This window comes from Meriones unguiculatus, chromosome 12 (assembly GCF_030254825.1).
Source record: "Meriones unguiculatus strain TT.TT164.6M chromosome 12, Bangor_MerUng_6.1, whole genome shotgun sequence".
Taxonomy (NCBI): domain Eukaryota; kingdom Metazoa; phylum Chordata; class Mammalia; order Rodentia; family Muridae; genus Meriones; species Meriones unguiculatus.
In genome coordinates, this window is record NC_083360.1 from 45,439,487 (window position 1) to 45,583,665 (window position 144,179).

Consider the following 144,179-nt stretch of genomic DNA (forward strand, 5'->3'; position numbering starts at 1 on the left):
CTTGTCCTGAAATGGCCAGTGCAAGTAGGAAGTGTTTGTATGTGCAGATACAAAAGATATTTGAAATCTGAAAGTATTTATATATTAAATAATACAAGATCCAATAGCTGGAGAAAATTACTGAAAATTCTGGTTTAAAAGGCATTTGTTCACTACAGCTTTTAAGGCCCCTAGAAGAATCTTAAAGACAAAAACTAAATTGGGAATGAAAGATATAGATGAAGAGGAGCCAATAAAGAAGGAACAGATAAGGAGACATTTGCTAGACCTTCCTAGGTAGTCACAAGGAAAGGTGGGAGATTACTCACACACATGGCTCATAAAGTATCCATAGACACCTCATCAAGGCTTCCAAAAGATTTCACTGAAGCTGTTTAGTAGACAGTTAAATATGAGTGAGTCTGAATTCTGGATCTAGATCTGCCAAAAGCAAAGTGTAACCTTGATCATCAAAGTGTGGACAATGGATGATGGCTTCTGGATATATCTGGAGTTTGTGGGAAGGACAGACAATTATGCTTCACTGCACACTGCAGAATCAGTGTCCACTTTCATAGCACTCCCAGGCCATTTGTTTCTACCTTTCAAAGGCAGAAATGCCATTTAGTCATTCTTTTTTTTAATTAAATTTTTATCTTTTTACATTAATTACAGTTTATTCACTTTGTATCCCCTCCTTAATTCCTTCCTAATCCCACCTTCCCTCCCCTATCTCCTCTCATGCCCCTCCCCCAGTCCACTGATAGGGGAGATCCTCCTCTCCTTCCATCTGACCCGAGCCTATCAGGTCTCATCAAGACTGGCTGCATTGTCTTCCTCTGTGGCCAGGCAAGGCTGCTCCCCACTCAAGGGGAGGTGATCAAAGAGTCAGCCACTAAGTTCATGTCAGAGACAGTGCCTGTTCCCCTTACCAGGGTACCCACTTGGATACTGAGCTGCCATGGGCTACATCTGAGCAGGGGTTCTAGGTTATATCCATGAATGGTCCTTGGTTGGAGTATCACCAGGCTTGAGGCTATGCTATGAGGATATAGTGTTAACAAAACAAAACATTTTATTTTTATGTTTATTCATCAAATAAGGATAGCATGATTCTTGAAAACCGTGACTATTTTAAGTGCTTCATTTATACTGACATATTTTAATCTTTTTATTTTTATTTTATTTTTTGAGACAGGTTTTCTCTGTGTAGCCCTGACTGTCCTGGAGCTCTCTGTAGACCAGGCTGACCCTGAACTTACAGAGATCCACTCGCCTCTGCCTCCCAAGTGCTGAGATTAAAGATGTACACCATCCCTACCAGTCTTCATATTTAATCTTCTAATAACTCTGTGAGCTGGGGGCAATAATTCTTATTACTGCTTGCACTTTAAAAACAAGGATGCGGAGATACAGAGAGCTAAAATAACCTCCATAAACATCAAAAGCACTGAATGTGGTAGAGCAAGAATTTGAACCCAGAAGTCTGCCTTCAGAGTCAATAAATGAATCGACAAATGAATCAGTTTGTTATATTATTTACCATGTAAAGACATAAGAAAAATGTTGTGATAAAAGAGATGGGATGCCATTAACCAGCCTAACCATAAACATGCCTGTGAGGTGCTGTTTGCTTAGAGGGGAAGCACCCTTGTGTGAAGAAGTGTGAAGCATCTCTGAAAGCATCTTCATTACAAAAAATTAAAGCCTCTTCCAAGACCACCCAAGGTGGCCCGACTAAACAAGGTGACAGGAAAAGTTAGAGGTGAAGTTGGAAATGAAGGGAATTGGGGGCTAAACAGCGTTGAAAACATAAATATCTGGAAGAGAACAAGGGAGGGGGTCTAATGTTCTGAGAAGCCAATGCGGTTCACGCAGGAGAGCATGGCGAGGTGACTGTTGAAATGCTGAGAATGCAGCAGGCTGTAGGAAGGGGCAGAGGCTTCTATCTAGAGTTGACTGAGCAGCCTGGTTGCTAGGTGGCCGAGCTCTGCTGCTAGATGTAACAGGGAGGATGAAGAGATGCAGTCAGGTGTAAGAGTTGACTGGCAGGTGGGAGCAGTAGGAAAAACTGCTCACACGCAGGATATATGTGTTTCTGAGAGTCAGCGATGCTCAAAGGGCAGAATCAGGTTACTACCTGGGCTTGTTACTTGCTAGGCTGGGGTGAGCAGTTGGATAAGCAGGAAGTATGTTTACCTGTTAGGGTATATCAACTTGAGTTTCCAAAAAAAGAGAAACATCTCCACTTTTTTTCTGGTCTGGGACAGTCTCATAACTTGATATTTACTAAATGAATTTCAGAGAAGACGGTTAAGAAAAGACACATAGCTAGTTCACTAGTTGTTTAGCATTGCCTGATGGTTGTTATAGCATAGCTTTGCTTTGTACTGTTAGGATGACATGAAATTGTAAGCAGCCACACTGGAAAATAAGTCAAAAACAACAGAGCTAACATAATAAGGCAAGTTACACTAAGATTACAGGAACTTCTTGAAAGCCTGGAGTAGGGAAGGAGGATGAATCCAAGACACAAGTGTCTCACAAGTATGTTTTATTCTTCAGAAGAAAGTGGATAACCCAAGTGTTTCAGAGGATGCTGTTTTGGATAAGATATCCACAATGACACTTGTCTGAAATCAATGCAGACTTTAACTCATTTAAAGATTTTGAATATTGTGTGAAATCCATTCACCTCTTCAAGGTGATGCACCCTGTTCTCTGTTGATCTCTAAGCTTCATTCCTTTATTTCAGTTATGGAAATAGTTATGGACCCTCTAAATTGCTTTTACAAAACTGAGATGTGCAGAAATAGTTTCTGTGGTTTCTATGTTTGTTTTAGGGTCTCTTATGAATCTGCCTGATTGGTGTAGTAAAAGGAAGCAACCACCAGCTTAATTTTAAGGAATTCCATCTTAAAATTTAGGAGAGTGATCTAACCTTCTCTCAGAGCTGAGGACTCAGTTCCTCTCTATCCCGCATCTTATCTTAAGATTATGTGAGACAGGGAAAATATTTTCATATTGTCACAATGAAGATTTCTGCTTGATTCTCCATTGGTGAGTGGTACCTGGTGTCTGCTGAATCTGACTTACTTAATGCTTCAGTTGGGCATTCAGTTGCTAAGAGTTTTGTGGTGCATTTCATAGCTTGATCAGTAGAATTAACATGGAGATGGGAGATGAGGAATGTACTCAAAAATATAATATTAGTTATATACCATTGGACTCCATAGCACAGATGAGAGGTCTTAGTAGAATAAAGTAGAACCACAGAATACTTTGAGGTATTTGTGATGAGAGAATGTGTCTAACCTAGAGGTTAGAAAACTGGGTTTTGGAAAAGAACCTCACTTCTAAAGAGTTATTGTGTCACCATGATAGATTAGGATTTCACTGGCAGATAAAAGACTAATTACTCCAGCATCATAAAGCAGTGTTCTACAAAATGAATAAAAAAAAATCAATTAAAAGAGAAGGTGCTTATAGAGCCTCCATGTGCTCGTTCTTCTTCTAGTGCTATGCAAGAAGAAGAAAAAGAAGATAAAGAGGAGGAAGAAGAGGAGGAGGAAGAGGAGGAGGAAATAAAGATGAAGAAGAAGAAGGAGAAGGAGGAGGAAGAGGAGGAGGAGAAGAAGGAGAAGAAGAAGAAGAAGAAGAAGAAGAAGAAGAAGAAGAAGAAGAAGAAGAAGAAGAAGAAGAAGAAGAAGAAGAAGAGTAAATGGTATGTTCATTATCCACCAATAGGCCACAAACTATTTGGGGAGAAGTGACACACAGCCATGAAGTAGTTGACTAATGAATGCGGTGAAGACAGGGATATTGAGGCAAGTGGTTTGTTGTGGAGAGCTGAGACTCAGACGCCATCTAGTGGCGCTGACATCTGCCCTCAGAACTGTAAAGAACCTCTAGAGCGCATGTGCGAGTCGCGAAAGCACGCCAAGCCACTGCCTGAGCCCGGGCTGTCAGATGGGGTGATGAGTGAGCAGCCAATCAGGGTATGACACGTCACTTAGGTGCGACCAGGGCTTATATATACAGCGCCACTTCGGGGCTCGCTCTCTCCTCTTTTCATCGCTTGACTGTAATAAAGCCTGTTGCAGAAGGATCCTGTTGTCCGTGTGCGTTCTTGCTGGCGAGACGATCACGCGGCTCGCAACATCTGGTGCCGAAACCTGGGATCGAACCACCCGGGAAGCAGGGAGCCTGCCATCGTTGGTGCCAAGGAGAGCCCCATTTGCGGGGAGGATTCAGAACTGTAGCATCGAGGTTAGTTCTGAGAGGCATGTTTGATCTTGATTTATCTCATCTTTCATTTCAGCTAGCAGAAGCCCTTATTGCTTTCCCTGTTGTGATCGTTGCCCTAGCCCTCTTTCTTTTGGTTTCGTACAAGCTAGAGGGCGACCTCGGAAGGGAAGAGATTAACAAAAGGCTAAGAGTAGGCACTAAGGGAGTATTAGAGGAGATACAAGATGGCATGTCAGAAACAGAACATGACAAAAGATTAGGGGCCCCAATGGATAGAAATAGAGACGTCTCTAAGAAAAAAGGCCCTTCTGTGGATGTTAAGGCCGCAGAAGCGAGAGGTAAGGGAAAAGACGCCCTGGGGGAGAAAGGTGAGAAGGGAAGGAGAAACCCAAAAGAGAAGCCTCTTTATCCGGTAAAAGAATTGGAGGCTTTGGGGCTTGAAAGCTCTGAATCTGAGCAGCTAAATCCCTCTGAGGAAGAGGACTTAGAGGGGGAAGCAGCCCGCTATGAGGAAGAACGATACCACCCGGATGAGCGGCCATTACTGTTGTATCAGAAGCAAAGTAGTATGAGGAACAGAAAGGGCGCACTTTCTTAGTCGGCCACTCCTGTTGTCTCTAGTGCTCCTCCACCCTACACTGGGAGGCACTGTCCTGATTCCTTCTTTTCAACAAAAGATAGACACAAAATTTTTCAGACTTTTCCAATATTTGAAGATGTGGAGGGAGGCCGTGTCCACGTACCTGTAGACTACCCTCTAGTCAAGGAACTGGCAGAGTCAGTTAATAAGTACGGGGTGGATGCTAATTTCACAATTATGCAGCTTGAGAGGCTAGCCTCTACAGCAATGACCCCAAATGATTGGTAGACTGTAGTGAAAGCTGCCCTCCCTAATATGGGAGTGTATTTGGAATGGAAAGCCTTATGGCATGATGCCTGTCAATCCCAAGCTAGGGCTAATGCCAATGCAGAAGACAATCAATGACGCTGGACATTTGAGCTACTAACAGGACAAGGTCCACATGTTCAGCAACAGACAGATTATGATTGGGGAGCATACGGCCAAATATCTGCTGCTGCAATTAAAGCATGGAAAGCCCTTTCAAAGAAGGGTGGGACCGAGGGCCATTTAACAAAAATTATACAGGGTCCTCAGGAGTCATTCCCAGAATTTGTGGCCAGAATGACAGACGCAGCAGGCAGAATATTTGGAGACCCGGAAAGGGTCCGACCAATGATAGAGCAACTGGTGTATGAGAATGCTTCACCAGAATGCAAGGCAGTCATTACCCCCAGAAGGAACAAAGGACTAACAGATTGGATAAAAGTTTGCCGAGGACTCGGAGGCCCGCTTATCAACGCCGGCCTGGCAGCAGCCATATTACAAAGCAATAACCGCCCAAGTTCTGGAAACAATAAAGTTTGTTTTAATTGTGGCAAAATGGGTCATTTAAAAAGAGACTGTCGTGTCTGTGCAAAAGAAAGTTCCTGGACTTTGCCCTAAGTGTAAAAAAGGCAATCACTGGGCTAATGAATGCTGTTCAGTTAGAGATATTCAGGGAAAACTTATCCAGCATGAACCCCCCCCCCCATGAGAGGAATGAGAATATTCCAAAAAACGGGTCTCAGGGCCCCAAGTCTCAGGGCCCCCCAAAAAATGGGACACAGGCAGACAACAGGAGGGTTTATCCAGCTGTAGAGCAACAAGAGGATCAGCAGGGCTGGACCTCCATTCCACCTCCCAATTCTTATTAATGCCACACATGGGGGTGCGACCTGTCCCAGTGGAGTTTGAAGGCCCCCTGCCTGAAGGAAGTGTCGGTCTTATTTTGGGTCACTCCTCTCTCACTTTAAAAGGACTTATGGTCCATCCTGGAATTTTAGATCAGGATTTTATGGGACAGCTCCAGGTGCTTTGTTCCTGCCCCCAAGGCGTATTTTCTATTTCTCCTAGAGATAGGATTGCTCAATTAGTCCTCCTCCCAAGCCTTTATGACTGTTTTCCATCTACCGGAACAGCAAGGGGCACAAAAGGACTCGGTTCCACAGGAACAGATTTTGCTCATTTGGTAGTTGATCTTAAGACTAGACCTACCTTACAAATACAAATAGAAGAAAAAAGTTTTACTGTTATTTTGGACACAGGGGCTGATAAAAGCATTATTTCTTCCACCTGGTGGCCTAAGGCGTGGCCTGTTACACAATCATCCCACTCCTTACAAGGGTTGGGATATGAGGCCAGCCCTGCAGTTAGTTCACGTTCTTTGAGGTGGCAAGCACCAGAAGGTCAAACAGGAAGTTTCATACCATATGTTCTTCCTCTCCCTGTCAATCTCTGGGGAAGAGATATTTTGCAGGATTTAAGATTAGCATTGACCAATGAGTACTCTCAACAAGCTGTTGATATAATGAAAAGGATGGGTTATAAGGAAGGAAAAGGCCTTGGTAAACAGGAACAAGGGAGATTGCACCCGATTTCACAGGAAAATAATACAGGAAAACAAGGCCTGGGTTTTCATTAACTGCCATTGAGGGTTCCATGCCGATATCTTGGCTCACAGAGGAAGCCGTATGGGTTCCTTAATGGCCCCTTTCCTCTGAAAAGCTGGAAGCCGCTACAAGGCTGGTTAAAGAACAGGTACAGCTTGGTCATTTGGAACCATCTACTTCCCCCTGGAATACACCCATTTTTGTTATAAAAAAGAAATCAGAAAAATGGAGGCTTCTCCATGATTTGAGGGCTATTAATGCACAGATGCGATTATTTGGAACAGTGCAATGAGGCTTCCCTCTGCTTTCAGCCCTGCCTAAGCAATGGAGAATTATAATAATAGACATCAAGGATTGTTTTTTCTCCATTCCATTGTGCCCACTAGACAGACAGAGATTTGCCTTTACCCTACCTGCTGTTAATCAGCATGAGCCAGACAAAAGATATCAATTGATGGTTTTACCTCAAGGCATGGCTAATAGCCCCACCATGTGTCAATTGTATGTGCAGATGGCTCTTGAACCAGTTAGACAGCAATTTCCTTCCTTGTTGCTGATTCATTATATGGATGATATTCTCTTGTGCCATGAGGAGTTAGCCATCTTGCAAGATGCGTATCCTTTGTTGCAAAAAACCCTGCAACAATGGGGATTGCATATTGCCACTGAAAAGGTCCAAATTTCAGAAGTAGGTTCCTTTCTAGGGACTGTTATTTATCCGGAACAAATAGTTCCTCAGAAAATAGAAATTTGCAGGGATCATTTGCATACCTTAAATGATTTTCAAAAATTATTAGGTGATATAAATTGGCTTAGGCCGTTTTTAAAGATTCCTTCTGCTGAATTAAAACCCCTATTTGATATTTTGGAAGGGGATGCTCATATTTCTTCACCCAGAGCCTTAACACCGGCTGCAAGCCGCGCCCTGCAAGTGGTAGAAAATGCTTTACAAGATGCCCAATTAAAACGTGTAGATGAAACTAAGACCTTTGACCTGTGTGTCATTAAAACTAAACATTTACCAACTGCTGTATTATGGGAAGATGGACCCTTATTGTGGGTTCATCCCAATGCTTCTCCTGCAAAAATTATTGAATGGTATCCAGATGCAGTTGCTCAACTTGCACTTCGTGGATTAAGAGCAGCCATTACATACTTTGGGAAGGAGCCAAAGTTCTTAATAGTGCCTTATACAGCTCACCAAGTTCAGGTATTGACTGCTACCTCTGATACTTGGGCGGTGCTAGTTACCTCCTTTAGTGGTTTGATTGATAATCATTACCCTCGACACCCTATTTTGCAATTTGCTTTAACTCAAGAGGTAGTCTTCCCGCATGTAACATCCCAGGAACCACTTCGGGATGGACTGGTGGTTTATACAGATGGGTCAAAAACAGGAGTGGGAGCTTATGTGGTTAATAATAAAGTTGTTTCTCAGCAATATCATGAGACCTCGCCTCAAATTGTGGAATGTTTAGTAGTGCTAAAAGTTTTGGAAAAATTTCCAGGTCCTTTAAATATTGTTTCTGATTCTAGTTATGTGGTAAATGCAACCAAAATCTTAGAGGCTGCTGGATTGAATAAAGCATCTAGCAAGCTTGCAAAAATTTTTCAAAGGATTCAGTTTGCCTTAATTACCAGAAGATCCCCTGTTTTTATTACACATATTAGGGCTCATTCCGGTCTACTGGGGCCCATGTCCCATGGAAATGACCTTGCAGATCGAGCCACAAAGATGATTGCATTTGCCCTCCTTTCAAATTTAGAATTGGCTAAGGAGTTTCATAAAAAATTTCATGTTACAGCTGAGACATTGCGTCATCAATTTGACATAACTAGAAAAGAAGCTAGAAATATTGTTACCCAATGTCAAAATTGTTGTCAGTTCTTACCTATGCCTCATGTTGGGATTAATCCCAGAGGAATCCGTCCGCTACAAGTGTGGCAAATGGATGTTACCCACATTTCATCTTTTGGTAAACTTCAATATTTGCATGTTTCCATTGATACTTGCTCTGGAGTTATGTTTGCTTCTCCCCTGACTGGAGAAAGGGCAGCCCATGTTATTCAACATTGCCTGGAGGCATGGAGTGCCTGGGGAAAGCCCAAAATTCTAAAAACTGACAATGGGCCAGCCTATACTTCTCAGAAATTTGGACAGTTTTGTCATCAAATGGGAGTGACCCACCTAACAGGTCTCCCATATAACCCTCAAGGACAGGGTATTATTGAACGTGCTCATCGCACTCTAAAATCCTACTTAATAAAACAAAAAGGGGGAGTAGAGGAGGCTCTGCCCTCAGTGCCATGAGTGACTGTTTCCTTGGCACTCTTTACTCTCAATTTTTTAAATTTGGACAGTCAGGGCCACTCGGAGGCTGATCACCACTGCTTAGAGCCTGATAGGCCTAAGGAAATGGTCAAATGGAAGGATGTCTTGACTGGTCAATGGAAAGGCCCAGATCCTATCTTAATAAGATCCAGGGGAGCTGTCTGTGTTTTCCCACAGGAAGAAAACAATCCATTCTGGGTACCGGAGCGCCTCACGCGAAAGCTCGTGGCAGCTGAAGATGATCTTTCAACAAATACACCTGCAACTGCTTGAAGAACTAAGGGCGGCGGTGGTGACCACTAATTCTACTCGAGTGGATTTATCGCTCACAGATGGCTTATTATCCTGGGTCTCTTCCGCCTTTTCTTATTTTAAAGAATGGGTGGGGGTTGGAATGTTTGGTGCAGCATTATGTTGTGGCTTAGTGTTTTTACTCTGGTTGTTCTGCAAACTCAAAACCCAACAAAAAACATGACAAGGTGGTGATCGCACAAGCACTAGCAGCCCTAGAGCAAGGCTCGTCTCCCGAGGTTTGGCTTTCCATGTTAAAAGAATGATAAACAGCAAAGTTACCCCTGCCTTTGTAGTTGTAGTGCCAAAAAATTGGATGAGACTGGATTAGCAGCCCTTGCACTCCCGGGGACGTTGTTCCCATTGCACGGGGATGGGTGTGATTCCATGTTGTCTCCTCATGAGTATAAAAATCAAACGGTCTGGAAAGTCAGTGACGGAAGAGTGCAAATAAGTCTCCGCCCACCTAAGACAGGACAGCCTCGCTGTGAGGAGGTTGCTCCAATGACGGGTAAGGGCTGAGCATTGCCTTCCACCAGGCTCAGACGTTGGTTATGCTCTCAAATAAATTGGCACAGCACCTCGTCGGCGGAAGGGGACTTGCTATATTTAAAACAAAAAGGGGGAGATGTGGAGAGCTGAGACTCAGACGCCATCTAGTGGCGCTGACATCCGCCCTCAGAACTGTAAAGAACCTCTAGAGCGCATGTGCGAGTCGTGAAAGCACGCCAAGCCACTGCCTGAGCCCGGGCTGTCAGACGGGGTGATGAGTGAGCAGCCAATCAGGGTATGACACGTCACTTAGGTGCAACCAGGGCTTATATAAACAGCGCCACTTCGGGGCTCGCTCTCTCCTCTTTTCATCGCTTGACTGTAATAAAGCCTGTTGCAGAAGGATCCTGTTGTCCGTGTGCGTTCTTGCTGGCTGGCGAGACAATCATGCGGCTCGCAACAGTTTGTGAAGATGATAAGTATTAAAAGAAATGAGGAATAAAAGTCTATTTTGAGCTTGGAGATCTCCATAAATGTGATTCATACACAAACCATTGAGAATGGCTGTTCTGGAAGAGAAGCTGGAAGGTGGTAAAGATAGAGAGAAGCATAATTTGACACATGACTGAATAGGATTGTCCAGTATGGTGGCTAATAGCCACATATGGATATTGTGGCACTTAAAGTAGGGTGGTCCAAAAACCTGGGGTGGTTAGGCAAAAGGCCCTTGGGGAGAATCTAGTGCTATTATTCTGTCAAATATCCATAATAATAAACTATTCTATAAGTTATTATATTTACACTTACTGGTTAGTGCATCTCTCAACTCTCATCAAAGAAGCTTTTTTTTTTTTTGAGTAGTCGATAGTAATTAATACACAGACCAGTAACTAGTCAGTGTGCAGAGAAGAAGAGACTGGAGTTCTCATCTCTAAATGCAACACCTATTTCACAGCACCTACCCCAAACTCTGAGGGATCAGAGAGGAAGTGAAGGCGGAACGATTTTAAGACATGGAAGGAGAGGACATCTGTAGTCAGTGTTTGCAGGACATGCTGCACACCTGTGCACATGAACTCAGCAGCTAGAACTACATTCACAAGCTTTTCACAAGACCAGCCCAAATTCCAGCACAGATGGGAAAGACTCATATCATCCTACCCATGGCTGAGGAGCTACGGTAGTTTATGACTGCTGGGAGAGGGAGAGCCACTCTTCTTTAGGGACACAGGCCTGAGACACTTCTCGTGCTCCAGGAGATGCTCTCACACCCGTGCACATCTAAACAACACTGAGTAGACTTTCTGGATATCATAGCTGAGAGAGAGAGAGAGAAAGAGCAAAAGAGAGGGGGGCTCATGAAGCTGTGAAGAGAGAGAAATTGAAAGGATGAAAATAAGCAGTAGATTGAATCTGAATACATTATAACCAGTTATGAATATTAAATAAAATTTCTTTGGAAAAATAAAAGATAATGGCCTATAGTTGTTTCATGTTAGACTAGCAATGTTCTCTTAATGCAATTAATTTACATGCTAAGTCAAATGTACAATGTTTCAAAATGGTTTTTAAACTATGTTTGCATTTATTTCAATAAAGAAAACTGTTATGTTAAAAAGATGTATCAGAAAATAAGAGATGATCAGAATTGATATGTGTTATAGTTGTTGGAATCTTAATGCTTAGAATGTTTAATGTATTTTTAAAGGTTTATTTATTTTATGTATATGCATGCTCTGTCTACGTATGTTAGCATGCCAGAGATCAGACCTCATTTTAGATGATTGTGAGCCACCGTGTAGTTTGCTGCGAATAGAACCCAGAACTCTGAAAGAGCAAAAAGTACTCTCAACCATTAAGCCATCTCTCCAGCCCCTATGTTTAATATCAATCCTAACTTTAAAGTATGATATATTGAACTGATAATATTTTGGATACATTAATTAAAGTGCATTATTTAAAATTTTTTCTGTTTCTTTTCATTTTATTTTTAAATATGGTTGGTAGGAAATTCAAAATTATTCTTATAGCTGCTTTAATTTCTTTTGGACAGCACTGGTAGAAAAATGTGAGAAAAGATTGCATACTAAAGAATGAGATTTGTGTTACCCACAAGACTCCTTCCTCTCAAAAGGCTTCTTCAACCCTTTTTCCCTGAAGAAAAGGAAAAGAACATTCTAGAGCTCCCAGAGGACAGCAATTGCAGTCAACCCTAAGCATTTAACTAAGCATTCAAGAATTCAGTAACATTTTTTATACAGACCCATATTTATATCAACTTTTTGAAGTTTTACACACATAAAAAATGCAGGAGCTACATTGTCAAGAAAACTTGGATAGGTACTACCATGAAATCCCTAGCACTAATTCACTAATTTAGGGTTTGGGGGTTAGTTGGTGTTTTTGTTTGTTTGTTTGTTTGTTTTTTCTTTGTTGTTGTTGTTGTTGTTTTGTCTCAAGTTGTAATTCCTGAATAGGGGCTGTGAACAGTGGGAACAGTCTGGATAACATCAGCTTACTTGGGCAGTCTGTTGGATATCAGGACAGTACTTGAGGGTTTATTTCTTGGGCAGTAAGAAATCTCCTGTATTTCACCCTTGTTACTTCTGTCTACCTAGCAGGTTTCTGGGATATTCTTGCCTTGTTTGGTGCTGAATTCTCTCTTGCAGCTTGGATCTTGCTCCGAGCCTTACTCAATGAGGAAGTTGAGTAGAACTGGACCTTTCTGGGTGTCCTCAACCCTCTTTTAGAACCACTGTCTAGTACATACCTGGGATTACCAAGCAGCAGCCCTTTGTACATCTGTGTAACAGATACAAAGCTGTCATCTTATAGCTAGAAATGTTGCTGGATGCTGGTCCTTGATTCTCTTGAAATCTCTTCTAGTTTTGTTTTAGTGTCCAGCCTTGTCCTGAAAGATTGAGAACATCGAAGTTACCCAACAAGTAAAATATAACCATGACCCAGTGCTAAAAGCCTATTGATCCTGGGACTGCCATATAGGGAACTGACTTTACCAGAACAAAAAAAAAAAAGTGTCTTCAAGGTATATATCTGAGGCTGGAAATAATTATTGTTATGAAGATTCCATCAAATAGGTTAAAAGCCAACTTTATACGCTTAGAATAGCCCTGCCATTGTTAGTGACACAGAAGTTTTTCTTATTAGATTCCCCAAGTGTTTCTCAGGAGACTTGCCTTGACAGCTGTAGCATAGGACCCTGTCATCAGTGGCTGTTTTCTCACTTACCAGATGGAGATAACTGCCAACTAAGAGTCATCTGAGTATTAGCCCCATGAAGTGAATGTAAACTATATGGGACCCGGAAGGCTTTAGTGTCTTTTGCTTTCTCCTGGACTTTTCCTTTATGAAAGAAAGCATTTGATATTGCTATTAGTATTATTGTTAGCAGTGGGAATTGGAGACCAGCCCCTTATACAAATCTCATGAATAGGTAGGCAGGCTGTGAGTATTCAGCTCTAAATGTGGTGGTGGAAGGGTAAGCCCAGTCACACCCACTTGCCCATTCTGGGAACATGACTGGGACCTCAAGACTTCAGACTGTGCTTGTGTCAATGTGTGAACCAATGTGTATCATTATCAGAGTAGAAGAAAGAAAGCTCACCTTTCCTTGATTTTAGTGACTCAGTTTTATGGGAAAAGATAAAGCACGGAAAGGCTAGAACTGTTGAATTTTGGCCTTTGGCAGCTCTTTAAGAAAGCATAAAGTGAATAAACTGTAATTAATTTAAAAAATGAATTAAAAAAATAAGTTACTTTGGTGAGGAAAGGTATACACAGTAGCCTACAAATCACTTTAGAACAAGCAACGTGATAGTATATCTATGTTAAAATTTTGCTTTTAGTCTATTGTGTTGGGAGTTCTGAGTCAAAATTCTAGCTCCCTTTTGCTTGATTTGGAAATTCTGACAGACACAATTTGAAGTCATTTTCTCACTAGCAAATAATTCTGACATGATAGAAGAGAGAATTGACTCTCCACAATCTCTATACATGCTGTGGCATTAAAAAAAGAAGAAGAAGAAGAAGAAGGAGGAGGAGGAGGAGGAGGAGGAGGAGGAGGAGGAGGAGGAGGAGGAGGAGGAGGAGGAGGAGGAGAAGGCGGCACACTTTTCAGCCTTTCTTTGGCCAGGATATCTTTGGCTTGTGATAACCACTATCATTAACACTGGCTCGGCTGAAACAGTAAACTAGGACCAGAACGCAATGCTGTATACTGACAGTGTTCCCTCCTGTTTTGAGACAGCACTGAGGCCTGTGCGCTTTACATTTTGTCCTGCTCACATGCATGATGATGAAGTTTAATGGCAATTTGGTCACAGTGAGACACAGCAGCCAATAGTAAGACAGGACAATTACAGTGATGCCCTGTGACAGAAGCTAGGTGGTGGCTCTTTCTTTGGGTAGCTGGCTCACAGACTTCCGGTGCCTCCTGCTGCTGTCCACATTCTCTGTTCATGCTCTCTCATGCACAGATTCAGTGCCTTCTCCTCCTTAACAAAGTGGTTATCAGGTGCTGCACCAAAATCCGAATGAATTTCTTTTTCCTCCTTCACAGTTTCACAGACAGGACATTTGTGCTTACTGCAGTCTTAGCAGTCTTTGTATGTAGTTTATCTTTCCTTATTAAATCAAGGATTTTTAATACATTTAATACGTTTATTTTGCTTAAAGAAAATACTTTATGATTCTCTTTGGCATAACCAAATCACCAACATCACCACTCTTGGATTTTAAAAATAATTCTGGGTTTTATTGAATTATTTCATTTTCCATTAAGAAAGTACTGCTTTTGTCTTCATCAATTTTCTCCCCTCAGAGCTCTGGGAACCCTGAGGAAGAGGAGACAGAAGGAGTGGGGAAGACAGAGGACATGGAAGATACTGGGAGAACAAGGCCCCTATATCAACTAAACAAGGCTCATATGAACTCACAGAGCCTTCATCAATCCCTAAACTGTTCAAATAGAAAAACAAAAACAAAAACAAACAAACAAAAAAGACAAAAGAACACAAAAAACAACAAACAAAAAAACCCCACTCTACTACTAGCACTTATTCCTGGATTTGGCCCCTCCCTAACAAATAGAGTCAGACAATAGCACAGCTTTTCTAGACCAAACCTTTTAATTAACAGTCAAAGCTTTATGAATAAATTAGATACTTCATTGTACATATAGTCCTTAGAGTTCTGGTAGAAATAAAGAACAGAAGATCAAAAAGTGAAACTCTAGCAAACTCTCATTAGAGTCCAGGGAAGGCTGGAGAGACTACCTTCTTCCTTCAGGCCTGCTCTACCCCATACAGGGAAGGGTTCATCCCTATAACATTATGTTTGGAAAACCTTCCCCATTGCTTCCCAGGCTCAGAGATCAGCAGTTGAGATAACTCTCTAACCATTTCTCCCTCCTCATACAGGCCCTCCAGTTCTCCATCAGGCTATTCATTGGGCTGTCTGTGAGACCCAGTGGGCCACAGCCTTCAGTGTACCGAAGCCAAGCTGCAGCCTGTGCAACTGTGAATATGTCCGAGGAGACTGTCACTGGGGCCCCCTGAGGCATGTGCTAAGGAAGCCAGAGGAGAGAGACCAACACCCACCTCCCTACAGAGCTATAGGAAATTCGACATCCCCAGCTGTGATTTCAGAGCCAGATAGTGCAAATTATCACCTGTCAGTTCACCTTCTGAACATACTTCAGTGTTCTGGGGTTGGAACTAGATCAAGTAGTGTGTAGAGGAGGTGCTGTCCCTCAGCCGCCGCATCTCAGTGTCTGTGGGAGACACGGAAAGTTTTTCCTGACAGGTCAGTATGATGAACAGCAGTTACATGCAGGAGGCTCCTCATGTGCTTTTCTGGGCTGGAGCTAAGGCCATGAAGGTGTGTTGTCTCACTCCTCATTGCTCAATGGCCAGGGTGTCTGAAAGCACCAGGAAACAATTGCTTCCCAGCCTCCCTCCTGGGTTCTGAGATTTGAAGCAATCCTTCACACCTCACCTTCTAGATCCACTGTACTGTCCTTTCTTGATCTTGTGTATCCTCATCCTCCTCACTCCCCTCTGTGTATGTGTGAGTGAATGAGTATGTGCATGTTTGTGTGTTTGCATATCTATGAATGTGTGCTTGCACGTGTGTGTGTGCATTCCCATTAAATGTGGTGTGTGTGTGTGTGTGTGTGTGTGTGTGTGTGTGTGTGTGTGCTTATGAGGGCAGTTTTATACAAGTTTAGGGACACCTTGCTACTAAACTCTTGTCATTTATGTAAGGAAGCTGTGGACAATGGGTGGGGCCTTGTCAGAATGTTCTTTCCACAAGGTGGCTTTCTAGAAAGAATTACATAAAGCATGATATGGGAGAGAACTAGAAAGCAAGGACGTGAAGGAAATGACCTGGCTTCTCTACATTATCTCTGTGAACTGTGTAGTTTTTCTCCTGGCTTCTGAGGCCAGACTTGAGGACTCTGAAGCCAAGCTGCATTCTGCGCTTCAGTGAATAAGGTTGAGGAGGCTGTTTCCTGGGTCACTTGATGCATGGGAATGGAAGGAGACACCAGCTGACCATCCTCCCTGTAGAGACATGGGAGACCTGACATTCACAGAGGGGGAGTCTCAAGCGTGATCTTTGAGAACAAGCTAGGCAATGTCTCATCTGCCAGTTCCCTTCCTGAACACCCTCAATGTGCCAAGTGTGGGAAGAGTTGAAGCACTGTAGAAGGCAGGTGCTGTCCCTTGTTAGTGGCTCTCACAGAAGAACATTGAGCGGCTTCTGCTATGGGAGAGCAGTGTGATAAGAGACAGGCAGCTACGTGTTGGGCTGCAGTAACAATATCCCCCAGGTTGTGATGTCTCACGGTTATTTGATAAAAAGGCCAAGCTGTCTGAAGTCCCAAGAGCGCATTGGCTCCAGGTCTCTTAGTTGCTGGGATTTTCAGGGAATCTTTCATACTTTGCCTTCTACATCCATTGCCTCATCCCTGGCTTCATGTTTACAAGGCATTCTCTAATTCTCTCTCTCTCTGTATGTGTGTGCGTCTCTCTGTCTCTGTCTCTCTCTCCTGTTTTCTCCAACATCCCTCTGTCTATGTTCATACAGACATTTTTCATAACAATTTATGCACAGACTTTACTCATAAAACACAGTGTGGCCTCAACTTGCTGTTCTCTGGTCTCCACCAGACACTATTTAGAAATAGTTCAGTTGTTATCCTCTTTGGCCTCTGCAACAACTCAGAAGCTTTGCCAGCCCCTGCCCTTGGCTGCCCAATAATAATGCCCACTGCTCTAGTGGCTCTGGACTGTGTCCCTGGAGGCCTGGTTTAGAGCCACTGTGTGCTAACTGTCCTTCAATGCTCTGGCCCCAAACATAAGTTTGAAGCATCCAGCAAGTGACTTGTACATCCCTAAACTACCTGACTGCTTGTGAACAGTATCAGTTTTCTCGTGGCTTCTGAAAGCACATGGCTGAGGGCTCTAAAACTAAGATGCATACTGTGCAGCTGTGAATAAGCCCGAGGAAACTGATCCCTGAGTCAGCTTGTGCAGAGAGGCAGAAGAACCCATCTGATTATGAGACACTCACCTCCCTATAGAGAGATGGGAGAGTTGACCTCCACAGTGGGGGAGACTCAAGTCTCTCAGAACCAGCTAGGGTAAAGTATCAACCTGTCTGTTTACTTGTGGACTACCCTTCTGTGTGCCAGGTTTGGGCTCAGATAAGTAGTGGTTAGGGCATGGGCTATCACTTTACTTCTATAATTGGGTATTCCTGAGATAGCTAACCTCATCTAGCATGTTTTGCCAGTGTGATACAACATTTGAAAGACACAGTTCTCCAAAAATCCCCCATTGTCCTGACGTCCACCACATATACTTCTGAAGCCACAGTCCAGGTTTCTGGAGAATTTGCAATCTAGGCTGTGCATGGTATCAGCTCTTCGTTTCCAGGACTGTCAGTAAGTTTAAAAAATGTGAAATGGGGCTCTGGTAAATCTCTAGGGCAAAGGCACCTTAGTAAACTGTTTCCTTGTGCCCTTTGCTTGACCTTATGCTCCAGTGATATTGTACTTAAAAGCTGGCTATGTTACCCTTCCTAAGGGCATGTGCATTGTCACTGCATGCTCCAGATCAAGGAATTTTGCTTTTGTGTAGCTTTAGGGGAAGAACCATAGCAGTGACATACCACATACTCTCCACGTGACTGATATGTTTTTAAAATATTTTTTTAAAAAATGTATTCATTTATATCTTGATGGTAGCTCTCTCCTTGCACTCTCCCCACTCCCACCCTCCCTTCCTCTTTCTCTCTATTCCCTTACCCTAGTCCACTAAAAGGGGGAGTTGTTCTCCCCTGCCATCTGCCTCTAGCTTATCAAGTCTCATCAGGACTGCCTGGATCCTCTTTCTCTGTGTTCTGCTGAATCTTTGAGAGAAATTTTCATCATTACCTACCTTTGTTTTGACAGGACTCCCACATCTCGCCCAAACCCCAGAATATTGTTAACAGCTCTACAGATCATTCCTGATGTTTCTTCCCCATCATACTGACCTGATTTCCTAGCAACCTTTATTTTTTATTTTATTGATTAGAGATTTTAAGGAAAGGGGGATCCATTGCCTAGCTGTGTTTGGAAAGTGAGTCTTCATCTAGCCATAGATGAAGTAGTGATAGGATTCGAATCAATCAGAGATCTGTGAAAAGGAAGAAGGAGGTGCTGAAGGCCTTCGGCTTTTGGTGATTTGAGGAAGAGCTAGTTAGGATTTTGATATGGACTCCTGGACGGGACCCTAACAGTCTCTTTCCTGGACATTCTATTGTATCCTAGCGCACTCTCTGCATTCTCTCTGATGTCATCAGTGTTGTGGCAACCGTAAATACCGTTGGGCTCATTTGGTCAGTGCCTATAGACCTGTAGGCATGTTGTCCAGGCTGAGAAGGCTGTTTGGAAGAGCAGAACGCGGAGAGGCCAGAGGGAGCCAGAAGGAAGCTGGCCTTCCATCTTGGTATAGGAGGACAAGAAATAAGTGTTTGAGTGAGTTGAGGGCTGGGGTTGGTGAGCTTCTCAGAGGAGATGGGGTTTGAGCTAGGCCTTCCGGGAGTGGGTCTGAACAGCTGGTCACCTCTGGGAAGAAAAGGAACTATTCTGATTCTGTTTCCAGGTCAAGGATTTCTTATGGTTATTTTGGCAGGGGGCAGGAATTGACAAGACTGCAGGTCCATACCAGGAGACCCTTAATTTCATTCTGAGGGGAAAGAAGGCCAACAGAGAGACTAATGAGGTATCCCTCTTGGGGTAGCATGTAGATGCCCTCCACCCTCAGTAGGTTTCTGTAGGTTCCTTAGGTATCTGATACCAATAACAGGGAGGCATACTCCCCTGGCATATGCCAAGGTCTCAGACATTCAGACGCATTGGGCTTAGACTCGTGATCAGGGCTTAGTGGTACAAATAATGAGGGGCTCCGGGACTTGCCTGCATCCCCTTAGATGTCAGCTGACATTCCCCTCTAAATCTACGTGTCTGGGCTAGCTGTGCCTTGCAGGCCCAGGGGAATTGCAGTACTTAATGAGGTACTTGTCTAGCTGGGGTGGTTAGAGACAGAGCATAACTTGTGGGCCCCAGCTTGAGGATAATTTCCTGCTCTTTCAGGGCTTCACTGGGTCTCTAGTAATCCCTCTCACTCAGGCTTCTTTTTGTGACTCAGCATGGTCTCTCCTGTCCATGTGCCATTCAACCATACAAGTTCATTTGCTTTTTATCTTCTCTCTCTGGGAAGGCTCTACAGGGAAGACATCATCCCAATGCTCCGAAATAAATGAGCAAGAACAGCAGATGACGAAAATGAGGGAAATGATCATTCAAATACAGAGGATGACCCGTGAGAAGGATGAACTGCGTGGAATTCTGGCCCAGTATACTGATAAGGATTTGGACAACAGGTAGTCATTATGCCAGTTCTCTGTTGACTGTCTTGATCAGTATGTATCAACCTCAGCTTTCCTCACCTTGTAGGAGGCTGCACCTCCAGGGTGTCCTCATACCCAAACTAATTTTCCTGAGTGTATCTGAAAGGCAGAACCTGAAGCCTGGGTAGGAGTACCAGAAGCCGGGGGACATAGGCTATTCTGATTCCTCCAAATGAAAAGCAGATCCTAGTGTGAGTTCTCACCATGCATTTTAAAGGTCTTACCAGGTGTTGGCTTGTGGGAGATGCTAGGTGCTGTGAGTTTATGGTGAGTCTGTGTACTTGCCTAGCAGGTGCATGGGGTTTGGTTGCTCCTGGCAGGAGCTGGAAGAGCTCCTACACTTGGTGAATCTCAAGGTGTGCCTGAAAAGCCTGGAGCTCATCACTGCTCTTCTCTGGTCTTGTTCATTGTACTCTGAGATGATGCCACCTCCCTGAATTTGGCATTCTAACTGTGTGTGTGTGTGTGTGTGTGTGTGTGTGTCAGCACATTCCCGAAGGCACATGCATGCATGAGTGCTGTCTACTGTGTGCACTCTCTTCAGATCCTGGGAGTTGGGGGTAGGTGATGGGACCTGATGATTTTCCTGTTTCATAGTTTCCAGGGGATGCCAGTGCTGAAGCCAGGGAGCTGCACTTTGGGCAGCATAGCACCTGGCCCTTGTCCTCACCTTGGTAGCACTTCAGAATCTCCTTGGGAGTTAATAAAGCCTCTTTATTGGAAACATTGATGATGTACTCTGGGCATCTATATAGCAATAGGAACCCAGGGTTGAGAGTCCCTGCTATGCAAACAGGAGAAATGTCATCACAGGTTTCTGGGAGGTCCAGGTCCGTGGCATGGACTCCTGAGAACTTCTTAGAAAGCTGATCTATTCCTTCAGGACCAGCAAGGGTGTTGATGCATCACAGCTCCTTCACTTTGATACCTTGCCTCTGCTGGCCTGAAGCCAGGGCATAAAGTTTAATAAGCACCCGAAGGTCCTAGTACTTAGGAGTCAGGATGCAGCATCTCCTGGGCTGGGGTAATCCAGGATGCAGCCTAAACTCATGTGATCCTTTGCTCCCGGGGCCTGTGCCTTACAACAGGTTGGATTTTGAACTTGCATTGCTGAAAATAGAACATGAGAAGGTAATGTCTGAGCTGCAATATTTGCCACAGGAGATAAGTGAGGCCTTGGACAAGCACAAGGTGCTGACTGAGAAGGTCGAATCCTGCCGGTGAGTGACTGACTTGGCTGTGACCCCAACACTTGGCAGGGACTGCATCTGCCCTTCTTTGTTTTCAATCCAAAGTGAGGGCTCTGGTTCTAGCCTGTCTGTCTCTTAGTAAGCATCCTGCCTTGTGGTTCTTGGACCCAGTTTTGTTCAGTATGAAAAGATTATGAGGTCCTTCTAACACTTCCTGCCAACCTCAAGAGCCTCTAGATAGAAAAAAAAAATTACACCATGAAAGGGTTGTCAGGTAGTCCAGGCCTTCTTGGGCTCAGGCAGTGGATTTAAAAAGCTGGTTTCGATGGGACCCATAAACACCTTGGAATTCTGAAGGACCTGCAGTCCCACCTGAGAGGTGGTTTGCCCCCTATCTGCTGCTGTCTTCTAAATATCATGGACTGATAAACATGGATGGGGGTCACTTCCTGGTCTGGGAGGTACATGAATTCCTTTTGGCATCGGGGTTTTCAGAAGAACTTTGAGTCTTTCTGGAATTTGGCTATTCTCTGTATTTGGCATGCCTCTGGGTGATGCTGGAATAGCTACTATAGGCCCCAGTCTGGGGCTGTCTGAAGACCAGGGGCTTGCAGGGTTAATGGTACTTGGATGTGGGAGGCAGAACCTGGCTGTCTGGGGCTCACCATATTTTGGCTTTGGTTCAGCATTAGTTACTGCGAGCTCATTGTTGAGTGGACTGAGCTGAAGCTTGGAGTTACCATGTTAAGAAAGGAGAACAGAAAGCTGCTGCAGGAGCAGTTTGCACTGCAAAAGTCCTGTGAGGAGGCAAAGAGGTTCTGTGATGAGGTCACTAAGAAGATCTGTAGACTCTATGTCAAGAAGCAGCAGGTAAGTTGAGGCAGCAGGGGCAGGATGTTCACCTGTCCAACCATAAACAGACACACCCATGTAACCACCCACCCACCCATCTATCTGTTCACCTGCATCTCATCCAATTGTTCATTTACAAGTCTATCTGGGGAGTCAGCCTCTTTTGAGAAACTGAATGATTGACAAGCAAACCCACCTGCTCTGCTAGAAATTGCAGTCCACTGAGGGAGAAATGTGGCTCAGACCTCACACACCTACTTTGCCATCATGATAGGAGGGGTGCTATGTGGATAACCACTTAGGTAGTAGCACAGAGCTTTGAGTGATGACGTCAGGGGCTCGTAGCTCAGGACAGTTTCCTCCTCATAGTTGTACAGAACGCTGCATTTCAGAAAAGCACTGCAGGTGGCTTCACTAGCTTTATGCTGCCTGACCTGAGTACTGCTTTCACATTATATGAACTGTAATCTTTTGAGAAGCTCCTGGGAAATGACCATGGGTCGCTGGCTTCCTCTAGTGCTACCAAGATTGTCTTTGCAGGAGCCAGGGTAGGTTAGATGAGGAGACTATGATGGGTCAACATGGAGCTAGTTGGAAGGTTAGTCTGGAACCCTCCTTCTTGGGAACTTGTGTGGTCCAACTTAGCTGAACGAGGACAGAGTCTGTAATTCATCTGTGATATCAGTGAGTCTTGGAATAGAAAAAGTTCCTGGAAGAGGAAATAAGTACAAGCGAAGGCACCAAAGCCTAGCTGAGTTTGCAAGCCTTGTATATAGCAGATAGGTCCCACTATCTCCTCATGCAACAGGAAAGGTGTTGTAGCATAGCAATTCTCTCCCTGGTGTATGTGTGTGTGTTGTGTTTCTGTGTGTGGTGAATTGGTGGGCATCTGTGTGAATGTGTGACTGTGAGTGAGCATATGTATGTGCTTGTGTTTGTGTGTTTTTATGTATGCATGTTAATAGTTGTGTGCTTATGCATGTGTACAGACCCTTGTTTGCACAGTAGTACAAATATCTGTGTGTGTGTGTGTGTGTGTGTGTGTGTGCGCGCGTGCATGCATGTACAGAGGTTTGGGTCAGTGTTTGTTGCTATGTTGCATGTATGTGTAGGGGTGAGTGATTACGTAGGTATTTGTGTTGGGTGCTTGTATGTGCAAGTGTTTGTGTGTATCTTTTTGCATATACACATGTTTGTTTGTTTGCTCTGGAGCACATCTTAACTGATGATAGAGACAAACTTCAATGAGAAAGTACCATGTTAGCTGGCTTTGCAGCCATCAAACCTCACATGCCGCTGCCCACCTTTCTGCATTTCCACTTAGCTGCCTAGAACAAAGGACACCGAAACTGCTGTAACTCATAGACTTTCAGGTGTTTGTAGAAACAAGAATATTTATCTGCAAAGAAATCCTTCAGAGGAAACCAAAGGAATGAGTTACATGGAGGGGAGGAGAAGGCTGCTATGGCAAAACAAGATGCTTGAGAGGCAGAAAAGGCTGGCTAAGAGTCCATGTCCCTCCTTGCTCTTGGGGAAAAGTGGCTGCTCATTGGGCAGTCGGGCGCTTGCTCTATCTTCCCGGCAACATGTTTTGTTGTCATCATTGCTAGCAACCATTTTCTTTCCTCCTTTGCCTCACCTTGACTCAGTAATACAGATTGGCCTGGATTTTATTCTTTGAGAGATTTTGAGTTGCTTGTGGTTGCATCTCGGTCCAGCAGAAGTCCGATAGCCATGCTGAAGTGTGAGAACAGGACTGACTCAGTGCAGCCCCCTTAACCTCATGATAATCTAAAACATTCATCCTGTGATGTGTCTACAGCACTCAGTAACTGCTTTTATTCTAAATCATTCAAATCTAATTCAAAATGAGCCTCAAGGAAGGCTGTGAGAAAAGATCCTCAGACATTGCTGGGGGTGTAAAGTGGGGTAGTCCTGTGAGAAATAATACATAATTTTCAGCATCCTGAACTGCAGTCACAAGGTGACCCAGCAATTCCAGAATAAGAGGTAGGTATCCACAGAGAACCTAGAGGACATCAGGGTTGTAGCAGTCTTCTTCATAGCAGCCACAAGTTGAAACTATCCAGATGTCCATTAGCTGATGACTCTAATAGTACAATGTGACTACCCTTCAGGAGAATATTGTTCATCATTGAATAACACGCAGTCATTCGGTCTTGAATTAGTCAGCCTTCTGTTACTCAAAAGGCTCCCTGATCCAATCACATTAGAGGGAGGAACAATTTTTTCTCTTAGTTGTAGAGATTTTCTCATTTTCTAGGCTCATTGCTTTGGGTGAGAAGGGATGTAAGCTGTGGAGAAGGGAGCTCCATTAGCAGGAAGCTACTCACCTTGGAACAACTGGGAAAGAGTGGGACAGAACAAGGAGCTGGTCCACCACTATCCAGTGGTCCTGGGCTGGGGAAAAGCCAACAATGCACAGCCTAGGGAACTTGCTATGCAGACTTGGCTAAGAGGCCAAGACCCCAGTGGGTCCATGTGTGGCCCAGTAGGCTTACAGGACAAGTACTTCATCCACAGAACTGTCTATATCCCATGTCCTCTATTTTCTTATCCATTCTAAGGAAACATAACATTCTTCTACATAGGATCCTGGGTGATCTCTTACATTAGCATCAACTGGGAAACTAAGCATGTTACTGCAATGCAGTATGGTTGTATGTGTGTGTGTGTGTGTGTGTGTGTGTGTGTGTGTGTGTATGTGCGTGCATGCACTTGTGCTTGTACACATACAGGTTCACAGCTCCTCTGAACACAATCTTTTAAAAAACAGGAGAAGGAAGTACTGGAGAAAAGACTTCAGGACCTACTGAATCAGATAAAGCTGGCCACTCAGCAAAGGGACTTGGCAGAAAAGATGCAGCATCACACTGATGTCATTGAGACGAGGTAGGTACCTAGGCATGGAGAAGAGGGTGGAGCCAAGTGGGTACCCCGTACCTGTGTCTCTCTGTTCCTTTTGGGTTTCTGGCCATCTGCATGGCTCTCAACCACAGCCATGAAAAGAACACTTTATAGAGTATTATGATGGTCCAGTTACCAAGAACTTCTGTCCAGAAAACAACATGTGTTCTTTAGTGTTTCTGGGGATGGTGCACCCCTTTCTTCCTTATGGGCTCTCTAGTATGATCTGAGTACCTTCTCCCTTGGTGTCTCCACAAATCCTCCTAGTCCCAAACCTAGCAAGGGGAGCATCACTTGTAGAAGACAGTGTGTCCCCTGACATGTTATTTTCCTTCAGGAACATCACCTTTACAGGTCATTTCTTATCCTTGGGCAGATTTGCATGCGGCAAACCCCTGCTGATTTCAAGCTCCCTGCAGTGACATGGCATTCCTGTGAGATGATTTCTTTGGTTATAAACAGGGTGAGGGGTTGACAAGGTGAACCCAGGCAGGTTTCTGCATTGCAGGAATAGTCAAAGCTTTCAATGCAGTGTGTGCAAGGCTGTAAAGAGGACCTCCACATAGGTTACTAGGTTGCTCACATCTTTTCTGTACTGTGACTCAGACATTGCTACACTGTTAATTTTTTTTCAAAGTAATGCATCTGGACTATTGGAGAAATGTGCTGTTATTTTTCTATTTCAGCACAGTATGTAGTTTTCAGTTCATCTTCCCTCAGTTTTTAAAAGCTGAGAAAAAAATCCAGGCCCATGTACTCTCTGACCCTTCTTCCTTGGTGGAATGCAGGGACTGACCTCAGCTGAAAGGTCATGCCGGATTGTCCAGCTGAACGAGCTAGTACACACTCAACAGCTGGCATGGCTGGCCTCCACTAGGCCTCTGCTCCTTCCTCCTGTAGGTCTGAAATTCTCCAGTGTGACCTGGAAGGGGCCACAGCCCAAGAAGAGAGCTCCCTGCAGACAGAGCTGCTGAGCAGAACAACTGAGTGAACCAGGCAAGTAAGCGAACACATCCCATCCTCAGCAACTCTGGCAATCCTGTGGTGGGTTTTCTTCCTTGACTTTGGTTTCCTGTGTGTAAATAGGCCCTGATGTTGTCTAGCCTGAGGCCTAGCAAGGGTGCCTCTGGGTCTGACTGATTGCCTTTCCTTCTTCTCTGACAGCTCCCTTGAGAGAACTGAGGAGGTTACACTCATCTTGAAAGAGTTATTACAATTGGCGACTACCTTTCTGCTGTCTTTCCAAGGCCAGCCTGTCTGTGCTGCTAAATCTCCAGCAAGAGAATACTGCTTAGCTTAATTTGTTGTTTGGTTTTTGGGTTAAGTTTTGTTTGGTTTGGGATTTTTTGTTTTCTTTGGTTTGAGGTTTTGTTATTTATTTATTATTTCACTTGATGTTGTCGTTGACTTGCTAGTTTGCTAAGGCTATACACTCTATATAATGACTGCCCCTTTTATCCCTAATGAATAAAATGAATGTATTTTTATGAATAAAAATTAATCTTTAACTGTGAATTCTTCAGACCCTTCTTTCATCAGCTGTGGTATCACAGTCCTGTGACCCCAGAACTCATAGGCAGGGATAGATCTCTGCAAGCTTCAGGAGCCTTGGGCTACATAGTGAGTTGCCATCCAGCCAAGGCTACATAGAGGGAATGTTATTTCAAAGTGGATAGGGTGTCTAACCCTATGGATACCAACTTCGTTGTGAAAATAGTGTCCATGCTGTAGCCTCTTGGTCATATATTTAGCTACCCCTAAAATATGGTACTCTTTGGATGAGCACATGAACCAAATTAATGAGAAACACAGTAGCATTGCTCTACTACCTCTTAGGAAATTTAAATATTCACTAACGGACTATAAATGAAATCAGAAAACCTAGAGCTATCTGCCTCTGATTTCCTTAAAATACAGCATTAGTGAGAACTACACAGCAGAGACAGTGAATTCCAAGACGTTGGTATGTTTTTTTTTTTTTAATTTTTCTTTTGTTGTCATTGTCCAGTTTTGTGCTGTTGGCTTTGACTAGGTATTTGCCTCCTTTTGTTTGTTTGTTTGTTTGTTTTGATTTATTTCTTGTCTATGTAAGAGTGTTTTGCCTACTGAAGAACGGTGCACTACATGCATACAATTTTCCCAGAGGCCATAAGAGGGCACCGGATTCCACCTGGAACTGAAGTTACAGAGGATTGTTGGCTGCCCTTTGGGTCCTCTGAGAAACAAAAGCTCAAAATGGATGAGCCATCTCTCTAGTCCCTGCACTTGACTTCTGTCCTTCTACCTATGTGCTTTATTAGATGGACTGGGTCACACCCAACCCAAGAGAGAAGGTTCTGGAGCACTGTAGGGACACATACATGAGGTAGGTGTGCTGATTGTCTTAGGCTGCCAGGCATCCATGCATGACATCCTTGGGTTCAGTATCCTGCCTCAGCATCTCTTATTTTCAGGGCTGGAGCAGATCTCTCACATCTCATCCTGGATGACAATGGAGATTAGGCTCATCTGATCAAATGCACAACTGAGAGGACCCTCTGGGGGTGGAAGTGTGTTAAGGACTCCTTCTTGATGCTCTAGCTAAGCAGTTTTTGGGAAGCAGCATCATACTACCCAGCATGGATGGAGCCTGCAGCAGAGGCCACATATGTCTGGTGGAAAGCATGTCTGTGCAAGGTTATGAAGGTGGGTGTTTGGTACATGCTGCTCTCTCACCACAGCAGATACAGAGTATATTAGGAAGTGTTTTTTCCAGATGAGTGATTTTTTTTTCTTGTGAAGCACCCCCCTCCCGGAATGGATCTGACTTCTGAGACTGACCATGAGTGAGAGAGTTAATGTGCAGAGGATGTAATCCGTGGATCTGCAAACTTATGCTGTTAAACCAAGAGTAAAAAGAATCTACTCTTTGTAAATGAAGGACAGATGTACACACATAATATCCATATAGATACAGAGCTTATTCAGTTCCATGACTTAGATGATCAGTTGATGAGATGGCTCCGTGGGTAAAGGTACTTGTTGCTAAGTCTGCAAATCTGAGTTCTTTCCCTGGGACGCACATGTTTGATGGAGAGAACAACCTCCCACAAATTATTCTCTGATCTGATTTTCATGTAGTTGGGGATGGCAAATCTTTGCCCACAGAAACTAAGACATCTGCTTTCCCATTCCTTGCCTATGGTAGAATCTCCCCATATAATGCACTCATGTAAATATATTACTATGAGAGATTTCATTTAATATTTTTCTTTCTTTTAACATTTTGTTGTCAAGAAGCTATAGAAACTAAAAAGTCCAGCTTCAAAGCATCACCTGATAAAGGTTAAAGGAACATGGCCACTGGGAATTTATAACTGAGCTGAGATGGTGATGAGGTCCAAACGTTTCTAAGAGGCTCATTTACATGCTTGGTGTATTAGTCAGGTTTTTCTAGCAGAATTTTTAAAATGGAAGTATATAAAGGGTATTGATTAGAATGGCTTACAAGCTGTGGTTCAGCTAATTCAGCAATGGCTGGCTCTGACTGTCCAAGAATTCAGTAGTTGCTCTGTCCATGAGGTTGGATGTCTCACCTGGTCTTCAGAATATGATGAAATCCCAAAGAAGGCTCTGATGCAAGTGAAGGAATAGACTTGCTAGTAAGATGAAGGCAAGCAGGCAAAGAGCAAAAGCCTCCTTCTGCCATGTCCCTATATAGGCTTCAAGCAGAAGACAGGGTCCAGATTATATCTACATTAAAGATCTGGATTAAAGGTGCATCTTCCTACATCAAAGATTCAGATTGAAAGTAATCTTCTCACTTTAAATTAAGCAGCTATTCCTCACAGGTGTGCCATTTATTTCTGGGTTGTAGTTAATTGCAAATGTAATCAGAGTGACAATCAAGAATAGCCATCAGACATCTACTCTTTGTCAAATTGACAAACAATTTTATCTTTTTATGTTGTGATCAATTTCCAAATGAAAATAATAGACAGATTATAACAATGCCTCAACATAATTTAACTCTCCCATGTACAATCACAAATGCATTATATATTTAACCTGGTGATAATTATACCTAACATGCTATAATGATCCCTTGTACAGCCTCAAAAACATTATAAATTTAGAATAAGTGGCAATGTCCCTTGAGGGGCATTCTTTTAGTATCTCAAATTTGAGATGAATGTGGTAACCATCGATATTATCTTAATTGATATTATATTACATCTTAAAGCTATTAAGGAAAGAAAACACAAATATTGGTACAAATGTATTCTTAACGAAATAAGACAAAAACCTTCATGTCAATTATAATCCTTTTCTGCAACTAGTCATGTGGCCTTCGGTGGCACTTAGAAGTACCTTCCTCAGCGACCCTTTCTGTATTTCCTTCTTCTATTACAAGCACATCAGCAGATCTTGGATCTTTTTCTAGAGAAGTGACCAAACTGTCATTCATGATGGGTGTGTGTCCTTTGTTATCCTATTGTAGTTTACCATTGACTGTAACAGGGCAAAGCCTTCTCCATCTTGTATTAGCTGAAGCCCTCTTTGGTTTCTAGCCTCTGACTGGAAAAGTCTTGTGGGAAAGTACTCAATTCTGTTGTAGAAACTCAGGGTCAAAATATCCCAGCTGACCGCATGTTCTTGGCCCTTGTTAAACTGCTTGCTTGCTTTCCCCTGCATATGACAACCAGGAAGTAGTTTTTCTGTGTTCATTGCCTTTACAAAACAATACCTGTTTCATGCACTTGGGGCTGCTCTGTAAGAAGTGTTTCTTTCCAGGCTTTGTTCATGCTGAGTGGTCTTCCAGCCTTTACCCTTTAACATTGGGAGGCCACAGTGAGGTATTTCTTGAGACAGTGTGAACAAGAGGCCTCTTTGTGAGCAGTGGCCCTGGTGGGTGCAGACTTCTTAGGAAACGCACAACCTGAGTTATTACCAGGCCCTAGGAGGGAAGAACTCAGCATTGGTCCAGGCCCTTCTGACACCTCTGTTTAAATGTGCTATAGGGAGAGTGAGTCATCTAGTCTGTCTCCTATGGAGGTAAATCTATTTGGACACACAAGAAAGGTCATTTGTGAAATCTATAAAGAAAATCATCCATTTTCTTTAGATTTTCCATTTTTTTTTTTTTTTTAGAATACAGACTTTTAAAGTAAGACCTAATGATTTTTTAAATTTCCTTATTGTGTGTTGTTATGACCCCTTTTCATTTCTGATTTCGTTATTTTGGATACTCTCCCTCTGCCTTTTACTTAGTTTGGCTAAAGGTTTGTATATCTTGTTGATTTTTCTAAAAGAAAACAGCTCTTGGTTTTATTGATTCTTTGCATCATTCTCTTTCTTTCCAATTTATTGATTTCAGCCTTAAGTTTGATTGTTTCCTGTCATCTAATCCTTTTTGATGTGTTTGCTTCCTTCTGTTCTAGAGCTTTCAGGTGTGCTGCCTAGTTTTGATCTCTCCAATTTCTTATTTATTTATTTATTTGGTTGGTTGGTGGTTGTTTATTATTCATTACAATTTATTCACTTTGTTTCCTGGCTATAGCACCCTTTCTTCTCCTCCCAGTCCCATCCTCCTTCCCTCTTTTCCCCCAATGACACTTCCCTAGTCCACTGATAGGGTCGGTCTTCCTCACCTACTATCAGGTCTCATCAGAGCTGGCTGCATCATCTTCCTTTGTGGCCTGGCAAGGCTGCACCCATTCCTTCCTCAGTGAAAGGTGATCTAAGAGCCAGACACTGAGTTCATGTCAGAGAGAGCCCCTATCCCATTGCTAGAATACCCTCATGGAAACTGAGCAGCCTATGGGCTTCATCCTAGCAGGGTGTCTAGGTCCTTTCTATGCATGGTCATTGGTTGGAATATTGGTCTCTACAGGGACCCTGGACCCAGGATTTTTGGCTCTGTTGGTCTCCTTGTGGTCCTCCTGTCCACTCTAGGTCTTTCTATCTCCCCGTTCTTCCACAAGGTTCCCTGCACTCTGCCCAAAGTTTGTCTATGAGTCTCAGCATCTTCTTCAATACCCTGATGGATAGAGTCTTTCAGAGGTCTCCTGTGGAAGGTTCCTGTCCTGTTCCCTGTTTTCTCCTACTTCCGATGTCTATTCTGTTTGCCCTTCTGAATGAAGTTTCAGCCTCTTCTCTAGGATCCTCCTTGTTGTTTAGCTTCTTTAGGACTCGAGATTTTAGTATGTTTATCCTACATTATATGGCTAATATCCAGTGAGTATATACTATGTGTGTCTTTCTGCTTCTAGGTTACCTCACTCAGGATGACTTTTTTTCTAGTCCCATCCATTTGCCTGCAAATTTCATGATTTCCTTGTTTTCAATTCCTGAGTAGTATTCCATTGTGTAAATGTGCCACCATGTTTGTATCCATTCTTCAGTTGAGGGACATCTAGGTTGTTTCCAGATTCTGGCTATCTTGCATAAACCTGTTACAAACATAGTTGGGTTCTCTCTAATTTCTTTATGAAAGTGCTTAGTGTTATGGACTTTCCTCTTAATATTGTTTTCATTGTGTCCCATAAGTTTGGGTATTTTATGCCTTAATTTTCATTGAATACTTAGTCTTTAATTTCTTTCTTCATTTCTTCCCTGACCCAGTGGTTGTTAAATAGGGAGCTGTTCAATTTCCATGAATTTGAAGGCTTTATGTTGTTTCTGTTGTTGAGTGAGCTTTAATCCATTGTTGTCTGATAAGAGGCAGGGGGTTATTTCAATCTTCTCATATCTGTTGAGGTTTGCTTTGTGACTAAGTATATGTTCAGTTTTGGAGAAGGTTCCATGAGGTGCTGAGAAGGTATATTCTATTATGTTCAGGTGAAATGTTCTGTAGATATCTGTTAGGTCCATTTTATTCATGACATCTGTTAGTGTCTTTATTTCCCCATTTAGTTTCTGTCTTGATGATCTGTAGTTTGGAGAGAATGGTGTGTTGAAGTCTCACACTATTAATGTGTGGGGTTCGATATGTGGTTTAAACTTTAGTAATGTTTCTTTTACGAATGGATGCTCTTGAGTTTGGAGCACACATGTTCAGAATTGAGATATCATCTTGGCGGATTTTTCCTTTGATGAGTATGAGGTGTCCTTCCCATATCTTTTGGTTAATTTTTGTTGAAAGCCTTTTTTTTATTAGAAACTAAAATGACTACTCCAGCTTGCTCCTTGAGTCCATTTGCTTGGAAAACCTTTACTCTAAAGTAATGTCTACCTTTGCTGCTGAGGTGTGTTTCTTGTATACAGCAGAATGTTGTGCCCTGTTTTTGTATCCATTTTGTTAACCTGTGCCTTTTTATTGAGGAGTTGATGCCATTGATGTTGAGAGATATTAATGACCAGCTATTGTTACTTCCTGCTAGCTTGATGTTGATGGTGGTAGTGTGTGTGTGTGTTTCTCTTCTTTTGGTTTTGCTGATGTGGGGTTATTTATTACCTGTGTTTTTCTTGGTGTAGTTAGCCTCCTTGGGTTAGACATTTCCTTCTAGTATCTTCTGAAGTAGGGTGAGATTTGTGGGTAGGTACTGTTTAAATTTAATTTTGTTGTGGAATATCTTGTTTTCTTTCTCTATGATGATTAAATGTTTTGGCGTTATGGTAGTTGAGGCTGACATCTGTGGTCTCAGAGTGTCAATAAGGTATCTGTCCAGGCCCTTTTGACCTTTAATGCTTCTGAAGATAAGTCAAGTTAATTCTGATAGTTTGCCTTTATATGTGACTTGGCCTTTTTCCCTTGCAGCTTTTAATAGTTCCTCTTTGTTCAGTAAATTTAGTGATTTGATTATTATTATGTGGTGGGATAATTTTCTTTTTGATTCAATCTATTTGGTGTTCTGTAAGCTTCTTGTGTGTTTGTAGGCCTCTCTTTCTTTAGGTTGGGGAAGTTTTCTTCTATGATTTTTTTGTTTTGTTGAAGATATTTTCTGGTCCTTGGATCTGGGAGTCGTCTTCTTCTTCTTTTTCTTCTTCTTATTTTTCTTCTTCTTCTATTCTTAGGTTTGGTCTCTTCGTAGTGTCCTAGATTTCTCAGCTGTTCTGTGTCGGGAACTTTTTAGATTTAACATTTCCTTTACTGATTTATAGATTTCTTCAATCATATCTTCTCCCTCTGAGATTCTTTCTTCCATCTCTGTATCCTGTTGGTGATGCTTGTGTCTCTATTTCCCATCCTTTTCCCTAGGTTTTCCATCTCAAATCCAAGTAGATCAAATACCTCAATGTAACACCAGATATAGTAAATTTATTAGACTAGAAAGTGGAGAAGAGCCATGAATTCATTGGCACAAGAGATAATTTTCTAAACAGAACACCTACAGCTCAGGCTCTATGAAATAGGTCTTCTTGAAACTGGAAAGTTTCTTTAATGGAAAGGGTACTGTCAAGAGAATGAAATGACAGTCTACAGATTGGGAGAATATCTTCTTGAGTCCTACATCCAACAAGAACTCAAGAAATCAAACACCAATAAAAAAATTACCCAATTAAAAAAATGAAGCACAGAACTAAACAGAGAATTTTCAACAGAGGAATCTCTAAGGGCTGAGAAGTACTTAAAGAAACTTAGTTGCCTACTGTTTGATCAGTTGCCCCAGGCAGGGCAAGCTTACCAGGCCACAGAGGAGGAGATCCAGGCAGTCCAGATGAGACTTGATAGGCTAAGGTCAGATGGTAGGAGAGGAGAGCTACCCCTTTCTTTGGTCTGTGGGAGGAGGATTGCGAGTTAAGAGAGGGTGGCTGGGAACAAGAGGAAATGAGAAAGGGGGTTACAATTTGGATATAAAGTGAATAAATTATAAAAATAAATAAATAAATAGTCCTCAATGTTCTTATCATGGAAATCAAAATGACTCCAAGATTCCACCTCACACCAGTCAGAATGGCTAAGATCAAAATCTCAAGCCACAGCACATGCTGGCAAGAGTGGGGAGAAAAGGGAACATTCCTCCATTTCTGTTGGGAGTGTAAATTTGTACAACCCACTTTGGAAATCAATCTGGTGCTTTCTCAGAATATTATGAATAGCTTTACCTCAAGAACAATATATACCTCTCCTGGGTTTATACCCCAAAGATGCTCCACTATACAACAAGATGAATTGTTCAGATATGTTCAGAGAGGCAGAATCTGAAAATGACCAATATGCCCCTCAGCCAAAGAAAGGTTAAAGACACTGTGACACATTTACACAATGAAATACTACTCAGCAATTAAAAACAAGAAAATCATGAAACTTGCAGGCAAATGGTTAGAACTAGAAAAGATAGTCTTGAGTAAGGTAACCCAGACCCAGAAAGACACATATGGTATATACTCACATATAAGTGGATTTTAGCCTTATAGTACAGGCTAAGCATACTATGAGACACAGACCCAAATGAAATAAGTAACATGGAGGATCCAAGGAAAGATCCATAAAAATCACTCAGAAGAGGAGACAGAGTAGACAAAGGTAGTAGCTGAAGAGAGGGAACAAGATAGGAGAGAGGGCTCAGAGTGTTAAGAGGGTAGAGATCAGACCTGGGCAAAGTGAGGGTGAGAGAACTGAAGGCCTGTAGCTTTTGATCACTTGCTTCTGGTAGGACTCCTTTACCAGGACACAGGGGAAGATGACATGCACAGCCCTGATGCAACTTGATGAGCTGTGGTAGATGGGAAAGGAAAGGGAGCTTCCTTTTTTCAAAGAAAAGAGGAGGGGAGAGGGAGAGAAAAAGAGGGGAGACTGGTAGGAGAGGAGGGAGAAGGGTATGGGGCTATAACCAGGATGTAAAGTGAATAAAAATTAAATAAATTATGTAAAATAGTTGTGTTTCTTCTAGGAAACATTCATATTCTCTCTGTCTCTATCTCTCTGTGTATGTGTGATGGAGATTAAAAAAATGTGATCTATCTATATGGGGAAGAAAGAAAATAGTGGGAGCGGAATGAAGGATGAATATAGTGAGGGATGGGTGTAAGCAAAGTGGAGTGATATATATTTGTATAGAAATGTCAACATAAAAGCATTTTTATGCTACCTATAAAAGGAATGGAGAGATAACTTATCTGAAGCCACCCCTTTTCCCCACCTTGGGAGAGGTGGGACTGGGATCTGAGCCTGGAAACTACTGTCAGAACTACTACAGGAAACCAATGTGACAAGCTTGTCCTGCAGAGACAAATCCTTTACCACTGTATGCAGCTGGGGGAAACAGGTTCAATCAGTGAGAAAAAAAAGAAAAATGAAGGCCCTTCTTCGACTAAAGCTGGGCATGATGTGACTCAGACTTGATCCATTCAGTTCTGCCACCTCCTCCTATCACCCTTATTCAGTGGGTTCAACTGAATTCTGTTGGCTGAATTCTGTTGTAAAATGTCTCCTAAAACCTCATGTGTTTGACTATTCATCCAGACAATTAGTTGTGCTGTAACCTGCCCAAACAGCAGAACCTTTTAAAGAAGAGCTAAGCGGTGAGGGGTCAGGTCTCAACAGACTGACTGGTGTGCTTCAGACCAGGGACAAAAAGCTCTAGGTTTTCCCAGCATTCCTTGGTCTCTACTTGCTGATGGGCATGGATAACATACTACTGCAAGGGTTTCCCTTTCTCCTCACCTTGTAACCTGGGCATTTTTGTGCTCTTGCTTCTCTCTCTCTCTCTCTCTCTCTCTCTCTCTCTCTCTCTCTCTCTCTGTGTGTGTGTCTTATTCTTTGTCTCTGTCTCTCTCCACTCTTTCCTATATGTGCTATTTTTAATTAAAGGACAAAGGAAGAATATTAGGCTAGGTTGCCTAGCAACCTCGAATGTTAACACCTGCCTCAGCCTGGCAGATTCCAGATATAAAAGATCAGCTGGGCACTACTCTCTCTCTCTCTCTGACATTCTTTCTTGGGATGCTCCACCCATCCCCCCTTTTTCTTTTCCTATGCTCTCCAACTGTCTTGCTGTCTCTTTCCCACTCCACTCTTAAATAAACCTCTTTGTAACAGACCTGTTGTGGGGCACATAATTTATGTATCATTACACAGGACCTACTGTGAAGATCTCTGGTTCCTCATCCACCCAGGTTTGAGCAAAGAGCCTTGATCTTCTTCCACTTTTCCTGCTGCGTGCCTTCCCTGACATGATGAAATCTTTCCATGCCAAAAATAAAACCTTCCTCCTTTAAATTATTTTTAAGGTGTTTGTAACAGTGATTAGGAAAAATGACTATTAAAACATATAATATAATCATGTTTTCTCATAATCTTGACTGATGAAGGGAATAAGCTTGGAAACTTATGACTAGCAGAGCTTAGTTATCTCAAGCAATGGCTACTGTCACCAGCTTGTCTTGTATCCCTTCCTTTAGTTATTAGAGTATTGAAACAATAGACCCCTAAGAAACTAGAGTACCTCTAGGAATCTTCTGATTGGAAAAGAAAAAGACTCCTAGAGCATCATGGGAGGAGCTTATTAGTGAAGGAACCTAGGAAAAAGATGTATAATTGCCAGATGACCTTGCAAGAGAAGATTCAAGCCTAGAGAATAGTGGGCAGGGCCATCACCCTGCCAGACTGCTCAGGTATGTGTATCCATTATCTTATATTTAAATTCTACCCTTATGTCAGGACCCCAAAGAGAGAGTTGGGAGGGGGACAGATGTAAGTAAGTCTTTCTGTCCCTTTCTCCAGTGTGGCCACATTAAATAACTGCTCCCACTTTAATTAATTTTCTGTTGTTGTGGTAAAACAGCATGGCCAAGGCATCTTTTAAAGGGGTGTTGCTTGTAGTCTCAGAGGGTCAGGGTCCACTGCCATCACGGTGGGGAGAGCAGGCAGGCAGGTACGGGGCTGGAAAAGTAGCTGAGAACTTAGTAAGCGCAAGTCAGAGAGAGCGAACTGGGAATGGCATGGGCTTCTAAAATCTCAAAGCCCGCTCCCAATGACACACCTCCCTGAACAAGGTGAGACCTCCTAATCCTTCCCCAATAGTTTCAGCTTCAGACTAAGCATTCAGACATGTGAGTTTAAAGGCACATTCTCACTCTAACCACCATACTCCTGCTCTTCGCTATTGATTAGCTTATTTAGGAAAGGGTGGCCAACTCCACTTTGGTGAAGCACAGGCAAAAATGTTAGGTTCAGAAACCCCACCAACCAACATCAAGCAGCATCCCCAAGAAACCCAACTGCACCTGAAATTCTATCACACAATACTTCTCAGAGCTGGTAAGTGATGACTGTCTTCCCAATAACCGGAACGTTCTATGGAAACGGAAATTCGTGTTAGGACGAAGTAACCACTGCTCTCGGCAGGCTTGCTCAGCAGCGGATGCGGCAGGTTTTCCAAACCGTGCCTCCCAAAATGATGCCGAAGCATGCTTGGGCATTATCCGAGAAACTCCCGCACTCCCGGCTGTCCCCGGAGCTGTGGCCTTCAGAGTCTAACTAATGTGTTCTCCCTGTCCTCTGAGGCTTTCAAGCGCGTTCTTCTGCTTTGGTGCACAGTAATTTTACTTATTATTTCCCTTGGTTCAGGTGCTGAGTCCAAGAAGTTTGTTAGAAAGAAATAATAATGTCAGTGTTAGACAAAGGAGCACACACAATGAAGAAGTAGCTCAGCAAGAAAACCCTTTTTGCAAAACGAGGTGCACCAAGACCCACACTTGACTAGCATGCACGCTTGGCCACGACTGCTGCTGTTGTGACTGAGTAACATCCCACTGGGGAGGCTTTACTTCACAATCTTGTTTTATTGGATAGTTGGTTCTCAGGGAATAAGGAGATATTAGCATGTTCCAGGCTCACTACCTTTGATAGAAAAATTAAAAAATAAAAAAATAAAAACACTTTAACAGACTTTTCCATTGGCTCAGGTGCTGAGCCCATTAACGCACATCGTCAATCCTGAAAATTTTAGTAACTTTTACTGGGAATCAGGGGACACATTTCTATCTCTAACTGGTTGTTACAAATTATGTAACCCATTTAGCCTGCAACCCCGTTTTGGGATATGTGTTTTCAATGAGACGGATTTGTAAAAGTTATATTTGCAAAAGAATGATGATCTGTTCTAGTCCCGACATTGCTACAGAAACAAGTACACACACACTCACACACACACACACACACACACACACTGACACACACACACACACACACACACACACACACACACACACACACACACGCACACAGCCACACACAGTCAGAATACAGAAATGTATTCCATGTGAGAAACGTGGTAACACTGAATTCAAATCTTACCTTATGAGATAAAGGAGCAGTTACTTCTCCCTGCCTTGTGCTATTTGTGGCTTATAGAGCCTGTGACTCCAGCATGTGTCTCTTTAAGCAGTCTTTTGGCTTAAGGCTGCTATGGGTCATGGCCTAGTTGCTTCATCTTTCATTTTTCCCTTGGGTAGAATATGAGACTTAATAATGAAGTGATGCAGGAATCTCAGTGTGGCTGTCATTTTTCTTGTTGATAGCATTTAAAATAAATTATCAAATTACTCCAAGAAATTTGTTTGTTGCTTTCAAAAGACCCAGTGTTATTACTCAAGGTAAATGTTGAAAAATGACAGGATCATAATGATTTAGTTTGTTTGTATAATCTCTATTAAGGTCATAATAAAATATATTGAGTTTGTGAAAGAAGATATTAGAAAGTAAATGTTCATAATATAATTATTAGCAAAATTATCAATATTGAGATTTAGATGGCATAACAGAGAAAATATAACAAAATATAAGAATATAGCTAATTTTAAAATGACAATTCAGTTACTAATTTTGTTAGTTGAGGAATATCAATAACAGAAGTTTATTTTGTTTTGCGATTTAAAGTAAGGTGGGGCCTAACTGTCTGGGTCTGTGGCTATTGATTTTACTTTATTTTATTTTTCATTAACTTGGAGAACTTCATACAATGAAATTTGATACTATTCACTCCTTCCCAAATTCTTCCCAGATCATTCCCTTCCCTACCCACTCAAATTCTTGTCCTCTTGTTTTTTTAACCCATTGAGTTCAAAATGTGCTGTTCAAAATTTTAGATATGCCTTCTATTGGACTGTGAGCAATTCACCAGGTGACATATTCTTAAGGGGCACAGACTCTTTCCTAGCTTCTGTCAATACTGACTAGAGATGGGACTTCATGCTCACGTCTCTTCTCCATGCTGGGATTTTTTTCTGGCTTGAACTTGGTGCAGGCTGCATTTATGCTGTTACAAATCACTATGAGTTGTGTGTCAAAAGTTTTCTCTCATTTGCAGATGCTAGCTTTGAACACACATATGTTCACACAACATACACATATATGAATATATTGGAATATTCATATAGGTAAAAATTAGTAAGGGTCCATTGAGAAGGTTTTCAAAGGAAAGGAGACAGAACTCAGTGATATAAGAGTTTCAAGGAATAACGAAACAGAGAGGATTAAATTAGTGTTGGGGAAAGTAGGTCAGGGCAGAAGGAAGAATATGCAATAAACAACACTAAAAAGCTTTAAAAACACATAGAAACTATACACTATAAACTACACACACACACACACACACATATATATAGTATGTAGTACATAAACTATACACTATAGAAGCTTCCTAAAATATATACATAAAGCTTTTAAACGGAATTACTTTATAATGGAGAGACAAGTCCCTACTATACTCCACGCTAACAAACAGAAAGCCTACTTCCTGGAATGAGATAGCTCTTTCAGTGTTGATGGCCAGTGAGGTCACTGTCTTTTGCTATTGGTTATTCTCAGATCTTGATGATAAGATGCTATTGATGAAGATACCAAACATGATGAGTCATCTATAATGCAGAAATCATGCTGTTACTACCCTGGACACTTCATCTATACTGGCTAGTTTGTACAGCGCTGGAAGGTTTTTACGTGGAGAGAAGCTGTCATCAGTCTTACCCAGCTGTGAACTCTGAGAGGTAAAAACAGCTGGCCTGGCAAGAAATGGCCACTGGTAAATAGTGGTAAGAAGGATAGGAGCAAACAACCACTTCCTGATTTGATTTAGGACTTACTTCATAATAGAAAATTCACACCTGGCACCATTATTGGAAACTAGAACCTGTGGCTTGGCAGGTCATAGGCTCTGTGGAAAGAACTACTATTGATTAGTCAGTATTAAACTGATTTCTAGTAACTTATATTTGTACTCATACATCAGTTCATCCATCAACTTTCGTTGTAGAAGCTTCAACTTGCAGCAATTAAGAGAGAGACCCTCAACTGGTTAGGCACAGAGAATAAGGACCTGGAAAACAGATTTTTCTAAACACTGTGCCTTGTGGGATCATTTTGACTCATTTCCCCAGCCTTCTCCTAGAAGAGCAGAGTCTAAAGACACTGTGGAAAGTGCTCATGGGGCCTTATGATTTCTCAGTTAGAAAGCTGTGAGGTTTGGCTGAAACACTGACATTCAAGCAGACAAAACAAAGAACTTGCAGGCAAACAAGTTAAGGCTAGAGACCACCAACTTGATAGACAGCTTTCCTTGAGCCTCCTTATACTTTTGTAGTAATACATTAGCCTAGAAAAATCTCTGTAAGGGGAGAGGAGAGTTATTATACAAGCAAAGCCCATTTAATCCCTGTGCAAATCAGCACTACTAAAAGTCTCCCTACTTTCCAGAAAAAACATGAATATTCAAAACACTTCCCAGAAAAGGCATGAATATTCAAACCCTTCACCATAAAATGAAATGTCTGACTTTGCCTTTGTCTGCTCTGCCTTTAGAGTAGCAGTGCTTATCCTGTGGAGTCTAGTTGTTAACTTTCACTTCTTCCATTCACAACTAGTCTGGTTCTGGTTGCATCTGATTATTTTTTCCTGCAAGAGACTGAGGATCTATCCACTCATCTGGGGGTATTTCTTCCATATAAACCTTGAGAACTCATGCAGCCTACCAAGAAGGGTGATGTGTTTTGGGTCAAAACTGGTTGAATTGGACAGCCATAGTAAGTGTCAAGTAGGCAGCCCATGCCACAGGACCAAAGAGAACATTGTCCGAGTCAAACACAAGAGGTTACTTTCCTTGGGAGACAATTCCAGATACATGTAAAAAATATCTAGCATCCCAGGACAGCAGGCTATCTCAGTGGATACAAGTACCTGGAACCAAGCCTCACAACCTGAGTTTGTTTCCTGGACCTCACATGAATGACTCCAGAAAGTTGTCCTCTGACATCCACATTTGTACTGTGGCATGCATCACACACACACACACACACACACACACACACACACACAGAGAGAGAGAGAGAGAGAGAGAGAGAGAGAGAGAGAGAGAGAGAGAAGCTATCCATAAATAGAATTAGCTAAACCTGAGTCCAACAATGGATTGCTCACATCCTGTATGAATATTCCTATGAAGTCTGGAACATGAATAAGGGATAAAGGAAGACCTTTTTAGGAATGCTATCTCCAGGACTTGTTATTCTTAGTAGGATAAAGAAAACTAATTCTTATATTACAGTATAGGACAACCTTTTTTTCTCTTTTTAATATGATTAACACTGGTTTCACCTGTTCATTCTTCATGAAATTCATTTTCCTTAGCACAAATTAGGAATAAAATAATGCATTTCACCTCACATTGAATATTAAAAACAATGTAGTAGGTACACACTATTGCCTGCTATGTGTGCATGAACATCATCTTTTAAACAGGAAGGGGAAAAATACTTTTTTAAAATCTATCTTGATTAGAAAGCTATACTATCTTTTGTGGGTATTGTCAAAGGTGTTGTTTCCCTAATTTCTTTCTCAGCCCTTTTGTCTTTTGTATACAGCAGGGCTACTGATTTTTTTGAGTTAATTTTGTATCTGGCCACTTTGCTGAAGGTGTTTATCAGCTGTAGGAGTTCCCTGGTAGAGTTTTTGGGGTCACTCACGTATACTATCATATCATCTGCAAATAGTGATACTTTGACTTTTTCCTTTCCGATTTGTATCCCCTTGATCTCCTTCAACTGTCTTATTGCTCTAGCAAAGACTTCCAGCACTATGTTGAAGAGATATGGAGAGAGTGGGCATCCTTGCCTTGTCCCTGATTTCAGTGGGATTGCTTTAAGTTTCTCTCTGTTCATTTTGATGTTGGCTATAGGCTTGCTGTATATCGCCTTTACTATGTTTAGATAAGCGCCTTGTATCCCTGATCTCTCCAATACTTTAAACATGAATGGATGTTGGATTTTATCAAATGTTTTTTCAGCATCTAAGGAGATTATCATGTGGTTTTCTTCTTTCAGTTTGTTAATATGGTGGATCACATTGATGATCCCTGCATGCCTGGGATGAAGCCTACTTGGTCATGGTGGATGATATCTTTGATGTGTTCTTGTATTCGGTTTGTGAGTATTTTGTTGAGTATTTTTGCATCAATGTTCATAAGGGAGATTGGCCTGAAATTCTCTTTCTTTGTTGAGCCTTTGTGAGGTTTAGGTACCAAGGTGACTGTGGCTATGAAGAAAGAGTTTGGTAGTGTTCTTTCTTTTTCTATTTTGTGTAATAGTTTGAAGAGAACTGAAGTTAGCTCTTCTTTGAAGGTCTGGTAGAATTCTGCTCGGAAACCATCTGGTCATGGGCTTTTTTTGGATGGGAGACTTTTGATGACCGCTTCTATTTCCTTGGGGGATATAGGACTGAACTTGTATAACCACTCTGGAAATCAATCTGGTGCTTCCTCAGACAACTAGGAATAGTGCTTCCTCAAGATCTAGCCATACCACTCCTAGGCATATATCCAAAAGAGGCTCAAGTACACATTAAGAACATTTGCTCAATCATGTTTGTAGCAGCTTTATTTTAATAGCCAGAAGCTGGAAACAACCCAGATGCCCCTCAACTGAAGAATGGATACAGAAATTGTGGTACATCTACACAATGGAATATTACTCAGCAATAAAAAACAAGGAAATCATGAAATTTGCAGGTAAATGGTGGGAACTGGAAAAGATCATCCTGAGTGAGCTATCCCAGAAGCAGAAAAACACACACGGTCTATACTCACTCATATAGACATATAATATAGGAGAAACCTACTAAAATCTGTCCACCTATCAGAAGAAGAAGAAAACAGGAAACAACCTAGGAACCTACCACAGAGGGCCTCTGAAAGCCTCTGCCCTTCAGACTATCAAAGCAGATGCTGAGCCTGATGGGCAACTGTTGGGCAGAGTGAATGGAATTTTAGGTAAGAACTGGGAAATAGTAAGAGCTGGAGAGGACAGGGTCTCCACAAGGAGAGCAACAGAACAAGAAAATTTGAACACAGGGAACTTCCCAGAGACTCATACTCCAACCAAGGACTATTCATGGAGATAACCCAGAACCCCTGTACAGATGTAGCCCAGGGCAGTTCAGAGTCCAATTGGGTTACATAGTAATGTGAAGAGGGACTGCCTCTGACATAATCTGATTGGCCTGCTCTTTGATCACCTCCCTCTGGGGGGGAGCAGCCTTACCAGGCCATAGTAGAGGACAATGCAGCCACTTTTGATGTGAACTGACAGACTAAGATCAGAAAGGAGAGGAGAACCTCCCCTATTAGTGGACTTGGGGAGTGGCATGCAAGCAGAGGGAGGAGGGAGGGTGGGACTGGGAGGGGAGGAGGGAGGGGCTTATGGGGGGATGCAGAATGAATAAAGTGTAATTGATGAAAAATTAAAAAAAAAAGAAACTATTCAAGAGGAAAGACTCTGGCTAAAATGCTCAATCCATATCCAGAAAGGCAAAGAGGATGAACATCAGAAGAAGGAGAAATAGGGACCAAGTTAGGAACCTGCCACAGAGGGCCTCTGAAAGGCTTTGCCCTGCGGGCTATCAAATAAAAATTAAAATAAAAAACACTTTAAAAAAACAAAACAAAACAAAACAAAACAGAAAGCTATACTATCATCCTTACATCTTACCTCCTGGCTACTGTATAAGAATAAATAACCTCTGACCACATATTCTCTTATGTTAACTCTAAAGAATTGAGAAGTTGAGTAATTGACTTTTGAAGAAGGAAATTATGGACTGTTCTTATCAGTAAGCTGGTTAGACTGGGTTCAGTCTCTCTCTCTTTCTTTTAATCAAGTTAGTAAGCAAAGGATTTTAAAAACTATTCTCACTTGTCTGTGATGGATTCATAACCATCCTCATGTAAAATTTATAGATTTAACAATTAAATTTTATGTTCCCAAATACCTAGGCTACTATAATAACATATCTTCTGCTGACAAATTTCAAAGGTTCTCCATTGTATCAGTCAGCTTTCTGTTACTGTAAGTTAGAGAATCAACTTAAAAGATTTATTTTGATTTCCCATTCAAAGACTTCTGTGTAGGTGTTGGTCTTCTTTCTTTCTTAGCTTGGTGACTTTTTGTGCCTGGCTTTGGATGGTTCATGATGGCAGAGCACATGGCAGAGGAAACCTGCTACTATGGTTCAAATGTGAAATGCCCTTCACAGGCTCCTGTGTTTGAATACTTGATTCCCAGAAAGTGGTTCTGTTGCAGGAGGTTGTGAAATCTTCAGGTGAGGCCTGGCTGTAGAAGTCAGCCCTATGTTTTCTGACTTTTCTTCCTCAAACAGAGCAGCAAACACAAACCTTCCTCAGACCTGGGCCCCTCCTGAGAAATTAGTAGTTTTCTCCCTCACTCCTTTCTAATAGGGCTTTGCTCCTCTTCCTTCTCACCCTCTTCCTTTCTCAGATGTTCTCAAAATGCATTGGCAGTAGCTTATCCAGGTGTTTATGAGATGGTGAAATTAAGTACATTAAAAGGGACCCAACATTGGAAACCAGATGTGAATGGGAGTGGAGTCTGTGAGGTTCAGCTCCCTAGAGTCTGACTTTGTTTGCCCTGCTGTTGTTTTGGTGATTTTTCCCCTGAAAGTGCCTCAGAGAGAAGACCTCCCAAAGCTAGAGGGTCAAAAGGCACTGCCATCAGTTAGCCCTGTTGGAGTTAAGCTACCAGAATTACTGGCCTTTGTTAGAGCACAAATGCCAGCCATTTTATTACTGACCCTTTCTGACACCTACTTCTTAAAAGAAATGGGTGTTACTCCCCACTTTCAGGTCTCATTGCATGGCAACGCAAGGATGAGGCATATATTGTCTTTAAGTGAGTTCATTCTAAGATGTCTAGGGCTGTGCCTACCTCCCCATTATCCAGGCTTGCCAAAGCCCTCTGGGTAAGTTTCTAAGCTCCTCTACCTCCTCCACTTCCTCTTTTCAGGCTTTATATAGTTTTACCCCTGGAGTTTTCTGAAACTTGAGAATGATGCAGCTTCTCCATGCTTAAATATTTTCCTTGCCCATTTCTTGCATTAACCACCATCCAATTACTATTTTCTATGAACACTCAGGTGGCAAATTCATTTAATTATTTTACCTCTTCTAGCAATAAATGTCCCTTGCCAATCCTCTGATTGCTTGTTCCCTATACCCTCAAAGGTCTTAATTATTTTACTCTTTTTGGTGGTTTATCTTGGCTTCTTTTTCTGATTTTGCTTGTCTTACCATTCTTTGTACTTTATTTTCTCTGTCAAGTGGAGAGCATCTTTTTCTGGATGTTTTATACTTTGTTGGTATGTATACTCTCTGCCTCTGACCGATGCTACCAGCTCCTCATACCTTCTTCCTTTCCTATGTCTTTGATATATATTGCCAGGCATTTGTATCACTGGCAGTCACTTATCTTACCTATCTGTGATTCTGTCTTCCATATATTGTTTTGTTTCACACTGTTCTGTGTCAGCTGCCCAAGACTCTTCTAACTTCTGATGATTTGCTGCTGCCACAGTCCCATGCCTGGTTCTGATGCAGAAAGCAGGCCCACCTCTCTCTTCTCTTTCTCCTTACAGCCAAATTAATTCAACTCTCTAGCCACCATGCAAGAAATCACTTTCTAAACACATAGGATAATTTATTATTACAAATAAAAATATCTGGTTGCTCCTCAGGACTTCACTGCTCTAGCAATACACTGGACGTTAAAGCTCTGAGGAGCACATATTTTCATGCCTTCTGTTTCTGAGATCTTTCTTTGACTTGTACTTAACATTTTAGGAACTGTAGAGCACAGACTAAATTTTCTCATTCACCGCCACCTTCCATGTTTGCTGATTTTCTTTACCAGAGAAGGTATGTTGGGCTCCTAGATGAGATTTTTCCCCCTGAATTAATGAGACAGGGGAATTTTAATAAATAGATACTGACTTTAATCTTTTCCTTACTTTATAAAAGCTTACTGTGAAACTATAAGGCCTGTTTTGCTTAAGCTGATTGGTGGAGGGCTTGTGTGGATACATATATCCTATATTCTACACTGTTTACAGAGGCATCTGATACTATCCTAAGTGCAGCCTCTAATGAGTAAAGAGAGAGTAGCTGTGTGCACCATTTGAGGTCATGAAAAAACCACATATTGGCTCAGAAATGTGGGACTTCACTGGCATCAGAATTAGGAACTAATTATACATAGATAGATGATTACAAGTTACACAGAGCATGGTTGCAACTATCCATCCATCCATCCATCCATCCATCCATCCATCCATCCACCTATCCATCCATCTACATATCCATCTATCTTTCCTAAGGCTTTCTGCAACTAGAAATGTCCACTTTGACCCAGCTCATCTTCTCCTAGCACAGTAAGCCAGTGTTCCAATGATGCCATCCACACTTTGAGAGATTCCTGTGTGGCCTTGACAGGCTTATGTAACGGAGCCAACCAGCATGATTGTACTCTAGTATCATTATAGGTTCCTCTAGTTGAGTTGTCTAACCTTTCCGGAATTTTTCAGTGAGACAGTGGGAGACAACACTGTTGTCGGAAGCAATGAGAAGTAAGAGCAGATCAAAAGTAAGTGCTATTAATTCAGCCGATAAGATTTAACTAATTATGGTAAGTGTAAAACTACCTGGTATGTTTCCAAACATCTGTCTTTTGAAAGCTTTATTTTCTGAACTTTCCAGATACTTGTAGCATATAACCTCTAAAATGGGCTCTTACCTCTTTTGTTACCTTACAAAATGCTTTAGAAAGTAGGATGGATTTTTTTTCTTTGAGAAAGACAGCCATTATTGCCATTTTCTCCCTGTGCTTCAATCACACATCTTCAAAATTATCACTGTTATAATAAAATGATGAATCATCTATTATCTTTATAGGATTGCTTCAATATGCACAATGTAATGTATTTCTTCTTGTACTTAGATAACTTTCTAAAAACTATACTAGGACTTTGGGGACATTTTCCCTGACTTCCCACAAGAAAATCACTGAGTATCTTTCTGATACCTACTGTTGTCTGTGATGATGATGATGATGATGATGATGATGATGATTTTATTATTGTTGTTACAGGGAATATACTATATTTCATTCTTAAATATTTGCCTGTTATGACACTATCTGTAGGGGAAAATTTAGATTTAAAGGTTTACACTGGGTTCTTGCCTGAGAAGATGTTTATGTTCATTCAGTGTTAAGACTGTTTTTCTGGGAAGTGGGGAAAATAAACACACAGAGGAGAGCTTTCTAGGCTCCTTTGCACCTACAGCTTTGTCTCTGTTTGTCTTGGTCTCTTTAACTTCTGGGTCTCAGCTATTTATAGATGACTTACTCTCCTTTTAGAGCCTCTGCTTCTCTATATTCCTTCATATGGAGTTGGCTGAATGAACTGACTTTGACTGGAAACAAATCTGCAAGCAGATGGTAGAAGTTGGTTTAAGGTGTTGGGGAAATCCTCAGCAAAAATTCCAGGGTTCTTCATTTCCGTGATCTTTGTCCTATAGATCTTCTGTTCCTGTCATTTAGAATAGAACTTTCAGAGGATGAACAGCTCAAGAGATTCCTTTTTTCACCTTCAAAGTGGAGTTGATTTATGGTTGTTTTTTTGTTTGTTAATATCACTATAATACTCAAAGCGTAGATCATTTACTTGTCCACACACCTATGGCTCAACTGACCTTGGCTTACTATGTGATTGGTTTCAGGTCTGCTTCACATGGTTGTTATCACTCTGAAACATGTTTTTCTGGAGGTACACATTTCATGAGAGCAGACACATCTTGGAGTCCATAGTGTAAATAATGTTCCAAAATACCAAAGCAGATCCCATAGACAACTTGAGAGTCAAGAAATGGGAAACCGCACTTCTCCTACTGGGATCCATGGCAAGTAGAATGAGATATTTATGAATACTGTAGGGCACTGGAAATCTACTACCCTGTAAATATATATATATAATAATTTATATAAATATATATGGCAAGTCATAGTCAAATAATATCAAAGACAGCATTTAGACTTTCAAAACACAATCATTAACAGATAGAAGGCATTTTAGTAGAACATGATAAGATAATAGACCATTTTGTGTTATTCCAAGATCTCTCACATTTTACTTTCAGGGCTGAGAAGTACTCTCAAACATGCCAGGTGCGTGTTCTATCATTAAGCTAGATCCCAAGCCCTACTTTTACTTTGTATTTTGAATCAGTGTCTGATTAATTTATCCAGACTGACCTTGGTGCCTCTCTGTAGCTCAGGCATGCCTTGAACTTTTGATTTTTCTAATGGCCCCAAGTAGCTATGATTATAGGTCAGCATCACATAGTGCAGCTTGCATTCAATCGCAGTGTGTGTTTGTGTGTATGCATGTGCATGTGTCCGTGTGCATGTGTTCATTTTAACAATGTATTGGTCATTCATTTATTCTAAGGTAGGCATTATGTTCAGTACTTTCATGTCTGTGTTCTATTAAATCTACATCTCTGTTCCTGTGATGATGATCTTTTTCTGAGGCTGAGCTGAGAAAGTTAATATAACTGAACCAAAGATAATTAACCAGTAAAAGGCAGAGATAGGCCTTTGTGTGGTTGTTTCAGGCATCCATTCCTAAGTATTATGTATTATCCAAGACCTGGAAATCAGCAGCAGAGGTATAGAATATATATGCTCATTTTCATATCACAGATATCATATAGAAATTAGATACAAATCAGGTCTAGTGCAGGCTGACCTAGTGAACAGTGAACTTGAGCTCGCTGTGGAATCTGGGTATCCCAGCTCCACAAACGACTCTGGGCTGTGTTAGGTGAGTTGCCTGGAGTAGTTTATTTTTAAACCTTTGTGCCTTGTTTGTGTGTAGTCCATTTTTATGTTGCCTCTTACTGTTTGGGTTCTTCAGCCTTTGCTGAGAGCTGGCTCCTTTATGGTGCTCCTGGGAGGATGTTGCTATGATGAAATTGCAATGGCTGTGCTCCTCACCTCTCTGCCAATTTGGGTTTATTTCTGTGCAGACACAGATTTGGCAGGCCCTCCTGTTGACAATTATAGGCTAAATCCATTTCAGGTTGTTCACCAAGCTGGGCCCACAAAAGGAAATCAAAGGAAAGGATCTAGCAACTGTGTTAGGAAGAATAATCTATAGGGGCCAAGGCTGAGCTTTAAATTTGAAGATGTCCAGGGCTGGGAATTATTATGGTGGAACAGTGGGACAGATTAATGTGCTTTTGCAAAGACTTATATTATGATATGAAATGTCTTCTTTAGAGTAATTTTAGATGGCAAAAGAGTCGTAAGTAACAGCCTGGGGAGTAAGTAAGCTGGGAACGGTAGTACATTGAACTTTATTTTGTTCCTTGTCAAACTGTCTGTTGTTACCTAAAGTTGCTTCAGTGACATATGCTCTTTCATCTTCCTTTATGATGAACAAAGCGTAATGACACATATTTACAAAAATGCTGTAATGAAGCCCCTACCATTTGTATGGTAACCTACAATTTTTAGTTTAAAAAATGGTCATTGAGTCTTAGTGTCCATCTCATTTTGATAAGCATTTGAACAACTTGGAATGATAAGGTTGGTTAGTGAAGCATTTTATTAAAATCTCCCTGGAACTAAGAGGTATATAATAGGTCTTCTTCACCTTTGCCAAGAATTCTTCACACCAGTCTCTCCCTGGTGTCTAAATCAGAAGGGAGAAGTAGACTGAGACCAGGATCAGAAAGAATATGAGAGACCACTGGTCTCTTATAGACCATGGCACAAAGGCACCATGCCCCCAAACTCCTGAAATATAGCAATAAAACATTAAAGGAGATATATTAGATGAACAGTCATGGATAGAATACCATAACATTTCACTGCAAAGTCTCTTGAGAATAAAGAACCAAGTGGGGAGGCCTGAAAAATGTCTTATTATAGTCATATTCTAGCAATGTTTTATTCTTTGCTAACATCGGTGTGGTAGCTGGAATAAAAGAAATCCAGATGAAGGACAATGGGCACATTTAAACAATGGGAAAAGCTCCTAACTGACTGTGGATGCTCCAGGTCATGGTCTTGTTTCCACCACTGGTTTAGGGACAAGCTAGTTAAATACTCTGAACCTTCTCCTTCTCTCATGGGCAGAATGACAGCAGAGGCTGCAATTGCCTGCTATAGAAAGCTAATCTGATGATCACATGAAATAAACTATGTCAAGCATTTCATGATTTAGAAATTACTACCCGCATACCAGAGTTTATTATTCTTTCTTAATCCTTCTCTTTCTCTCCCTCTCTGCTGAGACAACAAAAATAAATAAATAAGTGTTGGCACAGGATAATTTTCAGCTTGGAAAGAGAAGTAAGCTGTTGCCTTTGCACCCTTCACTGCTGACATCTGTCACCCCCACTTTGACAGCTGCTTCGAAGTTTCCAGCTTGAGAGTAACAAAACAAGGTTGGGTCAGCCTCCAATTCCTACTCAACCATGCCCTAAGCATTATTAAAAAATTATCATCTCCTTTCTGACCAGATGATTGGAAAGATGCCATGAGCAAAAGCTTCCAGCAGTCTTTTCATCCCACTGTTCATATGGTTTGGATTTCTGCCCCCACCCAACGTGAACAAAGTACAAGGCCCAGCATAGTTATAAGGCATAGCTGGAGCATCCACTTAAAAAGATGCGTTTGGAAGCCATTTCTTGTGTACTGCTTGATTTCCATTCATCCTAAACTTTGAACTGAACCAAAAAAGTTGCTTAATTTCTCAGTACCCCATCCAAGAAAATTTTCCATTCAACAATATTAATAATAGCAATTTTAAACCTTGACTTAAAATGTAGTAAGTGCCAGGAGGCTGTAGTTGCTATTTTGTTGAAATAATATCAGATTTCCTGTGACACTTTAACATAGCTGTCATCTCTGTGATATGATACATCCATGATTTATTGACCTACTGAAAGTGCTGTCACTGGCTTGTCATAATAAGCTTTTCTTAAACTATTAAAGACTATAATGTTCTGCAATAGTTCAAACTAGAAGGGAGGACTGATCTGCGTATGGGTTTGGACTTGGTGATTTGTATACTTTACACATGAATGTTCTGCTTTCCTCCTAGCCCACATCTTATTCCTCTTTCCCCCTGTGTTCCTTGTCACCAAAGAGACTGGCAGAGAGTATCATGTGAAAAAACTATGAAGATTGAAAACTGACCCCAGCCTCAGTACACAGAATGGCGCTGTGTGTAAGAGGAGTTGTCTGTTTCAGAAAGAACAAAACCCAAGCTCTTGCTCTTCAAAAACCTTCTTGCTTTTGTGATCCTCTGATGTGTGTGTGTGTGTGTGTGTGTGTTGATGTGTTTAGAAAGAGAATCATATCTAAGCAGAGAACTTGAACTTGTTTCCTTGGATATGGGAGTAAGGAGGGATTCTGAATAGGCAAAGACCTAGGGACATCTGATGGTCAGGAATGGCCTGTGTTTAAGGATTGCCTCTTCTTCTAGAAACAATGACTCTTTTTACCCTGGTGAGAAAAGTGCCTGGTCCTGCTGACATCATAATTATTATCCCTGAGCATATTATGGTTTCCATATCTTCAGGTTCAATTGGCCTAATAGAGAAGCTTGAGATTCACGTAGTTCACATAGATCTGGGAGGTGTGGTTGGTAACTTATTCATTTGTTAGGAAATTGGGCAAATAGGTAAAGGCTCACGTTCCCAACTAATGGAAAGTAGGGGCTGGACAAAGTTGGGGGACAAGGACATAAAGACGACGGGAAGAGGTGGGAGTGTGGTAAGGAAAATTTAAAGAAAGTGCCAATGAAAATTCAGCCAACGAATGATAAATTTACTTTAGGAAAGAATAATTTATAGCTCTAGACACACACACACACACACACACACTCAAACACACACACATACATTGAACAAGCAAGTATAAATGTACAAATATGCATGGCCAAATCCATTATAGATTGCCTTCAAATATGCCTTTAAAACTCTAATTTGAAGGTACCCATTAGAATTTTGTTCTTATTAACATTCAGTTCATTTTTTTAGATTTCACCTTTAAAATTATTATTATTATTATTATTTATTACAATTTATTCAATTTGTATCCTGGTTGTGGTCCTTCCCTCATTTTCTCCCAATCCTACCCTCACTCCCTCTTCTCCCTTATACCCCTTCCCTTGTCCACTGATAAGAGAGGTCCTCTTCCCCTTCCATCTGACCCTAGCCTATCAGGTCTCATCAGGGCTGGCTACATTGTTTTCCTCTGTGGCCTGGGAAGGCTGCTCCCCACTCAGGGGGAGGTGATCAGAGAGCCTGTCACTGAGTTCATGTCAGAGACAGTCCCTGTTCCCCTTACTAGGGACCCCACTTGGATACTGAGTCTATGGGCTACATCTGAGCTGGGGTTATAGGCGTTCATTTTCATAAACAAGGTCTTGAAGATGCAGCCTATGCTATCCTTGACTTAGTGGTGAGTCTCCTAATCAGTCTCCTTCAGCTGATGTACACCTATGTCTGGATAAAATGAAATCTTAAAAGAACTATTAATTTTTTGTTTCATTATTGCACAGTAGTTTCACCCACAAAGAAAGGTTGGAAGAGATTGTTAAAATTCTGGGAAAGTGTAAATCTTCATAGAAATGACATTTTATTGAGGAAGGACAACACTGAGAGGGAAAAAGTACACCTCTAGTAATAGCTAAAACCTTTCCCATTTACAGAGACTACATCTACAGACTGAACCAATCAGGGAATACTTAGAGAAATACTTAGAGAAATAATTACAGCTTCATGAAATGTGGGCAGTGTTTTTCACAGATAAGTTTTTTTTTGAATGATTGAATTCGTTCTTTGACAAGTTCACACATATGTATTATCTATTCTGTTTAGCCCCCTGCCTGCCACACACACTTCTCTCCTTTCCACTGCATCACCTCATCCTTCCTCCCTAAAAATTCCTTTCCCCTATTTATGTCTTTTCATTTTGTGATCAATTGAATGTAGCCAGGTCTGCCTGTATGGCTTTGAATTTGAAACTATCCATTGGAGCCCGATAGACTTACTATTGTGTGCACAAATGAACATAACGGCTGTTTTTCCCCAAAGAATCCATCACTATTCAGTAGTTTATCAGGGAATGGGAGGGTTCTATGAGCTCCTCCTAGATCTATGATTGGCTGATGATAGGCCTAGGTTTGCTCAAGCCCATCGCAAGCAACCTGTGTGTCACATGTGCACAGATGTAATCATCATTATTCCCTAATTGCACTATGCCAACAATTTATCCAGTGTTCGTCGTGTGTTCAGTATTATAAATAATCTATAGATGATTTAAAAATACAAGGGAGGCCAACCCTGGTGGCACACACCTTTAAACTCAGCACTTTTGAGACAGCAGTAGGTAGATCTACATGAGTTTAAGGCCTGATCTATGTATCAGGTCCAGTCCAGTAAAGGCTACACAAGTTTTGATATGTAGCCTGGACTATGTTTGCCTTTGTGGGGAGCTTTCTGAATCAGCCTTCCTCAGCTGGGACTACAAACACACACAGCTATTTATGGAGTAGAATATGAATTATTAAATTTTTTTATTTTCTTTTTTTGCACAAAAATTTCAGTCGTGGGACCCTAAATAAATAAATAAAGTGAATGGGAGAATTGCATAGGTTATATTCTAATCCTACACAACTTGAGCATTCGTGGATTTGGGTATCCAGGTAGGGTCCTGGGACTGATCTTTTGTGACTACCAAAGAATAATTCTGTTATTATTGTGTTTTCATATAATTTTTGTTCACTCTGTCCAATTAGAATCATTAATATTTAAATACATGAAAAGATGTTAATACCCACCTTCCTCTAGAGAGGTGAAGGCCAATAAAATGAGTGCTTCTGGAACAAGATATGCTAACTTAAACTTGCTTACAGCAAAGTTAAAAAAAAACAGCTTAGGATAATAGATACAAATTTCATAATAAGGAAAATATTTGTGTTTAATTTTATAAAACAAAAAATATGCTTAGAGAACACTGCTTCATATTTGTAACTCAAATATGAAAGGGAACAGAAACAAACTGTTTTGATCCAGTGTGTTATTTTGTGACCAATGCTTAGTGGTAGTAGCGCCAATGGATCAAAACAACTGAGTGTTATTCAATTATTTTCTCCCATTAAATTACTTAAGATCACTAAACCTGTTACATAATTACTCAGACAATGACATAGTAAATAATTGAAGGCGGTTATACAAGGCTTTCTCTTTTTATCATTTAACGGGCCGTTATTGAAAGTCCACTGAACATGGGTAGCTCCTGGCTAGCATGTATGTTCAGCATCTTGAGAATAGGCAGTTACTGTGATGGCTGAATACAGGCACTGTACCAGGCACTGTGAAGACACTTCCAATTTTTCTTCCCAGCCATCAAATATTATCTTTTACCTCCTATCACCACCATGATCTCCTTAGTACAACCCATACTGCAGTAAACAAGTCCTAAGTGTCCTCGTGGTATTTTCATTCCAGTAAAAAGGACTGATAAAACATAGAAGACATTTTTTTTAAACTGAAGACAATTAGAAACTGGATTGGAGGGAACAGAAGCAAATGTGAATCTTCAAATACAAGATAGTATGTGATAAAATTATACATTTCAAGCAAAATCCACAAGATAGGGAAGAACTTAAAAGAAGACAGTATGAATTTTGGCATGGAAAGATGAATGAGATTAGGAAGAAAGAAAGTGAATAATTTTGAGAATAAGACATTGATAAGAATGAATGGTTCCATGTATTTTTTTTTTTTTTTCTGAACAAGTGTGGTTCAATTCCAAAGGCTCATTGAGCATTTTATAGGGACAACATCCTGTCTTGGTTTCCTGCAGCTTTCCACTTTCAATGTTGGGTGAATGAGGAAAGCCTGTCTTACAGAATAGGTGAGTGCTGGCAATATTCATGGAAGGAGACAAGTCAAGAGGGCCTTTACTGGCACTTGAAATCAAGTTGTTGACAGAACTCTTTGGAGCTGGAATCCTGGCCGTTTCACAGGCCTTGCACAGCTCTCCCCAGGAAGCCTGGCAAAGCTCAGGAGAAACTTGCTCCAGCTATTCAGAATGGCAGTTGATTGAGTCTCACATAAACCAAACATCAAATGAAAGCCTCAATATTCAGCAGAAGTTGTCTGTCTCATGACTGAAGTTCAAGGTTTAAAGGCTCTTTCCCCCTGGGGAAGAATTAGTTGGAAAGAATCTATGTAGGAGAATACATACCAATTTTCTATTTTTTTTTCTCCAAGGACTTTCACATGATTGGAGGATGTATAGATTAAACAGGAACAAGATTTGTTTAAAGAAAGTCAAGTAAAACCCTTGTTTGCTGTTAGGAAAACCAAATAACAGCTGGATTGTATGATACTAATACTGTATTTACATAATTATTTTCCTGGGGTAGTTGCAATATATATATATATAGTTTAAAATTTCCAGCTATTGTTTTGATATTAATATTTTTATTTAAAAATTTTTTAAAGATCTTGTGGTTACCAAGCCCACATTTTGCACAGTCTTGGATTAATTCCATAACCTGAATCCTCTGTAAAAATAAATGAAATGCATCAGAGAAAGTCTGATACTCTAGAAAAAAGAACATGGACTTTATACAAATAACCACAGAGAAGTAAGTTATCAATTAAAAGAAATCAAGGAAAAATGTGAAGGGTAAAATTACAAATTCAGCAATGTGCACTGTGATTTCACGAGGAAATTGTATGTGCCTTTTGAGGAGGTCTGAGGTGTCTGCAGAGCAGCTTGAGTGTGTCTGCCGCTTGCTGTGTTATAAAACTGAGGTTATCGAGAAGAGCAGTATGAGGGAAACGGTTATTAAAAATGGGCGGAGGAATGATTAAATAAAAATAGAGCCTAATAGGAAAACATTGTTTATGGAAGCTCCCTTAATAATAGAGACACTTTCTCCAGCTTAATCCTTGCCTTAATCCTTTAGAGTAGGAGGCAAGCCTAGTGGCCTGTTTCTAGAGAGCAGAGAGCCTGATGAGGTGGCAGTCCTCACCCCATCACCAGCCATTGTTCTCATATTTGCAGAAGCATCATGCTCATGTGAGTCTTAACACTGGGCCATTTGTGCAGGGAGAGGGCAGGGACATTACACCCCATTCTTTTTTGCAACCTTTCCTTAAAATTATTCCAAATGTTCACTGCTTTTTCCTCTTCTTACCTCTTCTCCACTTAGGTCAGTCTGGGCTTACACCTTCAGTTTCCCTGCTTACTGACCAGAGAATATTTTTTTCTTTTCTAAATAAGAGCAGATCAGAGAAATTCCTTTGTCTTCATTTATCTAAAGTTTTTATTTTCCTTTTTTCTTAGGTGCCATGTGGTCTCAATTTATCTATAAAAACCCAAGCTTATCCTTATTGGCAAAGCCTACAGAAAGTAAATGAAAGTATAGTGTCACGCAAAGACTAGAATTGTAATGACTAGAAAGGGGTGGACTCCCAAGTAAAGCTGAGTCAAGGCTAAACTGTCAACGATGGTGAAATGCTACCAGTCTTAACATTCTGTTACAGATTCCTGCATGTAGTAGCTCAGAATGTCTGGGCAAAAAAAACAAAGGATAAAGATGCTTTTTATTATCCCAAGGATTTTCTTTCATTTTATTGCAGGGCCCCGGAGTAGGCTCTCAGCATAAGCTCACTGTTCAGCAATCACTTGCTAATAACTGGAGTTGAAAGAGGGCTCTGCCCTAATGCCATTATGTTCAAGAGCCATGATTGATTGTGTTACAGTATGTTTTTGAAACCTAATTACTGTCTGAGTGAGTATCTGTACTCATTAATCTTTAGTCCTGTAAATAAGTAAAATTGACTAAATAACTGGATTTCTCTAATGATGGCTTAGGTTATCTTTGAACCACTGCCTTGCCCTACCCTCTTCAGAGCAGCAAATTATTTTCTTAATGGTAATTGCTCCCCAGTTTTGAAACCAATTTGTAAAAGTCGGCTTATAAAACAATTTTCTGTGTTGCCCTGTGGTTGCTTGGTCCCTGTTCTGTGTTTGTGGTGTAATGAGCGCATCCTGTGAAATGCTTGCATCCACTGTGCTTGCAGATAACCTCCGTGGCTCAGAGGTCACATCACTCAAGGAGAGAAGACACTCCAGACCGGCTTAGTTGTGCTTTCACCTTACTGAACTTTTTCTTCATTCTCACCCAAACAGAAAGGGTTCCTTTTAGTACAACCTATGCTATACACTCCAAGTAAGGCAGTAATTAACACAAAAACAATTTCTATTTCTGTTTCCTAATAACCCACACAGTGAGGCTAAGGTGTGAGACTTAATGATAAGTTTTTCTTTCTGTCTCCCACCCCACCTACTTACTGTTTTATTATCCATTAGAATTGCTCCTTAGATAGCCAGCTTGAGAAATGGATCATGCTATGTTCAGAAACACAAGGAACTTCTACTTCTAGACAAAATCAAGTAAAACTGAGCACATATGCCCTATTCTCAAAACAGCTAAAATAATAAAAAGTACCCAGAAGAAATGATGCTTTGACACACTGAACATAAGCATCAAAGGTCAATAACCCTTGAGAGACAAAGTTAGATGAGCTGAGTTCTACTGCCATCATGACCGCAAGAAAACATAAGTGAAGAAATATATCAGGAAGAAGGAAGGTTCTTGGTGGAACCTGGCAGTACAACCTGCTGAAACTAGTCAATATGATGTGAATAAGAATGCTTAGAAGTATAGATTTTAGTATGTTTATCCTATATTATGTGGCTAATATCCACTTACGAGTGAGTATATCATGTGTGTCTTTCTGCTTCTGGGTTACCTCATTCAAGATTATCTTTTCTAGTTCCCACCATTTGCATGCAAATTTCATGATTTCCTTGTTTTTAATAGCTGAGTAGTATTCCATTGTATAAATGTACCATGATTTTTGTATCCATTCCTCTGTTGAGGGACATCTAGCTTGTTTCCAGCTTCTGGCTATTATGAATAGAGCTGCCAAGAACATGGCTGAGCAAAGGTCCTTGTTGTATACTTGTGCATATTTTGGATATATGCCTAAGAGTAGTATAGCTGGATTTTGAGGTAGCGTTATTCCTGATTTTTTGAGAAAGCGCCAGATTGATTTCCAAAGTGATTGTACAAGTTTACATTCCCACCAGCCAAGGAAGAGGGTTCCCCTTTCTCCACATCCTCTCCAGCATGTGCTTTTTTATTTTAGTCATACTGATGGGTGTAAGGTAAAAATCTCATGGTTTTTTAGAAGAAGCTAAACAACAAGGAAGATCCTAGGGAAGATGCTCAATCCTCATTCAGAAGGACAAAGATGATAGACATCGGAAGCAGGAGAAGACAGGGAACAGGACAAGAGCCTACCACAGACTGCCTCTGAAAGACTCTAATGATTGAGATATCAAAGCAGAGTCTGAGACTCATAGACAAACTTTGGGCAGAGTGCAGGGAATTTTATGAAAGAAGGGGGAGATGGAAAGACCTGGAGGGGATGAGAGCTCCAAAAGAAGATCAACAGAGCCATAAAAACTGAGCCCTGGTGTCCCTGAAGAGAATGATACCCCAACATACGGCAATGCATGGATAGGACCTAAACCCAGGCTCAGATGTACCTCATAGACTCAGTATCCAAGTGGGGTCCCTAGGAAGGGGAGCAGAGAATTTCTCTGGCATGAACTCAGTGGCAGGCTCTCTGATCACCTCTCCCTGGGGGGGGGTGTAGCCTTGCCAGTCTGCAGAGGAAGACAATGCAACCAGTCCTGATGAGATCTGATAGGTTAGGGTCAAATTGAAGGGGAGGAGAACCTCCCCTATCAGTGGACTAGGGGAAAGGCATAGGAAGAGAAGAGGGAGGGAGGGTGGGATTGGAAGTAGATGAGTCAAGGGGCCACAGCCAGGATACAAACTGAATAAATTGTAAAAAATGATAATAAAAAAGACTCAGAAAAAAAAAAGGACTGCCTTAAATAGGCTGGCCAGAAAGTTCTCTAGGTCCTGGGGACTTTTGAGCTGAAATGTGAGAGATGACAAGGTAGACCATTGCTGAAAATGAATAAAGAGAATTCCAGCATTGAGGTGGGTCAGAATGCTGACATTTCTGGGACTGTCTAGAGGTCCATGCAACAAGAGTGTAATAAGAGGGGAGATTAGTGAAGATCGCACAGAAAGAAGTAAGAGTCACGTGACTCTCGAAGTTGTTCAGAAATTGGGCTTCCTTCTAAGCACAGCAAGAAAACACTGAAGAGTTTTCAGGTCATATGCCAGGTGGCCTGGCTTGCCTTAAAACACTGAGGTTATCTGCATATGGTCTGCAGAATGGAAGGTTAGAAGCAAGCAAGGAAAATGGGACCCATCTTCATGTGAGGTGAGTGGTGATGGAGGAATGAAAGCAGTGACAAGATGAGGGATAAGAAACAGCTGGATTAGGAATGTATTTAAGAAGCATAACTTACAGGGCTTGATGTGAAGGCTGAGCATTAAAAGGATCTAGAAATCCATAAAGATGGGCTATGGTCCCATTTTGCTTGAGTCCAAGTCTCTTTGCATTTAGTGTTTCCATTAATATGCTGGACACTCTCACTATGGATACCATATCTTACTAGTGGTGGAACCATAAGAAAGTACATAATCATAGACTCTGTTGTCCAGGACACCAGCAATAAATATAAAAGAAAGAGGCTAAGAGCTAAGTGGAGCTTGGGCCAAGAAGTAAACGGTTAGAAGAGTGCTATTTTACAAAGAAGGAGATAATATTGCTTGAGGGGAGTGTGGTCAAAGGCCTGCAGGGGAAGGAAACACTCACAGTTTTCAGGGAATAATGAACAAAACAGAATGGCTTACATGAATAAACCACATAGAGAGCAAGATTTGAAAAGGTAGTGGTGGGTGGAGCTGAACAGCTAGAGTGACTGTGTGTAGTATAAAACTCTTAAATGGAAACTCTCAGATAGACCAATTTATCCTCATATTGGAGCTATTGATTCAGTGTGGAGAACTGAGGCACCATCTGTCCATGCCTCACAGTATCATTTTAAGTAATAGTTAGAGATAGCATGGATTCATTGGCAAATATATAGATACAGCCTGGCACAACAGTGAAAGAAGAATCTAAATCTTTTGTGTGATGTTTGTCTATCATTTCATATAAATGAAAGACATTTTCTTACCCCTTATTATCTTTTCTTCCTCTCTCCTCCTTTACATTTGACCTCAAGTAAAAATGCACTATGGGTCCTGCCAATGGGGATTCATCTGCCAACTATGACAGCTGGAACTTCCCGTAAACTGACAGAAACATACAGAGTTTGCAAACAGTAGTATCCTTAGCCATTGACATATTTTTCCTGAAATTCTGTAGCCAACTCCCTGCACCAAAGGGAAACACAACTGAGTGACTCATAAAGTGGGTCCTGTGAGCCAAGCCTTCACATTTCCAGCTCTGTGGATACAGAGAGGGTCTGCTGGGCCAATCTGCTTTAATCTACATGATTGTTTCTGAAACCTGAGGGCGTCACTGCCAATCTTGGGTCCTAATCTCAGGACTGGATGTCTGATAAGCAGTTTATGAGCTCAGTTGCAAATTGCTTCCTAATAAAACTTACATACAAAACTATTCACCTCTAAGCTTCCAGCTGTGCAGGGAAAGGAAATGAATCATTTCTGAAAATATAACAACTGAATCAAGTTTGACACTTTTTTTTTCAGCTCAGACTCCAAGCTGTATTCAAATGAAGGACCATTGGCATCATCCTACTTTATCTTCACCTTTGCTTGCATTATTTTCCTAGCAGTCTGAGCTTGTCTAGGCTTTAAATTAGTTTTGACTTATCAATCATTAGTCCAATGTGCTGTTAAATCACACTCTACCTTTACACACACACACACACACACACACACACACACACACACACACGCTTCTCAAATCTTGGACAAAGTACTCAATCCACTTAAATAATTCCTACTTTTGGGGAAGAGGAGTCAAAACATTTATTTAGAAAGATTCATAGATTGAAAATGCTTTTGTTTTGAGCCCTGTGAGCAATATTATTAGTTCTTTACAAAATACTTAACACATGAGTCTAAAGAACATCTTTCCACAGATTTAGCTTTATTTCATATGCAACAGTTCCATTTCCCAATAGGCGATAGAATCCTTCCATCTTGCTTGCTAGTGATGATATGAAAATCTCTAACATTTAATTCAGACTATGAACTCAAAAAGGGCAGTATACATTTAGCCCATTAGGTAATACAAATACTATTGTTTGGAGAAAGGTTGTTTTCTGGTCATTGTTAAGCCCAATCTAAAACCCTCTTTTAAAAAAAATTTAATAAAAATAAAGACAAAGTTAGATTGGGAAGTAGGTAACCTAAATCACTTAAACTAGTCTTTTACTTTGAATGATGGGCATCTTATCCTAGGCCTTGATCTGGCCATGAGTTTTTCTACATCTCTGCACATTTGCTAACCCAACTTCAGTATTTGGGATCTTCTGGGTTTGTCTACTGGTTCCTATTTCTTCTACACAGCTTTGTCAATTCTTTTGCAAAGTCATCGAACTATACTCACCTAACCTGGTGGCTTCTTCCTTTGAGGTCACTCATTTTTCTTCTTGTTGCTTTGGGTTACTAATTATACTGTCACTCATTGGTCCAACCTGTTAACTTTTAGTTTGGTAACTATCAATGATCTTGAGGCAGATGATCACCTACCTCAGAGTCTCTAGTCTTCTAGCTCTTATCTGAGAGTTCCTTGTTCATCTACCCATATGTCCTTCTCATTCATATTTGTTAATTCTTTTGCTCTTCTTTTTTCCTTTAACAAAAAAGTAGTAGAAAGATACTCTCTTGGGCCTATGACTTCCAGAGCCATGAGCTTTTGACCTGGCTTTTTAGACCAGGTCTGGTTCTTGCCTCTGGAGTAGAATCAAAGCCAAACAGAAAGCAGTTGATTTCACCCATAACCTTTGTGCCATGGACACATTTAGCTTGTCTCATTGGTACCATATTGTGCAGGGCTGGCTTCAGGGATACTGTTGGTGTCTTTTTTTCTCTAGTATCTTTAGAGCACTATGAAACCTAATCAGCAGGGAGAAAGTTTTAGGTGATTTCCAACTTTATTTCTCTGTCCTGTAACTGAAGTATGTTATGTTTTCAGCATAAGATTTTACCATCTGATTCTTATGCCAAGTGCAATGGTGATAGCCTGTGTTGTTTGAGGGACTTCTTGGGGTCTCTCTGACCAATAACTCACAGGAAAGTATTGGAAGCACCATGCCTGGTGCTGAAAGATTTTCATTTAATAACTCATGTCTTCTAGGGGAATAATTTTCTACCCATGCAAAGTATCTGTGTTCAAACTCTGTCTATGATTTCAATTATATTTTCAATTATTTTACAAAGTAGTAGCTTTCTATAGGACTTTTTCATATATTCTTAGTTTTGCTTAACTAACCCCATCACCTTCTGTTAACTCTTGAGGCAAATAGACTATCCCTTCTCATTAATCATTAAGTATATATTGACTGTCTACTAGATGCCAGACTCTGCCCTAGACACACTAGAGCACAGGATAGCACTTGTCCACTCTATCAAAGAGCAAATACTCTGAAGTTAACAAGTAAACAATAATATTTAGAAGAAGTAAACAATAATATTTAAAAGTAAACAATGATATTTAGAACATGATAAGGTAGGTTAAAAGTTGAGAAGAATTTTAAATAGGGCAGCAGACTATAGAGAAAGATAGTAGTGTAAGAATATTGCTAGAGATTTTTCTGCAAGTGTGGTAGCTCAGATCTGCTTGTGACAATTTTGGAGAGTCTGGGAGAGAAGTTCTGTATGTAGAATGAGAAGACTGTTCACAGTGTTCTCACTGTGCATTGCAAGAAAATAATACTAAGCTTAAGCTGAGTCTACAGAGGGCAGGGGTCGAAAGAAATGAAAGATGAGTTTTGAGGTAGACAGAAATGGACCATAATATGAATAGATATTTGCTTTGCTTTTACTTTTGGAAAATTGTCCTGTAACTGAAGTATGTTATGTTTTCTGTGTACATGAAGTACACAGATTTTAACTTTTAAGTTACATGAACATATATATTTTCTTGCTGAAAAACAAAAGGTTTTTATTTCTTTTCCTCTTTCCAAACACTTGCTATTATTATTCTTTTAATTCCAGTCATTCTGATACATAGGTACTGTTTTCACTGTGGAGATTTCTTTTGGGGAAAGGAGGATTTTAAAATATATTATTTGTACATCATTCCTTTACCTTAAGTACTTAGCACATTGTATTCTTATTATCTTATAATCTTTGTGATTGTCATCAACCAAGCTCAGCTCAAATGTCACCTCCTGAAAGGGTCTCTTACTGTCCTGGCTAAAGCCTTCTGCAATTATCACAAAACCTTCTGTCTCTTTTGATTAGTTTTGTTTACTTTTGAACATAATGTAAGCAAGCACAGCATGTGTTCATCTGTGTTAAGAAGAAATGCGACTATTTCATAATTCGTCTTACTCTTGGTAGGTTTTGCATTGTGTCCATTCTCAGACTATTATGAATAAGCCATTATAAACATCCCTGTGCATTCCTTTGATAGATATGGGTACTCCATTTGAGTACATAAGCAGGAGTTCATTTGTTAGGATTATCTATTTAACAGACATCATGAAACTTTTTTTTAAAGTGATGGTACAATATCATACTCTTCCTAAGAATATAAAAAGGTTCTGATTTCTTCCCTTTGCAAACAATATTATCATTCTTTTTTAACTCCAACCATTCTGATAAGCATATATATTCATGGTTTTCATTGTGGAGATATTGGGGGGGAGTGGAAAAGGTTTTAAATATACTTTTAATACATTTCCTACATTTTAAGTACTTGATATATTGTCTTCTTATAGATTTTACCATTATGTTATTGATTATATAGTTTGATTTGAAAAGTTTAGATTTCAGGCTTCCTGGCTTACCTTTTAAAACCCTAATACCACATTATTTTCCCTTTGTAATAATCCCCATGGCAGTATAAGGACTCAAGTATATTGACATGACATCATAAGTTGATTGTATTTTGAGAAAGCAATATTTCATCTTTTACAGGGTGCCCTATCCCAGAATCGAAGAGAAAAATAGAAAACAGGACTTAGAACTTGAAAGAGTTCTGAGAGAAAATTTGAGTGAGCCTCCAGTTTAATGTAGTTTCCATTCTTGGAGCCAAAAGGCTGTGCAGTCAGTACACCAAGGGAGTTCCGGGGGGTGGGGAGAGACTGTCGGTTTCATTATATGCTCATTATACTACTGCATCAGGGTGTCTAGGATTTTTGCCCTTATGATGAAATTAAGAGTGTTATCCTTCATTTCCTGTTTTGGAAAATAGTTTGACTTACAAAAAAAGGTTAATTGCATATTGTTTTTGTGAATTGGGTTGATAATTTTTCATATCATAATTAAGCTAATTAGAATTCTATTATTTTCCGACAGCTTTAATGAGGTCTTCTACTTGGCAAGGAGTCTGTGAGACCAGAACCATTGCCATTTGTTAAAAGATGGGCAAACCCTGATGACGAGCACAGTTTCAGTTGCACTTCAGTTCACAAGATTTATTCTTTAAGCTAAGGTTGTTGTTGCCTCACGTTTGACAAACTTTTAAAGCTGTGTACGTTCCTCCTAAGTCTCTGTTGCTCTCTCCACTCCCTCCTCCGTCCCCTCCTTAGAGAATTCGTGGCGTCTGAGTTAAAATAGGTGGAAACAGTCTCTGTTTCCAGCCCCGGCTCCCCAGCTCGGTTGGAATGTTCATCTGGTTGTGATAGAGCCCGCGTTTCAGCCAGCAATTCTTAAAATAGCTCCTGGCTTATAAAGCAAAAAATAGACATTTGGGAAGCTCAGGGCTTGCTCTCAGGATGCTTCTGGCAACTTGCTTTGGGGGGCACTGTTGCACCAGTTTGGGAGCTCCAGCCAGGCGCTAGTGAATGATGGCTCTCTCTTGCGCAATCTTGTATCTGCACCCCCTGTCAAGTAATCATTACAAATGTTTCACATAGGAGCTAGCTAGCTCTAAGCAAAGGTCTGCCTTTTAAAAGAAGCATGGGCCCGAGGGGTGGGGACCACTCTGTCCTGTCCATGGTTAACATTTTCCCTTTGACAGTGTAATTAAGTGCTAATTAACTAAATGACTGTAAATGTTGAAGGTTGAGATAAATATCTACATTTTTTTAATCTTTTTTTCCCCTCGAAAATTTGATAAAGGAAATTTGGATTTAATGGAGGATATCTGTCAATTATTTTTTAAGATGGCAAATCTGTTTAGAAGGAACTCAGATACACCAGTTTTAATTTCTACAGGAAAAGGTAACAGCATATAAATATAAGAGAGGTGCAATAAATTGAGGATGTGATACTGCAATAATTATGGTAAGGAGGCTTAGTGAAACTACCTTTTGGAAACATCTGGTTTCTGTTTTTTTTCATATCCTGCAGATGTTGCAGAACTGATGAAAAATACTGACAGGAGAATACATTAGACCATGAAGTCATTTCAATGAATAAAGCAAAGACTAGCTTTTAACTTTCTAAAAAATCTACTTAGAAAAGAACTCTGCTTTCAGAGTAGGAAGAAATTAGGCCAATAATTGAGAGGGGCCCAGGGCCTTCTAAAAGTGTCAATAGTGATCTGTTCTTGCCAAAGGGGAAAAGAGATGCTTTGTGGAGGAGCAGCCAGGGTAATAAATGGGAATCTTTGTAATTCAGGCACTTTCCCATTACCTTCCATGGTGAGTGATTAGAAATGAGGCTGAGAAGCATCCACGGGAAGCCCATTCCTGGGCTTGACAGTGGAGCAAAAGGCTGGGGAGTCTTGCCTCAACTACCCTGCCTTTCTTGCTAGCCTCAGAGGCTGAAGTGAGACCAGAGGCTGATAGACAGCTCTTGGGTTGGAGCAAGAATTTCAGAAAAGAGGTGTCATTTGTGTCCCAGGAAAGTCAACATCCTTCCCAGGCAGAAAGTGGCAGGGCAGGCACATGTGTGCTGAACACCCTGGAAAACAAGGGATGAGCCTGGGAAACTTTATTTAATGGGGTTTAGTTACATACGAGATAAAAAACCCTGAAATAAATGAAAAAGAAACATTTTGGCCTATACCCTATTTGGCAGGGGGACTAGGAGCCTGAAATAGTCCTCCGGCTTCATGGGAACTCGAATCACTCCCATTATTGATATCATCACGTTGAGTCACAGCATCACATGTTCAGAAACCCCAATTGAAATGTATAACAAGTGTTCTTCTGGCAACCACCCTGGCAAAAAAGGAGGACATACTCTTATAAACGCACTCGTGAGAAAACAAAACAGCAATCACAGAAACAGCACTTTCTGGTTCTCCTCTGAGTTGACCTTTGAATGCTTCCAGATAGTAGGATCATCTTTTTCCTTCTGAGGCAAAAGGACAAATCTGTGCCATGCCTCAGGAAAGACATTTTATTGTCTGTTCTATGAAGCCTGGAGGTCCCTGGAGACGGAGTCTCTCCTGGCTGCTCAGTCCTTCGGCCTCAGCCACAAATGTGTGAGCGATACCGCCAATGACTTCTCTCCTTCTCTACCATTTGCCCAGCACTGGCTTATGGCATATTTCTTACTGGTATTATATAAAGACTTTGCCTATTTTTTCTTCCTGCCCAGACCTTCTTTTCTTTTCACCTGGCTAATTTCTGACTGTTATTTATGAGCTGTATTTCTCAATGCCAGATTGTCAGGTTAAACTCAATATGACCAGTTCCCATTCCTTTGGGAGAATCTTGGCACTAATGTAGAGTGCTGTTTAAAGGATATTTAGCCTCACTGGCAACATCATAATAATAACTTTTAACATTTACACCCTTTTAATGTGAGCGATATAGCTCCTCCACTTTCTTTTACTCACTGATCATCTCTTCTCTGCCTTCGGCTATGCGCTATGCTGGTCCTCCCAGGGATAATGATATGAGTGAATATCAAAGTAGCATTTGAGGTTATAGGTGATGAAATCGATGCTCACAGAAACTAAAGCAATTTATTTAAGATCATGCAGAATGTAGGATTCAACTTATTTTAGAATTTTTGCCCAGGGCTTTTATTGGGCGTTGCCAGCAAGCCCCTTCTGCTACTATATTATCATAAGCACCTAACAAAGATACAATGGAAATGCTTTGGAAAGGCTCTAATAGATGTACCAAGAATGGGGAAAAGTAGGAAAAATAAAGGTATGCCAGGAGGGCAGATCTAGAGGTTGACATAGTGCCATAAGCTTAATAAATATTTAAATACAGTTGTGCATTTTTGGTTAGAGTATCACCAGAGTACTTGTCACACATTATCAATTCCCAAGAAAGAAATCAGATATTCTATAAGCACTTCACAAACATTTCACATAGAGCCAATTCTCTTTTATCTGGGGGAACAAATATTGGGCTTTGCCCATCTTAGTCAATGACAGAGCCGTTTCTAACCAAAAACATTTTGTGAGTACAAGTTCTGCAGTCAAGCCCATGAGAGTAGGTCAGTAGGTGACAGAGGAGAGATCAGAGAACTGTTCGGATTTTAGGGAAAGGTCTAGAAGTCATGTTTATTCTGCCATGCACTTATTGAATCCAAAAATTTAACCATGCAATCCAGTAGGCTTTAGGGTTCTGTAAGTAAACTGGCATGTCAGATTTCCTTATGCAAGATGGGACTGAGTGAGGTGATAGAGTGTGAGAGAGGGGAAAAGGGGGGAGGATAGGCTCCTCTCTACAGCTAATTAGTCATAGCTGTGTAACACTGGTCAAGTTGCCATGCCATCTGTATTTCCATCCCTTCAGCTGCAAAACATGTAGAATAGATTAATTTTTCCTACAGATTTAAGTCTAATGATTCTCTAAATAAAAGTTTTGAGTTATAGAAAGAAATAATGGGTGTTTAATGTGGAGAGGGCTTGGAGAATTGATTTACTTGACACAGAATGGGCTGGAAGTTAAATATCACCAGAGAAAATGGTGAGAAACTCACAAGGACTATAGCTGATTTGCCTTGTGGATACCAGCACAATAAGAGGCATTTCTTATTACTTGTTATACACACACAGTGGCTAATTATTCAGGCAGTAGACAGCCATGTCGTGGAAAGTTCCCTGGCAAGCACTATACTGATTTTGACCACCTCAGCTTGTTTCTGAGAGTTGCGAATATTCAGCTGAAAAGTAAATTAGCCAGCCAATGGGATGCTTCTAAATAACCTGGATCCTTTGCAAAACATGAAAAACATCTATTCAGCTGATCCCCTGTCTGATAGAAAACGCATGTCTCTTGCCCCTAGGTGTGTCTGCATTCCTATGAGAATGAAATGAAATAGGCGAGAGCCAAGGAGAGACAGCTGAAAGCTCAGACCTGCCTCACCTTGAAATTATAAATCTGTCCTCCGGCGAGGCGAGGCTTTTCCTTCCTGTTTCTAATATGTTTGATGACTCAAGAAATGTGTATTGGTGCAAAAATGGTCAACACTGGGCTCCTCCAAATGCTTTTGGCTGATCAAGAAACCACGAGACTCTGACTTCCTGCTCTGTGTGGCCCACCTGCTCACTAGCTGGGACCAATTTTCCCTTTTCCTTGAAGATTTTCCCAGTCTTTATGATTTGTCCCTCTAGAAGGGCAGAATTAAACCCCATTTCTTTCCTTTTTTCTTATTTTACTAATGTATGTGAATGTTTTTCCTTCTTATATGTCTCTGGATCATGTTCATACCTGGTGCCAGTGGAGGCCAGAAGAGATCACTGGATCCTTTAGAACTGGAGTCACAGATGGTGAGCCGTTATGTGGGTGGTGGGAATTGAGCCCGGGCCCTTTGGAAGAGCAGCTGGAGCTCTTTACCACTGAGCCATCTCTCCATCCCCCAAATCCCATTTAATATTCTCTCAGGCTTTCTACCTATTTTGTATGTAAATGTTTGACGGAAACTGATAAAGTGAATGATAATTGGTAAAAGACAAAACCAACCACTAGTCTCTTCTAGGCCAAGCCAGGCTTTTCTTGTCTATCACCTTTTTTTCAGCTCCTCAAAGTTCCTAATCTCAATTGACCGAGGAGCTAATGTGTCTCAATTTCTTCCTTTCTTTTTGCCCCTTGAGATAAATCTGCCACTCTAAAACTTGTTCTTTATGACCATTCTTGGAAATCACATACAAAAGCAATAAACAATTAGATGTGGTGGTACACACATATAACCCCAGAACTTTGGGGGTTCTGGGGCTTTGGGAGTTCTGAGAATTCAAGGTCAAAATGAACACAGTGAAAACCTGTTGTTAAAAGCATACAAATGAAAAAAAAAAAAAACAATAGGAAGAGAAAGTAATACCTGATTCTGTTCTGACAAGCTCCAGTGATCTAACTTCAGCTTCTTCCTCTGTCTCCCCAACTTTCACTTTAACCTCATGTAGCCATTGGGATACCTGACCTCATCTACACATAGTGACATGACATGATAGACTCAGAGAAAAGGCGTTTTATCAAAGGAACGATGACTCAAAGAGTTATACATTCTACTATTATAAAAGAATGGGTGGGAAAAATGATGGACCATTAACCAAAGTGTTTAAAAATTGTTTTGTTTCTAAAAAGAAACTTTATGGAAAATATTGTCACCCCTGTTTATGTATTCTCTGCCTTCAAGTGACCATGGCAAGTTTTATTGTACCTTCTTTTTTTTAAACACAATTGTATTTCCTTTTGAATTATCAGATTAAGTTGGGCACGGCAGCACATGTCTGTAATGCTAGCTCTCTGGGAAGCAGAGGCAGATCTTTCTGTGAGTTTGAGGCCAGCCTTGGCTACAAAGTGGGTCCAAGACAGAGGAACCCTGTCTTAAAGAAAGTAAAAAGAATTACTAATTAGTAGAAACATTATTGTGATGTTACATGTTAGTAAGAAATTTAGAATAAAGGAGCAAAAGAAACAGATGGAGAGAGGAAAAACAAACAAAATCTGTGGAATGATCCTGAGAAAGTTAGTCTTTCTCTGGGACATGAAATACTTCCCCAAATTGAATAAGTATCAAATGGATGAGTAAAAGTGGAGGAACCTTGAAAAAGTAGATTATGCCCCTCCAAGTGACCTTGCTTATTTAACTGCATGATGATTTTTATCTTCTAATTTACTTGTTTGCAAAAGCCATTGTCCCTTTCTTGTAACACCTAAGCTTCTCCTCTCTTTTGTCCCAATCTTTCTTATGGACCTCCTCCAAACAGGAGTTATTATTAACTGAATGCATTACAGAACAAGAAGTATAAGGAAGATTTCCTGGGCCGACAGCAGTCCAGTGCACACAGTCTTAAGCAAGGGTTTATTCTGCACATTGACTGACACATATGAAGCCTTTACATCATATAAGCAGCACAACACATTCAAACACAGGCCCTTGTAGCTGAAATATGTTTTTGGTTAATTTTAGTAACCTTCGGATTATCTCTAAAAGCGGGGGAAACCCAAAGGAACCCTTAGACAAAAGAGGGCAAACGAGAGTGATAATTGTAGCAAAGGGACATTAACTTTCTCAAAGAAGAAAATGAAAAGACAAAAACTAAATCACCAGGTCAGTTAATATTTATGTTATTGAGGACTTGTTGAAGAATATATAGAACAAGTTTGGAGATGGTGGAGTTTAGCTTAACAGGTAAAGGAGCCTGATACTGAGGTTGGTGACCTGTGTTCAGTCATTGAAACTCACAGGGTAGAAAAAGAGAACTGACTCTCTGATCTCCACATATGGTGCCACAGCACATGTCCAGCCCCCTCCAGCCTACTAATAAATAAACACAGGAATAAATGCAAATTTAAATGTTTTTTAAGAACAAGTTTGGAAAGTGGTTTTAATTGAAGTGTTGTTAAAAGGAAATGTCTTCTTATCAATTTACCTTGTGATAGATAGCTTTGCTTGCTTTTACTGTGCATACAAAGCAAGGAGGCAATTCCAATTTGCTCAGCAAACAACTCTTTTTTTTAAAAAAAAGTTACTGTGGTGGAGAAATAGCCTTTGAATACTGTTTTTGTATTATTGTAGATTTTTGAAAAGCAATAAGAAGACTATTTGTGAAGAAAACATGAGTCCTGGAAGAGAGCCCCAGCTTGGGCCTGATTTGTTTTGAAAGTGGCTTTCAGTTCAGCATGACTAGCAAGACAACCAGGCAAATGATTCATCAGGCTTGTAACTCAGCAGGTGCATTGCTCTGCGCCCAGCCAAGAAAATGCTCAGGGCTCATATCAAGCTCTGACTTCCTTTGTGTGGCAAGAACAAGAGAGGAAAGCTAGGCCCTCAAGTCTTCCTCTTACCAGAGCATCCCATGTCCCTCCATTCAGTTCTACTCAGGACATCTTTATTAAACACTCACTCTTGTCTAACAGATGATCCTGGCTGCTGGTGGGAGTGAGAGTGCAGGTGTGGAAAGAAAAGAAGAAATGGGGAGGAGGGGTAAGGGAGAGAGGTTGTTCCTGACTCAAGGAATTTGATATGATTAGAATACCTAGTTTCACTTCATGAGAAAACAAAACAAAACAAAAACTTCAACTAAACAGTAAATGAAAATTTTTTGAAAATTCTCTGAATTGAAATTGTATTCAATAATTATATAGGCATGAGTGTATGCATAAAACTGACACGCATACTCACAGTGTTCAAAAGCTACACGCTCAAATGTCAGCGTGAGCTATCTCTGAATATGGAAACACTGGTAAGCTTTTCTCTTTATTTATAAAATTTTTCTTCTTATCTTCCTTGAAATGAACAATGTTTACTTTTAACGATGGGAGAAGAAACGGGTGGGGACGCAAGTGACACCTACAGGCCGTGCTGTCCTCAGGAAAGAGATTGCCTCATAAGAAGACTTCCAGGGCACCAACCAACACATCTCTCTTCCTGGCTACTATTTAATGCTTCCCATTAACTTGAAACTGCCACAGAAAAGGCAAAGAAAATCTTGAAGTTTGTCTTTCCATGGCTTGGACAAGCTGCAAATGAATGTATTTTACTTTCATCAGAAGATTAAATTATCAAAAGATGCAGCTAGTTAGTTTGTCTAAGTGCACCAGTAAAAACTTTGGCACACCAGGAAGGAGACAAATTTACCACTGATTCCTGTGGTTAAACGCAAGGTAATCCAGAGATTTGGGGAATTTTTCTATGGTTCTCTTACCCTTGGGCATCACATACCTATCAATCCTTACTTATAAAACAAATATGTGTGTGTGAGGGCTTTTGGAGTTTGACCTGGCACTATCTGTAAAGAATACTCTCCTCATTCACTTCTGTAATTTGGAGAGTATCTGGTAAAAGAACTAATGGTCTGAACTTTGGTTTATTTTGTGCAAATGTGTAAAGTAGCTGCAGTTGAAACACCTGCCGTCCGAGGGCTCCATCAGGTCATTTGCTGAGCTGTTATTTAGTCACTTAACTTTGAGGTTCAGATTTTGTTTAGCTCAGTGCTCATTAGGTTTCCCTGTCCTGTATAGCCTGTTTCTTGAATTTTGTTTTTGGTTTAATCTTTGTTTTCATGCTTGGTATCTGAAAGCCATTTGGATTCATCTTGAGTCATTTTGAAATACTAGCTAAAATGAGATAAAGATCTCTGCTTTCTGAGGTTTGGGTGACAGATTTGTTACAGAATAAAGACTAACATTCTCAGAAAACTTTTTTTTCTTGTATTTAAATTTTGAATACATTTTGAGAATTCTGCATTACACTTCATGTACACCTGAGAAATAATTTTATGGAATGTATCTAATAGATATAAATGTATGTTATAAACATGAACATTTAACCAACCTAATACACTATTCAATCTCAGTGGCCCCTGGGGAGACAACTCCACTTACTAAGAGTGCACTCAGAATTAATGAAACCATTTTTATGTGTCATTTTATGTATTAGTCTGTGTCTATGATGACTGGCCAGAGGTTGAAATTTAGATGGCTAATACAATAATCTGACTGGAGATGATTTACTTGCATGAGCATCCTCTGGTCTCCAAAAGCAAGAAACAAATGCTGTCTCTGACCCAGTATGAGTGACTCTAGAAGAATTGTGACAGAGGCTTCAAGGATGTCTAGTTTCATGGTGAGTAGTGGTCTCATAGGGAATAATATTAGAAAATAGCCCCACTCCTGGAAGTTTAGGATAAGAGTTTGTTACTCCATACCATAAGCTACTCAGCATTGCTTGGTGTGGGAGCGTCCCAAAACATGCAAGAAGAGGAATCTGGCCCATTGGTGACAGCTAGCTTAGCCCTAGGCTCTCACCATGACCTGAATGACTTCTGTGTGTGAGTCACTCTGTCAAGCTTGGATCATCACAGTTATTCCGTTATGAGTCAACACCAATTATCTCAGAACTGAACTCTATGCAGCCTCTAATTAGGAAAAGACAAACCAAGCTGAAGGAACACCAAACACCTCTTCAAGCGTTTATTCTCACAAAAGTTCTAGAAAATTATTTTAAATGGTAAGAACTTACTTGTACAAAAACTTCCAGATATAAATTCACAGCCCAAACCAGTGCTTGGTCTAGAACCATAGCTAGAGCCCAAACCAGATCTGGAATAGGGGCCAGAACCAGTAAGAATCATTGCCAGAAGCACAGCTACTCCCAAAGGCAGATCCAGAATCATCTTCAGAAGTAGAGAAGACCGCAAAGTGACCAGAAACCACAGGGGAACTTCCAAATATAAGACTGCTTTCTAGGATCTGGGATATGAATATTAGAGACAACAGAAGTAACTCAAAAATAAAGGGCGTACCTCAAGATAGTATAACATTTTGTAAACAGTAGTTCATTCTTCTGAGGATATAATTTCATACCATGCACAACTAGCCTAATAGAGGAAAATGATGTCTCAATCATATAAAAACCTAGTCTCTCTAGAACATTGCAAATACTCTCACTGAAAAAAGAAATCAGATTAAAAAAAACAGCCAAAATAAAAAAATCCCTCACAACAATTGAATTCCTGGTGCATAAATTCCATGAGTAACACAAAGAACTTAAACAACTATATTTTTCACACACACACACACACACACACACACACACACACAGCACAACAAAAAAGAAAAACAGTTTCAGAATAACAACTACAAATAAGAAAGATCTAGGTAAAATTTCAGACAAAGATTACAAAAGAACAATTATAAATGTATTTAAAGGAATAAATAGGAACATGAGTATACATCTGAATGAAATAAAGCAGTCAATAAAGGGTATAAAAATAGAATTAGAAATGCTGAAGAAAACCCATTGTGACATGCTAAAGGTAAAAAATTAAATGAATCAAATAAAAAGATCAAAGGAAAGCTTCATCAAAAGAATGAAATACCTGAAAGGGGCTAAAGGCAAAGTAGAATTTTCATATCTAATTCAGTACAGTGACAAAATTTTAAGATATATGTATATGTGTTACTGTGAAAACAGCAAATCTATGAATCGTGTTCATAGAACTCCTTACTAAAAGCATATAAAATATTTTCAATGCAATTGCAGCAGCAAAGTTTCCAACTCTAGGAAACAAACAAAAGAGGTCCTTCCCAGCACAAGAAGCATACAGAATATGTAGGCAGGACTAGAAAAGACATTTCACCCATTGTTTTATATATATAACACTAAATACACTAAACAAAACATATTCAACTCTTCTAGAAAGAAATATATAGGCAGGCCCATAAAAATAGTGCCTGAGAACTTAAAGAAAATTTAAACACAAGAAGGGCTTATAATGATGTATTTCAATTCCTGAAGGACTACAATGATGAAGCCAGACTAATAATCCCAGCAAAACTATCTGTTGTGATTGAAAGAGGGAAAAAAAAATCCATGATAAAATCAGACTAGAGAAATTTTATGACCATAATCATTACACTAACTCTACAGATGATACCGGAAGGAATTCTTCAGGCTAAAGAGAATAATAAACATATAATATGGATTATCTATTAAAAAAAGAACAGGTGTTAGAACAGCAGGTAGGCATTTGAAGATTAAGACCATAGAAAAGTCAACAAAAGATGAGAAATAATAACGAACAGCTCTCTAACACTGAGCATTGATGACATCAACCCCCAACTAAAAGAAAGGTTGGAATATTGGATGGAAAAACAAGATCTAGGGTCTGGTGAGACGAATCAGCCTGTGTAGGACTTGCCAAGCTTAGCTGTCTGAGATTCATTGTCAGGACCCATATTGTGGAAAGGGAGAACCAACTTCTGTAAGATGTGTTCTGCCCTTCACATGCAACCATGCTATGTGTGTGTATGCACATGCACAAACACATACACAAATAAATAAAGAGATAAATTAATAAATTTTTAATGGATCTGGGCGATGGAGCTAGCTCAGTGAGTCATTTACCTACGTTTTATTGATCCCTGATTCCACATAAAAGGAAAGAACCATCTCCAGGAAGTTGTTCTCTGACCCCCGTGTGCACTCTTTGGTAAACCCTCACCACCACCACACAAATTGCATGCCCATAATACATATATGCACACATAAAATTAATTAATTAAAAAAGTAAGTTCCATAAATTTGCTACATACAAGAATCACATCTTTCTATGAACAATAGGCATTAGCTTAGTGTAAGCATTTGAAAACTGTATTCCAATCAAATAGAAGTACAAGGCAATTCTACTTTGACAAAATAGATTTTAAACAAAACTGAATACAAAGAGATAAAGAAGGCCATTTCATTCTTATTAACTGATAATTCTAACAAGCAGACTAGAAAATTCTAAACATGTACTCACCAACTGTGTATACCTAATTTAATAAAACATACACTTTAGACATAAAGACACATATTAACCTCAACCAAATTGTAGTGGATGACTTCAATACCCCAGTCTCACCAACTGGTAGGTCATTACAGCAAAAATAAACATAGAAACATTGAGATTAAATGATATTATAGATCAAATGTTCTTAATTATCTATAGAATATTCTATCCCAAATTGGAAAACACACAGTGTTCAAAGTAGCCATGGAACCCATAGAGATTAAACAGCACACTATTGAATGATAAAAATGCCACTGAAGAAATAATATGAAAAAAAAATCACAGAATAATGTGGTAATGAAAATACAACATAGTAAAGCCTATGGCTTATAATGAAAGCATTCCATTGGTAGAAAATTATAGCTCAAAATGTCCTCATTAATAAATCTGGAAGATCTCAATCATATAATTTAAATATACACCACAGGACCTTAAAAATACAAAAGTGGCCATTGTTGAACTACAAAGACTGTATTGTGGAAGCCAATTTAATAAATCCATTTTAGTGAATATCCATTCTATTAGTTCCATTCTTGTGGAGAACCCTAACTAATACAGAATATTAATACTAAGGAGCAGTAAGCCTGACCATGTGATACATAGGCTTTTGGAATTGATTTGTGGTAGGAATGTGAAAAAGTTCGGAATGTTGGGGTTGAAAAGCCTTTGAAGCTGTCAGCAGAGTGTAACAGATAATTCTTACAGAATTCTGAGATAAAAGTGGGCTGTTTAGGCCTGCCTGGTTCATGAAAACATTATACTGAGTGAATTAACGGAAAAGCAATGCTGCATGTTGTTCCTCATATGTTTTTGCTGACAAGCTCTAATTTTGTGCAATCAACATGAAGTACTACTAGATAAAAAGAAGCTAGAAGAGGTCCATTAGGAGGGACATGACTTAAGGGATAGGAGAATGTGAGCAATATGAAAGGGGAGAAAATACTTGGGAATAAATACTTGGGACAGAAAGAGGGAAGCAGGAAAACGGTGGGAAGACAGGAGAGACGAGGAGCATGAGGAAGAGTTAATTAAAACAAAGAGGTATAAAAAGCCATATGGAAACTTACTATTTTGTAACCCAACTAAACATTATTTATTGAAAAATAGTTTAAGAGGAGCAGAGAGATGAGTCAATGGTTAAATATGCACTTGTTGCTCTTGTAGAGGACCTGGGTACAGTTCCCAGAACCCATGTGGTACCTCACGACCAAAAGGATTCAATGCTCTCTTTTGACGTCTATGGGTGCCAGGAAGAGATGTGGTGATGGTGCCCATACCTACATGTAGGCAAAACACTCATACACATAAAATAAAATAAAAACAAAAATCTAAAATAGTCTGAAGGAAAATGCCCTGTATAGCTGGGGATGGGGGAAGCTGTTTCTAGAAAACATGGATGATTAAACAAAACCCCCAGTACCATGGTAGGATAACTCATACCAAGTTGTTGGTCAGGGAGGTTCAGGTTGCCCACTACCCCAACAACACCAGTTCCTGGCAATCGTTTTGGTCAACACCCCAGAACTAGATGATAAGACCCTCTTGCTGAAGACATCACACACCTTGTTTACATGATATAGTGAACCAAGCTGGAGGTGATTTGGAAGGTTAGTCTTTCCCTGTTAGCTAACTTCCATAGTCCTTGGAGGTGCTGTTCAGGCTTTGAGAAAAGGTATCAGTGGTTTTACCTAGCTGTTTTTCTTATAAACTACAAAACCATCTTACAAGGTGAGATGGCCACTTTAATGGCTCTATAGTTATTAGGGTAATTTATGAGATCTACTTCACAAGTCTGATTGTTTCTGTAAACCTGTTCAATTATCCATGGTAGTGGAAACTAAGGAATTCATGTACCTACTGGTGACCCCATAAGGCTCCATAGATAGCTCTAAATTAATTCTCATGCAACAAAATTAACCAGTTTTGAAAGGTGATGCATCTAGGTATCAAGTCAATAAGGGAAACAGCTATGATAGTTGGTATGTCCTAGCTGGGGCTGGGAGTCTCTCACGTGATGGGAATGACAGAAGTAACCACAGTACTAGGATCCGTAAGTCTGCCCTCAGCATTGATCGTCCTGCTGAGTGTGGTTCATTCAGATCTCACAAAGCATCAGTCACACTGATGGAGAGATGTGGCTGAGGATGCCTAGCAGCCCACTGCCTAGCTGGGAAGCTACAAGGCTTGGGGTGTCTCTCTTGGCTTCCATGTTTCTGTGGTCCCTGCATCTGTCTCTAGGCAACCTTCAAATGTACTGTCACACTTCTTGTGGATTTCAAGAGCTATTCCTTTTTTTGATTAATCAACATGCTTTTATTCTGTTTATTTTTTTTATTTCTTGAAGCCCAATTATTGTGATGGACATGTGGATGTCAGGTTCTCTCCTGTTCTGGCAGGGATGCCAAATACATGCAAGCAGACTTGGTAGCATACACCCTTATCAGTCATCTTCCTAGCATTCTTAATTTATTATAACACATATTCTTCTTTTTTTTTTTCAGGAGAAGCCATCTTTGGTCCATCTGTATGCCATATTAATGAGTTTTTAAATATACAGTGAAAAACTGAATTTTTTTAATTTTTATTTTATTTTTTATTTTTTTTTCTGGCAAAATGATTTTATTATTATTAATTACACTTTGTTCATTTTGTATCCCCCCAGAAGCCCCTCCCTCCGCCCCTCCCGATCCCACCCTTCCTCCCCTTTCTGCATGCATGCTCCTCCCCAAGTCCACTGTTAGGGGAGGTCCTCCTCTCCTTCCTTCTGATCTTAGTCTATCAGATCACATCAGGAGTGGCTACATTGTCAGCTTCTGTGGCCTGGTAAGGCTGTTCCCCCCTCAGGGGGAGGTGATCAAAGAGCAGGCCAATCAGTTTATGTCAGAGGCAGTCCCTCTTCCCATTACTATGTAACCCACTTGTACACTAAACTGCCATGGGCTACATCTGTGCAGGGGTTCTAGGTTATCTCCATGAATAGTCCTTGGTTGGAGTATGAGTCTCTGGGAAGTTCCCTGTGTTCAAATTTTCTTGTTCTGTTGCTCTCCTTGTGGAGTTCCTGTCCGATCCAGCTCTTGCTATTTCCCACTTCTTACATAAAATTCCATTCACTCTGCCCATCAGTTGGCCATCAGGCTCAGCATCTGCTTTGACAGTCTGCAGGTCAGAGGCTTTCAGAGGCCCTCTGTGGCAGGTTCCTAGGTTGTTTCCTGTTTTCTTCTTCTGGCTTTCAGAGGCCCTCTATAGCAGGTAACTAGGTTGTTTCCTGTTTTCTTCTTCTGATGTGCATCCTCTTTGCCTTTCAGGATGGGGATTGAGCGTTTTAATTAGGGTCCTCTCTTTTGCTTAGTTTGTTTAGATGTACAGATTTTAGTGGGTTTCTCCTATGTTGTATGTTTATATGAGTGAGTATATACCATGTGTGTCTTTTTGCTTCTGGGACAACTCACTCAGGATGATCCTTTCCAGGTCCCACCATTTACCTGCAAATTTCATGATTTCCTTATTTTTCATTGCTGAGTAATGCTCCATTGTATAGATGTACCACAATTTCTGCATCCATTCTTCAGTTGAGGGGCATATGGGCTGTTTCTAGCTTCTGGCTATTACAAATAAAGCTGCTACAAACATGGTTGAGCAAATGTCCTTTTTGTGTACTTGAGCCTCTTTTGGATATATGCCTAGGAGCGATATGGCTGGATCTTGAGGTGCTATTCCTAGTTGTCTGAGAAAGTGCCAGATTGATTTCCAGAGTGGTTGTACAAGTTTACATTCCCACCAGCAGTGGAGAAGGGTTCCCCTTTCTCCACAACCTCTCCAGCATGTGTTGTCACTTGAGTTTTTGATCTTGGCCATTCTGATGGGTGTAAGGTGAAATCTCAGGGTTGTTTTGATTTGCATTTCCCTAATGGCTAATGATGTTGAGCATTTCTTTAAATGCTTCTCTGCCACTCGATATTCCTCTACAGAGAATTCTCTGTTTAGCTCTGTTCCCCATTTTTTAAGTGGATTACTTGGTTTGTTGCTTTTCAGCTTCTTTAGTTCTTTATATATACTAGATATGAGTCCTCTGTCAGATAAAGGGTTGGTGAAGATTCTTTCCCAATCTGTAGGCAGTCGCTTTGTTTGATGACAGTATCCTTTGCTGTACAGAAGCTTTTCAGTTTCAGGAGGTCCCATTTATTGATTGTTGTTCTTAGAGCCTGTGCTGTTGGTATTCTGTTCAGGAAGTTGTCTCCTGTACCAATGAGTTCTAGGGTATTCCCCACTTTTTTTTTCTAGCCGATTTAATGTGTCTGGTTTTATGTTGAGGTCTTTGATCCACTTGGACTTCAGTTTGTGCAGGGTGATAAGTATGGATCTATTTTCATTTTTCTACATGTAAACATCCAGTTAGACCAGCATCATTTGTTGAAGATGCTATCTTTTTTCCACTGTATGGTTTTGGCATCTTTGTCAAAAATCAGGTGTCCGTAAGTGTGTGGGTTTATTTCTGGGTCTTCTGTTCAATTCCATTGATCCACCATTCTGTTTCTATGCCAGTACCATGCAGTTTTTATAACTGTTGCTCTATAGTACAGCTTGAGATCAGGGATGGAGATACCTCCAGAAGATCTTTTATTGTAGAGGATTGTTTTAGCAATTCTGGGTTTCTTGTTATTCCATATGAAGTTGAGAATTTTTCTTTCCAGGTCTGTAAAGAATTGTGTGGGCAATTTGATGGGCATTGCATTGAATCTGTAGATTGCTTTTGGTAAGATGGCCATTTTTACTATGTTAATCTTGCCAAGCCATGAGCATGGGAGATCTTTCCATCTTCTCATATCTTCTTCTAATTCTTTCTTCAGAGACTTTGAAATTTTTTTCATACAAGTCTTTGACTTCCTTGGTTAGGGTTACACCAAGGTACTTTATGTCATTTGTGGCTATTGTGAAGGGTGTTGTTTCCCTAATTTCTTTCTCAGCCCTTTTGTCTTTTGCATACAGGAGTGCTACTGATTTTTTTGAGTTAATTTTGTATCCGGCCACTTTGCTGAAGGTGTTTATCAGCTGTGAGAGTTCCTTGGTATAGTTTTTGGGGTCACTCATGTATACTATCATATCATCTTCAAATAGTGATAATTTGACTTCTTCCTTTCCAATCTGTATCCCCTTGATCTCCTTCAACTGTCTTATTGCTCTAGCAAGGACTTCCAGACTATATTGAAGAGATATGGAGAGAGTGGGCAGGCTTGTCTTGTCCCTGATTTTCGTGGGATTGCTTTAAGTTTCTCTTCATTTAGTTTGATGTTGGCTATAGGCTTGCTGTATATCACCTTTACTATGTTGAGATAGGTGCCTTGTATTCCTGATCTCTCCAATACTTTAAACATGAATGGCTGTTGGATTTTGTCAAATGCTTTTTCAGCATCTAGGGAGATTATCATGTGTTTTTTTTTCTTTCAGTTTGTTAATATGGTGGATCACATTGATGGATTTCCGTATATTGAACCACCCCTGCATACCTGGGATGAAGCCTACTTGGTGATAGTGGATAATATCTTTGATGTGTTCTTGGATTCGGTTTGCAAGTATTTTGTTAAGTATTTTTGCATCTATGTTTATAAGGGAGATTGGCCTGAAATTCTCTTTCTTTGTTGAGTCTTTGTGAGGTTCAGGTACCAAGGTGACTGTGGCTTAATAGAATGAGTTTGGTAATGTTCCTTCTGTTTCTATTTTGTGGATTAATTTGAAGAGAATTGGAGTTAGCTCTTCTTTGAAGGTCTGGTAGAATTCTGCACTGAAGCCATCTGGTCCTGGGCTTTTTTTGGATGGGAGACTTTTGATGACCACTTCTATTTCTTTGGGGGATATAGGACTACTTAGTTGATTTACCTGGTCCTGGTTCAGCTTTGGTAAGTCAAATCGATCAAGAAAATTGTCCATTTCATTTAGATTTTCAAATTTACTATGAGTGGCATATAGACTTTTGAAGTAAGTCCTAATGATTGTTTGGATTTCCTCAGTGTCTGTAGTTATGTCCCCCTTTTCATTTCTGATTTTGTTGATTTGGGTGGTGTCTCTCTGCCTTTTAGTTAGCTTGGCTAAGGGTTTATCTATCTTGTTGATTTTCTCAAAGAACCAGCTCTTGGTTTCATTGATTCTTTGAATTGTTTTATTTGTTTCTAATTGATTGATTTCAGCCCTGAGTTTGATTATTTCCAGCCGTCTGCTCCTTCTTGGTGTGTCTGCTTCTTGTTTTTCTAGGGTTTTTAAGTCAGCCATTAAGTTGCTTGAATGAGCTGTCCTGAATTTCTTCTTGAAGGCACTTAGTGCTATGAACTTTCCTCTTAGCACTGCTTTCATTGTGTCTCACATTTGGGTATGTTGTGTCTTCATTTTCATTGATTTCTAGAAAGATTTTAATTTCTTTCTTTATTTCTTCCCTGACCCAGCTGTCATTTAGTAACAAGTTGTTCAGCTTCCACATGTGTGTAGGCTTTTTGCTATTTCTGTTATTGTTGAGGTCCAGCTTTATTCCATGGTGATCAGACAAGATACAAGGGATTACTTCAATCTTCTTGTATCTGTTGAGGCTTGCTTTGTGACCCACTATATGGTCTGTTTTGGAGAAGGTTCCATGTGGTGCTGAGAAGAACGTAAATTCTTTTGTGTTTGGGTGTAAAGTTCTGTAAATGTCTGTTAGGTCCATTTGATTCATGACCTCTGTCAGAGACATTGTGTCTTTGTTTAATTTCTGTTTTGTTGACTTGTCCTTTGTTGAGAGTGGTGTGTTGAAGTCTCCCACTATTAATGTGTGGGGATCTATATGTGATTTAAATTTTATCAATGTTTATTTAACAAATGTGGGTGCTCTTGTATTTGGGGCATAGATGTTCAGGATTGTCATGTCTTCCTGCTGGAATTTTCCTTTGATGAGTATGAAGTGTCCTTCCCCATCTCTTTTTATTAATTTTGGTTGAAAGCCTATTTTATCAGATATTAGAATGGCTACTCCTGCTTGCTTCTTGGGTCCGTTTGCTTGGAAAGTTGTCTTCCAACCCTTTACCCTCAGGTAATGTCTATCTTTGTGCCTTAAGTGTGTTTCTTGTATGCAAAAGATTGCTGGGTTTTGTTTATGTATCCATTCTGTTAATCTATGTCTTTTTATTGGAGAGTTGAGTCCATTGATATTGAGAGAGATTAATGACCAGTGGCTGTTAGATACCTTGATTTTGATGTTGGCTGTGGTCATCAGGTTGTGTGCTTGGTTGCTTTTTGTTTTACTGTAGTAAGGTTAACTATTTCCTGTGTTTTCTTGAAAGAAGCTCATTTTTGGGGTTGTATTTTCCCTTCCAGTGTCTTCTGTAATGCTGGATTTGTGTGTAGGTATTGTGAAATTTGTTTTTGGCATTGAATATCTTATTTTATCCGTCTATGAGGACTGATAGCTTTGCAGGGTATAGTAGCCTGGGCTGACATCTGTGTTCTCTTAGGGTCTGCATGATATCTGTCCAGGCCTTTCTGGCTTTCATTGTCTCTGTTGAAAAGTCAGCTGTGATTATAATGGTTTTGCCATTATATTACTTGGCCTTTTTCCCTTGCAGGTTTTAGTATTTTTTCTTTGTTCTGTATACTTACTGTTTTGATTATTATGTGGCGGGAGGATTTTCTTTTCTGGTCAAATTTGTTGGGTGTTCTGTAGGCCTCATGTATTCTTATTGGCTTCTCCTTTAAGTTGGGGAAATTTTCTTCAATGATTTTGTTGAAAATATTTTCTGGGCCTTGGAGAAGGGAGTCTTTTTTTTCCTTTATACCTATTATTCTTAGGTTTTGTCCTTTCATATTGTCTTGTATTTCTTGGATGGTCTGTGTCAGGAATTTTTTGGATTTAACATTTTCTTTGACAAATACATTGATTTCTTCCATTGTATCTTCTACACCTGAGATTCTTTCTTCCATCTCTTGTAGTCTGCTGGTTATGCTTACCTCTGTAGTTCCTGTTTTCTTCCCTAGGTTCTTCCTCTCCATTATTTCCTCCATTTGTGTTTTCTTTAATTTTTCCAATTCTATCTTCAGGTCTTGAGTTGTTTTGTTTACTTCCTTCACCTGTCTGATTGTACTTTCCTGTTTTTCTTTTAGTTCCTTCAACTCTGTTTTTTTTTTTATTTCATTCAGTGCTTTAAGCATTTCCTTTCTAAAGGCCATAAACTTTTTGGCTGCAGCTTCCTCTATTTCTTTACGGATGGCAATATCCTGTTTGAGTTTATCTTCCTCTATGTCTTTACATACCTTATTTGTTTCCTCTGTTATCATCTTCATGAGCATAGTTGTTAGGTCATCTTCTTGGATTTCAGTTATGCTGGGGTGTCCAGGGCTACTTGTCCCTTGGTAACTGGGTTCTGGAGATGCCATATTGCTCTGTCTTTTGTTGCTTGAGCTTTTACGCTGGCCTCTACCCATTGTGCTATCTTAGGTGTTTGGGGTTATTTTCTGGTGGTTCCTGGGGATCCTGTGGTGGAGAGAATCCCCTTTGCAGAAAGCTGGTTTTTCCTGAAGGATGTCTTCTCAGCTTTTTGGGTATAGTCCCTGGATGGCTGGTGTTTTTTCAGGGGTTGCTGCTGCTCACCTCAGGGATAGAGACCTGAGTGGTAACTGTGGTCTTTGTTAGTCGAGAGGGTTCTCCTCTTACCCAGGGAAGTCCTGAGGACAGCTCCCCTGTTTCTGGGTTTCTTGCTCTAAATTTAATGATCAGCTGCTGTGACCCAGTTGGACATCTGGTGTGCAGCAACTGTTTGTGCCTGTGTCTGGAGCATAGCTGAGTGATGGAGGCTTGGCCCCACAGGTCTGATAGGCTTTTTCTAGGGAAGGATTGGGTGATTTAAGTCAGTACAGTTTCCTTCCTTCCCTGTGGATTCTCTGGAGACAGGGACTCCCAATCTCTCTTTTTTTTTGCCCTGGTGCACACTGCTCAGTCTCCACCAGCTGCCTGGCGTGCAGAAACTGCCTGTGTCTGCTTTTCTGGCCTTTGGGAGCCTGGGCGTCTGCCTAAACTGGGTAATTTTCTCGAGACCTTTTCGGGGTGGGGGTGTCGGCTGAATGCTCTGAGATCAGACCAGCCGTTTTTCTCCCTGTGTGTTTGCACTGGACAGTGAAACTCATTTGCTGGTGCCCTGGTGCCCACAGTTCTATCTCAGGGGGCAAATCAGGCATGCAGGCAGGCAGCGCTCTGTGCTCTGGCTCTGGCTCCAGGCTGGCTCCTGGGGTTCCCGTGGAACCCGAGTCTTTTCCAGGGGATGTCTGGGTGACCTAAGGTGGGTCCCAATCATTTCCTGCACCGTGAGGTTATCTCTCCACTGAAAATTCCAGTCTCTGATAGTGTGGTGTGCACGGTTTAGTCTGGGACCATGACCAGAGACACTGGTTTGTGGCTCTGGGCTGGGGCTGGGGCTGGCGGCCGGCAGCCAAGCATCTGGTGGAACCGGGATCTCTTCTGCGGTTTAGCCGGGTGAGTTAAAAGCTGATTGAATCCCCCACCGTGGGGTATCCTCTCACCTGGGAAACACAATGACTGTGTTTTATGGCCGCGAGTTCTGATTACTGGTCACTGTGCTGATCCTGCTGTGCTGATGGTCAGAATGAGAGTCCTCCTGGCTCCGCCATCTTGCCTCGCCTCTACCACATATTCTTCTTATCCTGATAAGTTTCCTTTGTATGGCCTCATAGAGTCAGCTTCTAGTCCTTTGTCCCACCTAGAAATTCAAATAATATGTCTCAAATGCCTATTCATGCATATGTGGTCTACTTAGAGTGGTGCCAATTGTCAGTCTTGAGGTGACAGTGATGCACTCTGCAACCACAATAGCCTTCCCAAGTGTTCTCTCTTTTTTTCTCTCCCTCTCTCCCCCTCTTCTCTCCTTCTCCCTTTCCTTCTCTCTCTCGAAATCCAATACTATACCAACAGAGTAAAAATACTAGGCTTTGGTTGTTTTGTCTCTTTCAAATGTTCTGGGATTATCTTAGCTTTAGATATCTGCTTATCTTGTAAAACCTAAACCAGGGTAATAAAATAGGGAACTAATACATACTCATGGAGCACACATATACTCTCAGGCAAAACACATACATAAAATAAAATAAATAAAATACTTTAAAAAGGGGGGGGGACTAACATCCAGGACTTGTCTCACTTTTTAAAGCAATAGTTTTAATAAATTTTTCAAAAGTATGAAATAAATGAGCAAATATATTTTGCTGTTTTATAAAGAAAAATTTTCATTCTTTGTGGCTAGCTATAAATGAAATAACCTCTCAGACAAAGAAAAGATGCTGTGGCTGAAGAGCTGGTCAGTTGGACTGGGTGGGTATCTTCTGGGAATGATGTTCATGTGTTTCTCACTTTGCAGATAGCAGGGTGTGCTTTATGGCTGCATTCAAATGGAAGATTTTGGGGTCACGCTTAACAAAAGCCTGTACTTTAACATTTTTATTCCACAACATCTTTTTAAGAGTATGGATTTAGCAAATGTTAATTTAAGGTTAAAGAATAGCAAGGAGAAGGCATGTTTACCTAATCATTTAAACTTTAAGCTATGACAGGGACACACAGATTCTCATAGAAAAGCCGTATTTGATCTGTTTGATACTTTGCATCGCTATGAATAAATTTACCTTGATCCTTTGTGAAATGGATGAACAACTTTTTGAAATAATAGGATTTACATAATATAGGAGTCTTATTCTATGGAACTAGAGAGATGATCAAGTTTTTAAAAATAATCCCCAATAGCACATCTTTAGAAGGGCTCTACTATCTACTGATATGCTTGATTCAGGAGTAGATATAGTTTTTCTTGGTTTTGAAGCTTTAACTTTCACCTTATCAATCATTTCAAAAATTTCAGAAAATTTATAACTGAAATTGAAAAAAAAAATCAGAGTTGACCTAGGAGCAAAGAACAACTGAAACCAAGCCCTATTATTAGCATGTACAGCTGTTTCTCATCTCAGAAAATGCCTTGGTGACCAAGGCTTTGCACTTCTCCCAAACGATAGTAGACAACTTGAGAGGTTTCCCATGTAGCCTAATAGTTCATGGAAAACTTTTAACAAGCACTGAATCTTCTTATTTTGGCTCTCCAAAGAGATGCTGGGCTTCTAGGATGAGTGTTTAATTTGGCTCAGTTGATTACTATTTGGGTTACTTTTAGAACTATCTAGTTAGAGCCACAAAAGACACATTTTTCTTCTGGGAAATACAATGGCTTTATGTATTTGTATTATTTTGGTGGGCTGGACTAGTGAGTTCAAGACACAAGATTTTAAACACAGAAACATGTGCTTTTTGTTGAAATCCCATATAGGAAGTATAAACATTTCCTTCCCTTCAAGCGCTATTTATGTACTTGAACAGAAACATGATTGATCACACACAAGCTGGGAGGTGATGATACACTTATGTGAGACCCATACTGAGTAACTCACATAAAGAAATATCCTATCACACAACTATTGAGAGTGACTTCATCAGACTGTTCTTTCTCCTCCAAGGAAAAATATATCTTTTAATAACTGAATAATTCACATATTTTGATTTTTCAGACTAGATTATGATGTGAAGTTACTGCAGCAGTACAGGAAATCAAGTTTGATTTTGTAATACAGTCAAATGAGTACTTTAGAGTGCCATGTCTGCGATCAATAAGGAAGCTGTAACTACATTTACTGCCAGATGATGATATTGATGTAAAAACATAATGGTTGAAATTATAAAATCAATTTCATAATTTAATCAGAAATGTTTATTGATACTGTTAAAGTTGAATTCAATAGCTTCTAGTATGTAGTTAATTTCCTACCTGTCAGAAAAATGTATTGAAATGCTCTTTCTTGAAAATGGAGTTAATTCAGTAGAGAAAGCAGAAAACTTTCATACTAGGAGAAAGAAACAAAAATGTTCTTCAGTTCTTTTTGGAGGCAAATACTAGATTCATACACACATATGCATATATGTATGTATGTACGTATGTATGTATGTATGTATATGCATGCCCTCTGGCCCCAAATTGTTGGAATATCTGCCCCTGCAATGGCTGAAGAGAGAGCTTTGTGCTCATTGTAATACTACAGAGATGAGCAAGCAACAAAGGTGTAGAGATGTGTGTATGCTGAGTAAGTGTTTGTAGAATGATATTTAGTTTAAAAAAGAATATAAATATTAAGCTCTAAGGGCTGGAATCTCTGATGCTTTTATCCTTCCACAAGCTATGGGTTTTGATCTGTTTTTCACGTTATGTTGAAGTTATCTTATTTGAAGCAGAAGTTACTCAAGAGAATGTCTAGGTGTGACTGCTATGTTTGCTTTTGTGAATTGTGAGAGTCTGTCCTGTTTACAGGAGATAAAGACCAAATTTTATAGCTTAGCAATTAATAGGATGTCTGTGTGTTCTGGAAAATAACAATATTTAAATTTTGTGTGTTTATTCAGAAATTATTAATTTCCCTATTGTATAGTAAATGAAGTGACATTTTCTTATAACAGCAGGCAAAGGATTTCACCAGCTGGCTAAACTATTTTCTGGGTCATTTGCTTGCTATCCTATTGTACCCCTCTATTTTGGAAGTCAAACTTGCATTTCAACTGCCCTTCAAATGGTTCATGCTCTTTGTTTTTCCACCATATAATTCTCCATTATATTACCAACCTGGCACTTTTAGCTTTGACTCATGTCATATTCTGCCTTTCACTTGCATGTTCTTTTTGGCTTGTTTTGTTTCTCATACGAAACTACTTGATCCGCAAAGGCTGTTACTGGGCCAACTATTCCCCAGAACATTAAGCAGTTAGAAAACTGTGCATCACATCATAGCTATTCAGTGTCTGATCAAGTGAATGTTTCAAAAATTGCGAAGATTAAGGATCTGGATGCGTAATTTGGAATGCAGACATGTTGGACTTTTAGGTATGTTCCTTTTAACTAAATATTAAGTGGAATCACAGGATTTCTGGAAATGTTCTCATTGTACAAGAGGAGTCAAAGTTCAAATAATTCTCAGTAGCATAGACATTGTTGAATTCTTGGCCACTTGACATATGCTTACTTCTCTTTTTACTGTACCATCAGGTTTCCTAAAAAAATAATTTATATCTGGTAAGGATAGGAAATAGGAGTCAAGTTGCTTTAAAAAACGAACAAAGTCCTTTGAGAAGAAGGGAATGCTCCAAAAGTATTGAGAATTGATGTCAGAATACATGAAGGTTTTATTTAAGTCTCTAAGCACTAATTTTTAGAACTCTGGATATAAATCTCCTTCTTAAAATAAAATAAGTGACTTCAGCATTTAACTACTTGAAATGATACAGTGATTACAGCTAGAAATGGAGTTTCAGATGTGGATTCTACCTTTAAACCTAAGTGGGTTTTGCTTTCACAACCTCCTCACCTTTCAGTTGGGTTGATCAGTGACCTCCCTAGCCATATCCTATGTTCTGACATTTGTCATTACTGCTGTTTTGATTTACATCTAATGTCAAATGCTCACACTAAGTATTTAAGTCCAAGTTTCTTTGTATCAACTGTATTTATAAGAGAACAATGATTTGTAAGGATATAAATAACCTTGTGTAAGAAAATATAAGCATCCATCTAAAGCCAGTATGAATCTACCTATGGAACCCAGATGACTGAAAAGATAAATCCTTCTTTCTCCCTAGCTTTTTGATATGTGTCTGTAAAAGCAAATGTCTAATCACATGATGACCAAATATGACACTGATTCACACATGTAATATTGTGCAAGAAACAAAGATTGTCACAACACATTTGGTGATAAATCTATTAGTCATTTAATGATTATCATGTGTTAGACTTGTGATAAGAGCATTAAGTATAACATTTAATCATTATGATAACTGTACAGTATATGTATATTATAATACCACGAAGGTAAACTTTACAGAGTACTATTTGAAAATAAAGATACTTGAATTTAATTCTCATTTCTTATGGTTATTAACAATGAGGTCTTCAATTACTTTATCATTCTAAACTTCAGTTTGTATATTAGTTTCTTGTCACAAAAGGTTAGAGCCAAGTCCCAAACTCATGTAAAGATGGAAGGAGAAAACTAATTCAGAAAGTTGATCTTTGACCTCTATACTCAGGCCTGTGCTTATGTGCTTTCTCATATATATATATGAGTATATATATATATATGGAGTTTCAGATGTGGATTCTACCTTTAAACCTAAGTGGGTTTTGCTTTCACAACCTCCTCACCTTTCAGTTGGGTTGATCAGTGACCTCCCTAGCCATATATATATATATATATATATATATATATATATATATATATGTATATAGATAGATAGATATAGATATAGATATATAGATATCTTCCTCTTACCAAAATAATAAATACTTTTTCAAAATAGAAAAATAAAAATCATGGCACATATCTCATAGAATTATTGTGCTAAAATAGAGAATGCTTAGAGAGTGCTTAGCAAAATTTTTACTACAAACAGACAAAGCAGAATTTAAGTTTGTTAAATAACTTTCTTTAGTTCATAGAGCAAGTAAACTTGAGAATGCTAAGTCAAACCCACATTTCTTCAAATTTCAGTGTCTGTTGGAATATTGCAAGGGCTTATGGTGCTACTAGGACAGGATAGGATAAATTATAATAGAAATGAAAGAAAATGTGTATGATATATGTTAAGAAGAGAAGACCGCTGATGTGCTATAACAAAAGGGACCATAATGGGTGCATTATCCCAGGTTGTGAGCTTACAGAAATGGAAAAAGATCTTCTGTGCTTGGAATGAAATCCAGGTAGGAAATCTGCTGCCATCCCAGCTACTTAGCAGTATCTAGACTACTTGAGAGTCTAGAATCTTTAGAGGCAAAAGTGTTCTCACCAGTACTGCCTCAGCTATATCTAGACTATATGGGAGGCTATACACTCTGGAGAGAGGAATTATCTCACCCATGCTGCCACTTGGCTCTCGAAAACACTTAGCAGCAGCTGTAGTATGACATCCGAAGCAATAAAAACCAGCAATGCATTGCCTCTACTCCACATTCCTAAGCTTCCATCACTTTCTCCAACGGTACAATATAACAAGGAGCTATGTGGCAAAAATGTCTGAAAAATGTATTTTGTAGCCATATGTACCAGAAACCCAGGGTGCACACAGATGATGAGGTCAATAGAAAAAGAAACAACAAGGAAGATGCTATGAAAGTTAGAACTTTAAGGAATGGGGAATGGTTTCCTGTGTGGGTAGCACATTGGTAACACATTTTACAGAAAGGTAAATGCTTCTGCTCTCAGAAATCCATTCAAACAGAATGCGTTATTGGTTGGAATAAACCTATAAAGGTTAATTAGATTTCATTTTCTATGACCTCATCTTAGCATAACAGAGAAGCTTGCTGATTGAAAGAAAGTATATAAATGCACAAACACAGCAAAGGAGCTCTTACACATCACTACTGCATAGTAGAATTGCATTTTCTCTTCTCTGCAGAACTTTAATAACTGAGAAGACTGTAATGATAAAGGTTGGTGGGTAATCAACTATAATTCTGTTGTTCCTTTGTACATAGAGCATCCCTAGAAAGCAGAATACTAATGTTTTGGCATGACCTTTCTCAAGAAACCACAATGTGTCTTAATGTGTGGTAAGCCCTCAACTGAATTTGCCTTTCAGAAAGGATGGGGCCTCCTAATTCCGTTTAGAGTGTTCCTTTCTCTCTGCGTTAACTTCCAACTTTACTTATATTCTCCCTCTTTTTTTTTCTGTTCATCCAGTTAAAGTTGAAAGCACCTACTGTGAGATGCTCAGTTCTAAAAGGGCTGTCATAAAGCAATGCACCTAGTGAAATGCCCTCATAGACTCGTGTGTTTGAGCACTTGGTGGTATTGTTTGGAGAGTTTGTTAAACCTTTTTGGAAAAGAACCTAGCTGCAGGAAGTGGGTCACTGGGAGACAAGCCTAGAGGGTTGGACCACTGCCTGTGCTTTAGGCTCCCCTTTCCTGAACAGATGGAGGTATGGCTAACCCACTTCACACATCCTCACCATTCTCATGCCTTCCCCAGTGTGAAACTGTGGAAATGAATCTGTCTTAAGTCGCTTCTTGTCAGGTCGCTATGACAAGTAACTAATACACTGATCGATTTTTGAGTAGTTTTGTCTAGAGAAACAATTGTCCTTCCCCTTTAAACAGCACGTTACATGATAACTAATGCTATTTTGCACTGCCTGCATTCTGAACTATTTTTTAAAATTGATGTTTTCAGTGTTAGCTGTGAAGCTCTATAACAGACTATATAGCAGAAGGTGTCTACATAGCAGAAGGTGTCTACACAGCAGAAGGTGTCTACACAGCAGAAGGCGTCTACACAGCAGAAGGCATCTACACAGCAGAAGGCGTCTACACAGCAGAAGGCGTCTACACAGCAGAAGGCGTCTACACAGCAGAAGGTGTCCTCAAATTGGTAATGTTCACTTAGATATAGTGGTAAGTTGACATCTTCATTGACATTAAGGAACGCGATAATAATGAACACTTCATTAAGCGTTTGGCACAGCACAATGAGAAACAAGTTAGTTTTTAACATCTGTCTACTTTCCGGAATTGTTTTCCTTAATCCCCAGGAACGTGAAGCTTACTGACTTCAGTAACCATGATGGAGGCACAGCTCATGTTGCTACATGCAACATCCAGAAGAGTTCTCAGCTAGGGATATAGAGTCAAGCACAGCAGGGCCCCCGCTTCAAAGAGCAGAATTTCAGGATAAGCCAACATGCAATAAAACTGGAGATTATTAAGATATTTTTATAGGAAATTACTTATTATATAACCACATGTTTGATTTTTAGTGATTAATATTTTTTCTTTCTAAAAGTGTGTGTGTGTGTGTGTGTGTGTGTGTGTGTGTGTGAAATTGAATGAATGTGCATGTGTTGATGTATGTTGTATCTGCATGTGTTTTTATGGACCACATGTGCGCAGTGCCTGGGAAGGCCAGAAGAGGGCATCAGATCCCTTGAAAATGAAGTTACAAATGGTTGTAAATGGCCATGTTGGGGCGCTGGATACTGAACCCATGTCTCCTGCAGGAACAACAAGTGGTCTTAACCACTGAAGCATCCCTTCAGCCTCTTGCTTAAAGTTTTTAATTTTTTGTATAGTCTAGATATTATTTTTTTGCAAATGTATACTCTTTTCCCACAATCTGTAGGTTTTTATTTGATTCAATTAGTGCATTCTTTTAGTTGTGCTGAGCTTTTTTTTTATTTTATGAGGTTTTATTTATCAATTCCTATGATCATGAACAAAAATTTTACTGATCTTCCGCTCTTTATTCTTTATTTTTTATTTTTATTTTTAAAACTATTCACAGGGTGAAAATAGCTCTGAGAATATGAACCTTTTACCCCTGTGTGTTGTCTGAGTCTTGCCTTACTTAGAAACCTCATATCTCTGTTATTACTGATTTTTTTTTTTTAGATAGGGACTCATGTTGCCAACACTGGCACCAAATTTACTGTGAACTCCTGATTCTCCTGCTTCTACTGCTAACTACAGCTGAGCACAACTGCAATGGATAGTCTTTATTTTCTTTGAAGATTTTCCTGAGTATCCCAACTCAGAGCGATCCTTCAAACCTTTTAGAGGAGAAGCTTAAAAAGAGACCCTGGGTTTTATGTCAGCACAGTGAAGATGGAGCAGGGAAGGTTCTCCTGCCCCTATTTAACCTTTGTACACCATAGGGATCAGACCTAGGCTTTGTGTGTGCTCAACAACCCTCTTCCACTTAGGTATGCCCGTGTCTATCCAGGAAAGCAGTGGTGATATTGAAAACTTAGCAGGAGCCCAGAGAGATTCAATTGTTCTATTAATTGTTGTCAAACTTTCTTTCCTATTCATACAGAGGATACTGGTTCTTGAAGATGTTAAATAATTTGCCCAAATCCATACAAGTGAGTTAAATATTTCAAAGTTGAACCCATGTCTCTTTAAGTTTTGCTGTCTGAGAGAATTTTGCAGGGACCTATAGACTGTTGAAGGATGAACGGGTCTTCTTGATTCATTATCCCTTGCCACATTTTTACTTACAAGCTTCCGCCTAGCCTCTCTTATAGCCGTAGGTCACTTGGTTCATAGCCAGGATGTGAATGCTCAAAACTCCCAATGAGCCTTCCATAAATCCTAGATGCTATATAAATGAAATTCATTCACAGTGATGAAGACACATCCTAACTGTGCTCACCAACCTCTGTCAAGGCATTCTTAGCACATTCCTGGGCTCCAATGAACCCACTGGAACCATGGGTCAGGTTCTGAAGTGCAAGCAGATTCCTGTCTTCTAAAATCTCTGCTCTCTTGTTTTCCAGTTTTCTGAGTGTATGAAGAGAGTTCTCTGAAGAAAATTTTTACCAGGTATGGCTTATTTCCCTGAGCAAAGATAGCTGATCTATTCCAGTAAGAAATTAACTGTGGTTAGGTCAAGAAGCTGAGATATCACCATCATCACAACACTGGCAGCCTAATTATTTAACCAAGGCAAACTTTTTTTTCTTTTTTCGTTATTAATTATACTTTATTCACTTTGTATCCCCCCATGTGGTTCCCTCCCTCCTCCTGTCCCAATCCCTCCCTTCCTCCACCCTCTGCATGCATACCCCTCACCAAGTCCACTGATAGGGGAGGTCTTCTTTTCCTTCCTTCTGATCTTAGTCAATTAGGTCTCATCAGGAGTGGCTGCATTGTCTTCTTCTGTGGCCTGGTAATGCTGCTTCCCCCTCAGGGGGAGGTAATTAAACAGCAGGCCAATCAGTTCATGTCAGAGACAGTCTCTGTTCCTATTACAATGGAACCCACTTGGATACTGAACTGCCATGTGGCTACATCTGTGCAGGGGTCTTAGGTTATCTCCATGCATAGTCCTTGGTTGGAATATCAGTCTCAGGAAAGACCCCTGTGCTCAGATTTTTGGTTCTGTTGCTCTCCTTGTGGAGTTCCTGTCCTCTCCAGATCTTAATGTTTCCCACTTCTTTCCTAAGATTCCCTCCACTCTGCCCAAAGGTTGCCCATAAGTCTCAGCATCTACATCGATAGTCTTGCAGGGCAGAGCCTTTCAGAGGTCCTCTGTGTCAGGCTCCTGACTTGTTCCCTCTTTTCTTCTTCTTCTGATGTCCAGCCTCTTTGCCTTTCTGGATAGGAATTGAGCATTTTCCCTCTTCATTAGTTTCTTTAGGTGTACAGATTTTAGTAGGTTTATCCTATATTATATATCTATATGAGTGAGTATATACCATGTGCATCTTTCTGCCTCTGGGATAGCTCTCTCAGGATGATCTTTTCCATTTCCCACCATTTACCTGCAAATTTCATGATTTCCTTGTTTTTTTTAATTGCTGAGTAATATTCCACTGTGTAGATATACCACAATTTGTGCATCCATTCCTCCACTGAGGGGCATCTGGGCTGTTTCCAGCTTCTGGATATTACAAATAAGGCTGCTACAAACATGGTTGAGCAAATGTCCTTACTGTATACTTGAGAGTCTTTTGGATATTCGCCTAGGAGTGGTACAGCTGGATCTTGAGGTGCTATTCCTAGTTGTCTGAGAGAGTGCCAGATTGGTTTCCAGAGTAGTTGTACAAGTTTACATTCCCACCAGCAGTGGAGGAGGGTTCTCCTTTCTCCACAACCTCTCCAGCATGTGTTGTCTCTTGAGTTTTTCATCTTGGCCATTCTGATGGGTCAAAATCTTAGGGTCATTTTGATTTGCATTTCCCTAATGGCTAATGAGGTTGAGCATTTCTTTAAGTGTTTCTCTGCCATTGGACATTTCTCTGCAGAGAATTCTCTGTTTAGGTCTGTACTCCATTTTTTAATTGAATTACTTGATTTTCTCTGTTTAGCTCTGTTCCCAAAATTTCAAGTCTCTGAAGAAAGAATTAGAAGAAGATATCAGAAAATGGAAAGATCTTCCATGCTCATGGCTTGGCAGGATTAACATAGTAAAAATGACCATCTTACCAAAAGCAATCTACAGATTCAATGCAATTCCCATCAAATTACCAATACAATTCTTACAGACCTGGAAAGAAAAATTCTCAACTTCATATGGAATAACAAGAAACCCAGAATTGCTAAAACAATCCTGTATAATAAAAGATCTTCTGGAGGTATCTCCATCCCTGATCTCAAGCTGTACTATAGAGCAACAGTTATAAAAACTGCATGGTACTGGCATAGAAACAGAATGGTGGATCAATGGAACTGAACAGAAGACCCAGAAATAAACCCACTTACTTATGGACACCTGATCTTTGACAAAGATGCCAAAACCATACAATGGAAAAAAGATAGCATCTTCAACAAATGGTGCTGGTCTAACTGGATGTCTACATGTAGAAAAATGCAAATAGATCCATTCTTACCACCCTGCACAAACTAAAGTCCAAGTGGATCAAAGACCTCAACATAAAACCAGACACACTAAAGCACTTAGAAGAAAAAGTGGGGAATACCCTTGAACTCATTGGTACAGGAGACAACTTCCTGAACATAACACCAACAGCACAGGCTCTAAGAGCAACAATCAATAAATGCGACCTTATGAAACCAAAAAGCTTCTGTAAAGCAAAGGACACTGTCCTCAGAACAAAACGACTGCCTACACATTGGGAAAGGATCTTCACCAACCCTATAACTGACAGAGGGCTAATATCCACTATATATAAGGAACCAAGGCATACTTCTTGAAGGACATCCATTTGGCAAATTAGAAACTACAGCCTGAAGGGGATGAAGTAGGATCTGGCGATATCCCTCAGTTGGCAGAGTGTTTGCCTAGAGTACATGCAGTCTTGGTTTTATTACCATCACCACATAGACCAGGCATGTTGGTACATGTATGAATTCAGTGCTGGAGATGCATGTGTAGCAGGACCAGGAGTTTAAGGTTATTGATGAATGTAAAACAAGTTAGAGGCCAGTTTGAGCTACATAAAACCCTGTTTTAATAACAGCAAGATGATGGCAAAATTAAGTCGTTTTCTTAGAACCTCATATCTAATACCTGATAAGCCTCATCTGTACAAGACTTAAATCAATATAACCTCAGAGTTCATGCTGTTAAGCACGTATTGCCATCAAGGACCTCGAAGGACAATCCTGGAGACATTTTAAGTCAGTTTGGAAAGTTCACTATTTTACTGAAGAGCAAAGTGACCTGAGATATGCGTGACAGGTATCAGGTGGGAAAGAAAAAGCAAACATCTTCAAGACGCATTCAGTATCTCTCATCTTCCATTAAAGAGTATCAATGCATCTTTATCATTTCCATGGGCACGCTATGCAGCTAAGAAATAAACAGAGCCTCACTAAGGTATCTGAGAACAATCTTGGGCCAGTTGTTAAACTGGATATAATTGACTGGGTCAAGAAGTCTAAGGGAGCCAGCTTCTATATAGTTCTCCACTTTAAGAATATGTCCCTCAACAGAAGAATGGATAAAGAAACTGTGGTACATTTACAGGATGGGATACTGCTCAGACATTAAAAACAAGGAAATCATGAAACTTGCAAGTAAATGGATGGAACTAGAATAGATCCTCCTGAGTGACGTAACTCAGACCCAGAAAGAAAGACACACATGGTATGTACTCGCTTATAAGTGCATTTTAGTTATATAGTGTAAGATAGAGATACTACAATGCACAGATCCCAAGAAGATAAGTCTGATGGGCATCTTAAGCTTCATGTCGGCCTGCTAGTTAGGGGAGTGGTGGATATCTCTGACTCAGACTATGCCTGCTTCTTGATCAATTCCCCCTGATGGGATTTCTCTAGCAGGTCACAAGGGAGGAAGACTAACTCAGTCTTCATGTGAATAGATGAGCAGGGTAGTCTGGATAGGGGCCCTTCCTTATTCTGAGGAATAGTGGAGAGAGGATGCTGAAGGGAGGGTGGGACTGGGAGGAGAGAAGGGAGGAGTCTATGGCTGAGATGCAAATTGAATTGGGAAAAACAGTGTTGTTTTTCCCCATGAGATGAAGAAAACAGAAAGAGACTGGGTAGTTTTTTTGTTTTTGTTTTTGTTTTTTAAATCTGTTCTTGAAACTTCATTACTTTACTTAAGCCTCTAAGTTAAACTGGCAGAAAAGTAAAATCAAACAAAATTGGACATCTGTAGTCCATTGCCACCACTGTTACTTTTGATTCATCCTGGCTTCAGCTTTTAGTTTTGTATCTCTTCCCTGTCTCTCAAATTTGGCTAAAGATTAAATAAATGTTTTGGATTGTTTTCTAAAAATTGTATTTGTTTTGTTTTGTTTTGGGGTGTGTGTGTGTGTGTGTGTGTGTGTGTGTGTAATTCAGGTGCATGGAGGTCAGAGAAAAGCTAATATGTCAGTCCCACCCTATTTAACGCAGGATGCTTTTGTTGTTATTTTGCTGTATTTTTCAGCTAGGCAACCTGCAAGCGTCTACGGATCCTCCTGTCTCCTTCTTCATCTCCCCACAGGAACACAAGAATTACAGGTGCTTGTGGAACATGCCCAGTTTTTACGTGGGTTTGGGAGATTATCTCAGTTCCTCATGCTCGCTTTTACCTACTGAGCCATCTCCCTCAGCCTCTTTTGGTTCCTTTAAGTTTCAGCTATTCACTCTTCACTAAAATGTTCTCAGCTCCTAAATTGTGGAAGAAAATTCTGCAGACTGGATATATGGTATTGTACTCTGCCCCCAATACTCTGTCTCCATTTTAGCTCAAGATTAAAGACAGTAAAGAATTGTATTATGTGCTCTCTGTTTTGCAAACAGCACTAGCCCTATGACACCTTGTGCCTTACAGGTTCCCATTAAGCTCTGCCTTCCCTCCCAGACTCTACAGCATTTGTCACAAACAGAACAAACGACTGCATTTTCCAGATTCCATTAAGAATGTGAAAAGGGCTCAGCTAGAGGCAAGCTCCTTTATCCTCACCTTCCAAAGCTGTGCTCATTCTTTGCTGATGGTGATATTTGGAACTTGATGGGACACCAGATGTGTCGGCAGCCTTTCCTTAATGAGGTACTCCTATGATCAGAAAGCTGAGTGGCTATATTTGCATAGGAAACTGTTCTCTATGGCAGTGCTGGGAATTTTAAGTGGGTAAGTTCCACAGAGCTCTGGGGACTTGAGTCCTTAGCAATGATTTAGGAAGACCTGTTGCAAACAACTCCAGTTAAATTAGCAATCTGTGCCATAGATAGCCTTGATATGGGTCTTAAGAGTATCTCTTAAGCCAGCTAGAACTTATGGCCCTGCGTTTCTTTGAGTGCTCTAGGGATGGATAAAAAGAGGATGAAGATTCTACCCTAAGGGAACTTACACTCTAATTATATCACACACACACACATAAAAACATTATAAAGTGACATCTGAGCATGGGGAGAATGTGAGTCAGACTGTTGTATAAGCACTGAAGGGAACAAGTGAAATGAAGGTAATGCTGGCGTCATCCTATGTATTAAATGTCTCTCAACCGAATGCAGCAGAGACATCACCATTTGTTATAGACAATCTAGTCATAATCTCCAAAGCTGAAAATAAGCCAAAGGTTATGCTTCTAATAATAGTCTATCAACATTCACAAATGGAAGTCAACTCTGCTTTCTTTGTTGAGGAGTTGGAGTGTTCCTTTTTCTATAAGCCTGGCTGAGTGCTAAATTCCTATTTGATCTGTGACATGATTTGTTTTGTCTTCTGCGGTTGCCAGCTACCATATTCTCACCAGGATCCTTTGTTTTTGTAAAAGAATCTAAAGTGATTAAAAGAAATATTCAGATGCAATGTGTGTTGTACACCTGGTCGGGTTTACAAATATCAGACTATCTGAAACTCTCAGCTCTCATGAATCACCTAGCTGTAGGTTACTGTTTTATACTCTAGAAAATTTCTGATTCACAAACATGAATGCTCTAGGAAGACAGAAAAAAATATGCTCATAAACCAATGTAGACAAAAAATAAAATAAAGTGTAGTGTAAAACACTGCTTAGGTTCACCAGCCATCAAGAAGCTGGAAGGATTTAGAAATGGTGGGTAACACGTCACGAAAGCAGCAGCAATGTCAAGCCTTGGCTACAGAATCTGAGTCCAAAGAGATGACAATACATTATTTTTTCTTAAGACCCTGATTAGACTTCCCTAGTGGATGAAGCCCAAGTCAACACTTGTTTCACAAGATTACAATAGTAACTGAGAGGCAGCAAAGAGAGAAGATAAAATTGAAATAGAACTGAAGAAATGAACTGCGAAGATGGGCGTAATCTTTTCAAGCTCTTTTCAAGGTGATTGGATGAGCTGCGCAATGTTTCCAAACCTGCAGATAAATCTCCTGGTCAATCCTTCTGTCACCAATGACCCTTAAGATTGGCCCTCCACCTCCGTCATGAAAACATTTCACGGATGCTTTATTCTCTCTTGAAAAGGAGACACGCCTAGGCTTTGGAATTTGGGCTTTCTTATTCCGGGCTCAGGGTGAAGTGTGGTGTATTTGGATTAAACCTTTACTGTGGGAATGTTTGAGAATAAAGCTACAGGGTCTTTTTTATTAAATTTAAAATCAGGGATTGCATGTTGAATGTCCTTCATTCTGTCTTTCCCTTTGTTTAAATTCATCAGATAGTCACTCTGGAATTATTTCTAACAATTGGGATGACTTCATTTGTGTTTGTTTTCCTTTTCTATTAATACATGACAAACTGTGAAATTTGCCATTTGACCATAACCAGGCCATGAAATTTGTCATCTCTTTCTGTAATTTACATGGAGCCTTGGCTCTAGATACATTTCAGTCAGGATGATTGCTTTCTGTCTGATTCAGAGAACAGAACAAAGGGGGAATGCACACAGCACAGAACACAAGCAATTCTGAACAGACATCAGGAGGGATTGCCATGTCTCCACCCCTTTAAGGCGGCCAAACACACTGGACTACACTGAATGCTTTTCCACAGAAGAGATGGATGGGACAAACCAAGGCCCCACAGCCCAACCCAAGAAATGGTGGACTAACATTTGAAATGGAGAGATTACTTAAAAGCAGTGTTGTTCTGACAAACGGGAATGGCTTGGAGAAATGCGGTAGGAAATGTGTTGCATAATATTGGCAGCCTCATGGAAGTAGAGTGTCAGAGGCAAGCCACCAGAACAACACAAGAGGTTAAACTTTGTTCTCAAGCTATTGTTCAAAGAACCATGAATTTCCCCTTCTCTTTTCCACTCCCTCTTCTTTCAAATTCAATTCAGATTAGGTTCTTCCACTTGAGAATCACACACACACACACACACATACACACACACACACACACACACACACACACACACACAAGTCTTCTGAACAATGTGTGGTTAAAGTTAGACTAGATATTTTTCAGGAAAGATCCTGCATCTGTTTCTAATGACCTTCTTGCTTATGAAGAGGAGGGAAGGCTTTCCTGTCCTGTGCTGGAAAAGCAGGCCTTCCCTGCCCCTACTCTGTGCTCCAAAGGCATCGTCTCCCTGAAGAACAGGACTCTATCACCTGTAACAGATTTCCCAAGTATCTGTGGATTGTGGAGTCTGAGAAGGCAAGTTAAGATTGTGGCAATTGATTGTAACTAATCAAACACTATAAAGGAGGGTGTCTGAGCTAGTGGCTTCTACATTATTTCACTGTGGATATGGCCTCGGTGTGTTTTTTCTTTGAAGGGGAAATGTGGCAGTGTTTGGGAGCAGACATGAGACTACAGGGAAGGGAGTGGGAAGATGTCCAAATCGTGGCTTACTCCCCAGTGTTCCTGTTTCTTCCTGAGAAGAGGGGAAGAAGGAGGGCTGGTAGGCTTCATATAGCTGCTTGACCTCCTGGAGACTGGAAAGGGTGTTGTAGGCTCTGTTATAATGTATTCATCACTTAAGTCATCTGAGAGGCCTCTGGCTTTGCAGTGAGCTGAGCAATGGGCTGAAAGTGGGCTTTCCCTCCTGTGATGGCCATCAAGTGGGAGGTGGTTGAAGAGGATGGAGCTGGACCAGTTGCCACAGGGGGACTCATTGCTGCCCTCACTTGTAGAGAGCAAGGTTTTCATGGGCAGCAGGAAATCTCACTGGCATATTAATAATCATTTTATGGCCCCTTTCACTTGAATTTCCTCATAAAAATGTTAAAATTTGATTTTCTCAAGTCAGTCATTACTACATAAACCACCTGCTTCTGGTGCATTTTAGCCTCTGTCTCATCTTGTAAAACCTGACTTAAGTAAATAGTTGGTTTTCATAATTATGTAGAAAATACAGAGAGAGAAAAAAAAGGAAGAGCACCCCTCCAAAAGCAAATATCTTCACCAAGCACCAATCATGGTCCAAACTCTGTCTGTTTCCTGTTCTGGCTTTTTCTATCCACACTTGATTTCTCCTTGTTCCTGCTTTTCTTATTGCGTTTTTGCTTGTTTGCTTCTTGTCATTGTTGCTGATTTATTTTCTTTTATTTTAGTTTTGAGACAGAGTCTCGCTATGGAGTGGCCTGGAACTCACTGTGCAGTCCAGGTTGAACTTAAACTCTTCTTTTTCTGGTGTTCTTACAATCATTCCTGTGTGTGCATGCATGCATGTGCTTGTGTGTGTGTATGTGTATGCGTATGTGTGTACTCCTGTGCACTCTGTGGGGGTGAGGTTGGTGGCATGAGTGCCATGACATGTATGTGGAAGTCATAACACAACTTGTTGGAGTCCTTTTCCTTATTCACCATTTGAATTCTGGAGATCAGATTCAAGTCCTCAGGCTTAGTGCAAGCACCTTACCAGCCCAGCTATCTTGCTAGCTAGCCCTGACCTTGGACTCTTTTTTTTTTAATTTAATTTTTTTCTTATCAGTTACATTTTATTAACTCTGTATCCCAGCCGCGTCCCACTCCGTCATACCCTCCCAATCCCACCCTCCCTCCCTCATCTCCACTGTGCCCCTTTCCAAGTCCACTGATTGGGGGGACCTCCTCCCCATTCATCTTAACCATCCTACCTCAGCTAGACTTATAGGTATGTGCCACAACACCCAGAAATATCTTTTGCTTAACAATATTAATAGACATAATAAGTATGGGTATTTATGGGTTACAACGTGCTATTTCAATTCATGCATACAATATATTTATCTCACCCACCATCTATCCACCTATTTGTCTGTCTATCTAACTATCATCTGTTTTTATTGAGAATAGTGTTGGTTAGAGGTTTGTAAGCATAGGAGGAGTAGCTTCTAATACTCTAAACAATAATAAGATATCAAAAGCTGACAAAAATTAACTGTATATTTGGAAATATCAGCTACTCAGAATGCTTTGACTGTTTGTACTGGAAAACAAACCCAGGGGCTTATCCATGCTAAACAAGGGCTCTAACACTGAGCTACATGCTAACACTCCCTAGATCATTCTGAATGTATTCATACAGTTTTACCAAGTTGAGTATGGTATTTATATTGTCCTACCAATATATTTATAAACAATATTATCATAAAAGTTCTTTGTAACGTAATGTATTCAGAAGTAAAATCTTTAATAACTTTATATTATCTTATTATGTAAATGCATCTATATTGCCTTGAGATTCCTTCCTGATTAAACTTTTCATTTGAATTTCTTTTTATGGCCATATATACTTTAATAGCCATGATTTTATTTGTATGAATTTGTGGACACTTCTGAGTATTTTGTAGAAAAAAAATCCATGATGGTAGTCATTAGTTAGGGAGCAGTGTCTCATTGGTGTGGCTGTGGCATAAAATGAGTAGTGGATTTCAGAGTATTAGTCTTGAAGTCCTCAGGTAGCTATATGTGACATGTCACTGCTTTCTTCTGCTAGCCGCCATGATACCACAGAAAAGGACAAAGGGTGATTTACAAGTAAGGAAAAACATAAGCCCAGCTTTGCTGGCAATCACAACAATGCACTATATCCTAGAGTAGTATTGAGGGGCTCCCTTGGTTGTAGTTATCAAAGCAAGATAGTCAAGTGAGGAAGAACACATAAAATAATAGCGTGCTTTCATTATTTAAGAAATTGTTGCACAAAGCATCCTAAGAAAATATCAGAAAGTCATAGAGGAGTTATTTTATCTATTTTTTCACTTTACACCCAGAACGTAGTTCCCTCTCTCCCTTCTTCCTAGCCCTACACTTCCTCCCTCTTTCTGCCTCGCATTCCCCTATTCCTCAGAAAAGGGGAGCCCCTCCACCACCAGCTCATCAAGTTACATCAGGACTGAGTGAATCCTGTTCCTCTCTGTTCTAGTGAGGCTTTCCAACCAGGGGGAAGTGATCAAAAGCAGGTAATAGAGTCCATGTAGGAGACACGGTCTCTATGCTTGTTCTTACGTGGCCACATGCTGTTTTTATTACTATGGCTCTGTGGTATAATTTGAAATGGGGTATGGTAATGCAGCCCACAGTATTGCTCTTGCTAAGAAATGATTTGGCTTTCCTTGGCCTTTCATTGGATCTGTATACGTGTTTTGAATTAGTTTTTCTGTCTGTGAAGAGTGACCTTAGAATTTTGATTGAGATTGCACTGAATTTGTAGGTTATTTTGGTAGGACTGCTCTTTTCACAAGATTAATCCTGTAGATCCCTTTACATGGAAGGTCTTTCTATTTTCTGCTGACTCCCTCGATTTTTTCCAGTGCCTAGAAGTTTTCATTGTAGAGTCTTTCGCTCATTTCTTTGGTTAGTTTTGTCCCAGGTATTTTATTGTAGGTGGTGGTTGTGGTGATGGTGTGTGTGTGTATGTGTTGTTAATGGAATTACCTCCTTGATTTATTTTTCAATCATTGGTGCATAGGAAAGGTACTGATTTTTTGTGAATTTTGTATTCTTCCACTTTGCTGAAAATGTTCATCAACTCTAAAAGTTTTCAGTGGATTCTTTAGCGTCTCACGTATAGAGTCATATCATCTACATTAAGGGATACCTTGTTAATTTTCCTATTTGTAACCCCTTTATTTCCTTTTCTTCTCTATTTTCTTGCTCTGTTTAAAAGTTGAAGTACTAAATATAGTCCTTCAATAGACTTGTTCCTGATCCAAATGAGAATGTTGTAAGTTTTTTTTTTTTTTCATTTAGTATGGTATTGGCTGTAGGTTTGTGTATGTGTACAATCATACATATATACACCATATACATTTACATATATATGTCAATTAACTCTCATACTAAAAGTATATATATAAATGGTCCCTCCTTTCCTAGCTTGCTTACATAGTGCCTTCCATCCAGCAGGAAAGAAATATCCTGTTATAGTTAAAACCCATTTCTCTATGTCGTGTAGTCAAAGCATGTGGTGTCTTCAGCAAGAAGGTCTTATCATGGTGAATAACTCAGAGCAATGAAAAGATCTTGTATTGCTATGGAGACCACTGAGGCCTTCCTGACTAATAACCCTATTGGGATATCTTGTCCTGGTACTGTGATATTCACTTAACAACACAATGTCTTCTACAATTAGCATTGTCTGTCCATGCGGGGGGGGGGGTGTCTTCATTCCAATTCCTTTCAAAGATTATATTATGATACAACTTTGCTACCTAATGGGATTCCATAAGGCTTTATCATCTATGTTTAGTTCTGGTTTATTTTTGTAATTTCATCCCATAGTCCTTTACCTGGAACTTTTCAGATGATGATACTGCCTTGCAAGGTCATGCCAGGCAAACACATGTCCGTTCTCACTGTTGGTCCTCATGTGTAGTATGACATCCAGCATTATCTTCTAAGCAAGGAGAGCCCAACTGGCATCCCCAGACATTACTTGCACTGTGGTGACCATGGGAAACCTGGAATTTTTCAATATACTCTTACAAACACGTAAATTTTTTTTATTTGATCATTACAGCTACTTCCACTCTTCTATTAGTCTTACATATTGCTGTGCTTCACAATTGGCTTCTGTCAATTAACTCTCATAATAAAAGTAAACATATTCCATCCATATCCTTCTTCCATGCATGCCTTATATAACGACTCAGAGGAAAGAAAATCAGAGATGAAAGAAGATTGTTCAAAGAAGGAGATGTATGGATACTTTGTGTTTCTGTCATCATTTTTATGATCCGTCATTTGTGTGTGCCTGTGCATGCATCTTTGCAAGTGCTTGCATGTGGGCATACTTGCATTCCAGAAAAGAATGTCAGCTTTCCTGGAGTGGGTGTTACAGGGGTTCTTGAACCACCTCTTGTGGCCCTGGGAACTAAGCTCCGGTCCTCTACAAGAGTAGCAAGCACTCTCAACCACTGAGATATCTCTCCAAGCTGTTATTTTTTGTTCCTTGATCACATTAACCTCCCCACTTACGCAGGAGTCTTTACTCACTGACTTCTGTGCCTAAAAATCTTCTCTCTAACCTCTTCCCCTCCAGTCACTTACACTCAGGGGTTACCTGTGTGGGAAGTCCTCATTGGATGAGTCTGTCAGAAGTCAGAAGCGCAGCTCACTCATGCTCTCCACTGTGCTACTATTTGTCCCTAATGCTATTAGCACCTGGCATTATAAATGCACGTGGCATATATTCATTTCTGTAAACTCCACCAAAATAGGAACCTTGTGTGTCTTATATTCCATGTAAGAGTACCTAAGGCGATTCTGACATAACAAACAACTCCTGAATCTAACAGATTTCCAGACAAAATATTTAAGGAATGAATCACTGAATGATTGATGTGCTGTACTGAGTCTGTAGTTAAGTCCTGGGACCTCTTTCCCCTTGAGTTTCCTGATACTTTGAGGTTTTCTATAGAGTTCAGGAATTTTATATTTACTCCACAGTTTCTTCTGAGCTACAGCATCTGATTAGAGTCTGTTATCTAGTCATATTCCTCCTTTGCATTATGCTCTACTTCCTGTTACCAAAGTTTGTCCAAAATCTTTCTGGTTTGCACATCTTTATTTTAAAGATCCAATGAAATTCAGGACCAACTACTGTGATTCACATTAATAGATTACAGCAGATTAACTCATAAGGCCTGTTGGCCTCCCTGCATTTTAAAATAACAAATTGAGAAGACAACAAACAAACAAACAAATTTTCCTTCTAAGCATTTCTCTGAGCTTTACTTCTTTATTATTTTTACTATTTTACTACCATTTTACTATTTCAGAAAACAAGGGTGGTACAGCTGGTATGGTCAGAGCAAAGTGACGGATGTTTATCAATTGGGTGATAAGCACACAACGTTCCAAGTTTCCAGAAAATGAAAGGGATCTGCAGGATTCATAAAGTTTGATAAAGAATGATTTGAATTGTGAGATGCTAGCAGCTGGTTGTGCAGGCAGTTGGTTTTAACGACGATATATCTTTCTGTCTTGAGAGGAAATACCATGCACTCCGACCTTGTACCTGAGTGATTACATGCTAGAAACTCACCTCTCTCTTAGCTACAGGTTTCCATTTCCCTGCTGAGATCAGGGTAGATACTATTATGTGTGTTTTAGCTGTTTTAATTGAAATGTGTATTAAACGAATACTAACCTAAGGTCTTCTAGCTTGCGCTTACTAAGCACCACAATTACAATGTGCCACCATTCCAGGCTTAGTATTCCATCATAATACAGTAAGGCTGTAGGGCTGGAGAGATGCTCAGAGGATAAGAGCACTGGCTGCTCTTCCAGAGGTCCTGAGTTCAATTTCCAGCATCCACATGGTGGCTCACAATGATCCCTAGTGAGATCTGGTGCCTTCTGGCATACATGCAGTCATAACACTCTATACATAATAAATAAATAAATTAAAAAATAATAAGGCTGTCAGCAAAATTATTCAAGGGTTTTAGACATTTTATGGAAAATTTGAAGTTTCCAAATGATGCCATTGATTTTAGCAGTGTCTCTGCTTTCTCAAATTCATCAGTTTTGTGCAGTATTTAACACTGAGTGATTTATTAAGTCTTACTACAAACTATTGTAATATTTTCTGACAAATGATGTTAAAATGGACCCACATAATATTTTACATAGAAAATTAATTAAATTCCATTATCAAAGTTAAATATTGATGTTATTATTCATGCAGCTATCCTAGTCAGACATCAAAAGAAGTATTTTTCATTATATATAATGTGGTATAAATATTTATATAAGTTACAAGTCATGGGAGATTTTTCCATCATCTTCTGATATCTTCTTTAATTTCTTTCTTCAGAGACTTGAAGTTTTTTTCAATCAAGTCTTTCACTTTCTTGTTTAGAGTCACACGAAGGTACTTTATGTTATTAGTGGCTATTGTGAAGGGTGTTGTTTCCCTAATTTCTTTCTTGGCCATTTTGTCTTTTGTATACAGGAGGGCTACTGATTTTTTGAGTTAATTTTGTATCCAGTCACTTTGTTGAAGGTGTTTATCAGCTGAAGGAATTCTCTGGTTGAATTTTTGGGGTCGCTGGTGTATACTATCATATCATCTGCGAACAGTGATACTTTGACTTCTTCCTTTCTGATTTTGTATCCCCTTGATCTCCATTAGTTGTCTTATTTCTCTAGTTAGGACTTCAAGTACTTTGGGGCATGGGAGGAGATGAGGAACCGATGGTGGGATTTGGAGGGAATGAAGGAGGGGGCTACAGCTGGGATGCAAAGCGAATAAAATGTAATTTAATGTAAAAAAGGTTAATTTAAAAAGTTATAAGTCACTCCAAATCCAAGAAGGATGTACAACTAAGGCAATATCCTTAATAATATATTTTTGGAAATAAGTTCTAGCAGATGGCACCTTTCCGATCTCACACACTGTGAGTGACATGTTCTGAGATGGGGTGTTGCATCTCACGGCACAGTGGAAGCTGCTGTCCTGCACAAAGATGGATGCTTTTTTGTTTTTTTTGTATTTACATCAGCTTTTGGGCAACTTTGCCTTAAATAGGTAAAATATCCTACCAACTTAGTTTTTTTTTAACTTCTGAAAATGCACACAACCCTAGAGATTCCTCACTTAGATTAAAAACTTCTCCCCACCCCCAGTGTGTGTGTCTGTGTGTGTGTGAGAGAGATTAAAAATGGTAAAAGAAATGACATTTTTCTGAGCACAGAGAAAATTAACAAAGGTCACACCTACTATTTCAAGTGCTCAAAAGGAATGTTTCAATATCATAGTCAATATGTGAATAGCTTGCATCTGTCATTCTAAAATGTAAGCTTTAAAGATGTTGTTTTAATAGAAATTAATTGTACATAAGGTGTTTCGTATGTATATGTATATAATGCATTTTGATCACACTTACTCTCGATTACTCTGCCATACCCTCTCCCACTCTTGTTGACCCCTTTTCTTATCTCAACTAGGGTTCTGAAGGCAGCATTCCTTATCAGTTCAGTTTTTGATGAGCCAATGACATTAAAATTGTTCTCAGCAGCTCAGCCAGGGGTTGTTCACAAAAGCACCTTCTCAGTACAGCACTGAAATTAATGTCTCTCCTTCTCTGAGCATCCATTAACTTTTTATAGCTCCTCAGAGAGGGTCGGGCCTCTAGACTCTCCTTCCCACCTCTGTGACAAGATGTTGACTGGCTAGTCTTGTGCAGATCTTACTCAGGTAACCAGAGCTTCTGTGAGTTCAGGACTCTGAAGACCATGTTGCTCCTGGCAGCTGTTCATCCAGAGGAATCCATGACTCTTATAATCTTCCATCCCTTTCCATGATATTTCTTGAGCTTTAGGATAGCAGTGATACAGATAACAACTGCTGTGTTTGTGCTTTATTGGTGATTTGTTAGTTCAAAGATGTCCCCTTAAATCTGAGTCTGCTCAACACACCCTGTAAATTTAAGGTTTTCCTCTAAAAATGTGTATTAATAATTAATAAACATTTTTTCATGAAATGAGTTATTAATCTCCTAGAGTTCAGAAGAGGAGATTGGACTACACTAGTAGTAAAGTTTCCACAGTTCTGAGCAAGACTTTCAAAAAAAACCAAATAAACGAATGCACTAAAAGCCAGAAACATTTAGATCCACGTGCACATTTACCCAAATCTCAAATATGCCATAATTTTAGGAAAAGAAAGCATGTTTAATGTGACAGCAGGCTGACCATATGAGCCACAACCTTGAGCAGTTAAACCATACTGCTCTACTTGTGACTGGTGATGGCTGAGCTTTTCTGCAAGTAAACCTGATCAATAAAGGAGTATGAGCAAAAAACAAAAACAAAAACAACAACAAAAAAGTGATCTGAGAGATCCTTGGAGCTAGGAAGAATCAGGGGATTGTATGACTCTCATAGTTAAAGAATGAACGAGGCACGTGAAATTGGTGTGATCTGGTAAAATTGTCTGTGGACCAAGAGAGCTTCTGGCATTTCAGTTACCACTGTAATCAATAAAGATCTTTAAGGAAACAATCAGCAGCATGCATTTCTATACACTTACCTTCATAGCCATGCATATATATATATATATATATATATATGCAAATACATTAATACAGATGACATATATGTATGAAAGAGATTTTATGGAATTGTAGAAGTTAGAAAGTCAACATTTTGCATATGAGTTGGCTGAACGGACACTGACAGAGGATCTGATGTTGCAGTTCATGCCCAAAGGCTCCTTCTTTTCCTGAGAAGGTCAGCCATCACTCATAGTAAGGTCTTGAACTGACTGAGTGAGGTCCACCCACATTAAAGGGAGCAATTTGCTTTACTTATAATCCTGTAGTTTAAAGGTTGGCTTAATTTGGAAAACACCTCTAAAGAATTGTGTTTGAGCTCGGCATACTGGCAAAGCTAAGCTGACATATGCAATAGATGATAGACTATCACAGTGGTCACAGTATGTTGAAACCAAAGTATTTTCAGATTCACAAAGGAGTGATGTCTCACTAGTGTTCTGAATCCTCACAAAACCCTGTGAAGTAATCAATACTCAGAAATCAATACGCTAATCTGAAATTTAGCTTCACCGAGCATCTGGGGCCTTGGAAACTCTATTGGTTTCTTGGAATGTCAATTTCCTTCCAGGGAATATATGATGATCAAAGTATCTACTGCACAGGATTATTGGGAAGTATAAATGAATGACCTTATACCCAGTGCCTAGTCAATAAGAACCACGCAGATAGTGGAGCTATTACTGTCATAGAGGATGACAGCCCTGAGACATGGGAGGTCAAGATGGCTGGGTATAAGCCTGAGATCTACCTGCACCCTAGGGATTGTATGATGCTGGTCATCTCTGCATGTATCCAGCATGGTTAGAAGCTGATTAAACAAACATGTTCTACTACTGTAGTTTTAAGAACCCAAAGTTTTATTAGGTTCCAGGCCTCTTTGGTAATTCCAATGTCAATTTTGCCAAAGGAGAATATTGCAGTTAGTTTTAATGTCAATGCGCCACAAATTAGAAATACCCGGGCAGGGAGTCTTACCTGTGGAAGTATCTGGCTGGTTTTGATTGAGGTAGGAAGACCTATCCTGGTTATGGGCTGTACCCCCTGGTAGTAGTCCAGCTAAAACAGTTGTAGCAGAAGGAAGACCATCATGCCTTTAGCTGGCTTGAGTTCCCTGCTGCCACTAAATTCATATACCATGTCATGGCTGCTTATTCCTTCATTGGTATCAGAACCAGCATTTTGTCACTGCAGTGGCTCTCCAGTAACTCTTCCGATTTCTGGTGAGGGACAGGAACTGTGGAGACACTCAGCCCTGTGGCCCGAATACCTACATGTCAGCCCCTTCTCCAGTGAGAGACAGCAGGGTGTTACTGCATGGACTGCTGAGGCACCCAGGCTCAAGCACTGAGTTACTACTGGGTCTTCAGCTCTCAAGTAGGATTTTACTGTTGTTATTATTTCAAAGTAGACCTAATAAATTCATGTGTACATATATATATATATATATATATATATATTAAATATTCACACATACATATGTATAAACACACATATATGTGTTCTATTTTTCTAAAGAATCACAATATAGAGAATGTGAATAGAAATGACACTTGTTATGTGTCTTCTTTAATCCAATTGTATTTGATTACTTTTGTTGAGTTGATATTAAACACAACCATCTTATCACAAAGTTTTCTATATTGACTGTGGGAGAACAAAGGATGGGGCAGTATAAAAGATACTAAGATTAATCACCACTATTTTTTTTACCTTAAAGTCTTTTATTTTCTTTTATTACAGTTTTTTTCACTTTGTATCCCAGCTGTAGCCCCCTCTGTCATCCCCTCCCAATCCCACTCTCCTTCCCTATTCTCCTCCCATGCCCCTTCCCCAGTCCACTGATGGGGGAGGTCCTCCTCCCCTTCCATCTGACCCTAGCCTATCAAGTATCATCAGAACTGTCTGCTTTGTCTTCCTCTGTGGTCTGGTAAGGCTGCCTCCTCCAGGGGGAGAAATCATTGGTATTTTAAGATGGGCCAGTATGGGGAACTTCACTGACATCAGCTTTTTCCAGGTTCATCTTTTCATGACTTGGGCTGCAGGAACATTACAAAACATGATATTTGACTTCCTGTGGTGCTGGGTCACCCTGAAAATCAATGTGCATTTTGTTTCATCCCAGAGACTCTCAACAAGATAGGCAGAAACACTCTTCAGTAGTTCGTTCTATGAGTAGACAACACTTGCTAATAGATCTTAGGTTTCATGGCACACAGTTAAGGACCCTTTGGAACCATGGTATCTCAAGTCACAAGGGAGCCATTAGCAAGATATTTTTGCTTTAAATGAATTCTTAATTGGACATTTTACTGCTGCATTTCCCAGGTTTTCCTCTCCTTCTTTTAAAAACTGAACTAGTTTTCCAATTTGGTTTGCACACCATCTTTAACTGTTTGTTTCCCTTCCATATCCAGCCTTGTTGATTGTTCAGTGTATATATTAGTTTCTTTGCCTGGGGCTTTGGTTCATAAGTAAAGGTTTCAAAGCCTTTACACAACTGTTTTCCTGACCTCAGTAGAGTACTTCAGAATAATCTGTCTATCTGGAAAACCCAAGAGATCATAACTATCACCTAGTTGCTTTCTGCTTGTGGGCTTACTCTTTTAGTTCTGAATGTGGGAAATCACTTAATACCCAAAGCCATTTTATGTTAACTAGGTTAAGGCTAGCTAGTTTATGCTAACTAGATTTTCCAGTCTACCTTAAAAGCAAACAAAAATTCAGCCCACCACAAAAGTCTAGTTACCTAAGGCAATGAGAATAATATACCTTACTGCAGATAATCAGTATGATTTGCTACAGTTTAGAGTTTGCATAAAGGTAAACTGAGATAATTCTGACTGTGAAGGACCCCACCTGGTGCTCCATGATAACTGATTTATAAATCCTATACTCATGAGACAATTGGCAACTTACTTCTTCTATGGATGTGGCTTATGCAGTTAGAGTAAGAAAAGCATTTGCTGCATTGACCTGCTGAAATCTATTTTTAACCTGTAAACTACAATGTGACTGAGAATACAAAGGTCTGGTCATGTGTAAATGTTTTATAAAGCATGACACTGAAAATCAGTATTACCAGTATTATCAGTCAATATTTTGTCTCTGTCTCTGTCTGTCTGTCTGTCTCTCTCTCATTCTAATCCTAGGATCTGTAATAAATGTTAAAACAGTTTCCTTTACAGAGTTATTGTTTTTGTTGTCATTGCTGTTACAAATTAGCCTAAATGATTAGTGGAAATGCTTTCCCACAAAGTTCAAAAATTATTTTAGGGCTTCTTTCAATGAAAAATTACCTCTCATATACCTCTTTTTATTTTGATTCTGTGTGTTATAAATCAGTTGTTATAATTCACTGACTGAAAGAATGAATAGAATGAATGTCACAACATCTTCAAGGGTCGATTTTGCTGATACTGTCTCTGAGAAGTGGAAGACAATATAGCCATTGTCATTTGCGGAAAGCTTTTTAATTTTTGTTAGGTCAAGAAGATTCCAATTCTTCAAACAATCTTTAAACCTTATTTTATGCAGAGAGCCACAAAAGGAGCTGTGTTGAACTTTGCTGTGTGCAAGTTGGAAAGTAATAACTTTTCTCATCTCTTCTGTAAGTGACTTGTACCATGGGGCAAATGCAGACCCTTCCCTCACAGGGTTTTTCTGATATTATACAGTTATACCGAATAAGGTTAGAACCTTTAAAATGTAGCATTTAGTAATATGCTGGAAATAGCTTCTTCGTGATTCCTTTAAAGGTCACCACGTTTGCTTGCCAGGCATCATGTTAGCTCAAGCCTCTACTAGTTGAAACTAAGAACGTACTTGGCTTTGTGCCTTCAATTTCTCCAAGCTTAAAAGAAAAATAGCTGAGTCTTTTGTGATAAACAAGTGGTATGTGTTTGTGTATGTGTGCATATGTGTGTGTGTGCACAAGTGCTTATACTCTTTCGAGCTTAGATGTATAAGTACGTTGTTAATGTCATCTAAATGGTGGTTATAAATATGTCATTGATATTCCAATTCAAGGGAGAGCCAGAAATCTGCTCTAAACATCCAGTAGCTAAGCTTCGGAAAGTAAAATGAGGCAATAACAACATGAAGAAAAATCACTGGAGGAAGGGCTGGTTTATCTGTGCTTTACTCTTTCATGAACCTTATTAAGCTAAAGCATGCTCTAAGACTCCAGACACGTCCAATTAACATCAGTTTACAGCTTTGTTGATGTTTCACTAAAGGATCAAATTTATCAAGCCATTAATACAATGCAAGAAAAGTCACCATGGTACTTCCATTAGAACTAGTATTGGTGTGGTGCATTGAAATGAGAAGATAATTTTCACTGATTGATGCAGACAAGGCTAAAAACACTTGATGATGCTGCAGAAGACCCAAGGCCAGTGCCCAACACCATGGTGAGTGGCTCAGGACCCCCTTAACTCCAGTATCTGGGGACTGACCCCCTTTTGGCTTCTGAAGAAATCTATGCTGCATACACGTAGTGGACATACATACTCTCAGGGCCACACATATACAATAAAAATACACGAATAAAGAAGTCATTTTAAAGGGCTTTTTAAGAACAATTGTTATCTCAAAACACTAACACAGGCTAGATTCTTTTGGAAAGAAAAAGTGTTTTTGCTACTTTACTACAGAGAAAGTTGAATCAACAGAGCCTTGATCCCCTTTTAATACTCATTAATCACCATTAGTACTACAGGTGTTAGGCATGACTAGTCACTGAACATATTTGTTGCAGTGACACACTTAGAAAAACAAGTGATTTTTAAAAATCTGTACAGAAGGATTTGGTAACGTGAAAATTTTTCATCTTACTTAAAACTATATTGAATCATTCTATTATAGTGTTCTCTAATGTATGTCTATTGCTATACATAAAGGATGGTTTAAATGACTGCTTCTTTTGAAAAGCGTATTACATTTTTAGTGAAGTCACCACTGTCATGCATCAGAAGTGTTCATGTGTTCCTTTTCCTTATTGCTATCATTAGTAAAACCAATGTCATCCTCATGTTTATTGCCAGAAGTTGTAATTCCTAGAAATATATCACACTAAACTGAATGTTAATATATGTCTATAACTCCTGTGCTAAAACACTAATCCCAGAGATGATGTCCTTAAGAGATGAGTTTGAGAGGAAGAACTGGGCTGTGAGTGGAGCACTAATCTGAGGCTCTAGAGGGTAGAGCATTCATTGGCAGCACCACAGGATAGAGTTCTCATCTATGGCTCTAGTTCTTTGTAAAGGATGCCCAGAAACTATGTGAGAACTCAGCAAGAAGAAAGCATCTGTGAACAACAAAGTGGGACCTTACCAGACAAAGAATCTGCTGGCACCGTGATCTTGGACCACCCAGTCTGAAGACCTGTGAGAAAACAGATCTCTATTGCTCATAGTCCTCAGTTTAAATTGCTTTTTATTAGCATCCTGACTGACCTAAGTAATAGGAATATTAAAGTGAACCATATCTGACAATAACTAGCACTCTCTCACACCTCTAAAAACTCTACCTACACCGTGAAGTCTGAGTTCTCACACCTTTTCCTCCATCCACATCCTCTCTTCTTTGATAGCCCCACAGTAGCCACTGGTTTTTTTTATTGTTTTATTTGCAGTTGTATTTTTGAGTTTTAGCCGTCTTTCCAAATATGCATACTCTGCTGCTTAAAGTATAATAATGGTTTAAGATACAAATATTGTATTTGTAAATATCATATTGATCAAAGTAGCAACATGTGCTGCTATCATGTAGCACTTTATAAATGTTCAACTAATATTTATCAATAGATTTCATTTTTGTAGTAAGTTGGAGCATTGATTTCTGTGTGATGGTGATTTAGCCATGGTCAACTTCGATGTATAGACTGTATCAGAGTCACTTGAGTGCCTGAAGAGAGGGGATCATTAGAGAGTAGGTTAGAATTTGTATTAAGTAGAGAGGATTCTTCGGAAAAAGAAGAAGGCATGATCTAATCTTCAGTGTTCTCTGCAACTCATATGTAGGTTTATTAGCTCTGTTAAGAGTGTATCAAAGCAGATGCTGAGATTCATAACCAAAGCTTCGGCAGAGTGCAGGGAATCATATGAAAGAAGGGGGAATTAGTAAGACCTGGAGAGGACAGGAGTTCCACAAGGACCAAATATATCTGGGCACATGGATCTTTTCTGAGACGGATTCTCCAACCAAGAACCATGTATGGATATAACTTAGAACACTTGTTCAGATGTAGCCCATGGCAGCTCAGTCTCCAAGTGGGTTCCGTAGTAAGGGGAACAGGGACTGTCTCAGTGGCTGGCTCTTTGACCTCCCCACCCCTGTGGGAAGAGCAGCCTAGTAGGCCACAGAGAGGGACATTGCAACCAGTCCTCATGAGACCTGATAAACTAGAGTCAGATGGAAGGGAAGTAGGACCTCCTCTATCAGTGGACTTAGAGAGGGGCAGGGAGGAGATGAGGAAGGGAGGGTGGGATTGGGAGGGAATAAGGAAGGGAGCTACAGCTGGGATACAAAGAAAATAAACTAATTAATATTAAAAATAAAAATCTAATAAAAAATAAAAATAAAAAAGTTGGGGAGAAATGTTATTAGAGGAATGTAAAAGTGGACAAATGTTTAACTCTTTGCAAACCACTAAACAGGAAGAGTGCATTGCTATAGGGGAACTGGTGGTACTCACGAACAACATGAAGATTAGAATTAAGAGTCTGCATCATATTTGCACAGCTATGACAAAGATGAGAAACAGGAGGGTACTGTAAAATCAAGTGAAGAAAATAAAGAAACTGAAAGAGAACATTTCAGCCTGCTTTGTTCACATGAATCCCAAGAGTGTGAGGTAAGACTGTTGATCAAGAAAATCAAAATCAAACTCAGAAAGACATATTTTCTCTCATATACAAACCTCAGGTGTGTGTGTGTAAGGGCATCTCTGACAAGGGAAGAAGAGCTGTTAAGGTGGTATAGAAGTACAAATGAAGTACAAATGAAGTGGAAGAAGAACAAGAGCTTTTGGGGGCAGCAGGAAGAAGCCAAGGCTTGGGCAGGCAGTTGGGTAGGGGAACCAGTAAAAATAAGTATGTGATGAAGAGTCAATAATGTGGGCCATTGTTTTATTTAAAATAATACGTAAATATATCTAGAGTCCTTGCCAGTGACAGGACACTGCCTGTGCTGGTAGGCCCCTGCCAGCGCAACTTGCTGTGTTTAAACTGGAAAAGTGAACTTGTATTAGCTTGAAAACCTGCCTTGCCACTGTGAACACATTTCGCTTAGGTTGCTTCCATTATACAAATTCAGGAGAACCTGGCACAGCTTTGAACTTTCTAAGCCTGTTTGCATGTATGTGTATAAGGCATAGTTAATATATAATCCATTTTCTTGACTTGAGGCTCAAAGTACCTGAATCTGATGGCGCTTCTAGTTTCAGATCCCATAAGCATAGAGTCACCAATATCTAGGCTTTAACAGTTCTATAAGGCATATCTTCTAATTGCAACAGAAACATTGTGTACAAGAGCAGTTCTCAGCTTGAAAGAGTTGAGAGTGAAATGTAACATTTGTGTGTCATTTGCATTCTAATTTAAGCAACAAATTTAACACATTTAAAATTCATGACAGTTGTGTGACAATTGCTCACATAAACAAAGACAACAAATTAGGTTATTATTTATTGAATATTATTAATTTGAAGCTCTGCTAGCTTTAAGCTATGTTCTTAAGATTCATCATATTTCATGAATACGTAGTAGAATACTTACATATGAAATAATACAATGTGAGCAAGATATGGCTCACGAGGATTTTCCATGGATAAACTGAGTGTGGAGTGTTTGGTAATTCACTGTATGTTGAATCTGTGCATAAAAGCCTGTACTGCAAGAAGGACATGTTAAATGAAAGATTCCCGTACTAAGAGTTGCATTTGTTCAAGGAAGTGCAGCTGCAGTCTAGATGTCCACCATGCTGATCTGGGTGTAGGACTCTCTGAGTGAGGTCTGATGGGCTACAGTAATTTCCAAAGTAAATACACAGGCAGGTCAAACTTGACCGTTTTTATTTGTAAACATTTTAGCGACCTCAAGGCCTAGCCGTGAATAAAACAGTGGGGAGATGGCCCTTGTCTATTGGAAGCTGGCAATTTACTCTGAGAAATCTTAGTGTAAAAATCTAATTTCGACCCATTTTTCTCAGAGGCTAAATTTTATTCCATTTCCTAGTCACAAGACTCCGTTATTAGCATAGTAAGCTAATGAGTAAATCAATTATTTAAAACTGGCAATATTTTTATTATGCCTAATTAAGTGTTTAATCAGAACATTGTGGCCTGTAAGGCTTTGTAAACAGGGTTCTACAGAAGACAATTGAAATGGATGCCTGGATCTTTCCTAATCATGTCTTACACTGACTAAAGAGGAAATTGGAGGGCTAGCATGAATGGGAACAAGCCACAAAGAAGAAAGAAAATGAAAACAAGTCCGACCCACTAGAGTTGAAAACAAAGTGTTTATCCCGCAATAGACTGTTGGCCACACGGAAGAGTAAGCACCACCCCAGCTTGTTCCTGGGGTCTCCAATAAGCCAATGAAATAGAGATTAAGCAGGTAAAGTACTACTAGATATTTTTCTAAATTCTTCTAAAGTATCTGGCTAATTTAGTTATGCTATGATTTAGGGCAAGTTGTTGATGTTAGAAGTACATACTAAGCATATTTTCATTACTTGATATATACCAAGTTCATTTCTAGTATGCCATCATAGGGATAAGCCATCCTAATGCTTAACCAGGCTAAAACTGAGTCAATGTAAATCAGTCAGTGCCAGGAAATATCTAAGAGCCACTCAAAGAAACATGGAGGAAACAAGGAAGAAGTTAATTTAAGTATTTGCTCATTAATTCGGGGAATATTTAATTCACTTTACTCCTGTGAAACCATTCTAATCATCACTGTGGGTAAAGAAAATAATGAGACAATGCGAGCCTTCCTCTCTTAAAACTAGGAATGCTTTTTCGCTCAGGATGCGAGGCTAAGCACTGCACTCAGGGTCAGCCGCTTTGGACCCAGAGAAGAGCATGTCTGGTTGCATGCGGGTTGATGCCCCAGGTCCTGCCTCTGAGAAAAAGGTATCGGACGGGTCTGATGCTCTTTGGGTGGATGACACCTAAATGAACATCGGTACAAAGTCCCAATTTATTTCTAATATCAGAGATCAGACCTCTACTCTTGCCTGATGCGTCTAAAACAAAAAGGGGGAACTGTAGAGAGCTGCGGAATGCTATGCCTTAAAGATGGAGCTGGTTTCCGCCTTCCACCTTCCCGATGGTGAGTGCTCTCTGTCAGGAACAACTCCACATTTGGCTAAGGCCGAGGATCTGGCTTGCTTCCATGTATGTGGACCTATCTGCATTGCCCACGTGGCACGCCTGGGTTGGCTACCCAGAGGCTATTTAAGCTGTGGGCTGGCTTTCCCCAGGGTCCGAGGATTGTTCAAGGTTCCTGAATAAACTGCATTGAAAAAAAAAAAAGTGAAAAAAAAAAGAAAATAATTCACTAAAAAAAAAAAAAATACACACGCATCATCTCTATCTTTTCTTCAAGAGACTGTAAGTAAAAAAAAAATCTCAGCTCTAAAAAGACAAAGATTGCCACAAGAACAATAATTTATAGTAAAACTGCAAAAACCTTAGGATCCTGAATGGACAAACCCAGGTGATCCAAACCAAAACCCAAACTAAAAATACAATGTTACCTTCAATGAGTTTTAGGTTGTGGTGCTTACAGGCTTATAGCAAAGGCAGGCACAGTTCTCTCCTGGAGAACTGTTCCTTTTAACTCATGGTATACAAAATGGAAAGAAATATGGGACCATAAGTAAATGCTGAAAGAAATGAAATTGAGCTTAAACAGATAACCAATACTTCTTATATCAGGATTATTTAGAACCTTAGTTACTATGTTAAACACAACAAACTTGGTGGTTCATTTTGAGTACAGAAAATTTAAAATAAAACCTCTGAGTAAGTTCTCATATATATTTTGATGACAGGCATTTCCCTAATGAGTAAACACTTGAATACTCTTTTAAAAATTCTTTATTAATTACACTTTATTCCCTTTTATTCCCCCCTGTGGTTCCCTCCCTCTTCCAGTCCCAATCCTTCCCTTTCTCCACCCTCTGCATGCATGCCCCTCCCCAAGTCCACTGATAGGGGAGGTTTTCTTTTCCTTCCTTCTGATCTTAGTCAATTAGGTCTCATCAGGAGTGGCTGCAGTGTCTCCTTCTGTGGCCTGGTAATGCTGCTTCCCCCTCTGGTAATTAAAGAGCAGGCCAATCAGTTCATGTCAGAGACAGTCCCTGTTCCTATTACTAGGGAACCCACTTGGACACTGAATAGCCATGGGCTACATCTGTGCAGGGGTCTTAGATTATCTCCATGCATAGTTCTTGGTTGGAGTATCAGTCTCAGGAAAGACCCCTGTGCTCAGATTTTTTGGTTCTGTTGCTCTCCTTGTGGAGTTCCTGTCCTCTCCAGATCTTACTGTTTCCCACTTCTTTCCTAAGATTCCCTGCACTCTGTCCAAAGGTTGCCCATAAGTCTCAGCATCTGCATTGATAGTCTGCAGGGTAGAACCTTTCAGAGGTCCTCTGTGTCAGGCTTCTGACTTGTTCCCACTTTTCTCCTTCTTCTGATGTCCATCCTCTTTGCCTTTCTGGATAGGAATTGAACATTTTAGCAAGAGTCTTCTCTCTTCATTAGTTTCTTTAGGTGTACAGATTTTAGTAGGTTTATCCTATATTATATGTCTATATGAGTGAGTATATACTGTGTGCATCTTTCTGCTTCTGGGATAGCTCACTCAGAATGATCTTTTCCAGATCCCACCATTTACCTGCAAATTTCATAATTTCCTTGCTTTTTATTGCTGAGTAATATTCCATTGTGTAGATATACTACAATTTGTGCATCCATTCCTCCACTGAGGGGCATCTGGGCTGTTTCTAGCTTCTGGCTATTACAAATAAGGCTGCTACAAACATGGTTGAGCAAATGTCCTTATTGTGTACTTGAGACTCTTTTGGGTATATGCCTAGGAGTGGTATGGCTGGATTTTGAGGAAGAGCTATTCCTAGTTTTCTGAGAAAGCACCAGATTGCTTTCCAGAGTGGTTGTACAAGTTTACATTCCCACCAGCAGTGGAGGAGGGTTCCACTTTCTCCACAACCTCTCCAGCATGTGTTGTCTCTTGAGTTTTTGATCTTAGCCATTCTGATGGGTGTAAGGTGAAATCTTAGTGTCATTTTGATTTGCATTTCCCTGATGGCTAATGAAGTTGAGCATTTTTTTAAGTGTTTCTCTGCCATTCTATGCTCCTTTATTGAGAATTCTCTGTTTAGCTCTGTACTCCATTTTTTAATTGGATTACTTGACTTTTTGCTGTTTAACTTCTTGAGCTCTTTATATATTCTGGATATTAGCCCTCTGTTAGATATAGGGTTGGTGAAGATCCTTTCCCAATGTGTAGGCAGTCGTTTTGTTTTGATGACGGTGTCCTTTGCTTTACAGAAGCTTTTAAGTTTCATGAGGTCCCATTTACTGATTGTTGATCTTAGAGCCTGTGCTGTTGGTGTTCTGTTTAGGAAGTTGTCTCCTGTGCCATTGAGTTCAAGGTTCTTCCCCACTTTTTCTTCGAAGTGGTTTAGTGTGTCTGGTTTTATGTTGAGGCCTTTGATCCACTTGGACTTTAGTTTTGTGCAGGTGAAAAGTATGGATCTATTTGCACTTTTGAATACTTTTTAAAGTACTTATTGGTGCTTTTATGTTTTTGCTTTTACTTTTTTTTTCCTTTTGAGAATTGCCTGTTCAATTCATTAGCCCATGTACTTTTTAGATTCTTTCCTTCTTTCTTTGTTTCTTTGTTTGTTTGTTCCTTTTTTTCTTTCTTTTGTGCATACTTATGCAGTTCCATTCATTATTTTGTATCTTAGTCTTTTGTCTGATCTGTTGAGGGCCAACATTTTTGTTTCTACTCATGTGTCACATCCTCTGCTCTTGTTGCCCTTACTGTGAAGAAGCTTTTCAGTTTCATGTAATCAACTGATTGTCCTCTGTGCTATTGTATTCTTTTCAGAACTCCTGGTTATGTCTATCTCTAAAAAATGCTTTATCTATGGTTTTCTCTAGAAATTTCAATTTTTACATCATGAAATTCGATCCATTTTGAATTGATTTTTGGAAAGTGTGATAAAAATGTATTTAGCTTCATTCTCCAACACATAAAAAAATGAATTTTTTCCAGTACCATTAATTAAAGATATTGTTCTTTTCCCAAAGTATGCTTTTAACACCATTGTCCAAATTAGATGCCTGCAGCTCTATGGATTTTTGTCTGGGTCCTCTATTCTAACCTATTATTGTATATGTTGGTTTTAACTGAGACTTGCTTTGTGTTTAGATGTTTGGACAGTTTGGGAGGAATCTACTTGCAGTGCTAAGAAGAAAGGGTTACCCTTAGTGTTTGGGTGGAATATGCTTTAGATAACTGCTAGGTCTGTTTGATTTCTGGTGTCCTTACTTCAAGGCTTTCTGAGCTGAGTTCTAGTCCAAGTGATCTGCCTCTTGTTGAGTGTTGGGTGTTGAAGTTGCTTACTGTCCTTGGGATTAATCTGTTGTTTTACATAGTATATATTTTAATGATATTGGGAGTGTTTGTGATTATAATTTTAGCATTATCATATACTCTTAGAGTACTGTTTTGTTGAGGAGTATGACATGACCTTCATTATTGCTTATGACTAGTTTGGTTTGAAGTCTATTTTGTCAGATATTTAAATACCTACACCTGCTTCATGTTTAGACCCATTTGGACCTTTTATTATCCTTTTGCCATAAGTTGGTACGTATTATTAATAATAAGGTATATTTCTAGGAGACAGCAAAAGATGAAACTTATTTTCTGATCTAATGTGCTAATCTTTTATCTAAAATGGAGGTAATTAACATCAGTTATTGTTTTTAAAATGTGGTAATTCCTGTCATTTTGTTGTTGCCTTTAACCTCTTTTGATTGATTGTCCTGATATTGTTCATATAGTACTTGTGACCTCTTGGTTATGTTTATGCTTCTCTTAAGAGAGCAATATTCCTTCCAGTATCCTGCATAGAGCTAGCTTGGTGGTCATAAACTCCTTTTATCTACTTTGTTTCTTCTTCAATTCTAGTAGATAGGTTTTTTTTCTTTTTTAAAAAGTTTTATTTTATTTTTATTAATTACAGTTTATTCATTTTGTATCCCAGCTGTAGCCCTGTCCCCATCCCCTCCCAATCCCACCCTCCCTCCCTCTTCTTCTCCTATTCCCCTCCCCCAGTCTAATGATAGGGGAGGTCCTCCTCCCCTTCCATCTGACCTTAGCCTATCAGGTCTCATCGTTATTGGCTTCATTGTCTTCCTCTGTGGCTGCTGCCCCCTCAGGTGGAGGTGATCAAAGAGCTAACCCCTGAATTCATGTAAGAGACAGTCCCTGTTCCCATTACTAGGGAACCCACTTGGACACTGAGCTGCAGGGGTTCTCCATGAATGGTCCTTGTTTGGAGTATTAGCCTCACAAAAGACCCCTATGTCCAGACTTTTTCGTTCTGTTGCTCATCAGGTCTTTCTGTCTCCCTCTTCTTTCGTAAGATTCCCTGCACTCTGCCCAAAGTTTGGTGTAGACAGTTTTGTTGGGAATAATGGTTTTGGCTGAGAGTTGTGATCTTTTAGAATTTGAAATAAATTTTACCAGGCCCTTCGACCTTTAAACCCTTCTGAATCATCAGGTCTTATTCTAACGGGCTTGCCTTTAGAGGTGAGGACTTTTCTTTGTTGCGGAGTTCAATGCCCTTTCTTTATTCTGTGTTTTTAATGTTTCAACTACAATATGTTGCAGAAAGTTTCTTTTCTGGAGCTCTGTATGCCTCCTGTGCCTAGATGAACCTGAAGGCTTAGATTTTTCACCAAACCTACTTTATTTGGTTTTCTTAAACATCTTTACCTCCCTTACACACACACACACACACACACACACACACACACCCTTAGGTAGGAGATTAGTAGGGAAAGTGGCTGTAGATGTCTTTTATCTACTTCCTGCAGATCAGAGTCGATGGATCTTTAGGGGATTACCAAACTCAGTTGTCAGGATACCTGCAGTCCAGTCCAAAGGCCAACAACAAGCAGCAACACAAAGTCAGTGAAAGCCTCAAGACTTAATTGGATTGCCCCAGGAAGTTCTCTGAAACCCCTCTCTCTACAAAGTCACGTGGTGAAGCACAAAGATCAGCACAGTGATGTTGATTCAAAAAGTGATGCCTCTCTGTGTGTAGGCCTTTATATATGTCCTCTCCTCAGAGTCCACCCACAGATCTTCTCAGCTGGTCAAAGTCATGCCTCTTGCACATGAGAGATCACAGCAAAACATCATGTGCCCTCTCACAAGCCAACCTACAGTAAAACATCATATGCCCAGCTTGCAGCAAAACATCACATGACAAAATTCGTCCTCAAAGAAACTAGAAACTTCCATGTCAATGCACATTCCTTTATATGCATATAAAACATTTCTTTGATTTTATTGAAAATATTCTCTTTCCCTTCATTGTGGTATCCTTTTCCTTCTTCTGTGCCCATACTATTAAGAATGGGTCTTTTCATGATGTCCCAAAGCTCTTCCACTTCCTGATCATAGACTTTGATAAATTTATTCTTGACCTATGGAGTGAACCAATTCCTCTACCTCTCTTCCAGCTATGATATTCTGTTTCTCACATAATCCATTCTGTTCATTGGGTTTTCCAGTGAGATTTTATTTTGGCTTACTTTAGTGTTCAATTTACAATCTTGTTTCAGTTTAGCTTTCCTTCAGCAAATCTACCTTTTTATTGGATTCTATTTTCTTATCCTATATTGACTTATTTATTTCAATCTTCTCCATGTCTTTGTCTTTTTAAAGCTGTTTGGACATATTTATAAGCCTTTTCTTTGATCTGTATTTATTTCATGTGTATGTGTGTGAGGATGTGTATGTATCTGCATGCGTGCTAAGAGGAGCCTGCTGAAGTCAGAGGAGAGGCTTTGAGTCCCCTGAAACTAGAGTTAGAGACAGTAGTTAACAGCCATGTCAGTCCTGGGAGCCAAACCCAGGTTCTCTGCAAAAGTGGAAAGTGATTATAAACACAGAACCATTCCTCCAGTCATAGATTTCTTATTTTGAATTCTATATCTGAAAGTTTTGCAAGGTTGTTATCATTGATGTTCATTATAATGGAATTACTCATGTTTAGAGGCAAGATGGTGTCTTGGATTTTCCTTGGTTTTGTGGTAAGATTTTCACCTTTGGAGTTCGTTTAGTTTGAAGTGTGGGAATAATAATCTAGGGACTGCTTACCTGTCAGAGCCAGGAGCTAGGGAAAATATAGAGGTGAAGGAGGAGGCTTGGGGATCCATTAACTGTTCCATACCAGCAGCTTGGTAAAGAGGGAAAGTGTGGGCCAATTGATCGGGACCTCACATTTTACAGCATGTAGATGGTATATAAACACGTGAACAGACATTTCCTATCATTTGAATGATGTGTAAACTTGCAAACAAGACTTTTGTGATAGTAGTTAACAATGAATGAACAACCTGAAAAGACACAAGTCCAAGCCACAGACAAAGGGGCTTTCTACACTGGATGGGAGATGCTGAAGCCTGGAGGTCCAATAAATGGTTGCTGGCTTGGGTATTTTATAGGGATGCTGAGTCTCTCCCTTTTGCATATTGGTGGAGTCTAGATACTCTATTGTAGGGAATGAGTGAAGTCCTAAGTAAATGTGTGCTCTTGCCAGGAAAACAGCCATGTCTAGGATCCAAATAAGAGTAACAAGCTTTCCACAGATGAAGCTCAGAGGGAAGCCTTTCTGTGGTCTGAATGACAGCGTGTACAGAAATCATTCACCATCGCTTTCTCCACCAGTGTGTTTAGAGCCTGAGGAATGCTCCCCTTCAGAAACTGCTCCTGAAAACATTAGCAAACCCTCCTCCTTATTAGCTATATGCAACAGCACCATCTCCTTGATCAGAATTATGTAGTAACTCTGCCTCCTTGCTCCATTGTATACAACTGCCCTGCAATCCGTCCCCATTCAATACTGTATAATAAACATGCTGACCTTCTGGGATGCTGAGGCATCTCCATCAGAGTCCAGACCACCTGATCCTAGCTCCTCTGTGTCTGTGTATCTCTTATCTTTTCAGTGTTTGTTCTTTAGTTAGGTCCATCTCAGAAGTCACACGCAATACAGCACCCTAGTGATGAAGTTTCAGGCCAACCCTGTCTCAAACAAAAGAAAAAAAAAAAGCATCTTAAAACTGACATCAGAATTTGTCCTCTAACCACCATGCCTGTGCTCCACTTAGGCATGGGCACCCACATGTGCACCTACAAAAGGAGTGCATACAAATGGAAAGAGTGTATATAAGTGCATGTGTGTGTGTGTGTGATCTTTAAACCAACAAAATAATTTGTGGGCAGCCCCTTGAACTCACTTGTTAAGAAGTACAAGATACTTCCCACAGCTGAACTTCTGGTCATGTACTCACTTCAGGGTTTTTTTTTTTTATAACATGGGATACATGGTGGCAACCTTGTTTGGAAATGGTTTAGGTGTTCTTAAGGGTGCTTGAGTCTTAGTCCTGGGCTGTTTTCTCTTCTCTTTCATCCTGACACAGTGTTAGAGGACCAGCCTATTACACTATTTCAACTGGAGAAGACTTGAGCATGTTGGATTCTGAGGGAGGAAGGCCCACCTTACTCCAAGAACTTGCTTTCAACAAGCTTCTATAGCAGGTGACAATTTAGCAGTATCATTGCACATTATTTTTTTTTCATATTCTGACAACAGGAAACAGTATTTTATACGGCAAGTGTCAATACCTATGAAGCACTTATCCTGAACACATTTGCTATTCTATAAGGTATAACCAGGCTTGTTGACCCACTCTTAAGAAAACCATAGGAAAGGCTCATGATAAAAATCCTTTATAATACTCTTACTAGGCCATTTGTTAGGTTATAAATTGTGTAAGAATCAGTGTGTCCTGAGCCCCGTTGGCTTCTGTCTGCTATGCCCACACTCAAGAACTGCTTTGTAGTTTCTGATTCACTTTGTCATTGTCTGTTGTCAATATAGGGCATAGCATGGCCACTGCCGGAAGATAGTTGATTATTATCATATTTTGAGAAAATCTTTTTCCTGATAAAAAATACTCGCTTCTGTTACTGTTCTTTGGGTCATTCGAAACTGAGGCTCTGTAGAAATGAGGGACTTACATGTGCAAACTGGAATGCTAGCTTGAGATGTAATTGAAGACACATTTCTCCATGGACTGAAGTGTTTTGTTTAGAAATACATTTCCCATTATATTTTTTGCACATTTAATTTACTTTTTAGAAATAGTTCCTTTCATGGTTTTTCTCTTTTTGAAAAAAATTTAACAGTGTGAGAGAAGGACTGATGTGGTTTGGGTGTGGCTAAGTCAGTTTTGGCCCTCCAAGTTTTCATCGACTAGAATAATCATATCCTCTTGTACTGGAAACCATTTAGTTTTCTTTCAAAAAGTATGAAAGAGCTTGAATCTGCCATTTTCCTCAAACCTGGATCCACCAGGAGTACAAATCTCAGACAACTCTTGGTACGCACACCCCGTAAACAGATGGGTGCCCACTTGTGAGGAGTTCTCCGTGACCGAGGTGATTTTGCCAAAGGGTGCTTGCCACCGTGTCTATTTTCTTCTGAGACAGACACGCGTGCTAGAGAATGGCGAGATCAGGATGTGTCCTAGAAAGAAAAGCCACTCAGCCAGGGGATGTCTGCTTTCGCCGTTCAGCCCCTCCTCTGGTCAACAGTGCTCCGCGTTACTGGTGCAAATTCAAGCGTGAAGCCAATTTTTATGCTCTAGATGGCAAAAAATGCAGGCAATTCTGAAGGGTTTCTCTCTCGTCCCCTGGCAGCTGGTATGTTTACACAGTGGGGATAAAAGGCCCGACATCTGTGTTTACATTTCTACATTGCAGGGTCCCCCAAACCCACAGTTAGGACTCATTTATATCCAAGCACCTCTGCCCCAGAATTACAGCAGCAGAGGCTTTCAACTTCTCCTTCACAAAGGCTTTGATCTCGCAGAAAATGGTCTTTGATGAGTTGTGATTGGAGTAGGAGGACTGGAAGGTTTTATACTTTCAGAGCTCCCTCTTCTCTCTCTACCCCCAACCATAAAGGAGCATGACCCAGACCTTCAAGTACCCAAACAAGCTTTCTATAAAATCTATTGTGTCATCAGAACAAAAGTTAGACTCAGGGGTGAACAAAGCAGTGAGTCTCAAAGGACTTGCCAGTTAATAAGCTTACAAATCCACTCTGGTCTCTAATTCCAGGTAGGTTAGACACTGTTGATTTCTTATTAGATGAGAAAATTCCAGAATCCAATGTAAACCCAAAGGGTGAGCCTAGAAATCTGTCTTTTTCACAAGATTCATCTTGGACACAGCATTAATTAAGCACAAAAGTTATGGCTAACGATTTGCCTCAGTTGGTAAAGTGTTTGTCCCACTAGCATAAGGACTGGAATTCAGATCCCCACGACCCACATACAAAGCTGGTTATTCCTGCTTGTGAATTTAATCCCAGTGCTGGGGAAGTATAGATGATCCTTGGGGCTTATTGTTGAGCCACTCTAGCCAAAGGTGAGCCCCGGCTCAACAATTGAAAGACTCCATCTCAAAAACTAAGGTGAAATGACATCCTATGTGGACCTCTTGCCTTCCAGATGCAGTCTGATGGAAACACACCTTCAGGTATAGGTGTACCCAGAAAAGATAGGGGCTTTTGAGTCTCAAGTTCGGGTGTACAGTATCTTTCAAGATACTATTGCCTTTAGGCATCCTCCAACCAGCAATATGTTGATGAGATAAAGTTGTCTTCTTTCAATAATTGAATAGCTTACTGAAATGTTCCTCATCACATCATATTACTTTATACGTATAAAATGTGGCTAAGTAGTTCAGCAGATTAAATATAATTATTATTTAAAAACTATTTGGAGCTAATTAGAACAAAAGTTTAGAAACATGACTTTGGACCTGTCAAAGTTTCATTACCAACTTTATTGGCCATTATGGTTGCATCTCTAGTCTTTGTAGAAATTTTGTTGACGTAATTACAGATTCACATGGAATCATAAGAAACAATACAGTGGTGATGCTTTTTTTTTTTTACATAACATTTGGTTTACCAAAGATAACATATTATTAAACAGTCATACAGTTTACAATCAAAAAATAGACTTTGCTGCAATCCACACATTTGATGAGGTTTCCCCAGTTTTGCTTATGTGCTTGTGTGTCTGGATAGTTTCGTTTACTTTTGTACTAGGTTGGAGGATGTACCACCAGAGGCAAGATACTGAACAAACAGTTACACCAACACAAAAGATTCTTGGACTGCTCTGTTATAGCCACACCCTTCTCTTTTCTTTCTGTTATCCAAAGCCTTGGCAACCACTAATTAGGTCTCTGTTTCTTCTTTTTTCTCCTTTTATTGAAAATAGATATTTTTTGTTTCTCACATAATATATCCTGCTTATGGTTTCCCCTCTCCCTCCTCCCAGTTCCTTTCCATGTCCAATCCCATCTGGATTCACTCCATGTCTGTCTATCATTAGAAAACAAACAGGCTTCTAAAGGATAATAACATGAAATAAATAAAAAAATCTAACAGATCAGAATTGGGCAAAACATAAAAACAGAAGAAAAAGAGTCCAAGAGAAAGCACAAAAAACAGGGACCCACCCATTCACACACTCAAGAATTCCATAAAAAGCATCACTGGAAGCCATAATATATACACAAAGGACCTGGTGCAGACGTGGGTAGACCCTGTGCATGCTGCCTCAATCTCTGAGTTCATGTGAGCTTTGATCATGTTTATTTAAAAGGCCTTGTTTTCTTGGCATCCTCCATCCCCTCTCATTCTTATACTTTCTATCTCATCTTCCACAGAGTTCCCTGAGCCCCGAGGAGAAGAATTAGAAGGAGACATTCTATTTAAGAATGGGTGTTTAAGGTCTCTCATCCTCTGTGTCATATATGTCTGGCTGTGGCTTTCTCTTTTTGTTTCTATCTGCTGCAGGAGGAAGCTTCTTTGACGATGGCTGAGCAAGGCTCTGATTTCTGAGCATAGCAGATTGTCATTAAGAATCATTTGATTGTTCCCTTTCTTTTTTTTAAGAATAGTGGTATTTGGTTTTACCCTATGTGTGTTGACTATTTAATCTAAGGTTCTTGGTGATCCAAGAAGTGTTGAATATGGGTTCCATCTTGTAGAGTGGGCTGTAAGTCAGATCAGATATTGGTTGGTGCAAAAGCTCTGTACCACTATTGCCCTAGTATCTCTTGCAGGCATGACAACATTGAAGGCCAAAACTTTATGGCTGGGTTGGTGTTTCCGTTTCTCTTTTGGTATCCTACAGAGTACCTTCTTGTAAAAAGACTCTAAAATGTAGGGATGAAGTCTCTATGTAGGCCTTGCTCAACTTCTCTGTGTTCAGTGAGTTGTGTAGGTATTATCTACAATATTAGGGCCTTGCAGTCAGTTACTGGAGAGCAACCCACAGTCTTGGCAACAGCCGAGTTGTGTGGGGATTTCTATGGGATTGTTTTTGGCCAACAACTCAATTAGATGTAAACCAGTCCCTGGGCCAGCTTCATTTAGTGATAAGAGATGTCTACTTGGGACTTCGCTTCCCCTACTATTTAGTAATTTTATTTAGATCTCCTTCATATATGCATTTATTTTAGGAAGCTTCTTCTACATTAGCTTTCCATTCTACTCCTCAAAAAGCTGTTAATTTTAGAGGTTTTCCCTGTATTCCCTTTCTTGTGCCATTTTTCTTTCCCAATCTCTAAATCACCCTCCAATTCCAGTACGTATCCCACATGTCCTTAACTATCAACCCTATTTTCCTTTACTGATGTGATAGAGAAATCCCCCAGTAGCTTATGCTAATCTTAAACTCTGTGGTTCTATGGACTGTAGCTTTATTATCATTGACTTAACAGCTAATATCCATATATAAGTGTATACATCCCATATTTCTGTTTCTAGTTCTGGGTTCCCTCACTCAGGATGATTTTTTTTGTTAAATCCATTTACTTGTGAATTTTATGATTTCATTTTTAAATGGCTGAATAGTATTACACTGTGTAAATGTACCACATATTTTTTTAATCCATTCTTCTGTTCAGGGACATCTACATTGTTTCCAATTTTTATCTATTATGATAAAACATCAATGACCATGCTTGAGCAAGTTTCTCTGTTAGGATGAAGCATTCTTGGATATATGCCCAAGACTGGGATAGCTGGACATGAGGTAGATTGATTCTGATCTTCATAAGGGAACACCACACTGATTTCCATACTAGCCATACAAGTTTGCACTCCCACCCACAATGGATGAGTCTTCCTCTTACTCCATATCCTCATAAGTGTGACCTGTCATTTGTGTTATTAACTATAGCCATTCTGATAGGTACAAAATAGAATCTCAAAATAAATTTTATTTGTTTTTCCCTAATGTTTCTTCTGCATTTCGGATTCCTTTTTTAAGAATTTCCTGTTCAATCTGCACCTCAGTTTTCAATTGGGTTAATTGCTTTCTTGATAGCTAGTTTCTTGAGTTGTTTATATACTTTGGATATTAGCCCCATATTTGATATTTAATTGATAAAAAATCTTTTCCCATTCTGTAGGCTGCTGGTTTGTCCAAATGACAATGTCTCTTTGCTAACAGAAAAATTTCAGTTCTAACCATTTATTAATTGTGCCTGTGCTAAAGGTGTTCTGTTCAGACAGTCTTTTCCTGTGCCAATTCAAGGCTATTTCCCACCTTCTCTTCTGTCAGGTTCAGTGTATTTGGTTTTATGTTGAGGTCTTTCATCCACTTAGGCTTGAGTACTGTGCAGGGTGATAAGATTGTATCTATTTGCATTCTTGTTCAGACAATCATCCAGTTTGAATAACACCATTTGTTCATGATGCTGTCTTTTTTTTTCTAGTATTTCTAGCTTTCTTACGGAAATTCAGGTGTCCAGTTTTCAATTCAATTCCATTGATCAACATGTTTAGTTTTGTGCCAATACCATGCTGTTTTTATTCCTATAGCTCCGTAGTACAACTTTAAATGAGGAATAGTGATACCTTTTGTTTGTTTGTTTGTTTGTTTGTTTGTTTTTGGCTGTGTGTGTATAAAAATATGAGTGCTTTCTCTTTATAAACCAGCCTCCTTAACTTTCATATTTTAAAATAAATTACATGTATTATTGTTGTCATAAAAATTATCCAAGAGTAGCTGGGCAGTGGTGGCACACATATTTAATTTCCATCACTCTGGAGGTAGAGGCAGGTAGATCTCTGTGAGTTTAAGATTAGCCTGTTCTACAGTAGGAGTTCCAAAACACCCAGGCCTGTTACACAGAGAAAGCCTGTCTTTAAAACAAAACAAACAAACAAAACCCAAAATATTTTTCAAGTGAACTTTGTGAAACACATCCAGAATTCTAAAAACATATTTTCAGGAACCAAACCCTTCAGCATTTGCCTATTATCAAATTCCTTCTCTTTCTTGCTTTCTCAGTGAGACTGGGAGCTGTTTAAGGGTGTAACATTATCACATGCTGTGTTTGTACAGCCTATAGTGCTACGAAATTTTTAGATATATCAGGAAATAAAGCAATAAAATGATTTTTAAAGGCTTACATTTTGTTCTTATTTTATGTGTATTAATCCTTTGCCATATATATATATATATAGATATATATATATATAAAGTGCATGCCTGCTGTCCAAGGAGTTCAGAAGAGGATCTCAAATGCCCTAGAACTGGAGTTACAGACAGCTACCCATATGGATGTTTGGACATAAACCAGAGTCCTCTGCAAGAGCAGAAACTGTTCCTAATTGATGAGCCATCTCTCCAGCCCCCCAAATAGATGATTTTTTAAAAGTTAATTTGTTTTACTGCTATGCCCCATGTGACCAACAGCATATTGTGCTAAGTGCCGGTGGGTGCAAGGGCTCAGAAACCTCTGCCTCAACACTAATGCAGGTGTAATGGAGTCTGTGTGCTGCTCTGATGGGGTCCACCGTGGAAAGTAGATGAAATGGTTTAGTGTGTAAAGAAATTAGAGCACATAAATCTTAAATCAGTTCTAAAATGTGGGAAAATCTATGTAAATTCCTGCAAAAGAAAAATATTCTAAACTGGAAAGGCATCCTAAGAATGCTGTGTGGCAGACTGAAAGATAATCATGGTGACCAGGATGGAGGAAGAAAGTGTGACCAGACTGTAACTGGCTATCATGGATCAGAAGTTTATGTCCATCTTAGAGTACACACGTTAAGACCCTTACTCCTGAGTTGATTGTAAGTGGAGATAGGGCTCTTCAATGATATTCAAGTCATAAGAAGAGAATTCTCATGAGTCAGATAAATTCTCATATAAAAGGAGATCTGAGAGGCCCCTCTCACCCTTCTCTACAGTGAAAAATTATGACAAGGAATCCATAGGCTGCAACCTAGTAGGATGCCGCACATGAACCTGACCATGCCGACTCTTTGATACTGGACTTCTAGCTTCCAGAAGTGTGAAAATTTAATTTAAATTGGCTGTTGATTCTATAACACATTGGGTAGTATGTATCCCATGTGTATACTTATTCCATCTTATGGATATAGAGTTTGTAACAAAATCAGTTGGGAAAACATACGTCAAGGGTCAGTGTGGCCCTGAGATTGAACTCTGTCAGCTTCATGCTCCGATGGCTGTTTGATATCCTGTTTCCAATCTTCTAGGCAGGTCCACGGTGCCTAGAAGATTCTTGTCTGCACTGGTTCTTTGACTTAAGCAGGGCCAGTGTGTAAGCTCTCCATCACTGTGATAAAATATAATGACTGAAGCAATTTAGAGAAGGTAGAATGTATTCTGGTTTATGAATCCAGAGGGATAAGAGTCCATCATGGATGAAAGACATGGCATCAAGTCACATCTCAACCACAAGTACAAAACAGAGAGAGAAGATTGGAAGTTGCATGAGGCTTTTAATCTCAAAATCAGTCCCCAGCAGCTACTACTTCCTCAAGCAAGTCTGTATACTACATCAACCTCCTCAAACAATGCTATCGTCTAAGGACTAAGTGTTCAAATATCAGATCATCTGAGGAATTTTTCTCACCCAAACCACTACAGCCAGCAACAGCATGAGGATGTAAGATGAGTCCACAGATTGCTTTTTCTCTAGTAGTTCCTAATTCACTCTAACTGGTATATGAATTTAGGGACTATTCCTGTTGTGGATATTTCAGCTTATGACATGTAAACATGTTTTTGTTATAATCCCAAGTTGGGGCCGTTAGTTTGTCCATACTCGTTAATTGTCTTGTGTGGAGTATGGTCTTTGCCAGCTTGAATTAGTTGAATTCTGAGGGCTTTGAGGGGTATACATATGATAGTCCAGAGGAAGAAGGCGAGGTGGCTTGGAGGAGATGAGGAGGACTGCTTGCAGCTGGTTCTTCCTGCTACTGCATTTGCTAGTTTGCTGACTTGCTGGTTACCTGGACTTCTGGATTTCCTGATGATGGATATTAGTATAGCCCCCAAAAGAATCCTACAACCTTGCCCAGCAGGAAGAAGTAAAGAGGGCTATGTGCCCTTTCCCTCACAACCTTCTTTTCCCCCTACCTGAGGTTAAGGGGTTGGGAGGGAGGTATAACCTTTAAGGAACTCCCATTTGAAAAGTAGCATTTGAAAAACTGGTGCCTACAAATTCCACCCATGGAAAGCTTCTGGTGTGTAATCACCATGAGAGATTAGCACAAACTGAGTGAATGAAGGAGCATGGCTCATGCCTACGGTGTGTTTGTTCCTCGGGAGCTTGTGTCACTTTCTTTTTTCCTCATCTTATAACATCTAAACAGCCCTGCTTTGAAATATGTCTCTGGAAAGAGATAATGGAATTTTGCAGAGGTTCAAGGGAGGGTCAGTGCCTTTGCAGAACACAGTCCTTGGCCTATCTTTGAGTAGTCCATAGAGTCAGAAAATTCAAGACCACTGAACTCTCTAAACTGATGCAAACACTGCTGCCACACCATCTTGGAGACCCCTAAAAAAACCATTTGGAAGGAGATGCTCTGGAGTCCCTGGAAGACTCAGCACCTGTGTCACTGTTGGAGAGCTTAATGAAGGGCACTCACTGGAAAGACAGGCTAGCAGTGATGAATCCTGTGTGTTCTGGCATTACAGAGACTGAACGATGAGAGCCAGTGGCACCGTGCCTTAGATAATCCGAGGCCCAGCTGCAGAAGATATTTACATCTACCAAGCACAAGGAGAAGTGGTTGTGTGGAGATCTCTGGTGATTTCTGTCCCCCTTACACCTCCCTCCTTCGTTTCCATTTTCAGTTGTAAGGAGCCATTTGTTAATACACCTAAAAAGCTTCATTTGTAATTTTAGATACTTGCAATAAGGAAATGCTCATTGCCTAAGGGCCCCGCAATAAAAGGCAAAATGTGTGCAATTCCTAAATAGGTATGAAATTTCTAAGACAAATTCATTCAGAGTATTAATGGCTTTAATGGAGACAGGCATCTAACTTAAAATAAACAAATCATTTAGATTTGCAGTAAAAGTGTAAGTAATGAACTAATTAATATACTTGCTGATTATTTTCTTTGATAAAGACATTGGCTGTTAAGTTTAATGATGCCTCAAAATTTAGCTAAACAATGAAAAAGGCTATCAGGCAGTTGCTTGAAATCATTTCTTTAAAAAGCAACACCTTTCATAGGAATGAAGGAGCTGGGGTAGAGCTCAGTGGTAGAGGACTTTCCTAGAATGGACAAGGCCCTGGGTTTTGTCCCTAGTACTGCAAAATAATGAACAAACAAATAAGATGGGAATAGCAGTGATCATTTATGTTCTTATTGTTACTTTTGTGTTATCATTTGACTCAGCTTTGCCAGGCTGGATGAAATCCAATGTTCTAGGTCTTTCAATAGACTCTTAAAGTAATGTAGAAAGTAGAAGGCAATGCAATGTTAAAATGTAACTTGTTAGTGTGTTTGTGTGTATGTGCATATCTATGCATTGAGGGTGGGCATATCCTTGTATGTGACAGTGGGGGATCAGAAGATAAAATGAGGTTTTGAACGTCACCTTCTACTTTGAGATGGTCTCTTTTTGGTTTGCTGTTGTGTGCTCCAAACTAGCTTCCCATGAATTTCTGGGTCTCTCCTGTCTCTACCTCCTTCTATCTTGCTTTAGAAATACTGGGACTATAGACATGCACTACCTCACAGCTTTGTATGTATGAGTTCCAGAGTTTCAATCCCAGGTCCTCACACTTGCATGGCCCCTAAGCCACCTCCCCAGCCCCTAAAATGTAACTTCTGATTTCAGTTGTTGATATAAGTACTTTAGTTTCAAGTTGCACTCTTTTAGGAAGTCCTTTTCATCCTTGTTTTAGATTGGAGAGCAAAGTGGAAAGCTTACTATTTTAATTTTGAGGAAGCTTGTACCTTAGCTGTGATTTTCAGAGAGGACTTTACAAAAATTATCAGAGCTAACAAATAGCAGGAGGTGGACCAGACCCCGCATTCTCTTTATTGTATCTACCCCAAGAAAGATAGCAAGATGCAAGTCACCAGCTCCAATCTTCACTTTGCATATGATGAGAGCATTTTCCACATGATGAGAGTGAACCATCCATTAAAAAGTTAAGAAAGCGTTCATCACATTTGTTACTCAGGACACGATTAATTAACACCAACCCCTTTTTTTTTTTGCATAAGACAAATCTGGGCGCCCTAATAATTACTCCTACGAAGAGAGACTCTTCTATGAAAACATGAATAAATCTGAACTATTTCCTCCTGCCTACTGCCTGAACTTGTTTTAGACAAAAGAACTCTATGGTTTTAAAACAGCCCAACCATTCACATCTCATAGTGAAACCCCTTTTCATCATGCTCACACATACCATCAAAGTCTAAGAAATATTGCAGTTTATTAAGATGTGTGTTTTCAAGCTCAAAGCAAGTGACAGCCTCAAGTTGCAGTATGACTCCAGGCCAAAACTAGAGACAGTTCCCACATTCCTTGGCATCACACAGAGAAAGAAGTGCTACACATGCACTGTTGCCTTGTCAAAAACTTAATTCTTCTTGACAGCTTCCACTTGAAGACTAAGATCAATCAGCACCCTGGCATTCACCTCACCTTGGACAGCAGCTAGTAGACAGTAAAGAGACATCACTATAATATTAGGGGCTCGCCAATTAGACATGAGAAAAATAACTAGCTGTCAATCACAGATCATTGTCCTAATTAGAGGGAAGTCAAATGTAAACTAGACGTTTTTGATCCACCCCTTGTGTAATGTGGATTTGTCAGAATAATGGAAATTGAAATATATTGTGTACCTGGCCTCTCTTTAGCAGCAGCTTGAACATTTACCTAGAAGTCACTAAGGAACCATCCCTCCGGTGTTCACTCATCTCTGTGAGCCTTCTGGCGTAGCCTGGCCCCTTGTGAGCAGTTAGGGACCTGTCCTATTTAAAGGACGGTCTGTGAAATTTGTTTACAGTCTTTGTGTGTTTTGATTTGTTCCCTATCAGTTTTGGCATCTGAATGTTTCCTTTGATGAAATATTCAGAGAAGTGGACATTAATTACACTGAGGTGGATGCAGTCCCTCCCTGTCACTGGTCTTGACATTGTTGGCACAGCACACCTGCACCCACAAGATCCTTGACCACGTCACTTAGCTAATTTGACTAGAGGTAGAGCTTCAAAATGTCACGAGCATACCACAGAAAACAGCCCCTGTGTCCTCTTCCTCTGTTCTCTAGGCCTCTGGCTTCCCACAGCAAAGCACAAATAGGTCCCCATGTACCTTGAACACTGTCAATACAGGTGATTATTCACCCTTTGACTGATTGTTGTTGCTTAACTCTGATTTATTATTCATTGTGCATTATTTAAAATTTAACTCTCATATAAGCTTCAACTTTAGTAAATGGTCTAAGACATCAATGACCTCAGGTCCTGTTGGCAGTGATTGGTAGCCTTCTATCGCTTTCCCCTCATCCAACTGCCTAACAGCCTGCTGTGCACTGCCTCATATCACAAATGCAATATCCTTCCAAGAACCACTACAGTTGGTAGTAAAGTCTTTGGTCTTTGGTCTATGGTCGTTTCTATCAAGTATATGATAGTTGTGATCACCATCATTGAAAGCACTTGCCTGACAAATTCCATCCAACCTCAAGTCTAGTCAAAGGCATTCATGTGGCCACAAAGCATCACCTTACTTGTGTATCGTACTCTAAGTGCAGCGTGGTTGGGTGCACATAAGAATAAACTCCCGATAATGCCACATGATGTTACGTTTTTTCTCACGTTAGGTGGGAGCCAACTCCTTATGATAATATTCTCTCTCTTTGACTATGCAAATGTGCAGGAGCGCTGAGACTGTCTTTTTTGTGTAGAATAGAATTTATTTTTTAAATTTTTATTTATTTATTATTTATTACAATATATTCCCTTTATATCAAGGCTATCGCTCTCCTCCCTCAACTTCTCCCAGTCCCTCTCTCTTCTCCACCTGTGCCTTTCTCCTAGTCCACTGATAGGAGACTCCTCCCCTTCTATCCAACCCTAGCCTATCAGGTCTCATCACGACTGGCTGCATTATCTTTCTCTGTGGCCTGGTGAGGTTGCACCCCCCAGGGGGAGGTGATCAAAGAGCAGGCCAATCAGTTCATGTCAGAGACAGTCCCTGCTCGCCTTACCAGGGAACCCACATGGAGAGTCAGCTGTCTACAGGCTACATCTGAGCAGAGGGGCTAGGTCCTCTCCATGCATGGTCCTTGGTTGGAGCATCAGTCTTTGCAGGACTCCCTGGGCTCTGTGGGTCTCCTTGTGTAGCTCCAGGTCTTTCAATCTCCCCCTTCTTCCAAAAGATTCCCTGCATTTTGCCCAAAGTTTGACTGTGAGTTTCAGCATATGCTTTGATACCCTGGTGGGTAGAATCTTTCAGAGGCCCACTGTGGAAGGCTCCTTTCCTATTCCCTGTCTTCTCCCACTTCCAATGTCCCTTTTGCCCTTCTAAATGAGGATTAAGCATCTTTTATAGGATCCTCCTTGTTTAGCCTCTTTATGACTATAGATTTTAATATGTTTATCTTATATTATATGGCTGATATCCACTTATGTTGGTATAATGTTCTTGTGGAATGTCTACAATTTACCCTTGTTCATTCAAATGCTGATTTCTCTCCCCCACTACCTGGTTTCAAACTGGACATTTAAACTGGTCTGTTTAAAATAAGCATCACCTGTCTCAAGTTTGTGTAAACATGCCACCATTTGTTTTCCATATTGTCAATGAAACAACCAGCCACAATGCTGAGCAATGGAGAGGATAGGGTAGGACATCCTGATCCAGAGGGGAGGAGAGAGTGGGAGTGAGAGAGCAGAGATTGACAGGACAGGACTTGGAACCACGAGAGGACTTGGAACCACAGGAATGATGAACCAGACCTAAGATATGACTAAAAGAAAGTATAATGTGGGAAATCTGAATGGGAGGAAAATATGCAGACTTGGAGGTTTAGGATGGAGTAACTATTGCCCAGGATTGTGCTCTAGGTTAATTAAATAAATCCTAGTCTCTCTGTGTTGTTTTGGGTATAAAGCTGGTTTAGGAATAACCTCTGTTTAACTGAAAGATAATATTAATAATAAATATTAATATTCAATAACATACTTATAAGTGAATATATACTATGTGTACCTTTCTGCTTCTGGGTTACCTCAATCAGCAATTAAAAACCAGAAAATCATGAAATTTGCAGGCAAATGGAGGGAAATAGGAAAGATCATCCTGAATGAGGTAACCCTGAAGCACATAGACTGTCTTAATCAGTCACCACAAAACAGGTATAGAGTAACTACAGCAAACTCCATAGATTGGTTTAGATAGTTTTTCTACTCGGTTTCTAAAGGATTTTTTATTTAATTTTATTTTTGTTAATTACAGTTTATTTACTTTGTATCTTAACTGTAGTCCCCTCTCAATCCCACCCCCTCCCTCTTCTTCTCTATGCCCGCACCTAGTCCAATGATAATAGGGAAGGTCCTCCTCCCCTTCCATCTGACCCTAGCCTATCAGGTCTCACCAGGATTGGGTTCATTGTCTTCCTCTGTGGACCAGTAAGGCTGTACCCTCCTCAGGTGGAGGTGATAAAAGAGCCAGCCCCTGAGTTCATGTCAGAGACAGTCCCTGTTACCATTACTAGGGAACCCTCTTGGAAAGGATTTTGATAAATGCCACTGTATTATTTGAGTTGTTAAACTGAGCTGTCACTTCTCACATTCTATAGCTCTCGTTTTTGTTGTAAGATTTCAGAAGTTGAGTTGGAAAAGTCCATCTGATAAAATCTTAGTAATGAAAATAATGCCACAATTGGTTAATTTATGTCACATTCATATGTCCATTCATATGTCGGATGTATGCTAGATAATTGGAATTCTACAGCGAATAAAGCACCTTCCTACCATTTTGGTGCTTATTGTCTACTGAATAAGATAGTGAATACATTGTCAAACAAATAAATGTGAAAATAATAAAAACATAAAAATAGGTGTGTGGATTTATTTCTGGGTCTTCTATGCGGTTCCATTGATCCTCCTTTCTGTTTCTATGCCAATACTCGATATTCGACAAAGAAGCCAATTCCATTCAATGGAAAAAAGACAGCATCTTCAACAAATGGTGCTGGACCAACTGGATGTCTACATGCAGAAAAATGAAAATAGATCCATATTTATCACCCTGCACAAAACTAAAGTCAAAGTGGATCAAGGACCTCAACATAAAACCAGATACCCTAAATCAATTGGAAAAAAAAGTGGGGAACAGCCTAGAACTCATTGGCACAGGAGACAACTTCCTGAACAGAACACCAACAGCACAGGCTCTAAGAGCAACAATCAATAAATGGGACCTCATGAAACTGAAAAGTTTCTGTAAAGCAAAGGATACCATCATCAAAACAAAACGACTGCCTACAGATTGGGAAAGAATCTTCACTAACCCTTTATCTGACAGAGGACTAATATCCAGTATATATAAAGAACTAAAGAAGCTGAAAAGCAGCAAACCAAGTAATCCAATTAAAAAATGGGGAACAGAGCTAAACAGAGAATTCTCGACAGAGGAATGTCGAATGGCAGAAAAACACTTAAAGAAATGCTCATCCTCATTAGCCATCAGGGAAATGCAAATCAAAACGACCCTGAGATATCACCTTACACCCATCAGAATGGCCAAGATGAAAAACTCAAGCGATAACACATGCTGGAGAGGTTGTGGAGAAAGGGGAACCCTCCTCCACTGCTGGTGGGAATGTAAACTGGTACAACCACTCTGGAAAGATATCTGGCGCTTTCTAAGACAAATAGGAATAGTGCTTCCTCCAGACCCAGCTATACCACTGCTAGGTATATACCCAAAGTTTGTTCAAGTACACAAAAAGGACACTTGCTCAATCATGTTTATAGCAGCTCTATTTGTAATAGCCAGAACCTGGAAACAACCCAGATGTCCATCAACGGTGGAATGGGTACAGAAATTGTGGTATTTTTATACAATGGAATACTACTCAGCAATCAAAAAGGAGGAAATCATGAAATTTGCAGGCAAATGGTGGGATCTAGAAAAGATCATTCTGAGTGAAATATCTCAGAAGGAGAAAGACAAACATGGGATATACTCACTTATATAGATCTATAAGATATGATAAACATAATGAAATCTATACACCTAAAAAAGATAATCAATTGAGTGGACATGGGGTAAGATGATCAATCCTCATTTAGAAAGACAGATGGGATGTGCATTGAACGTATGACAGGAGTCTACTGAGCGCATCTGAAAGACTCTAACTAGCAGTGTTTTCAAAGCAAAGACTCATGACCAAACCTTTGGCAGAGTACAGGGAATCATAAGAAAGAAGGGGAGTTAGTCTGATGGGGAAAGGATAGGAGCTCCACAAGGACCAAATATATCTGGGCACAGGGTCTTTTCTGAGACTGACATTCAACCAAGGACCATGTATGGATATAACCTAGAACCTCCACTCAGATGTAGCCTGTGGTAGCTCAGTAACCAATTGGTTTCCCAAAGTGAGGGGAACAGGGACTATTTCTAACAGGAACTCAATGACTGGCTCTTTGGCCTCCCCACCCCCGAAGTTAGGAGCAGTCCTGTTAGGCCACAGAGGAGGGCTTTGCAGCCAGTCCTGAAGATACCTGATAAAACAGGATCAGATGAATGGGGAGGAGGTCCCCCCTATCAGTGGACTTGGAAAGGGGCATGGTGGAGATGAGGGAGGGAGGGAGGGACTGGGAGGGAATGAGGAATCGGGACATGGCTGGGATACAGAGTTAATAAAATGTAACTGATAAAAAAAAATAAATAAAAAAAAAGAAAAAAAAAAGAAAATCAGTATGATATTTTAGGCTTTGAGAAATGGTATAAAAAAGTGTGGAAACTAAAGTCTTTACAGATTTCTGTGCTTAATTTGAAACAGTGTAATAATGCTATTTTAATTGGAAACCAATGGAAAAACTAGATACATATTTGTTCTGAAGATTTGGTCTAAAATGGGTAAAAGGGTCTAGTGACCTGCTATTTTTAACCCCAAATGTAATATTTGTGGTTCATCCTTAATGTTTTCTCCAAAAACACTATGAACAAAGTAATGAATGTACGGAACATTCACAGAAAATAGTCACTAACCACCAATATGAGATTTCAAAATGATCCAGTAACTTGAGTTGGTATATACGCAGATATCAAAGCAATTTCATTTCCGTATCTCACTTCAGAAGCATCTGTCATAACAGAATGACTTTAAAAATATCATTTAGATACTTTTTGAAACTGTCCATGCTCAACAAAAGTGTGGGTCTGAATGAAAAATGTACCCCATTAGACTCAGTTATTTGAACTTTTGATTCTCTGTTTCAAGTAAATAGTCCTGAATTCAGGAAGTTATAAAACCTTTTGGAGGTATAGCCATGCTAGTGCTAGAGGAAGTATGTCACTTAATGGATAGGGGCTTAAGGAGACCTGACTAGAATCAGATGGAAGGGGATCAGATGATAGGGGTCCCCTATCAGTGTACTGGGGGAGGGGTATGGGTGGAGAAGAGGAAGGGAGGGTGAGATGGGGGGAAGAGGGAGGAAGCTTCAGGTGGGATACAAAAAGAAAAAACTGTAAATAATAAAATAATAAATAATAATAAATAAATAAATAAATATAAAAAACATAAAAATATATAGGTAAAACAAATTACATATTACCTGAAATGTGTTGTTGAAGAAATATAAAATATTAGTCCTATTAATAATATTCATATAAGAATTATATAACATTGTCATGCATGATATATTCAAATCCTACTGTGTAATTATTATACAAGGTACTGGGTGCTATGGTTATTGTTGAATAATCAATCACTCAAAATTTAATGGCTTATAATACTAGTAATTGAGTTCTCAAACTCATAAACCTGTTATTTGGACAGCACTTAGTAGCTGAGATATGTTTATGGGAGGCTGAGGGAATTCCCTGTCATTCATGTGGCTAGTATCAGTG